Below are 136,048 nucleotides of genomic sequence, written 5' to 3'. Positions count from 1 at the left end.
TGCTTCCGGCGTCTCCGGCACGTGTTTCTGGCACATCTGACAGGTGGTTCCGGCATGCCCGAAAGGTGATTCCGGTCTGTCCGGTAGGTGGTTCCAGCCTGCACGGCATGTGGTTCTGGTACGTCTCAGAGGTGGTTGCGCATGCCCAACAGGTGATTCCGGACTGTCCGCCACATGGTTCTGGCACGTCTGAGAGGTGGTTCCGGCATGCCCGGCAGGTCATCCCAGAGAGTCCTCCAAGTGGTTCTGGCATAACACGCAGGTGATTTTGGCGTGTCTGGCAGGTTGTTCCGTTGTGCTTGGCAGGTGGTTCAGGCTTGGCCGGCAGGTGGTTCCAGACTGTCCAGGACGTGTTTCCAGCTTCTCCGGCAGGTGGTTCTGGTACGTCTGAGAGGTGGTTCCGCCATGGCTGGCAGGTGATTCCGGACCGTCCCCCAGGTGGTTCTGGCATAGCCAGCAGTTGATATTGGCCTGTCCGGCAGGTGGTTCCAGCGAGTCGAACAGGTGGCTCCGGCGTGCTCGGCAGGTGGTTCCGGTCTGTCCGGTAGGTGATTCCGGCGTGTCCGGCACGTGCTTCCGGCACGTCTGAGAGGTGGTTCCGGCATGCGCGACAGGTGATTTCGGAGTGTCCGCCAGGTGGTTCTGGCGTACCCGGCAGGTGATTTTGGCGTGTCCGGCAGGTGTTTCTGGCGAGTCGAGCAGGTGGCTCCGGCATGCTCGGCAGGTGCTTCCGGCGTCTCCGGCACGTGGTTCTGGTGTGTCTGAGAGCTGGTTCCGGCATGTCCGGCAGATGATTCCGGAGTGTCCGCCAAGTGGTTCTGGCATACCCGGCTGGTGATTTGGGCATGTCAGGTAGGTGGTTCCGGCGAGTCGAGCAGGTGGCTCCGGCGTGCTCGGCAGGTTGTTCAGACGGGTCTGGCAGGTGTTTTCCGTCTGTTCGGGGTGTGGTTCCAGCATCTCATGCACATGGTTCTGGCACGTCTGAGATGTGGTTCCGGCCGGCCCTACAGGTGTTTCCACAGTGTCCGCCAAGTGGTACTGGCGTAGTTGGCAGGTGATTTTGGCATGACCGGCAGGTGGTTCCAGCAAGCCCGGCAGGTGATTCCGAAGTGTTCCCCAACTGGTTGTGGCGTAGCCGGCAGGTGATTTTTGCGTGTCCGGCAGGTGGTTCTGGCGAGTCGAGCAGGTGGTTCCGGCGTGCTCGGCATGTGCTTCCGGGGTCATTGGCACGTGGTTCTGGCATATCTGAGAGGTGGTTCCGGCATGCCCGGCAGGTGATTCTGGAGTGTTCGCCAAGTGTTTCCAGGGTAGCCGGCAGGTGAGTTTGCATGTCCAGCGGTCGTTCCGGCGGGTCGAGCCGGTGGTTCCGGCGTGTCCGGCAGGTGGTTCCGGTCTGTCCGGCAGGTGGTTCTGTGGTGTCCGGCACGAGGTTCAGTCTGAGAGGCTGTGCCGGCATGCCCCTCACGTGATTCTGGCTTGTCCCCGAAGTGGTGCTGGTGTAGAGGGCAGGTGATTTTGGCGTGTCCGGCAGGTGGTTCAGGCGAGTTGAGCAGGTGGTTGCGACGTGCTCGGCAGGTGCTTCCGGCGTCTCCGGCACGTGTTTCTGGCACATCTGACTGGTGATTCCGGCATGCCCAAAAGTTGATTCCGGTCTGTCCGGTAGGTGGTTCCGGCGTGCACGGCACGTGGTTCTGGTACGTCTCAGAGGTGGTTGCGTATGCCCAACAGGTGATTCCGGACTGTCCGCCACGTGCTTCTGGCACGTCTGAGAGGTGGTTCCAACATGCCCGGCAGGTCATTTCGGAGAGTCGTCCAAGTGGTTCTGGCGTAGCCCGCACGTGATTTTGGCGTGTCCGGCAGGTGGTTCCGCCGTGCTCGGCAGGTGGTTCAGGCATGGCCGTCACGTGGTTCCAGTCTGTCCAGGACGTGTTTCCAGCTTCTCCGGCAGGTGGTTCTGGTACGTCTGAGAGGTGGCTCCGCCATGGCTGGCAGGTGATCCCGGACCGTCCCCCAGGTGGTTCTGGCATAGCCAGCAGTTGATATTGGCCTGTCCGGCAGGTGGTTCCAGCGAGTCGAACAGGTGGCTCCGGCGTTCTTGGCAGGTGGTTCCGGTCTGTCCGGTAGGTGTTTCCGGCGTGTCTGGCACGTGCTTCCGGCATGCGCGGCAGGTGATTCCGTAGTGTCCGCCAGGTGGTTCTGGCATACCCGGCAGGTGATTTTGGCGTGGCCGGCAGGTGTTTCTGGCGAGTCGAGCAGGTGGCTCCGGCATGCTCGGCAGGTGCTTCCGGCGTCTCCGGCACTTGGTTCTGGTGTGTCTGAGAGCTGGTTCCGGCATGTCCGGCAGATGATTCCGGAGTGTCCGCCAAGTGGTTCTGGCATACCCAGCAGGTGATTTTGGCGTGTCAGGGAGGTGGTACCGGTGAGTCGAGCAGGTGGTTCCGGCGTGCTCGGCAGTTGGTTCAGGCGGTTCTGGCAGGTGGTATCCGTCTGTTCGGGGTGTGGTTCCAGCATCTCATGAACACGTTTCTGGCACGTCTGAGATGTGGTTCCAGCCGGCCCGACAGGTGTTTCCGCAGTGTCCGCCAAGCGGTTCTGGCGTAGTTGGCAGGTGATTTTGGCATGACTGGCAGGTGGTTCCAGCAAGCCTGGCAGGTGATTCCAAAGTGTTCACCAACTGGTTGTGGCGTAGCCGGCAGGTGATTTTTGCGTGATCGGCAGGTGGTTCTGGCGAGTCGAGCAGGTGGTTCCGGCGTGCTCGGCTGGTGCTTCCGGGGTCATTGGCACGGGGTTCTGGCATGTCTGAGAGGTGGTTCCTGCATGCCCGGCAAGTGATTCCGGAGTGTTCGCCAAGTGGTTCTGGCATAGTCGGCAGGTGATTTTGGCATGTCCGGCAGGTGGTTCAGGCGAGTTGAGCAGGTGGTTCCAACGTGCTTGGCAGGTGCTTCCGGCGTCTCCGGCACGTGTTTCTGGCACATCTGACAGGTGGTTCCGGCATGCCCGAAAGGTGATTCCGGTCTGTCCGGTAGGTGGTTCCAGCCTGCACGGCATGTGGTTCTGGTACGTCTCAGAGGTGGTTGCGCATGCCCAACAGGTGATTCCGGACTGTCCGCCACATGGTTCTGGCACGTCTGAGAGGTGGTTCCGGCATGCCCGGCAGGTCATCCCAGAGAGTCCTCCAAGTGGTTCTGGCATAACACGCAGGTGATTTTGGCGTGTCTGGCAGGTTGTTCCGTTGTGCTTGGCAGGTGGTTCAGGCTTGGCCGGCAGGTGGTTCCAGACTGTCCAGGACGTGTTTCCAGCTTCTCCGGCAGGTGGTTCTGGTACGTCTGAGAGGTGGTTCCGCCATGGCTGGCAGGTGATTCCGGACCGTCCCCCAGGTGGTTCTGGCATAGCCAGCAGTTGATATTGGCCTGTCCGGCAGGTGGTTCCAGCGAGTCGAACAGGTGGCTCCGGCGTGCTCGGCAGGTGGTTCCGGTCTGTCCGGTAGGTGATTCCGGCGTGTCCGGCACGTGCTTCCGGCACGTCTGAGAGGTGGTTCCGGCATGCGCGACAGGTGATTTCGGAGTGTCCGCCAGGTGGTTCTGGCGTACCCGGCAGGTGATTTTGGCGTGTCCGGCAGGTGTTTCTGGCGAGTCGAGCAGGTGGCTCCGGCATGCTCGGCAGGTGCTTCCGGCGTCTCCGGCACGTGGTTCTGGTGTGTCTGAGAGCTGGTTCCGGCATGTCCGGCAGATGATTCCGGAGTGTCCGCCAAGTGGTTCTGGCATACCCGGCTGGTGATTTGGGCATGTCAGGTAGGTGGTTCCGGCGAGTCGAGCAGGTGGCTCCGGCGTGCTCGGCAGGTTGTTCAGACGGGTCTGGCAGGTGTTTTCCGTCTGTTCGGGGTGTGGTTCCAGCATCTCATGCACATGGTTCTGGCACGTCTGAGATGTGGTTCCGGCCGGCCCTACAGGTGTTTCCACAGTGTCCGCCAAGTGGTACTGGCGTAGTTGGCAGGTGATTTTGGCATGACCGGCAGGTGGTTCCAGCAAGCCCGGCAGGTGATTCCGAAGTGTTCCCCAACTGGTTGTGGCGTAGCCGGCAGGTGATTTTTGCGTGTCCGGCAGGTGGTTCTGGCGAGTCGAGCAGGTGGTTCCGGCGTGCTCGGCATGTGCTTCCGGGGTCATTGGCACGTGGTTCTGGCATATCTGAGAGGTGGTTCCGGCATGCCCGGCAGGTGATTCTGGAGTGTTCGCCAAGTGTTTCCAGGGTAGCCGGCAGGTGAGTTTGCATGTCCAGCGGTCGTTCCGGCGGGTCGAGCCGGTGGTTCCGGCGTGTCCGGCAGGTGGTTCCGGTCTGTCCGGCAGGTGGTTCTGTGGTGTCCGGCACGAGGTTCAGTCTGAGAGGCTGTGCCGGCATGCCCCTCACGTGATTCCGGCTTGTCCCCGAAGTGGTGCTGGTGTAGCGGGCAGGTGATTTTGGCGTGTCCGGCAGGTGGTTCAGGCGAGTTGAGCAGGTGGTTGCGACGTGCTCGGCAGGTGCTTCCGGCGTCTCCGGCACGTGTTTCTGGCACATCTGACTGGTGGTTCCGGCATGCCCAAAAGTTGATTCCGGTCTGTCCGGTAGGTGGTTCCGGCGTGCACGGCACGTGGTTCTGGTACGTCTCAGAGGTGGTTGCGTTTGCCCAACAGGTGATTCCGGACTGTCCGCCACGTGCTTCAGGCACGTCTGAGAGGTGGTTCCAACATGCCCGGCAGGTCATTTCGGAGAGTCGTCCAAGTGGTTCTGGCGTAGCCCGCAGGTGATTTTGGCGTGTCCGGCAGGTGGTTCCGCCATGCTCGGCAGGTGGTTCAGGCATGGCCGTCACGTGGTTCCAGTCTGTCCAGGACGTGTTTCCAGGTTCTCCGGCAGGTGGTTCTGGTACGTCTGAGAGGTGGTTCCGCCATGGCTGGCAGGTGATCCCGGACTGTCCCCGAGGTGGTTCTGGCATAGCCAGCAGGTGATATTGGCCTGTCCGGCAGGTGGTTCCAGCGAGTCGAACAGGTGGCTCCGGCGTTCTTGGCAGGTGGTTCCGGTCTGTCCGGTAGGTGTTTCCGGCGTGTCCGGCACGTGCTTCCGGCACGTCTGAGAGGTGGTTCCAGCATGCGCGGCAGGTGATTCCGTAGTGTCCGCCAGGTGGTTCTGGCATACCCGGCAGGTGATTTTGGCGTGTCCGGCAGGTGTTTCCGGCGAGTGGAGCAGGTGGCTCCGGCATGCTCGGCAGGTGCTTCCGGCGTCTCCGGCACTTGGTTCTGGTGTGTCTGAGAGCTGGTTCCGGCATGTCCGGCAGATGATTCCGGAGTGTCCGCCAAGTGGTTCTGGCATACCCAGCAGGTGATTTTGGCGTGTCAGGGAGGCGGTACCGGTGAGTCGAGCAGGTGGTTCCGGCGTGCTCAGCAGGTGGTTCAGGCGGTTCTGGCAGGTGGTATCCGTCTGTTCGGGGTGTGGTTCCAGCATCTCATGAACACGCTTCTGGCACGTCTGAGATGTGGTTCCAGCCGGCCCGACAGGTGTTTCCGCAGTGTCCGCCAAGCGGTTCTGGCGTAGTTGGCAGGTGATTTTGGCATGACTGGCAGGTGGTTCCAGCAAGCCTGGCAGGTGATTCCAAAGTGTTCACCAACTGGTTGTGGCGTAGCCGGCAGGTGATTTTTGCGTGATCGGCAGGTGGTTCTGGCGAGTCGAGCAGGTGGTTCCGGCGTGCTCGGCTGGTGCTTCCGGGGTCATTGGCACGGGGTTCTGGCATGTCTGAGAGGTGGTTCCTGCATGCCCGGCAAGTGATTCCGGAGTGTTCGCCAAGTGGTTCTGGCATAGTCGGCAGGTGATTTTGGCATGTCCGGCAGGTGGTTCAGGCGAGTTGAGCAGGTGGTTCCAACGTGCTTGGCAGGTGCTTCCGGAGTCTCCGGCACGTGTTTCTGGCACATCTGACAGGTGGTTCCGGCATGCCCGAAAGGTGATTCCGGTCTGTCCGGTAGGTGGTTCCAGCCTGCACGGCATGTGGTTCTGGTACGTCTCAGAGGTGGTTGCGCATACCCAACTGGTGATTCCGGACTGTCCGCCACATGGTTCTGGCACGTCTGAGAGGTGGTTCCGGCATGCCCGGCAGGTCATCCCAGAGAGTCCACCAAGTGGTTCTGGCATAACACGCAGGTGATTTTGGCGTGTCTGGCAGGTTGTTCCGTTGTGCTTGGCAGGTGGTTCAGGCTTGGCCGGCAGGTGGTTCCAGACTGTCCAGGACGTGTTTCCAGCTTCTCCGGCAGGTGGTTCTGGTACGTCTGAGAGGTGGTTCCGCCATGGCTGGCAGGTGATTCCGGACCGTCCCCCAGGTGGTTCTGGCATAGCCAGCAGTTGATATTGGCCTGTCCGGCAGGTGGTTCCAGCGAGTCGAACAGGTGGCTCCGGCGTGCTCGGCAGGTGGTTCCGGTCTGTCCGGTAGGTGATTCCGGCGTGTCCGGCACGTGCTTCCGGCACGTCTGAGAGGTGGTTCCGGCATGCGCGACAGGTGATTTCGGAGTGTCCGCCAGGTGGTTCTGGCGTACCCGGCAGGTGATTTTGGCGTGTCCGGCAGGTGTTTCTGGCGAGTCGAGCAGGTGGCTCCGGCATGCTCGGCAGGTGCTTCCGGCGTCTCCGGCACGTGGTTCTGGTGTGTCTGAGAGCTGGTTCCGGCATGTCCGGCAGATGATTCCGGAGTGTCCGCCAAGTGGTTCTGGCATACCCGGCTGGTGATTTGGGCATGTCAGGTAGGTGGTTCCGGCGAGTCGAGCAGGTGGCTCCGGCGTGCTCGGCAGGTTGTTCAGACGGGTCTGGCAGGTGTTTTCCGTCTGTTCGGGGTGTGGTTCCAGCATCTCATGCACATGGTTCTGGCACGTCTGAGATGTGGTTCCGGCAGGCCCGACAGGTGTTTCCACAGTGTCCGCCAAGTGGTACTGGCGTAGTTGGCAGGTGATTTTGGCATGACCGGCAGGTGGTTCCAGCAAGCCCGGCAGGTGATTCCGAAGTGTTCCCCAACTGGTTGTGGCGTAGCCGGCAGGTGATTTTTGAGTGTCCGGCAGGTGGTTCTGGCGAGTCGAGCAGGTGGTTCCGGCGTGCTCGGCAGGTGCTTCCGGGGTCATTGGCACGTGGTTCTGGCATATCTGAGAGGTGGTTCCGGCATGCCCGGCAGGTGATTCCGGAGTGTTCGCCAAGTGTTTCCGGCGTAGCCGACAGGTGATTTTGCATGTCCAGCGGTCGTTGCGGCGGGTCGAGCCAGTGGTTGCGGCTTGTCCGGCAGGTGGTTCCGGTCTGTCCGGCAGGTGGTTCTGTGGTGTCCGGCACGAGGTTCAGTCTGAGAGGCTGTGCCGGCATGCCCCTCACGTGATTCCGGCTTGTCCCCGAAGTGGTGCTGGTGTAGCGGGCAGGTGATTTTGGCGTGTCCGGCAGGTGGTTCAGGCGAGTTGAGCAGGTGGTTGCGACGTGCTCGGCAGGTGCTTCCGGCGTCTCCGGCACGTGTTTCTGGCACATCTGACTGGTGGTTCCGGCATGCCCAAAAGTTGATTCCGGTCTGTCCGGTAGGTGGTTCCGGCGTGCACGGCACGTGGTTCTGGTACGTCTCAGAGGTGGTTGCGTTTGCCCAACAGGTGATTCCGGACTGTCCGCCACGTGCTTCAGGCACGTCTGAGAGGTGGTTCCAACATGCCCGGCAGGTCATTTCGGAGAGTCGTCCAAGTGGTTCTGGCGTAGCCCGCAGGTGATTTTGGCGTGTCCGGCAGGTGGTTCCGCCATGCTCGGCAGGTGGTTCAGGCATGGCCGTCACGTGGTTCCAGTCTGTCCAGGACGTGTTTCCAGGTTCTCCGGCAGGTGGTTCTGGTACGTCTGAGAGGTGGTTCCGCCATGGCTGGCAGGTGATCCCGGACTGTCCCCGAGGTGGTTCTGGCATAGCCAGCAGGTGATATTGGCCTGTCCGGCAGGTGGTTCCAGCGAGTCGAACAGGTGGCTCCGGCGTTCTTGGCAGGTGGTTCCGGTCTGTCCGGTAGGTGTTTCCGGCGTGTCCGGCACGTGCTTCCGGCACGTCTGAGAGGTGGTTCCAGCATGCGCGGCAGGTGATTCCGTAGTGTCCGCCAGGTGGTTCTGGCATACCCGGCAGGTGATTTTGGCGTGTCCGGCAGGTGTTTCCGGCGAGTGGAGCAGGTGGCTCCGGCATGCTCGGCAGGTGCTTCCGGCGTCTCCGGCACTTGGTTCTGGTGTGTCTGAGAGCTGGTTCCGGCATGTCCGGCAGATGATTCCGGAGTGTCCGCCAAGTGGTTCTGGCATACCCAGCAGGTGATTTTGGCGTGTCAGGGAGGCGGTACCGGTGAGTCGAGCAGGTGGTTCCGGCGTGCTCAGCAGGTGGTTCAGGCGGTTCTGGCAGGTGGTATCCGTCTGTTCGGGGTGTGGTTCCAGCATCTCATGAACACGCTTCTGGCACGTCTGAGATGTGGTTCCAGCCGGCCCGACAGGTGTTTCCGCAGTGTCCGCCAAGCGGTTCTGGCGTAGTTGGCAGGTGATTTTGGCATGACTGGCAGGTGGTTCCAGCAAGCCTGGCAGGTGATTCCAAAGTGTTCACCAACTGGTTGTGGCGTAGCCGGCAGGTGATTTTTGCGTGATCGGCAGGTGGTTCTGGCGAGTCGAGCAGGTGGTTCCGGCGTGCTCGGCTGGTGCTTCCGGGGTCATTGGCACGGGGTTCTGGCATGTCTGAGAGGTGGTTCCTGCATGCCCGGCAAGTGATTCCGGAGTGTTCGCCAAGTGGTTCTGGCATAGTCGGCAGGTGATTTTGGCATGTCCGGCAGGTGGTTCAGGCGAGTTGAGCAGGTGGTTCCAACGTGCTTGGCAGGTGCTTCCGGAGTCTCCGGCACGTGTTTCTGGCACATCTGACAGGTGGTTCCGGCATGCCCGAAAGGTGATTCCGGTCTGTCCGGTAGGTGGTTCCAGCCTGCACGGCATGTGGTTCTGGTGCGTCTCAGAGGTGGTTGCGCATACCCAACTGGTGATTCCGGACTGTCCGCCACATGGTTCTGGCACGTCTGAGAGGTGGTTCCGGCATGCCCGGCAGGTCATCCCAGAGAGTCCACCAAGTGGTTCTGGCATAACACGCAGGTGATTTTGGCGTGTCTGGCAGGTTGTTCCGTTGTGCTTGGCAGGTGGTTCAGGCTTGGCCGGCAGGTGGTTCCAGACTGTCCAGGACGTGTTTCCAGCTTCTCCGGCAGGTGGTTCTGGTACGTCTGAGAGGTGGTTCCGCCATGGCTGGCAGGTGATCCCGGACTGTCTGCCAGGTGGTTCTGGCATAGCCAGCAGTTGATATTGGCCTGTCCGGCAGGTGGTTCCAGCGAGTCGAACAGGTGGCTCCGGCGTTCTTGGCAGGTGGTTCCGGTCTGTCCGGTAAGTGTTTCCGGCGTGTCTGGCACGTGCTTCCGGCACGTCTGAGAGGTGGTTCCGGCATGCGCGACAGGTGATTTCGGAGTGTCCGCCAGGTGGTTCTGGCGTACCCGGCAGGTGATTTTGGCGTGTCCGGCAGGAGTTTCTGGCGACTGGAGCAGGTGGCTCCGGCATGCTCGGCAGGTGCTTCCGGCGTCTCCGGCACTTGGTTCTGGTGTGTCTGAGAGCTGGTTCCGGCATGTCCGGCAGATGATTCCGGAGTGTCCGCCAAGTGGTTCTGGCATACACAGCAGGTGATTTTGGCATGTCAGGGAGGTGGTACCGGTGAGTCGAGCAGGTGGTTCCGGCGTGCTCAGCAGGTGGTTCAGGCGGTTCTGGCAGGTGGTATCCGTCTGTTCGGGGTGTGGTTCCAGCATCTCATGAACACGTTTCTGGCACGTCTGAGATGTGGTTCCAGCCGGCCCGACAGGTGTTTCCGCAGTGTCCGCCAAGCGGTTGTGGCGTAGTTGGCAGGTGATTTTGGCATGACTGGCAGGTGGTTCCAGCAAGCCTGGCAGGTGATTCCAAAGTGTTCACCAACTGGTTGTGGCGTAGCCGGCAGGTGATTTTTGCGTGATCGGCAGGTGGTTCTGGCGAGTCGAGCAGGTGGTTCCGGCGTGCTCGGCTGGTGCTTCCGGGGTCATTGGCACGGGGTTCTGGCATGTCTGAGAGGTGGTTCCTGCATGCCCGGCAAGTGATTCCGGAGTGTTCGCCAAGTGGTTCTGGCATAGTCGGCAGGTGATTTTGGCATGTCCGGCAGGTGGTTCAGGCGAGTTGAGCAGGTGGTTCCAACGTGCTTGGCAGGTGCTTCCGGCGTCTCCGGCACGTGTTTCTGGCACATCTGACAGGTGGTTCCGGCATGCCCGAAAGGTGATTCCGGTCTGTCCGGTAGGTGGTTCCAGCCTGCACGGCATGTGGTTCTGGTACGTCTCAGAGGTGGTTGCGCATGCCCAACAGGTGATTCCGGACTGTCCGCCACATGGTTCTGGCACGTCTGAGAGGTGGTTCCGGCATGCCCGGCAGGTCATCCCAGAGAGTCCTCCAAGTGGTTCTGGCATAACACGCAGGTGATTTTGGCGTGTCTGGCAGGTTGTTCCGTTGTGCTTGGCAGGTGGTTCAGGCTTGGCCGGCAGGTGGTTCCAGACTGTCCAGGACGTGTTTCCAGCTTCTCCGGCAGGTGGTTCTGGTACGTCTGAGAGGTGGTTCCGCCATGGCTGGCAGGTGATTCCGGACCGTCCCCCAGGTGGTTCTGGCATAGCCAGCAGTTGATATTGGCCTGTCCGGCAGGTGGTTCCAGCGAGTCGAACAGGTGGCTCCGGCGTGCTCGGCAGGTGGTTCCGGTCTGTCCGGTAGGTGTTTCCGGCGTGTCCGGCACGTGCTTCCGGCACGTCTGAGAGGTGGTTCCGGCATGCGCGACAGGTGATTTCGGAGTGTCCGCCAGGTGGTTCTGGCGTACCCGGCAGGTGATTTTGGCGTGTCCGGCAGGTGTTTCTGGCGAGTCGAGCAGGTGGCTCCGGCATGCTCGGCAGGTGCTTCCGGCGTCTCCGGCACGTGGTTCTGGTGTGTCTGAGAGCTGGTTCCGGCATGTCCGGCAGATGATTCCGGAGTGTCCGCCAAGTGGTTCTGGCATACCCGGCTGGTGATTTGGGCATGTCAGGTAGGTGGTTCCGGCGAGTCGAGCAGGTGGCTCCGGCGTGCTCGGCAGGTTGTTCAGACGGGTCTGGCAGGTGTTTTCCGTCTGTTCGGGGTGTGGTTCCAGCATCTCATGCACATGGTTCTGGCACGTCTGAGATGTGGTTCCGGCCGGCCCGACAGGTGTTTCCACAGTGTCCGCCAAGTGGTACTGGCGTAGTTGGCAGGTGATTTTGGCATGACCGGCAGGTGGTTCCAGCAAGCCCGGCAGGTGATTCCGAAGTGTTCCCCAACTGGTTGTGGCGTAGCCGGCAGGTGATTTTTGCGTGTCCGGCAGGTGGTTCTGGCGAGTCGAGCAGGTGGTTCCGGCGTGCTCGGCAGGTGCTTCCGGGGTCATTGGCACGTGGTTCTGGCATATCTGAGAGGTGGTTCCGGCATGCCCGGCAGGTGATTCCGGAGTGTTCGCCAAGTGTTTGCGGCGTAGCCGGCAGGTGATTTTGCATGTCCAGCGGTCGTTCCGGCGGGTCGAGCCAGTGGTTCCGGCGTGTCTGGCAGGTGGTTCCGGTCTGTCCGGCAGGTGGTTCTGTGGTGTCCGGCACTAGGTTCAGTCTGAGAGGCTGTGCCGGCATGCCCCTCACGTGATTCCGGCTTGTCCCCGAAGTGGTGCTGGTGTAGCGGGCAGGTGATTTTGGCGTGTCCGGCAGGTGGTTCAGGCGAGTTGAGCAGGTGGTTGCGACGTGCTCGGCAGGTGCTTCCGGCGTCTCCGGCACGTGTTTCTGGCACATCTGACTGGTGGTTCCGGGATGCCCAAAAGTGGATTCCGGTCTGTCCGGTAGGTGGTTCCGGCGTGCACGGCATGTGGTTCTGGTACGTCTCAGAGGTGGTTGTGCATGCCCAACAGGTGATTCCGGACTGTCCGCCACGTGCTTCTGGCACGTCTGAGAGGTGGTTCCAACATGCCCGGCAGGTCATTTCGGAGAGTCGTCCAAGTGGTTCTGGCGTAGCCCGCAGGTGATTTTGGCGTGTCCGGCAGGTGGTTCCGCCGTGCTCGGCAGGTGGTTCAGGCATGGCCTTCACGTGGTTCCAGTCTGTCCAGGACGTGTTTCCAGCTTCTCCGGCAGGTGGTTCTGGTACGTCTGAGAGGTGGTTCCGCCATGGCTGGCAGGTGATCCCGGACTGTCCCCCAGGTGGTTCTGGCATAGCCAGCAGTTGATATTGGCCTGTCCGGCAGGTGGTTCCAGCGAGTCGAACAGGTGGCTCCGGCGCTCTTGGCAGGTGGTTCCGGTCTGTCCGGTAGGTGTTTCCGGCGTGTCCGGCACGTGCTTCCGGCACGTCTGAGAGGTGGTTCCGTCATGCGCGGCAGGTGATTCCGTAGTGTCCGCCAGGTGGTTCTGGCATACCCGGCAGGTGATTTTTGCGTGTCCGGCAGGTGTTTCTGGCGAGTGGAGCAGGTGGCTCCGGCATGCTCGGCAGGTGCTTCCGGCGTCTCCGGCACTTGGTTCTGGTGTGTCTGAGAGCTGGTTCCGGCATGTCCGGCAGATGATTCCGGAGTGTCCGCCAAGTGGTTCTGGCATACCCAGCAGGTGATTTTTGCGTGTCAGTGAGGTGGTACCGGTGAGTCGAGCAGGTGGTTCCGGCGTGCTCAGCAGGTGGTTCAGGCGGTTCTGGCAGGTGGTATCCGTCTGTTCGGGGTGTGGTTCCAGCATCTCATGAACACGTTTCTGGCACGTCTGAGATGTGGTTCCAGCCGGCCCGACAGGTGTTTCCGCAGTGTCCGCCAAGCGGTTCTGGCGTAGTTGGCAGGTGATTTTGGCATGACTGGCAGGTGGTTCCAGCAAGCCTGGCAGGTGATTCCAAAGTGTTCACCAACTGGTTGTGGCGTAGCCGGCAGGTGATTTTTGCGTGATCGGCAGGTGGTTCTGGCGAGTCGAGCAGGTGGTTCCGGCGTGCTCGGCTGGTGCTTCCGGGGTCATTGGCACGGGGTTCTGGCATGTCTGAGAGGTGGTTCCTGCATGCCCGGCAAGTGATTCCGGAGTGTTCGCCAAGTGGTTCTGGCATAGTCGGCAGGTGATTTTGGCATGTCCGGCAGGTGGTTCAGGCGAGTTGAGCAGGTGGTTCCAACGTGCTTGGCAGGTGCTTCCGGCGTCTCCGGCACGTGTTTCTGGCACATCTGACAGGTGGTTCCGGCATGCCCGAAAGTTGATTCCGGTCTGTCCGGTAGGTGGTTCCAGCCTGCACGGCATGTGGTTCTGGTACGTCTCAGAGGTGGTTGCGCATGCCCAACAGGTGATTCCGGACTGTCCGCCACATGGTTCTGGCACGTCTGAGAGGTGGTTCCGGCATGCCCGGCAGGTGATCCCAGAGAGTCCTCCAAGTGGTTCTGGCATAACACGCAGGTGATTTTGGCTTGTCTGGCAGGTTGTTCCGTTGTGCTTGGCAGGTGGTTCAGGCTTGGCCGGCAGGTGGTTCCAGACTGTCCAGGACGTGTTTCCAGCTTCTCCGGCAGGTGGTTCTGGTACGTCTGAGAGGTGGTTCCGCCATGGCTGGCAGGTGATTCCGGACCGTCCCCCAGGTGGTTCTGGCATAGCCAGCAGTTGATATTGGCCTGTCCGGCAGGTGGTTCCAGCGAGTCGAACAGGTGGCTCCGGCGTGCTCGGCAGGTGGTTCCGGTCTGTCCGGTAGGTGTTTCCGGCGTGTCCGGCACGTGCTTCCGGCACGTCTGAGAGGTGGTTCCGGCATGCGCGACAGGTGATTTCGGAGTGTCCGCCAGGTGGTTCTGGCGTACCCGGCAGGTGATTTTGGCGTGTCCGGCAGGTGTTTCTGGCGAGTCGAGCAGGTGGCTCCGGCATGCTCGGCAGGTGCTTCCGGCGTCTCCGGCACGTGGTTCTGGTGTGTCTGAGAGCTGGTTCCGGCATGTCCGGCAGATGATTCCGGAGTGTCCGCCAAGTGGTTCTGGCATACCCGGCTGGTGATTTGGGCATGTCAGGTAGGTGGTTCCGGCGAGTCGAGCAGGTGGCTCCGGCGTGCTCGGCAGGTTGTTCAGACGGGTCTGGCAGGTGTTTTCCGTCTGTTCGGGGTGTGGTTCCAGCATCTCATGCACATGGTTCTGGCACGTCTGAGATGTGGTTCCGGCCGGCCCGACAGGTGTTTCCACAGTGTCCGCCAAGTGGTACTGGCGTAGTTGGCAGGTGATTTTGGCATGACCGGCAGGTGGTTCCAGCAAGCCCGGCAGGTGATTCCGAAGTGTTCCCCAACTGGTTGTGGCGTAGCCGGCAGGTGATTTTTGCGTGTCCGGCAGGTGGTTCTGGCGAGTCGAGCAGGTGGTTCCGGCGTGCTCGGCAGGTGCTTCCGGGGTCATTGGCACGTGGTTCTGGCATATCTGAGAGGTGGTTCCGGCATGCCCGGCAGGTGATTCCGGAGTGTTCGCCAAGTGTTTGCGGCGTAGCCGGCAGGTGATTTTGCATGTCCAGCGGTCGTTCCGGCGGGTCGAGCCGGTGGTTCCGGCGTGTCTGGCAGGTGGTTCCGGTCTGTCCGGCAGGTGGTTCTGTGGTGTCCGGCACTAGGTTCAGTCTGAGAGGCTGTGCCGGCATGCCCCTCACGTGATTCCGGCTTGTCCCCGAAGTGGTGCTGGTGTAGCGGGCAGGTGATTTTGGCGTGTCCGGCAGGTGGTTCAGGCGAGTTGAGCAGGTGGTTGCGACGTGCTCGGCAGGTGCTTCCGGCGTCTCCGGCACGTGTTTCTGGCACATCTGACTGGTGGTTCCGGGATGCCCAAAAGTGGATTCCGGTCTGTCCGGTAGGTGGTTCCGGCGTGCACGGCATGTGGTTCTGGTACGTCTCAGAGGTGGTTGTGCATGCCCAACAGGTGATTCCGGACTGTCCGCCACGTGCTTCTGGCACGTCTGAGAGGTGGTTCCAACATGCCCGGCAGGTCATTTCGGAGAGTCGTCCAAGTGGTTCTGGCGTAGCCCGCAGGTGATTTTGGCGTGTCCGGCAGGTGGTTCCGCCGTGCTCGGCAGGTGGTTCAGGCATGGCCTTCACGTGGTTCCAGTCTGTCCAGGACGTGTTTCCAGCTTCTCCGGCAGGTGGTTCTGGTACGTCTGAGAGGTGGTTCCGCCATGGCTGGCAGGTGATCCCGGACTGTCCCCCAGGTGGTTCTGGCATAGCCAGCAGTTGATATTGGCCTGTCCGGCAGGTGGTTCCAGCGAGTCGAACAGGTGGCTCCGGCGCTCTTGGCAGGTGGTTCCGGTCTGTCCGGTAGGTGTTTCCGGCGTGTCCGGCACGTGCTTCCGGCACGTCTGAGAGGTGGTTCCGGCATGCGCGGCAGGTGATTCCGTAGTGTCCGCCAGGTGGTTCTGGCATACCCGGCAGGTGATTTTTGCGTGTCCGGCAGGTGTTTCTGGCGAGTGGAGCAGGTGGCTCCGGCATGCTCGGCAGGTGCTTCCGGCGTCTCCGGCACTTGGTTCTGGTGTGTCTGAGAGCTGGTTCCGGCATGTCCGGCAGATGATTCCGGAGTGTCCGCCAAGTGGTTCTGGCATACCCAGCAGGTGATTTTGGCGTGTCAGGGAGGTGGTACCTGTGAGTCGAGCAGGTGGTTCCGGCGTGCTCAGCAGGTGGTTCAGGCGGTTCTGGCAGGTGGTATCCGTCTGTTCGGGGTGTGGTTCCAGCATCTCATGAACACGTTTCTGGCACGTCTGAGATGTGGTTCCAGCCGGCCCGACAGGTGTTTCCGCAGTGTCCGCCAAGCGGTTCTGGCGTAGTTGGCAGGTGATTTTGGCATGACTGGCAGGTGGTTCCAGCAAGCCTGGCAGGTGATTCCAAAGTGTTCACCAACTGGTTGTGGCGTAGCCGGCAGGTGATTTTTGCGTGATCGGCAGGTGGTTCTGGCGAGTCGAGCAGGTGGTTCCGGCGTGCTCGGCTGGTGCTTCCGGGGTCATTGGCACGGGGTTCTGGCATGTCTGAGAGGTGGTTCCTGCATGCCCGGCAAGTGATTCCGGAGTGTTCGCCAAGTGGTTCTGGCATAGTCGGCAGGTGATTTTGGCATGTCCGGCAGGTGGTTCAGGCGAGTTGAGCAGGTGGTTCCAACGTGCTTGGCAGGTGCTTCCGGCGTCTCCGGCACGTGTTTCTGGCACATCTGACAGGTGGTTCCGGCATGCCCGAAAGGTGATTCCGGTCTGTCCGGTAGGTGGTTCCAGCCTGCACGGCATGTGGTTCTGGTACGTCTCAGAGGTGGTTGCGCATGCCCAACAGGTGATTCCGGACTGTCCGCCACATGGTTCTGGCACGTCTGAGAGGTGGTTCCGGCATGCCCGGCAGGTCATCCCAGAGAGCCCTCCAAGTGGGTCTGGCATAGCACGCAGTTGATTTTGGCGTGTCTGGCAGGTTGTTCCGTTGTGCTTGGCAGGTGGTTCAGGCTTGGCCGGCAGGTGGTTCCAGACTGTCCAGGACGTGTTTCCAGCTTCTCCGGCAGGTGGTTCTGGTACGTCTGAGAGGTGGTTCCGCCATGGCTGGCAGGTGATTCCGGACCGTCCCCCAGGTGGTTCTGGCATAGCCAGCAGGTGATATTGGCCTGTCCGGCAGGTGGTTCCAGCGAGTCGAACAGGTGGCTCCGGCGTGCTTGGCAGGTGGTTCCGGTCTGTCCGGTAGGTGATTCCTGCGTGTCCGGCACTTGCTTCCGGCACGTCTGAGAGGTGGTTCCGGCATGCGCGACAGGTGATTTCGGAGTGTCCGCCAGGTGGTTCTGGCGTACCCGGCAGGTGATTTTGGCGTGTCCGGCAGGTGTTTCTGGCGAGTCGAGCAGGTGGCTCCGGCATGCTCGGCAGGTGCTTCCGGTGTCTCCGGCACGTGGTTCTGGTGTGTCTGAGAGCTGGTTCCGGCGTGTCCGGCAGATGATTCCGGAGTGTCCGCCAAGTGGTTCTGGCATACCCGGCTGGTGATTTGGGCATGTCAGGTAGGTGGTTCCGGCGAGTCGAGCAGGTGGCTCCGGCGTGCTCGGCAGGTTGTTCAGACGGGTCTGGCAGGTGTTTTCCGTCTGTTCGGGGTGTGGTTCCAGCATCTCATGCACATGGTTCTGTCACGTCTGAGATGTGGTTCCGGTCGCCCCGACAGGTGTTTCCACAGTGTCCGCCAAGTCGTACTGGCGTAGCTGGCAGGTGATTTTGGCATGACCGGCAGGTGGTTCCAGCAAGCCCAGCAGGTGATTCCGAAGTGTTCCCCAACTGGTTGTGGCGTAGCCGGCAGGTGATTTTTGCGTGTCCGGCAGGTGGTTCTGGCGAGTCGAGCAGGTGGTTCCGTCGTGCTCGGCAGGTGCTTCCGGGGTCATTGGCACGTGGTTCTGGCATATCTGAGAGGTGGTTCCGGCATGCCCGGCAGGTGATTCCGGAGTGTTCGCCAAGTGTTTCCGGCGTAGGCGACAGGTGATTTTGCATGTCCAGCGGTCGTTGCGGCGGGTCGAGCCGGTGGTTGCGGCGTGTCCGGCAGGTGGTTCCGGTCTGTCCGGCAGGTGGTTCTGTGGTGTCCGGCACGAGGTTCAGTCTGAGAGGCTGTGCCGGCATGCCCCTCACGTGATTCCGGCTTGTCCCCGAAGTGGTGCTGGTGTAGCGGGCAGGTGATTTTGGCGTGTCCGGCAGGTGGTTCAGGCGAGTTGAGCAGGTGGTTGCGACGTGCTCGGCAGGTGCTTCCGGCGTCTCCGGCACGTGTTTCTGGCACATCTGACTGGTGGTTCCGGCATGCCCAAAAGTTGATTCCGGTCTGTCCGGTAGGTGGTTCCGGCGTGCACGGCACGTGGTTCTGGTACGTCTCAGAGGTGGTTGCGTATGCCCAACAGGTGATTCCGGACTGTCCGCCACGTGCTTCTGGCACGTCTGAGAGGTGGTTCCAACATGCCCGGCAGGTCATTTCGGAGTGTCGTCCAAGAGGTTCTGGCGTAGCCCACAGGTGATTTTGGAGTGTCTGGCAGGTGGTTCCGCCGTGCTCGGCAGGTCGTTCAGGCATGGCCGTCACGTGGTTCCAGTCTGTCCAGGACGTGTTTCCAGGTTCTCCGGCAGGTGGTTCTGGTACGTCTGAGAGGTGGTTCCGCCATGGCTGGCAGGTGATCCCGGACTGTCCCCCAGGTGGTTCTGGCATAGCCAGCAGTTGATATTGGCCTGTCCGGCAGGTGGTTCCAGCGAGTCGAACAGGTGGCTCCGGTGTTCTTGGCAGGTGGTTCCGGTCTGTCCGGTAGGTGATTCCAGCGTGTCTGGCACGTGCTTCCGGCATGCGCGGCAGGATATTCCGTAGTGTCCGCCAGGTTGTTCTGGCATACCCCGCAGGTGATTTTGGCGTGTCCAGCAGGTGTTTCTGGCGAGTCGAGCAGGTGGCTCCGGCGTGCTCGGCAGGTTGTTCAGACGGGTCTGGCAGGTGTTTTCCGTCTGTTCGGGGTGTGGTTCCAGCATCTCATGCACATGGTTCTGGCACGTCTGAGATGTGGTTCCGGCAGGCCCCACAGGTGTTTCCACAGTGTCCGCCAAGTTGTACTGGCGTAGTTGTCAGGTGATTTTGGCATGACCGGCAGGTGGTTCCAGCAAACCTGGCAGGTGATTCCAAAGTGTTCACCAACTGGTTGTGGCGTAGCCGGCAGGTGATTTTTGCGTGATCGGCAGGTGGTTCTGGCGAGTCGAGCAGCTGGTTCCGGCGTGCTCGGCTGGTGCTTCCGGGGTCATTGGCACGGGGTTCTGGCATGTCTGAGAGGTGGTTCCTGCATGCCCGGCAAGTGATTCCGGAGTGTTCGCCAAGTGGTTCTGGCATACTCAGCAGGTGCTTTTGGCATGTCCGGCAGGTGGTTCAGGCGAGTTGAGCAGGTGGTTCCAACGTGCTTGGCAGGTGCTTCCGGCGTCTCCGGCACGTGTTTCTGGCACATCTGACAGGTGGTTCCGGCATGCCTGAAAGGTGATTCCGGTCTGTCCGGTAGGTGGGTCCAGCCTGCACGGCATGTGGTTCTGGTACGTCTCAGAGGTGGTTGCGCATGCCCATCAGGTGATTCCGGACTGTCCGCCACATGGTTCTGGCACGTCTGAGAGGTGGTTCCGTCATGCCCGGCAGGTCATCCCAGAGAGTCCTCCAAGTGGTTCTGGCATAACACGCAGGTGATTTTGGCATGTCTGGCAGGTTGTTCCGTTGTGCTTGGCAGGTGGTTCAGGCTTGGCCGGCAGGTGGTTCCAGACTGTCCAGGACGTGTTTCCAGCTTCACCGGCAGGTGGTTCTGGTACGTCTGAGAGGTGGTTCCGCCAAGGCTGGCAGGTGATTCCGGACCGTCCCCGAGGTGGTTCTGGCATAGCCAGCAGTTGATATTGGCCTGTCCGGCAGGTGGTTCCAGCGAGTCGAACAGGTGGCTCCGGCGTGCTCGGCAGGTGGTTCCGGTCTGTCCGGTAGGTGATTCCGGCGTGTCCGGCACGTGCTTCCGGCACGTCTGAGAGTTGGTTCCGGCATGCGCAACACGTGATTTCGGAGTGTCCGCCAGGTGGTTCTGGCGTACCCGGCAGGTGATTTTGGCGTGTCCGGCAGGTGTTTCTGGCGAGTCGAGCAGGTGGCTCCGGCATGCTCGGCAGGTGCTTCCGGCGTCTCCGGCACGTGGTTCTGGTGTGTCTGAGAGCTGGTTCCGGCATGTCCGGCAGATGATTCCGGAGTGTCCGCCAAGTGGTTCTGGCATACCCGGCTGGTGATTTGGGCATGTCAGGTAGGTGGTTCCGGCGAGTCGAGCAGGTGGCTCCGGCGTGCTCGGCAGGTTGTTCAGACGGGTCTGGCAGGTGTTTTCCGTCTGTTCGGGGTGTGGTTCCAGCATCTCATGCACATGGTTCTGGCACGTCTGAGATGTGGTTCCGGCCGGCCCGACAGGTGTTTCCACAGTGTCCGCCAAGTGGTACTGGCGTAGTTGGCAGGTGATTTTGGCATGACCGGCAGGTGGTTCCAGCAAGCCCGGCAGGTGATTCCGAAGTGTTCCCCAACTGGTTGTGGCGTAGCCAGCAGGTGATTTCTGCGTGTCCGGCAGGTGGTTCTAGCGATTCGAGCCGGTGGTTCTGGCGTGCTCGGCAGGTGCTTCCGGGGTCATTGGCACGTGGTTCTGGCATATCTGAGAGGTGGTTCCGGCATGCCCGGCAGGTGATTCCGGAGTGTTCGCCAAGCGTTTCCGGCGTAGCCGACAGGTGATTTTGCATGTCCAGCGGTCGTTCCGGCGGGTCGAGCCGGTGGTTCCGGCGTGTCCGGCAGGTGGTTCCGGTCTGTCCGGCAGGTGGTTCTGTGGTGTCCGGCACGAGGTTCAGTCTGAGAGGCTGTCCCGGCATGCCCCTCACGTGATTCCGGCTTGTCCCCGAAGTGGTGCTGGTGTAGCGGGCAGGTGATTTTGGCGTGTCCGGCAGGTGGTTCAGGCGAGTTGAGCAGGTGGTTGCGACGTGCTCGGCAGGTGCTTCCGGCGTCTCCGGCACGTGTTTCTGGCACATCTGACTGGTGGTGCCGGCATGCCCAAAAGTTGATTCCGGTCTGTCCGGTAGGTGGTTCCGGCGTGCACGGCACGTGGTTCTGGTACGTGTCAGAGGTGGTTGCGTATGCCCAACAGGTGATTCCGGACTGTCCGCCACGTGCTTCAGGCACGTCTGAGAGGTGGTTCCAACATGCCCGGCAGGTCATTTCGGAGAGTCGTCCAAGTGGTTCTGGCATAGCCCGCAGTTGATTTTGGCGTGTCCGGCAGGTGGTTCCGCCGTGCTCGGCAGGTGGTTCAGGCATGGCCGTCACGTGGTTCCAGTCTGTCCATGACGTTTTTCCAGCTTCTCCGGCAGGTGGTTCTGGTACGTCTGAGAGGTGGTTCCGCCATGGCTGGCAGGTGATCCCGGACTGTCCCCGAGGTGTTTCTGGCATAGCCAGAAGTTGATATTGGCCTGTCCGGCAGGTGGTTCCAGCGAGTCGAACAGGTGGCTCCGGCGTTCTTGGCAGGTGGTTCCGGTCTGTCCGGTAGGTGTTTCCGGCGTGTCCGGCACGTGCTTCCGGCACGTCTGAGAGGTGGTTCCAGCATGCGCGGCAGGTGATTCCGTAGTGTCCGCCAGGTGGTTCTGGCATACCCGGCAGGTGATTTTGGCGTGTCCGGCAGGTGTTTCCGGCGAGTGGAGCAGGTGGCTCCGGCATGCTCGGCAGGTGCTTCCGGCGTCTCCGGCACTTGGTTCTGGTGTGTCTGAGAGCTGGTTCCGGCATGTCCGGCAGATGATTCCGGAGTGTCCGCCAAGTGGTTCTGGCATACCCAGCAGGTGATTTTGGCGTGTCAGGGAGGTGGTACCGGTGAGTCGAGCAGGTGGTTCCGGCGTGCTCAGCAGGTGGTTCAGGCGGTTCTGGCAGGTGGTATCCGTCTGTTCGGGGTGTGGTTCCAGCATCTCATGAACACGTTTCTGGCACGTCTGAGATGTGGTTCCAGCCGGCCCGACAGGTGTTTCCGCAGTGTCCGCCAAGCGGTTCTGGCGTAGTTGGCAGGTGATTTTGGCATGACTGGCAGGTGGTTCTGGCGAGTCGAGCAGGTGGTTCCGGCGTGCTCGGCTGGTGCTTCCGGGGTCATTGGCACGGGGTTCTGGCATGTCTGAGAGGTGGTTCCTGCATGCCCGGCAAGTGATTCCGGAGTGTTCGCCAAGTGGTTCTGGCATAGTCGGCAGGTGATTTTGGCATGTCCGGCAGGTGGTTCAGGCGAGTTGAGCAGGTGGTTCCAACGTGCTTGGCAGGTGCTTCCGGCGTCTCCGGCACGTGTTTCTGGCACATCTGACAGGTGGTTCCGGCATGCCCGAAAGGTGATTCCGGTCTGTCCGGTAGGTGGTTCCAGCCTGCACGGCATGTGGTTCTGGTACGTCTCAGAGGTGGTTGCGCACGCGCAACAGGTGATTCCGGACTGTCCGCCACATGGTTCTGGCACGTCTGAGAGGTGGTTCCGGCATGCCCGGCAGGTCATCCCAGAGAGTCCTCCAAGTGGTTCTGGCATAACACGCAGGTGATTTTGGCGTGTCTGGCAGGTTGTTCCGTTGTGCTTGGCAGGTGGTTCAGGCTTGGCCGGCAGGTGGTTCCAGACTGTCCAGGACGTGTTTCCAGCTTCTCCAGCAGGTGGTTCTGGTACGTCTGAGAGGTGGTTCCGCCATGGCTGGCAGGTGATTCCGGACCGTCCCCCAGGTGGTTCTGGCATAGCCAGCAGTTGATATTGGCCTGTCCGGCAGGTGGTTCCAGCGAGTCGAACAGGTGGCTCCGGCGTGCTCGGCAGGTGGTTCCGGTCTGTCCGGTAGGTGATTCCGGCGTGTCCGGCACGTGCTTCCGGCACGTCTGAGAGGTGGTTCCGGCATGCGCGACAGGTGATTTCGGAGTGTCCGCCAGGTGGTTCTGGCGTACCCGGCAGGTGATTTTGGCGTGTCCGGCAGGTGTTTCTGGCGAGTCGAGCAAGTGGCTCCGGCATGCTCGGCAGGTGCTTCCGGCGTCTCCGGCACGTGGTTCTGGTGTGTCTGAGAGCTGGTTCCGGCATGTCCGGCAGATGATTCCGGAGTGTCCGCCAAGTGGTTCTGGCATACCCGGCTGGTGATTTGGGCATGTCAGGTAGGTGGTTCCGGCGAGTCGAGCAGGTGGCTCCGGCGTGCTCGGCAGGTTGTTCAGACGGGTCTGGCAGGTGTTTTCCGTCTGTTCGGGGTGTGGTTCCAGCATCTCATGCACATGGTTCTGGCACGTCTGAGATGTGGTTCCGGCCGGCCCGACAGGCGTTTCCACAGTGTCCGCCAAGTGGTACTGGCGTAGTTGGCAGGTGATTTTGGCATGACCGGCAGGTGGTTCCAGCAAGCCCGGCAGGTGATTCCGAAGTGTTCCCCAACTGGTTGTGGCGTAGCCGGCAGGTGATTTTTGAGTGTCCGGCCGGTGGTTCTGGCGAGTCGAGCAGGTGGTTCCGGCGTGCTCGGCAGGTGCTTCCGGGGTCATTGGCACGTGGTTCTGGCATATCTGAGAGGTGGTTCCGGCATGCCCGGCAGGTGATTCCGGAGTGTTCGCCAAGTGTTTCCGGCGTAGCCGGCAGGTGATTTTGCATGTCCAGCGGTCGTTGCGGCGGGTCGAGCCAGTGGTTGCGGCGTGTCCGGCAGGTGGTTCCGGTCTGTCCGGCAGGTGGTTCTGTGGTGTCCGGCACGAGGTTCAGTCTGAGAGGCTGTGCCGGCATGCCCCTCACGTGATTCCGGCTTGTCCCCGAAGTGGTGCTGGTGTAGCGGGCAGGTGATTTTGGCGTGTCCGGCAGGTGGTTCAGGCGAGTTGAGCAGGTGGTTGCGACGTGCTCGGCAGGTGCTTCCGGCGTCTCCGGCACGTGTTTCTGGCACATCTGACTGGTGGTTCCGGCATGCCCAAAAGTTGATTCCGGTCTGTCCGGTAGGTGGTTCCGGCGTGCACGGCACGTGGTTCTGGTACGTCTCAGAGGTGGTTGCGTATGCCCAACAGGTGATTCCGGACTGTCCGCCACGTGCTTCAGGCACGTCTGAGAGGTGGTTCCAACATGCCCGGCAGGTCATTTCGGAGAGTCGTCCAAGTGGTTCTGGCGTAGCCCGCAGGTGATTTTGGCGTGTCCGGCAGGTGGTTCCGCCGTGCTCGGCAGGTGGTTCAGGCATGGCCGTCACGTGGTTCCAGTCTGTCCAGGACGTGTTTCCAGGTTCTCCGGCAGGTGGTTCTGGTACGTCTGAGAGGTGGTTCCGCCATGGCTGGCAGGTGATCCCGGACTGTCCCCGAGGTGGTTCTGGCATAGCCAGCAGGTGATATTGGCCTGTCCGGCAGGTGGTTCCAGCGAGTCGAACAGGTGGCTCCGGCGTTCTTGGCAGGTGGTTCCGGTCTGTCCGGTAGGTGATTCCGGCGTGTCTGGCACGTGCTTGCGGCATGCGCGGCAGGTGATTACGTAGTGTCCGCCAGGTGGTTCTGGCATACCCGGCAGGTGATTTTGGCGTGTCCGTCAGGTGTTTCTGACGAGTCGAGCAGGTGGCTCCGGCATGCTCGGCAGGTGCTTCCTGCGTCTCCGGCACTTGGTTCTGGTGTGTCTGAGAGCTGGTTCCGGCATGTCCGGCAGATGATTCCGGAGTGTCCGCCAAGTGGTTCTGGCATACCCAGCAGGTGATTTTGGCGTGTCAGGGAGGTGGTACCGGTGAGTCGAGCAGGTGGTTCCGGAGGGCTCGGCAGGTGGTTCAGGCGGTTCTGGCAGGTGGTATCCATCTGTTCGGGGTGTGGTTCCAGCATCTAATGAACACGTTTCTGGCACGTCTGAGATGTGGTTCCAGCCGGCCCGACAGGTGTTTCCGCAGTGTCCGCCAAGCGGTTCTGGCGTAGTTGGCAGGTGATTTTGGCATGATTGGCAGGTGGTTCCAGCAAGCCTGGCAGGTGACTCCAAAGTGTTCACCAACTGGTTGTGGCGTAGCCGGCAGGTGATTTTTGCGTGATCGGCAGGTGGTTCTGGCGAGTCGAGCAGGTGGTTCCGGCGTGCTCGGCTGGTGCTTCCGGGGTCATTGGCACGGGGTTCTGGCATGTCTGAGAGGTGGTTCCTGCATGCCCGGCAAGTGATTCCGGAGTGTTCGCCAAGTGGTTCTGGCATAGTCGGCAGGTGATTTTGGCATGTCCGGCAGGTGGTTCAGGCGAGTTGAGCAGGTGGTTCCAACGTGCTTGGCAGGTGCTTCCGGCGTCTCCGGCACGTGTTTCTGGCACATCTGACAGGTGGTTCCGGCATGCCCGAAAGGTGATTCCGGTCTGTCCGGTAGGTGGTTCCAGCCTGCACGGCATGTGGTTCTGGTACGTCTCAGAGGTGGTTGCGCACGCGCAACAGGTGATTCCGGACTGTCCGCCACATGGTTCTGGCACGTCTGAGAGGTGGTTCCGGCATGCCCGGCAGGTCATCCCAGAGAGTCCTCCAAGTGGTTCTGGCATAACACGCAGGTGATTTTGGCGTGTCTGGCAGGTTGTTCCGTTGTGCTTGGCAGGTGGTTCAGGCTTGGCCGGCAGGTGGTTCCAGACTGTCCAGGACGTGTTTCCAGCTTCTCCGGCAGGTGGTTCTGGTACGCCTGAGAGGAGGTTCCGCCATGGCTGGCAGGTGATTCCGGACCGTCCCCCAGGTGGTTCTGGCATAGCCAGCAGTTGATATTGGCCTGTCTGGCAGGTGGTTCCAGCGAGTCGAACAGGTGGCTCCGGCGTGCTCGGCAGGTGGTTCCGGTCTGTCCGGTAGGTGATTCCGGCGTGTCCGGCACGTGCTTCCGGCACGTCTGAGAGGTGGTTCCGGCATGCGCGACAGGTGATTTCGGAGTGTCCGCCAGGTGGTTCTGGCGTACCCGGCAGGTGATTTTGGCGTGTCCGGCAGGTGTTTCTGGCGAGTCGAGCAGGTGGCTCCGGCATGCTCGGCAGGTGCTTCCGGCGTCTCCGGCACGTGGTTCTGGTGTGTCTGAGAGCTGGTTCCGGCATGTCCGGCAGATGATTCCGGAGTGTCCGCCAAGTGGTTCTGGCATACCCGGCTGGTGATTTGGGTATGTCAGGTAGGTGGTTCCGGCGAGTCGAGCAGGTGGCTCCGGCGTGCTCGGCAGGTTGTTCAGACGGGTCTGGCAGGTGTTTTCCGTCTGTTCGGGGTGTGGTTCCAGCATCTCATGCACATGGTTCTGGCACGTCTGAGATGTGGTTCCGGTCGCCCCGACAGGTGTTTCCACAGTGTCCGCCAAGTCGTACTGGCGTAGCTGGCAGGTGATTTTGGCATGACCGGCAGGTGGTTCCAGCAAGCCCGGCAGGTGATTCCGAAGTGTTCCCCAACTGGTTGTGGCGTAGCCGGCAGGTGATTTTTGAGTGTCCGGCAGGTGGTTCTGGCGAGTCGAGCAGGTGGTTCCGGCGTGCTCGGCAGGTGCTTCCGGGGTCATTGGCACGTGGTTCTGGCATATCTGAGAGGTGGTTCCGGCATGCCCGGCAGGTGATTCCGGAGTGTTCGCCAAGTGTTTCCGGCGTAGCCGACAGGTGATTTTGCATGTCCAGCGGTCGTTGCGGCGGGTCGAGCCGGTGGTTGCGGCGTGTCCGGCAGGTGGTTCCTGTCTGTCCGGCAGGTGGTTCTGTGGTGTCCGGCACGAGGTTCAGTCTGAGAGGCTGTGCCGGCATGCCCCTCACGTGATTCCGGCTTGTCCCCGAAGTGGTGCTGGTGTAGCGGGCAGGTGATTTTGGCGTGTCCGGCAGGTGGTTCAGGCGAGTTGAGCAGGTGGTTGTGACGTGCTCGGCAGGTGCTTCCGGCGTCTCCGGCACGTGTTTCTGGCACATCTGACTGGTGGTTCCGGCATGCCCAAAAGTTGATTCCGGTCTGTCCGGTAGGTGGTTCCGGCGTGCACGGCACGTGGTTCTGGTACGTCTCATAGGTGGCTGCGTATGCCCAACAGGTGATTCCGGACTGTCCGCCACGTGCTTCAGGCACGTCTGAGAGGTGGTTCCAACATGCCCGGCAGGTCATTTCGGAGAGTCGTCCAAGTGGTTCTGGCGTAGCCCGCAGGTGATTTTGGCGTGTCCGGCAGGTGGTTCCGCCGTGCTCGGCAGGTGGTTCAGGCATGGCCGTCACGTGGTTCCAGTCTGTCCAGGACGTCTTTCCAGGTTCTCCGGCAGGTGGTTCTGGTACGTCTGAGAGGTGGTTCCGCCATGGCTGGCAGGTGATCCCGGACTGTCCCCGAGGTGGTTCTGGCATAGCCAGCAGGTGATATTGGCCTGTCCGGCAGGTGGTTCCAGCGAGTCGAACAGGTGGCTCCGGCGTTCTTGGCAGGTGGTTCCGGTCTGTCCGGTAGGTGTTTCCGGCGTGTCCGGCACGTGCTTCCGGCACGTCTGAGAGGTGGTTCCAGCATGCGCGGCAGGTGATTCCGTAGTGTCCGCCAGGTGGTTCTGGCATACCCGGCAGGTGATTTTGGCGTGTCCGGCAGGTGTTTCCGGCGAGTGGAGCAGGTGGCTCCGGCATGCTCGGCAGGTGCTTCTGGCGTCTCCGGCACTTGGTTCTGGTGTGTCTGAGAGCTGGTTCCGGCATGTCCGGCAGATGATTCCGGAGTGTCCGCCAAGTGGTTCTGGCATACCCAGCAGGTGATTTTGGCGTGTCAGGGAGGTGGTACCGGTGAGTCGAGCAGGTGGTTCCGGCGTGCTCAGCAGGTGGTTCAGGCGGTTCTGGCAGGTGGTATCCGTCTGTTCGGGGTGTGGTTCCAGCATCTCATGAACACGTTTCTGGCACGTCTGAGATGTGGTTCCAGCCGGCCCGACAGGTGTTTCCGCAGTGTCCGCCAAGCGGTTCTGGCGTAGTTGGCAGGTGATTTTGGCATGACTGGCAGGTGGTTCCAGCAAGCCTGGCAGGTGATTCCAAAGTGTTCACCAACTGGTTGTGGTGTAGCCGGCAGGTGATTTTTGCGTGATCGGCAGGTGGCTCTGGCGTGTCGAGCAGGTGGTTCCGGCGTGCTCGGCTGGTGCTTCCGGGGTCATTGGCACGGGGTTCTGGCATGTCTGAGAGGTGGTTCCTGCATGCCCGGCAAGTGATTCCGGAGTGTTCGTCAAGTGGTTCTGGCATAGTCGGCAGGTGATTTTGGCATGTCCGGCAGGTGGTTCAGGCGAGTTGAGCAGGTGGTTCCAACGTGCTTGGCAGGTGCTTCCGGCGTCTCCGGCACGTGTTTCTGGCACATCTGACAGGTGGTTCCGGCATGCCCGAAAGGTGATTCCGGTCTGTCCGGTAGGTGGTTCCAGCCTGCACGGCATGTGGTTCTGGTACGTCTCAGAGGTGGTTGCGCATACCCAACTGGTGATTCCGGACTGTCCGCCACATGGTTCTGGCACGTCTGAGAGGTGGTTCCGGCATGCCCGGCAGGTCATCCCAGAGAGTCCTCCAAGTGGTTCTGGCATAACACGCAGGTGATTTTGGCGTGTCTGGCAGGTTGTTCCGTTGTGCTTGGCAGGTGGTTCAGGCTTGGCCGGCAGGTGGTTCCAGACTGTCCAGGACGTGTTTCCAGCTTCTCCGGCAGGTGGTTCTGGTACGTCTGAGAGGTGGTTCCGCCATGGCTGGCAGGTGATTCCGGACCGTCCCCCAGGTGGTTCTGGCATAGCCAGCAGTTGATATTGGCCTGTCCGGCAGGTGGTTCCAGTGAGTCGAACAGGTGGCTCCGGCGTGCTCGGCAGGTGGTTCCGGTCTGTCCGGTAGGTGATTCCGGCGTGTCCGGCACGTGCTTCCGGCACGTCTGAGAGGTGGTTCCGGCATGCGCGACAGGTGATTTCGGAGTGTCCGCCAGGTGGTTCTGGCGTACCCGGCAGGTGATTTTGGCGTGTCCGGCAGGTGTTTCTGGCGAGTCGAGCAGGTGGCTCCGGCATGCTCGGCAGGTGCTTCCAGCGTCTCCGGCACGTGGTTCTGGTGTGTCTGAGAGCTGGTTCCGGCATGTCCGGCAGATGATTCCGGAGTGTCCACCAAGTGGTTCTGGCATACCCGGCTGGTGATTTGGGCATGTCAGGTAGGTGGTTCCGGCGAGTCGAGCAGGTGGCTCCGGCGTGCTCGGCAGGTTGTTCAGACGGGTCTGGCAGGTGTTTTCCGTCTGTTCGGGGTGTGGTTCCAGCATCTCATGCACATGGTTCTGGCACGTCTGAGATGTGGTTCCGGCCGGCCCGACAGGTGTTTCCACAGTGTCCGCCAAGTGGTACTGGCGTAGTTGGCAGGTGATTTTGGCATGACCGGCAGGTGGTTCCAGCAAGCCCAGCAGGTGATTCCGAAGTGTTCCCCAACTGGTTGTGGCGTAGCCGGCAGGTGATTTTTGCGTGATCGGCAGGTGGTTCTGGCGAGTCGAGCAGGTGGTTCCGGCGTGCTCGGCAGGTGCTTCCGGGGTCATTGGCACGTGGTTCTGGCATATCTGAGAGGTGGTTCCGGCATGCCCGGCAGGTGATTCCGGAGTGTTCGCCAAGTGTTTCCGGCGTAGCCGACAGGTGATTTTGCATGTCCAGCGGTCGTTGCGGCGGGTCGAGCCAGTGGTTGCGGCGTGTCCGGCAGGTGGTTCCGGTCTGTCCGGCAGGTGGTTCTGTGGTGTCCGGCACGAGGTTCAGTCTGAGAGGCTGTGCCGGCATGCCCCTCACGTGATTCCGGCTTGTCCCCGAAGTGGTGCTGGTGTAGCGGGCAGGTGATTTTGGCGTGTCCGGCAGGTGGTTCAGGCGAGTTGAGCAGGTGGTTGCGACGTGCTCGGCAGGTGCTTCCGGCGTCTCCGGCACGTGTTTCTGGCACATCTGACTGGTGGTTCCGGCATGCCCAAAAGTTGATTCCGGTCTGTCCGGTAGGTGGTTCCGGCGTGCACGGCACGTGGTTCTGGTACGTCTCAGAGGTGGTTGCGTATGCCCAACAGGTGATTCCGGAATGTCCGCCACGTGCTTCTGGCACGTCTGAGAGGTGGTTCCAACATGCCCGGCAGGTCATTTCGGAGTGTCGTCCAAGAGGTTCTGGCGTAGCCCACAGGTGATTTTGGAGTGTCTGGCAGGTGGTTCCGCCGTGCTCGGCAGGTCGTTCAGGCATGGCCGTCACGTGGTTCCAGTCTGTCCAGGACGTGTTTCCAGGTTCTCCGGCAGGTGGTTCTGGTACGTCTGAGAGGTGGTTCCGCCATGGCTGGCAGGTGATCCCGGACTGTCCCCCAGGTGGTTCTGGCATAGCCAGCAGTTGATATTGGCCTGTCCGGCAGGTGGTTCCAGCGAGTCGAACAGGTGGCTCCGGTGTTCTTGGCAGGTGGTTCCGGTCTGTCCGGTAGGTGATTCCGGCGTGTCTGGCACGTGCTTCCGGCATGCGCGGCAGGATATTCCGTAGTGTCCGCCAGGTGGTTCTGGCATACCCGGCAGGTGATTTTGGCGTGTCCGGCAGGTGTTTCTGACGAGTCGAGCAGGTGGCTCCGGCATGCTCGGCAGGTGCTTCCTGCGTCTCCGGCACTTGGTTCTGGTGTGTCTGAGAGCTGGTTCCGGCATGTCCGGCAGATGATTCCGGAGTGTCCGCCAAGTGGTTCTGGCATACCCAGCAGGTGATTTTGGCGTGTCAGGGAGGTGGTACCGGTGAGTCGAGCAGGTGGTTCCGGCGGGCTCGGCAGGTGGTTCAGGCGGTTCTGGCAGGTGGTATCCATCTGTTCGGGGTGTGGTTCCAGCATCTAATGAACACGTTTCTGGCACGTCTGAGATGTGGTTCCAGCCGGCCCGACAGGTGTTTCCGCAGTGTCCGCCAAGCGGTTCTGGCGTAGTTGGCAGGTGATTTTGGCATGATTGGCAGGTGGTTCCAGCAAGCCTGGCAGGTGACTCCAAAGTGTTCACCAACTGGTTGTGGCGTAGCCGGCAGGTGATTTTTGCGTGATCGGCAGGTGGTTCTGGCGAGTCGAGCAGGTGGTTCCGGCGTGCTCGGCTGGTGCTTCCGGGGTCATTGGCACGGGGTTCTGGCATGTCTGAGAGGTGGTTCCTGCATGCCCGGCAAGTGATTCCGGAGTGTTCGCCAAGTGGTTCTGGCATAGTCGGCAGGTGATTTTGGCATGTCCGGCAGGTGGTTCAGGCGAGTTGAGCAGGTGGTTCCAACGTGCTTGGCAGGTGCTTCCGGCGTCTCCGGCACGTGTTTCTGGCACATCTGACAGGTGGTTCCGGCATGCCCGAAAGGTGATTCCGGTCTGTCCGGTAGGTGGTTCCAGCCTGCACGGCATGTGGTTCTGGTACGTCTAAGAGGTGGTTGCGCACGCGCAACAGGTGATTCCGGACTGTCCGCCACATGGTTCTGGCACGTCTGAGAGGTGGTTCCGGCATGCCCGGCAGGTCATCCCAGAGAGTCCTCCAAGTGCTTCTGGCATAACACGCAGGTGATTTTGGCGTGTCTGGCAGGTTGTTCCGTTGTGCTTGGCAGGTGGTTCAGGCTTGGCCGGCAGGTGGTTCCAGACTGTCCAGGACGTGTTTCCAGCTTCACCGGCAGGTGGTTCTGGTACGCCTGAGAGGAGGTTCCGCCATGGCTGGCAGGTGATTCCGGACCGTCCCCCAGGTGGTTCTGGCATAGCCAGCAGTTGATATTGGCCTGTCTGGCAGGTGGTTCCAGCGAGTCGAACAGGTGGCTCCGGCGTGCTCGGCAGGTGGTTCCGGTCTGTCCGGTAGGTGATTCCGGCGTGTCCGGCACGTGCTTCCGGCACGTCTGAGAGGTGGTTCCGGCATGCGCGACAGGTGATTTCGGAGTGTCCGCCAGGTGGTTCTGGCGTACCCGGCAGGTGATTTTGGCGTGTCCGGCAGGTGTTTCTGGCGAGTCGAGCAGGTGGCTCCGGCATGCTCGGCAGGTGCTTCCGGCGTCTCCGGCACGTGGTTCTGGTGTGTCTGAGAGCTGGTTCCGGCATGTCCGGCAGATGATTCCGGAGTGTCCGCCAAGTGGTTCTGGCATACCCGGCTGGTGATTTGGGTATGTCAGGTAGGTGGTTCCGGCGAGTCGAGCAGGTGGCTCCGGCGTGCTCGGCAGGTTGTTCAGACGGGTCTGGCAGGTGTTTTCCGTCTGTTCGGGGTGTGGTTCCAGCATCTCATGCACATGGTTCTGGCACGTCTGAGATGTGGTTCCGGCCGGCCCGACAGGTGTTTCCACAGTGTCCGCCAAGTGGTACTGGCTTAGTTGGCAGGTGATTTTGGCATGACCGGCAGGTGGTTCCAGCAAGCCCGGCAGGTGATTCCGAAGTGTTCCCCAACTGGTTGTGGCGTAGCCGGCAGGTGATTTTTGCGTGTCCAGCAGGTGGTTCTGGCGAGTCGAGCAGGTGGTTCCGGCGTGCTCGGCAGGTGCTTCCGGGGTCATTGGCACGTGGTTCTGGCATATCTGAGAGGTGGTTCCGGCATGCCCGGCAGGTGATTCCGGAGTGTTCGCCAAGTGTTTCCGGCGTAGCCGGCAGGTGAGTTTGCATGTCCAGCGGTCGTTCCGGCGGGTCGAGCCGGTGGTTCCGGCATGTCCGGAAGGTGGTTCCGGTCTGTCCAGCAGGTGGTTCTGTGGTGTCCGGCACGAGGTTCAGTCTGAGAGGCTGTGCCGGCATGCCCCTCACGTGATTCCGGCTTGTCCCCGAATTGGTGCTGGTGTAGCGGGCAGGTGATTTTGGCGTGTCCGGCAGGTGGTTCAGGCGAGTTGAGCAGGTGGTTGCGACGTGCTCGGCAGGTGCTTCCGGCGTCTCCGGCACGTGTTTCTGGCACATCTGACTGGTGGTTCCGGCATGCCCAAAAGTTGATTCCGGTCTGTCCGGTAGGTGGTTCCGGCGTGCACGGCACGTGGTTCTGGTACGTCTCAGAGGTGGTTGCGTATGCCCAACAGGTGATTCCGGACTGTCCGCCACGTGCTTCTGGCACGTCTGAGAGGTGGTTCCAACATGCCCGGCAGGTCATTTCGGAGAGTCGTCCAAGTGGTTCTGGCGTAGCCCGCAGGTGATTTTGGCGTGTCCGGCAGGTGGTTCCGCCGTGCTCGGCAGGTGGTTCAGGCATGGCCGTCACGTGGTTCCAGTCTGTCCAGGACGTGTTTCCAGCTTCTCCGGCAGGTGGGTCTGGTACGTCTGAGAGGTGGTTCCGCCATGGCTGGCAGGTGATCCCGGACTGTCCCCCAGGTGGTTCTGGCATAGCCAGCAGTTGATATTGGCCTGTCCGGCAGGTGGTTCCAGCGAGTCGAACAGGTGGCTCCGGTGTTCTTGGCAGGTGGTTCCGGTCTGTCCGGTAGGTGATTCCGGCGTGTCTGGCACGTGCTTCCGGCATGCGCGGCAGGATATTCCGTAGTGTCCGCCAGGTGGTTCTGGCATACCCGGCAGGTGATTTTGGCGTGTCCGGCAGGCGTTTCTGGCGAGTCGAGCAGGTGGCTCCGGCGTGCTCGGCAGGTTGTTCAGACGGGTCTGGCAGGTGTTTTCCGTGTGTTCGGGGTGTGGTTCCAGCATCTCATGCCCATGGTTCTGGCACGTCTGAGATGTGGTTCCGGCCGGCCCAACAGGTGTTTCCACAGTGTCCGCCAAGTTGTACTGGCGTAGTTGTCAGGTGATTTTGGCATGACCGGCAGGTGGTTCCAGCAAGCCTGGCAGGTGATTCCAAAGTGTTCACCAACTGGTTGTGGCGTAGCCGGCAGGTGATTTTTGCGTGATCGGCAGGTGGTTCTGGCGAGTCGAGCAGGTGGTTCCGGCGTGCTCGGCTGGTGCTTCCGGGGTCATTGGCACGGGGTTCTGGCATGTCTGAGAGGTGGTTCCTGCATGCCCGGCAAGTGATTCCGGAGTGTTCGCCAAGTGGTTCTGGCATACTCGGCAGGTGCTTTTGGCATGTCCGGCAGGAGGTTCAGGCGAGTTGAGCAGGTGGTTCCAACGTGCTTGGCAGGTGCTTCCGGCATCTCCGGCACGTGTTTCTGGCACATCTGACAGGTGGTTCCGGCATGCCCGAAAGGTGATTCCGGTCTGTCCGGTAGGTGGGTCCAGCCTGCACGGCATGTGGTTCTGGTACGTCTCAGAGATGGTTGCGCATGCCCAACAGGTGATTCCGGACTGTCCGCCACATGGTTCTGGCACGTCTGAGAGGTGGTTCCGTCATGCCCGGCAGGTCATCCCAGAGAGTCCTCCAAGTGGTTCTGGCATAACACGCAGGTGATTTTGGCATGTCTGGCAGGTTGTTCCGTTGTGCTTGGCAGGTGGTTCAGGCTTGGCCGGCAGGTGGTTCCAGACTGTCCAGGACGTGTTTCCAGCTTCACCGGCAGGTGGTTCTGGTACGTCTGAGAGGTGGTTCCGCCATGGCTGGCAGGTGATTCCGGACCGTCCCCGAGGTGGTTCTGGCATAGCCAGCAGTTGATATTGGCCTGTCCGGCAGGTGGTTCCAGCGAGTCGAACAGGTGGCTCCGGCGTGCTCGACAGGTGGTTCCGGTCTGTCCGGTAGGTGATTCCGGCGTGTCCGGCACGTGCTTCCGGCACGTCTGAGAGGTGGTTCCGGCATGCGCGACAGGTGATTTCGGAGTGTCCGCCAGGTGGTTCTGGCGTACCCGGCAGGTGATTTTGGCGTGTCCGGCAGGTGTTTCTGGCGAGTCGAGCAGGTGGCTCCGGCATGCTCGGCAGGTGCTTCCGGCGTCTCCGGCACGTGGTTCTGGTGTGTCTGAGAGCTGGTTCCGGCATGTCCGGCAGATGATTCCGGAGTGTCCGCCAAGTGGTTCTGGCATACCCGGCTGGTGATTTGGGCATGTCAGGTAGGTGGTTCCGGCGAGTCGAGCAGGTGGCTCCGGCGTGCTCGGCAGGTTGTTCAGACGGGTCTGGCAGGTGTTTTCCGTCTGTTCGGGGTGTGGTTCCAGCATCTCATGCACATGGTTCTGGCACGTCTGAGATGTGGTTCCGGCCGGCCCGACAGGTGTTTCCACAGTGTCCGCCAAGTGGTACTGGCGTAGTTGGCAGGTGATTTTGGCATGACCGGCAGGTGGTTCCAGCAAGCCCGGCAGGTGATTCCGAAGTGTTCCCCAACTGGTTGTGGCGTAGCCGGCAGGTGATTTTTGCGTGTCCGGCAGGTGGTTCTGGCGAGTCGAGCAGGTGGTTCCGGCGTGCTCGGCAGGTGCTTCCGGGGTCATTGGCACGTGGTTCTGGCATATCTGAGAGGTGGTTCCGGCATGCCCGGCAGGTGATTCCGGAGTGTTCGCCAAGTGTTTCCGGCGTAGCCGACAGGTGATTTTGCATGTCCAGCGGTCATTGCGGCGGGTCGAGCCGGTGGTTGCGGCATGTCCGGCAGGTGGTTCCGGTCTGTCCGGCAGGTGGTTCTGTGGTGTCCGGCACGAGGTTCAGTCTGAGAGGCTGTGCCGGCATGCCCCTCACGTGATTCCGGCTTGTCCCCGAAGTGGTGCTGGTGTAGCGGGCAGGTGATTTTGGCGTGTCCGGCAGGTGGTTCAGGCGAGTTGAGCAGGTGGTTGCGACGTGCTCGGCAGGTGCTTCCGGCGTCTCCGGCACGTGTTTCTGGCACATCTGACTGGTGGTTCCGGCATGCCCAAAAGTTGATTCCGGTCTGTCCGGTAGGTGGTTCCGGCGTGCACGGCACGTGGTTCTGGTACGTCTCAGAGGTGGTTGCGTATGCCCAACAGGTGATTCTGGACTGTCCGCCACGATCTTCTGGCACGTCTGAGAGGTGGTTCCAACATGCCCGGCAGGTCATTTCGGAGAGTCGTCCAAGTGGTTCTGGCGTAGCCCGCAGGTGATTTTGGCGTGTCTGGCAGGTGGTTCCGCCGTGCTCGGCAGGTGCTTCAGGCATGGCCGTCACGTGGTTCCAGTCTGTCCAGGACGTGTTTCCAGCTTCTCCGGCAGGTGGTTCTGGTACGTCTGAGAGGTGGTTCTGCCATGGCTGGCAGGTGATCCCGGACTGTCTGCCAGGTGGTTCTGGCATAGCCAGCAGTTGATATTGGCCTGTCCGGCAGGTGGTTCCAGCGAGTCGAACAGGTGGCTCCGGCGTTCTTGGCAGGTGGTTCCGGTCTGTCCGGTAGGTGTTTCCGGCGTGTCTGGCACGTGCTTCCGGCACGTCTGAGAGGTGGTTCCGGCATGCGCGACAGGTGATTTCGGAGTGTCCGCCAGGTGGTTCTGGCGTACCCGGAAGGTGATTTTGGCGTGTCCGGCAGGTGTTTCTGGCGACTGGAGCAGGTGGCTCCGGCATGCTCGGCAGGTGCTTCTGGCGTCTCCGGCACTTGGTTCTGGTGTGTCTGAGAGCTGGTTCTGGCATGTCCGGCAGATGATTCCGGAGTGTCCGCCAAGTGGTTCTGGCATACCCAGCAGGTGATTTTGGCATGTCAGGGAGGTGGTACCGGTGAGTCGAGCAGGTGGTTCCGGCGTGCTCAGCAGGTGGTTCAGGCGGTTCTGGCAGGTGGTATCCGTCTGTTCGGGGTGTGGTTCCAGCATCTCATGAACACGTTTCTGGCACGTCTGAGATGTGGTTCCAGCCGGCCCGACAGGTGTTTCCGCAGTGTCCGCCAAGCGGTTCTGGCGTAGTTGGCAGGTGATTTTGGCATGACTGGCAGGTGGTTCCAGCAAGCCTGGCAGGTGATTCCAAAGTGTTCACCAACTGGTTGTGGCGTAGCCGGCAGGTGATTTTTGCGTGATCGGCAGGTGGTTCTGGCGAGTCGAGCAGGTGGTTCCGGCGTGCTCGGCTGGTGCTTCCGGGGTCATTGGCACGGGGTTCTGGCATGTCTGAGAGGTGGTTCCTGCATGCCCGGCAAGTGATTCCGGAGTGTTCGCCAAGTGGTTCTGGCATAGTCGGCAGGTGATTTTGGCATGTCCGGCAGGTGGTTCAGGCGAGTTGAGCAGGTGGTTCCAACGTGCTTGGCAGGTGCTTCCGGCGTCTCCGGCACGTGTTTCTGGCACATCTGACAGGTGGTTCCGGCATGCCCGAAAGGTGATTCCGGTCTGTCCGGTAGGTGGTTCCAGCCTGCACGGCATGTGGTTCTGGTACGTCTCAGAGGTGGTTGCGCATGCCCAACAGGTGATTCCGGACTGTCCGCCACATGGTTCTGGCACGTCTGAGAGGTGGTTCCGGCATGCCCGGCAGGTCATCCCAGAGAGTCCTCCAAGTGGTTCTGGCATAACACGCAGGTGATTTTGGCGTGTCTGGCAGGTTGTTCCGTTGTGCTTGGCAGGTGGTTCAGGCTTGGCCGGCAGGTGGTTCCAGACTGTCCAGGACGTGTTTCCAGCTTCTCCGGCAGGTGGTTCTGGTACGTCTGAGAGGTGGTTCCGCCATGGCTGGCAGGTGATTCCGGACCGTCCCCCAGGTGGTTCTGGCATAGCCAGCAGTTGATATTGGCCTGTCCAGCAGGTGGTACCAGCGAGTCGAACAGGTGGCTCCGGCGTGCTCGGCAGGTGGTTCCGGTCTGTCCGGTAGGTGTTTCCGGCGTGTCCGGCACGTGCTTCCGGCACGTCTGAGAGGTGGTTCCGGCATGCGCGACAGGTGATTTCGGAGTGTCCGCCAGGTGGTTCTGGCGTACCCGGCAGGTGATTTTGGCGTGTCCGGCAGGTGTTTCTGGCGAGTCGAGCAGGTGGCTCCGGCATGCTCGGCAGGTGCTTCCGGCCTCTCCGGCACGTGGTTCTGGTGTGTCTGAGAGCTGGTTCCGGCATGTCCGGCAGATGATTCCGGAGTGTCCGCCAAGTGGTTCTGGCATACCCGGCTGGTGATTTGGGCATGTCAGGTAGGTGGTTCCGGCGAGTCGAGCAGGTGGCTCCGGCGTGCTCGGCAGGTTGTTCAGACGGGTCTGGCAGGTGTTTTCCGTCTGTTCGGGGTGTGGTTCCAGCATCTCATGCACATGGTTCTGGCACGTCTGAGATGTGGTTCCGGCCGGCCCGACAGGTGTTTCCACAGTGTCCGCCAAGTGGTACTGGCGTAGTTGGCAGGTGATTTTGGCATGACCGGCAGGTGGTTCCAGCAAGCCCGGCAGGTGATTCCGAAGTGTTCCCCAACTGGTTGTGGCGTAGCCGGCAGGTGATTTTTGCGTGTCCGGCAGGTGGTTCTGGCGAGTCGAGCAGGTGGTTCCGGCGTGCTCGGCAGGTGCTTCCGGGGTCATTGGCACGTGGTTCTGGCATATCTGAGAGGTGGTTCCGGCATGCCCGGCAGGTGATTCCGGAGTGTTCGCCAAGTGTTTGCGGCGTAGCCGGCAGGTGATTTTGCATGTCCAGCGGTCGTTCCGGCGGGTCGAGCCGGTGGTTCCGGCGTGTCTGGCAGGTGGTTCCGGTCTGTCCGGCAGGTGGTTCTGTGGTGTCCGGCACTAGGTTCAGTCTGAGAGGCTGTGCCGGCATGCCCCTCACGTGATTCCGGCTTGTCCCCGAAGTGGTGCTGGTGTAGCGGGCAGGTGATTTTGGCGTGTCCGGCAGGTGGTTCAGGCGAGTTGAGCAGGTGGTTGCGACGTGCTCGGCAGGTGCTTCCGGCGTCTCCGGCACGTGTTTCTGGCACATCTGACTGGTGGTTCCGGGAGGCCCAAAAGTGGATTCCGGTCTGTCCGGTAGGTGGTTCCGGCGTGCACGGCATGTGGTTCTGGTACGTCTCAGAGGTGGTTGTGCATGCCCAACAGGTGATTCCGGACTGTCCGCCACGTGCTTCTGGCACGTCTGAGAGGTGGTTCCAACATGCCCGGCAGGTCATTTCGGAGAGTCGTCCAAGTGGTTCTGGCGTAGCCCGCAGGTGATTTTGGCGTGTCCGGCAGGTGGTTCCGCCGTGCTCGGCAGGTGGTTCAGGCATGGCCTTCACGTGGTTCCAGTCTGTCCAGGACGTGTTTCCAGCTTCTCCGGCAGGTGGTTCTGGTACGTCTGAGAGGTGGTTCCGCCATGGCTGGCAGGTGATCCCGGACTGTCCCCCAGGTGGTTCTGGCATAGCCAGCAGTTGATATTGGCCTGTCCGGCAGGTGGTTCCAGCGAGTCGAACAGGTGGCTCCGGCGCTCTTGGCAGGTGGTTCCGGTCTGTCCGGTAGGTGTTTCCGCGTGTCCGGCACGTGCTTCCGGCACGTCTGAGAGGTGGTTCCGGCATGCGCGGCAGGTGATTCCGTAGTGTCCGCCAGGAGGTTCTGGCATACCCGGCAGGTGATTTTTGCGTGTCCGGCAGGTGTTTCTGGCGAGTGGAGCAGGTGGCTCCGGCATGCTCGGCAGGTGCTTCCGGCGTCTCCGGCACTTGGTTCTGGTGTGTCTGAGAGCTGGTTCCGGCATGTCCGGCAGATGATTCCGGAGTGTCCGCCAAGTGGTTCTGGCATACCCAGCAGGTGATTTTGGCGTGTCAGGGAGGTGGTACCTGTGAGTCGAGCAGGTGGTTCCGGCGTGCTCAGCAGGTGGTTCAGGCGGTTCTGGCAGGTGGTATCCGTCTGTTCGGGGTGTGGTTCCAGCATCTCATGAACACGTTTCTGGCACGTCTGAGATGTGGTTCCAGCCGGCCCGACAGGTGTTTCCGCAGTGTCCGCCAAGCGGTTCTGGCGTAGTTGGCAGGTGATTTTGGCATGACTGGCAGGTGGTTCCAGCAAGCCTGGCAGGTGATTCCAAAGTGTTCACCAACTGGTTGTGGCGTAGCCGGCAGGTGATTTTTGCGTGATCGGCAGGTGGTTCTGGCGAGTCGAGCAGGTGGTTCCGGCGTGCTCGGCTGGTGCTTCCGGGGTCATTGGCACGGGGTTCTGGCATGTCTGAGAGGTGGTTCCTGCATGCCCGGCAAGTGATTCCGGAGTGTTCGCCAAGTGGTTCTGGCATAGTCGGCAGGTGATTTTGGCATGTCCGGCAGGTGGTTCAGGCGAGTTGAGCAGGTGGTTCCAACGTGCTTGGCAGGTGCTTCCGGCGTCTCCGGCACGTGTTTCTGGCACATCTGACAGGTGGTTCCGGCATGCCCGAAAGGTGATTCCGGTCTGTCCGGTAGGTGGTTCCAGCCTGCACGGCATGTGGTTCTGGTACGTCTCAGAGGTGGTTGCGCATGCCCAACAGGTGATTCCGGACTGTCCGCCACATGGTTCTGGCACGTCTGAGAGGTGGTTCCGGCATGCCCGGCAGGTCATCCCAGAGAGTCCTCTAAGTGGTTCTGGCATAACACGCAGGTGATTTTGGCGTGTCTGGCAGGTTGTTCCGTTGTGCTTGGCAGGTGGTTCAGGCTTGGCCGGCAGGTGGTTCCAGACTGTCCAGGACGTGTTTCCAGCTTCTCCGGCAGGTGGTTCTGGTACGTCTGAGAGGTGGTTCCGCCATGGCTGGCAGGTGATTCCGGACCGTCCCCCAGGTGGTTCTGGCATAGCCAGCAGTTGATATTGGCCTGTCCGGCAGGTGGTACCAGCGAGTCGAACAGGTGGCTCCGGCGTGCTCGGCAGGTGGTTCCGGTCTGTCCGGTAGGTGTTTCCGGCGTGTCCGGCACGTGCTTCCGGCACGTCTGAGAGGTGGTTCCGGCATGCGCGACAGGTGATTTCGGAGTGTCCGCCAGGTGGTTCTGGCGTACCCGGCAGGTGATTTTGGCGTGTCCGGCAGGTGTTTCTGGCGAGTCGAGCAGGTGGCTCCGGCATGCTCGGCAGGTGCTTCCGGCCTCTCCGGCACGTGGTTCTGGTGTGTCTGAGAGCTGGTTCCGGCATGTCCGGCAGATGATTCCGGAGTGTCCGCCAAGTGGTTCTGGCATACCCAGCAGGTGATTTTGGCGTGTCAGGGAGGTGGTACCTGTGAGTCGAGCAGGTGGTTCCGGCGTGCTCAGCAGGTGGATCAGGCGGTTCTGGCAGGTGGTATCCGTCTGTTCGGGGTGTGGTTCCAGCATCTCATGAACACGTTTCTGGCACGTCTGAGATGTGGTTCCAGCCGGCCCGACAGGTGTTTCCGCAGTGTCCGCCAAGCGGTTCTGGCGTAGTTGGCAGGTGATTTTGGCATGACTGGCAGGTGGTTCCAGCAAGCCTGGCAGGTGATTCCAAAGTGTTCACCAACTGGTTGTGGCGTAGCCGGCAGGTGATTTTTGCGTGATCGGCAGGTGGTTCTGGCGAGTCGAGCAGGTGGTTCCGGCGTGCTCGGCTGGTGCTTCCGGGGTCATTGGCACGGGGTTCTGGCATGTCTGAGAGGTGGTTCCTGCATGCCCGGCAAGTGATTCCGGAGTGTTCGCCAAGTGGTTCTGGCATAGTCGGCAGGTGATTTTGGCATGTCCGGCAGGTGGTTCAGGCGAGTTGAGCAGGTGGTTCCAACGTGCTTGGCAGGTGCTTCCGGCGTCTCCGGCACGTGTTTCTGGCACATCTGACAGGTGGTTCCGGCATGCCCGAAAGGTGATTCCGGTCTGTCCGGTAGGTGGTTCCAGCCTGCACGGCATGTGGTTCTGGTACGTCTCAGAGGTGGTTGCGCATGCCCAACAGGTGATTCCGGACTGTCCGCCACATGGTTCTGGCACGTCTGAGAGGTGGTTCCGGCATGCCCGGCAGGTCATCCCAGAGAGTCCTCCAAGTGGTTCTGGCATAACACGCAGGTGATTTTGGCGTGTCTGGCAGGTTGTTCCGTTGTGCTTGGCAGGTGGTTCAGGCTTGGCCGGCAGGTGGTTCCAGACTGTCCAGGACGTGTTTCCAGCTTCTCCGGCAGGTGGTTCTGGTACGTCTGAGAGGTGGTTCCGCCATGGCTGGCAGGTGATTCCGGACCGTCCCCCAGGTGGTTCTGGCATAGCCAGCAGTTGATATTGGCCTGTCCGGCAGGTGGTACCAGCGAGTCGAACAGGTGGCTCCGGCGTGCTCGGCAGGTGGTTCCGGTCTGTCCGGTAGGTGTTTCCGGCGTGTCCGGCACGTGCTTCCGGCACGTCTGAGAGGTGGTTCCGGCATGCGCGACAGGTGATTTCGGAGTGTCCGCCAGGTGGTTCTGGCGTACCCGGCAGGTGATTTTGGCGTGTCCGGCAGGTGTTTCTGGCGAGTCGAGCAGGTGGCTCCGGCATGCTCGGCAGGTGCCTCCGGCCTCTCCGGCACGTGGTTCTGGTGTGTCTGAGAGCTGGTTCCGGCATGTCCGGCAGATGATTCCGGAGTGTCCGCCAAGTGGTTCTGGCATACCCGGCTGGTGATTTGGGCATGTCAGGTAGGTGGTTCCGGCGAGTCGAGCAGGTGGCTCCGGCGTGCTCGGCAGGTTGTTCAGACGGGTCTGGCAGGTGTTTTCCGTCTGTTCGGGGTGTGGTTCCAGCATCTCATGCACATGGTTCTGGCACGTCTGAGATGTGGTTCCGGCCGGCCCGACAGGTGTTTCCACAGTGTCCGCCAAGTGGTACTGGCGTAGTTGGCAGGTGATTTTGGCATGACCGGCAGGTGGTTCCAGCAAGCCCGGCAGGTGATTCCGAAGTGTTCCCCAACTGGTTGTGGCGTAGCCGGCAGGTGATTTTTGCGTGTCCGGCAGGTGGTTCTGGCGAGTCGAGCAGGTGGTTCCGGCGTGCTCGGCAGGTGCTTCCGGGGTCATTGGCACGTGGTTCTGGCATATCTGAGAGGTGGTTCCGGCATGCCCGGCAGGTGATTCCGGAGTGTTCGCCAAGTGTTTGCGGCGTAGCCGGCAGGTGATTTTGCATGTCCAGCGGTCGTTCCGGCGGGTCGAGCCGGTGGTTCCGGCGTGTCTGGCAGGTGGTTCCGGTCTGTCCGGCAGGTGGTTCTGTGGTGTCCGGCACTAGGTTCAGTCTGAGAGGCTGTGCCGGCATGCCCCTCACGTGATTCCGGCTTGTCCCCGAAGTGGTGCTGGTGTAGCGGGCAGGTGATTTTGGCGTGTCCGGCAGGTGGTTCAGGCGAGTTGAGCAGGTGGTTGCGACGTGCTCGGCAGGTGCTTCCGGCGTCTCCGGCACGTGTTTCTGGCACATCTGACTGGTGGTTCCGGGAGGCCCAAAAGTGGATTCCGGTCTGTCCGGTAGGTGGTTCCGGCGTGCACGGCATGTGGTTCTGGTACGTCTCAGAGGTGGTTGTGCATGCCCAACAGGTGATTCCGGACTGTCCGCCACGTGCTTCTGGCACGTCTGAGAGGTGGTTCCAACATGCCCGGCAGGTCATTTCGGAGAGTCGTCCAAGTGGTTCTGGCGTAGCCCGCAGGTGATTTTGGCGTGTCCGGCAGGTGGTTCCGCCGTGCTCGGCAGGTGGTTCAGGCATGGCCTTCACGTGGTTCCAGTCTGTCCAGGACGTGTTTCCAGCTTCTCCGGCAGGTGGTTCTGGTACGTCTGAGAGGTGGTTCCGCCATGGCTGGCAGGTGATCCCGGACTGTCCCCCAGGTGGTTCTGGCATAGCCAGCAGTTGATATTGGCCTGTCCGGCAGGTGGTTCCAGCGAGTCGAACAGGTGGCTCCGGCGCTCTTGGCAGGTGGTTCCGGTCTGTCCGGTAGGTGTTTCCGCGTGTCCGGCACGTGCTTCCGGCACGTCTGAGAGGTGGTTCCGGCATGCGCGGCAGGTGATTCCGTAGTGTCCGCCAGGAGGTTCTGGCATACCCGGCAGGTGATTTTTGCGTGTCCGGCAGGTGTTTCTGGCGAGTGGAGCAGGTGGCTCCGGCATGCTCGGCAGGTGCTTCCGGCGTCTCCGGCACTTGGTTCTGGTGTGTCTGAGAGCTGGTTCCGGCATGTCCGGCAGATGATTCCGGAGTGTCCGCCAAGTGGTTCTGGCATACCCAGCAGGTGATTTTGGCGTGTCAGGGAGGTGGTACCTGTGAGTCGAGCAGGTGGTTCCGGCGTGCTCAGCAGGTGGTTCAGGCGGTTCTGGCAGGTGGTATCCGTCTGTTCGGGGTGTGGTTCCAGCATCTCATGAACACGTTTCTGGCACGTCTGAGATGTGGTTCCAGCCGGCCCGACAGGTGTTTCCGCAGTGTCCGCCAAGCGGTTCTGGCGTAGTTGGCAGGTGATTTTGGCATGACTGGCAGGTGGTTCCAGCAAGCCTGGCAGGTGATTCCAAAGTGTTCACCAACTGGTTGTGGCGTAGCCGGCAGGTGATTTTTGCGTGATCGGCAGGTGGTTCTGGCGAGTCGAGCAGGTGGTTCCGGCGTGCTCGGCTGGTGCTTCCGGGGTCATTGGCACGGGGTTCTGGCATGTCTGAGAGGTGGTTCCTGCATGCCCGGCAAGTGATTCCGGAGTGTTCGCCAAGTGGTTCTGGCATAGTCGGCAGGTGATTTTGGCATGTCCGGCAGGTGGTTCAGGCGAGTTGAGCAGGTGTTTCCAACGTGCTTGGCAGGTGCTTCCGGCGTCTCCGGCACGTGTTTCTGGCACATCTGACAGGTGGTTCCAGCATGCCCGAAAGGTGATTCCGGTCTGTCCGGTAGGTGGTTCCAGGCTGCACGGCATGTGGTTCTGGTACGTCTCAGAGGTGGTTGCGCACGCGCAACAGGTGATTCCGGACTGTCCGCCACATGGTTCTGGCACGTCTGAGAGGTGGTTCCGGCATGCCCGGCAGGTCATCCCAGAGAGTCCTCCAAGTGGTTCTGGCATAACACGCAGGTGATTTTGGCGTGTCTGGCAGGTTGTTCCGTTGTGCTTGGCAGGTGGTTCAGGCTTGGCCGGCAGGTGGTTCCAGACTGTCCAGGACGTGTTTCCAGCTTCTCCGGCAGGTGGTTCTGGTACGTCTGAGAGGTGGTTCCGCCATGGCTGGCAGGTGATTCCGGACCGTCCCCCAGGTGGTTCTGGCATAGCCAGCAGTTGATATTGGCCTGTCCGGCAGGTGGTTCCAGCGAGTCGAACAGGTGGCTCCGGCGTGCTCGGCAGGTGGTTCCGGTCTGTCCGGTAGGTGATTCCGGCGTGTCCGGCACGTGCTTCCGGCACGTCTGAGAGGTGGTTCCGGCATGCGCGACAGGTGATTTCGGAGTGTCCGCCAGGTGGTTCTGGCGTACCCGGCAGGTGATTTTGGCGTGTCCGGCAGGTGTTTCTGGCGAGTCGAGCAGGTGGCTCCGGCATGCTCGGCAGGTGCTTCCGGCGTCTCCGGCACGTGGTTCTGGTGTGTCTGAGAGCTGGTTCCGGCATGTCCGGCAGATGATTCCGGAGTGTCCGCCAAGTGGTTCTGGCATACCCGGCTGGTGATTTGGGCATGTCAGGTAGGTGGTTCCGGCGAGTCGAGCAGGTGGCTCCGGCATGCTCGGCAGGTTGTTCAGACGGGTCTGGCAGGTGTTTTCCGTCTGTTCGGGGTGTGGTTCCAGCATCTCATGCACATGGTTCTGGCACGTCTGAGATGTGGTTCCGGCCGGCCCGACAGGTGTTTCCACAGTGTCCGCCAAGTGGTACTGGCGTAGTTGTCAGGTGATTTTGGCATGACCGGCAGGTGGTTCCAGCAAGCCCGGCAGGTGATTCCGAAGTGTTCCCCAACTGGTTGTGGCGTAGCCGGCAGGTGATTTTTGCGTGTCCGGCAGGTGGTTCTGGCGAGTCGAGCAGGTGGTTCCGGCGTGCTCGGCAGGTGCTTCCGGGGTCATTGGCACGTGGTTCTGGCATATCTGAGAGGTGGTTCCGGCATGCCCGGCAGGTGATTCCGGAGTGTTCGCCAAGTGTTTCCGGCATAGCCGGCAGGTGAGTTTGCATGTCCAGCGGTCGTTCCGGCGGGTCGAGCCGGTGGTTCCGGCATGTCCGGAAGGTGGTTCTGTGGTGTCCGGCACTAGGTTCAGTCTGAGAGGCTGTGCCGGCATGCCCCTCACGTGATTCCGGCTTGTCCCCGAAGTGGTGCTGGTGTAGCGGGCAGGTGATTTTGGCGTGTCCGGCAGGTGGTTCAGGCGAGTTGAGCAGGTGGTTGCGACGTGCTCGGCAGGTGCTTCCGGCGTCTCCGGCACGGGTTTCTGGCACATCTGACTGGTGGTTCCGGCATGCCCAAAAGTTGATTCCGGTCTGTCCGGTAGGTGGTTCCGGCGTGCACGGCACGTGGTTCTGGTACGTCTCAGAGGTGGTTGCGTATGCCCAACAGGTGATTCCGGACTGTCCGCCACGTGCTTCTGGCACGTCTGAGAGGTGGTTCCAACATGCCCGGCATGTCATTTCGGAGAGTCGTCCAAGTGGTTCTGGCGTAGCCCGCAGGTGATTTTGGCGTGTCCGGCAGGTGGTTCCGCCGTGCTCGGCAGGTGGTTCAGGCATGGCCGTCACGTGGTTCCAGTCTGTCCAGGACGTGTTTCCAGCTTCTCCGGCAGGTGGGTCTGGTACGTCTGAGAGGTGGTTCCGCCATGGCTGGCAGGTGATCCCGGACTGTCCCCCAGGTGGTTCTGGCATAGCCAGCAGTTGATATTGGCCTGTCCGGCAGGTGGTTCCAGCGAGTCGAACAGGTGGCTCCGGTGTTCTTGGCAGGTGGTTCCGGTCTGTCCGGTAGGTGATTCCGGCGTGTCTGGCACGTGCTTCCGGCAGGCGTGGCAGGATATTCCGTAGTGTCCGCCAGGTGGTTCTGGCATACCCGGCAGGTGATTTTGGCGTGTCCGGCAGGTGTTTCTGGCGAGTCGAGCAGGTGGCTCCGGCGTGCTCGGCAGGTTGTTCAGACGGGTCTGGCAGGTGTTTTCCGTCTGTTCGGGGTGTGGTTCCAGCATCTCATGCACATGGTTCTGGCACGTCTGAGATGTGGTTCCGGCCGGCCCGACAGGTGTTTCCACAGTGTCCGCCAAGTTGTACTGGCGTAGTTGTCAGGTGATTTTGGCATGACCGGCAGGTGGTTCCAGCAAGCCTGGCAGGTGATTCCAAAGTGTTCACCAACTGGTTGTGGCGTAGCCGGCAGGTGATTTTTGCGTGATCGGCAGGTGGTTCTGGCGAGTCGAGCAGGTGGTTCCGGCGTGCTCGGCTGGTGCTTCCGGGGTCATTGGCACGGGGTTCTGGCATGTCTGAGAGGTGGTTCCTGCATGCCCGGCAAGTGATTCCGGAGTGTTCGCCAAGTGGTTCTGGCATACTCGGCAGGTGCTTTTGGCATGTCCGGCAGGAGGTTCAGGCGAGTTGAGCAGGTGGTTCCAACGTGCTTTGCAGGTGCTTCCGGCATCTCCGGCACGTGTTTCTGGCACATCTGACAGGTGGTTCCGGCATGCCCGAAAGGTGATTCCGGTCTGTCCGGTAGGTGGGTCCAGCCTGCACGGCATGTGGTTCTGGTACGTCTCAGAGATGGTTGCGCATGCCCAACAGGTGATTCCGGACTGTCCGCCACATGGTTCTGGCACGTCTGAGAGGTGGTTCCGTCATGCCCGGCAGGTCATCCCAGAGAGTCCTCCAAGTGGTTCTGGAATAACACGCAGGTGATTTTGGCATGTCTGGCAGGTTGTTCCGTTGTGCTTGGCAGGTGGTTCAGGCTTGGCCGGCAGGTGGTTCCAGACTGTCCAGGACGTGTTTCCAGCTTCACCGGCAGGTGGTTCTGGTACGTCTGAGAGGTGGTTCCGCCATGGCTGGCAGGTGATTCCGGACCGTCCCCGAGGTGGTTCTGGCATAGCCAGCAGTTGATATTGGCCTGTCCGGCAGGTGGTTCCAGCGAGTCGAACAGGTGGCTCCGGCGTGCTCGACAGGTGGTTCCGGTCTGTCCGGTAGGTGATTCCGGCGTGTCCGGCACGTGCTCCTGGCACGTCTGAGAGGTGGTTCCGGCATGCGCGACAGGTGATTTCGGAGTGTCCGCCAGGTGGTTCTGGCGTACCCGGCAGGTGATTTTGGCGTGTCCGGCAGGTGTTTCTGGCGAGTCGAGCAGGTGGCTCCGGCATGCTCGCCAGGTGCTTCCGGCGTCTCCGGCACGTGGTTCTGGTGTGTCTGAGAGCTGGTTCCGGCATGTCCGGCAGATGATTCCGGAGTGTCCGCCAAGTGGTTCTGGCATACCCGGCTGGTGATTTGGGCATGTCAGTTAGGTGGTTCCGGCGAGTCGAGCAGGTGGCTCCGGCGTGCTCGGCAGGTTGTTCAGACGGGTCTGGCAGGTGTTTTCCGTCTGTTCGGGGTGTGGTTCCAGCATCTCATGCACATGGTTGTGGCACGTCTGAGATGTGGTTCCGGCCGGCCCTACAGGTGTTTCCACAGTGTCCGCCAAGTGGTACTGGCGTAGTTGGCAGGTGATTTTGGCATGACCGGCAGGTGGTTCCAGCAAGCCCGGCAGGTGATTCCGAAGTGTTCCCCAACTGGTTGTGGCGTAGCCGGCAGGTGATTTTTGCGTGTCCGGCAGGTGGTTCTGGCGAGTCGAGCAGGTGGTTCCGGCGTGCTCGGCAGGTGCTTCCGGGGTCATTGGCACGAGGTTCTGGCATATCTGAGAGGTGGTTCCGGCATGCCCGGCAGGTGATTCTGGAGTGTTCGCCAAGTGTTTCCAGGGTAGCCGGCAGGTGAGTTTGCATGTCCAGCGGTCGTTCCGGCGGGTCGAGCCGGTGGGTCCGGCGTGTCCGGCAGGTGGTTCCGGTCTGTCCGGCAGGTGGTTCTGTGGTGTCCGGCACGAGGTTCAGTCTGAGAGGCTGTGCCGGCATGCCCCTCACGTGATTCCGGCTTGTCCCTGAAGTGGTGCTGGTGTAGCGGGCAGGTGATTTTGGCGTGTCCGGCAGGTGGTTCAGGCGAGTTGAGCAGGTGGTTGCGACGTGCTCGGCAGGTGCTTCCGGCGTCTCCGGCACGGGTTTCTGGCACATCTGACTGGTGGTTCCGGCATGCCCAAAAGTTGATTCCGGTCTGTCCGTTAGGTGGTTCCGGCGTGCACGGCACGTGGTTCTGGTACGTGTCAGAGGTGGTTGCGTATGCCCAACAGGTGATTCCGGACAGTCCGCCACGTGCTTCTGGCACGTCTGAGAGGTGGTTCCAACATGCCCGGCATGTCATTTCGGAGAGTCGTCCAAGTGGTTCTGGCATAGCCCACAGGTGATTTTGGCGTGTCTGGCAGGTGGTTCCGCCGTGCTCGGCAGGTGGTTCAGGCATGGCCGTCACGTGGTTCCAGTCTGTCCAGGACGTGTTTCCAGCTTCTCCGGCAGGGGGTTCTGGTACGTCTGAGAGGTGGTTCCGCCATGGCTGGCAGGTGATCCCGGACCGTCCCCCAGGTGGTTCTGGCATAACCAGCAGTTGATATTGGCCTGTCCGGCAGGTGGTTCCAGCGAGTCGAACAGGTGGCTCCGGCGTTCTTGGCAGGTGGTTCCGGTCTGTCCGGTAGGTGTTTCCGGCGTGTCTGGCACGTGCTTCCGGCATGCGCGGCAGGTGATTCCGTAGTGTCCTCCAGGTGGTTCTGGCATACCCGGCAGGTGATTTTGGCGTGGCCGGCAGGTGTTTCTGGCGAGTCGAGCAGGTGGCTCCGGCATGCTCAGCAGGTGCTTCCGGCGTCTCCGGCACTTGGTTCTGGTGTGTCTGAGAGCTGGTTCCGGCATGTCCGGCAGATGATTCCGGAGTGTCCGCCAAGTGGTTCTGGCATACCCAGCAGGTGATTTTGGCGTGTCAGGGAGGTGGTACCGGTGAGTCGAGCAGGTGGTTCCGGCGTGCTCGGCAGGTGGTTCAGGCGGTTCTGGCAGGTGGTATCCGTCTGTTCGGGGTGTGGTTCCAGCATCTCATGAACACGTTTCTGGCACGTCTGAGATGTGGTTCCAGCCGGCCCGACAGGTGTTTCCGCAGTGTCCGCCAAGCGGTTCTGGCGTAGTTGGCAGGTGATTTTGGCATGACTGGCAGGTGGTTCCAGCAAGCCTGGCAGGTGATTCCAAAGTGTTCACCAACTGGTTGTGGCGTAGCCGGCAGGTGATTTTTGCGTGATCGGCAGGTGGTTCTGGCGAGTCGAGCAGGTGGTTCCGGCGTGCTCGGCTGGTGCTTCCGGGGTCATTGGCACGGGGTTCTGGCATGTCTGAGAGGTGGTTCCTGCATGCCCGGCAAGTGATTCCGGAGTGTTCGCCAAGTGGTTCTGGCATAGTCGGCAGGTGATTTTGGCATGTCCGGCAGGTGGTTCAGGCGAGTTGAGCAGGTGGTTCCAACGTGCTTGGCAGGTGCTTCCGGCGTCTCCGGCACGTGTTTCTGGCACATCTGACAGGTGGTTCCGGCATGCCCGAAAGGTGATTCCGGTCTGTCCGGTAGGTGGTTCCAGCCTGCACGGCATGTGGTTCTGGTACGTCTCAGAGGTGGTTGCGCATGCGCAACAGGTGATTCCGGACTGTCCGCCACATGCTTCTGGCACGTCTGAGAGGTGGTTCCGGCATGCCCGGCAGGTCATCCCAGAGAGTCCTCCAAGTGGTTCTGGCATAACACGCAGGTGATTTTGGCGTGTCTGGCAGGTTGTTCCGTTGTGCTTGGCAGGTGGTTCAGGCTTGGCCGGCAGGTGGTTCCAGACTGTCCAGGACGTGTTTCCAGCTTCTCCGGCAGGTGGGTCTGGTACGTCTGAGAGGTGGTTCCGCCATGGCTGGCAGGTGATTCCGGACCGTCCCCCAGGTGGTTCTGGCATAGCCAGCAGTTGATATTGGCCTGTCCGGCAGGTGGTTCCAGCGAGTCGAACAGGTGGCTCCGGCGTGCTCGGCAGGTGGTTCCGGTCTGTCCGGTAGGTGATTCCGGCGTGTCCGGCACGTGCTTCCGGCACGTCTGAGACGTGGTTCCGGCATGCGCGACAGGTGATTTCGGAGTGTCCGCCAGGTGGTTCTGGCGTACCCGGCAGGTGATTTTGGCGTGTCCGGCAGGTGTTTCTGGCGAGTCGAGCAGGTGGCTCCGGCATGCTCGGCAGGTGCTTCCGGCGTCTCCGGCACGTGGTTCTGGTGTGTCTGAGAGCTGGTTCCGGCATGTTCGGCAGATGATTCCGGAGTGTCCGCCAAGTGGTTCTGGCATACCTGGCTGGTGATTTGGGCATGTCAGGTAGGTGGTTCCGGCGAGTCGAGCAGGTGGCTCCGGCGTGCTCGGCAGGTTGTTCAGACGGGTCTGGCAGGTGTTTTCCGTCTGTTCGGGGTGTGGTTCCAGCATCTCATGCACATGGTTCTGGCACGTCTGAGATGTGGTTCCGGCCGGCCCGACAGGTGTTTCCACAGTGTCCGCCAAGTGGTACTGGCGTAGTTGGCAGGTGATTTTGGCATGACCGGCAGGTGGTTCCAGCAAGCCCGGCAGGTGATTCCGAAGTGTTCCCCAACTGGTTGTGGCGTAGCCGGCAGGTGATTTTTGCGTGTCCGGCAGGTGGTTCTGGCGAGTCGAGCAGGTGGTTCCGGCGTGCTCGGCAGGTGCTTCCGGGGTCATTGGCACGTGGTTCTGGCATATCTGAGAGGTGGTTCCGGCATGCCCGGCAGGTGATTCCGGAGTGTTCGCCAAGTGTTTCCAGGGTAGCCGGCAGGTGAGTTTGCATGTCCAGCGGTCGTTCCGGCGGGTCGAGCCGGTGGTTCCGGCATGTCCGGAAGGTGGTTCCGGTCTGTCCAGCAGGTGGTTCTGTGGTGTCCGGCACGAGGTTCAGTCTGAGAGGCTGTGCCGGCATGCCCCTCACGTGATTCCGGCTTGTCCCCGAAGTGGTGCTGGTGTAGCGGGCAGGTGATTTTGGCGTGTCCGGCAGGTGGTTCAGGCGAGTTGAGCAGGTGGTTGCGACGTGCTCGGCAGGTGCTTCCGGCGTCTCCGGCACGTGTTTCTGGCACATCTGACTGGTGGTTCCGGCATGCCCAAAAGTTGATTCCGGTCTGTCCGGTAGGTGGTTCCGGCGTGCACGGCACGTGGTTCTGGTACGTCTCAGAGGTGGTTGCGTATGCCCAACAGGTGATTCCGGACTGTCCGCCACGTGCTTCTGGCACGTCTGAGAGGTGGTTCCAACATGCCCGGCATGTCATTTCGGAGAGTCGTCCAAGTGGTTCTGGCGTAGCCCGCAGGTGATTTTGGCGTGTCCGGCAGGTGGTTCCGCCGTGCTCGGCAGGTGGTTCAGGCATGGCCGTCACGTGGTTCCAGTCTGTCCAGGACGTGTTTCCAGCTTCTCCGGCAGGTGGGTCTGGTACGTCTGAGAGGTGGTTCCGCCAAGGCTGGCAGGTGATCCCGGACCGTCCCCGAGGTGGTTCTGGCATAGCCAGCAGTTGATATTGGCCTGTCCGGCAGGTGGTTCCAGCGAGTCGAACAGGTGGCTCCGGCGTTCTTGGCAGGTGGTTCCGGTCTGTCCGGTAGGTGTTTCCGGCGTGTCTGGCACGTGCTTCCGGCATGCGCGGCAGGTGATTCCGTAGTGTCCGCCAGGTGGTTCTGGCATACCCGGCAGGTGATTTTGGCGTGGCCGGCAGGTGTTTCTGGCGAGTCGAGCAGGTGGCTCCGGCATGCTCGGCAGGTGCTTCCGGCGTCTCCGGCACTTGGTTCTGGTGTGTCTGAGAGCTGGTTCCGGCATGTCCGGCAGATGATTCCGGAGTGTCCGCCAAGTGGTTCTGGCATACCCAGCAGGTGATTTTGGCGTGTCAGGGAGGTGGTACCGGTGAGTCGAGCAGGTGGTTCCGGCGTGCTCGGCAGGTGGTTCAGGCGGTTCTGGCAGGTGGTATCCGTCTGTTCGGGGTGTGGTTCCAGCATCTCATGAACACGTTTCTGGCACGTCTGATATGTGGTTCCAGCCGGCCCGACAGGTGTTTCCGCAGTGTCCGCCAAGCGGTTCTGGCGTAGTTGGCAGGTGATTTTGGCATGACTGGCAGGTGGTTCCAGCAAGCCTGGCAGGCGATTCCAAAGTGTTCACCAACTGGTTGTGGCGTAGCCGGCAGGTGATTTTTGCGTGATCGGCAGGTGGTTCTGGCGAGTCGAGCAGGTGGTTCCGGCGTGCTCGGCTGGTGCTTCCGGGGTCATTGGCACGGGGTTCTGGCATGTCTGAGAGGTGGTTCCTGCATGCCCGGCAAGTGATTCCGGAGTGTTCGCCAAGTGGTTCTGGCATAGTCGGCAGGTGATTTTGGCATGTCCGGCAGGTGGTTCAGGCGAGTTGAGCAGGTGTTTCCAACGTGCTTGGCAGGTGCTTCCGGCGTCTCCGGCACGTGTTTCTGGCACATCTGACAGGTGGTTCCAGCATGCCCGAAAGGTGATTCCGGTCTGTCCGGTAGGTGGTTCCAGGCTGCACGGCATGTGGTTCTGGTACGTCTCAGAGGTGGTTGCGCACGCGCAACAGGTGATTCCGGACTGTCCGCCACATGGTTCTGGCACGTCTGAGAGGTGGTTCCGGCATGCCCGGCAGGTCATCCCAGAGAGTCCTCCAAGTGGTTCTGGCATAACACGCAGGTGATTTTGGCGTGTCTGGCAGGTTGTTCCGTTGTGCTTGGCAGGTGGTTCAGGCTTGGCCGGCAGGTGGTTCCAGACTGTCCAGGACGTGTTTCCAGCTTCTCCGGCAGGTGGTTCTGGTATGTCTGAGAGGTGGTTCCGCCATGGCTGGCAGGTGATTCCGGACCGTCCCCCAGGTGGTTCTGGCATAGCCAGCAGTTGATATTGGCCTGTCCGGCACGTGGTTCCAGCGAGTCGAACAGGTGGCTCCGGCGTGCTCGGCAGGTGGTTCCGGTCTGTCCGGTAGGTGATTCCGGCGTGTCCGGCACGTGCTTCCGGCACGTCTGAGACGTGGTTCCGGCATGCGCGACAGGTGATTTCGGAGTGTCCGCCAGGTGGTTCTGGCGTACCCGGCAGGTGATTTTGGCGTGTCCGGCAGGTGTTTCTGGCGAGTCGAGCAGGTGGCTCCGGCATGCTCGGCAGGTGCTTCCGGCGTCTCCGGCACGTGGTTCTGGTGTGTCTGAGAGCTGGTTCCGGCATGTCCGGCAGATGATTCCGGAGTGTCCGCCAAGTGGTTCTGGCATACCCGGCTGGTGATTTGGGCATGTCAGGTAGGTGGTTCCGGCGAGTCGAGCAGGTGGCTCCGGCATGCTCGGCAGGTTGTTCAGACGGGTCTGGCAGGTGTTTTCCGTCTGTTCGGGGTGTGGTTCCAGCATCTCATGCACATGGTTCTGGCACGTCTGAGATGTGGTTCCGGCCGGCCCGACAGGTGTTTCCACAGTGTCCGCCAAGTGGTACTGGCGTAGTTGTCAGGTGATTTTGGCATGACCGGCAGGTGGTTCCAGCAAGCCCGGCAGGTGATTCCGAAGTGTTCCCCAACTGGTTGTGGCGTAGCCGGCAGGTGATTTTTGCGTGTCCGGCAGGTGGTTCTGGCGAGTCGAGCAGGTGGTTCCGGCGTGCTCGGCAGGTGCTTCCGGGGTCATTGGCACGTGGTTCTGGCATATCTGAGAGGTGGTTCCGGCATGCCCGGCAGGTGATTCCGGAGTGTTCGCCAAGTGTTTCCGGCATAGCCGGCAGGTGAGTTTGCATGTCCAGCGGTCGTTCCGGCGGGTCGAGCCGGTGGTTCCGGCATGTCCGGAAGGTGGTTCCGGTCTGTCCAGCAGGTGGTTCTGTGGTGTCCGGCACGAGGTTCAGTCTGAGAGGCTGTGCCGGCATGCCCCTCACGTGATTCCGGCTTGTCCCCGAAGTGGTGCTGGTGTAGCGGGCAGGTGATTTTGGCGTGTCCGGCAGGTGGTTCAGGCGAGTTGAGCAGGTGGTTGCGACGTGCTCGGCAGGTGCTTCCGGCGTCTCCGGCACGGGTTTCTGGCACATCTGACTGGTGGTTCCGGCATGCCCGAAAGGTGATTCCGGTCTGTCCGGTAGGTGGTTCCGGCGTGCACGGCACGTGGTTCTGGTACGTCTCAGAGGTGGTTGCGTATGCCCAACAGGTGATTCCGGACTGTCCGCCACGTGCTTCTGGCACGTCTGAGAGGTGGTTCCAACATGCCCGGCATGTCATTTCGGAGAGTCGTCCAAGTGGTTCTGGCGTAGCCCGCAGGTGATTTTGGCGTGTCCGGCAGGTGGTTCCGCCGTGCTCGGCAGGTGGTTCAGGCATGGCCGTCACGTGGTTCCAGTCTGTCCAGGACGTGTTTCCAGCTTCTCCGGCAGGTGGGTCTGGTACGTCTGAGAGGTGGTTCCGCCATGGCTGGCAGGTGATCCCGGACTGTCCCCCAGGTGGTTCTGGCATAGCCAGCAGTTGATATTGGCCTGTCCGGCAGGTGGTTCCAGCGAGTTGAACAGGTGGCTCCGGTGTTCTTGGCAGGTGGTTCCGGTCTGTCCGGTAGGTGATTCCGGCGTGCCTGGCACGTGCTTCCGGCATGCGCGGCAGGATATTCCGTAGTGTCCGCCAGGTGGTTCTGGCATACCCGGCAGGTGATTTTGGCGTGTCCGGCAGGTGTTTCTGGCGAGTCGAGCAGGTGGCTCCGGCGTGCTCGGCAGGTTGTTCAGACGGGTCTGGCAGGTGTTTTCCGTCTGTTCGGGGTGTGGTTCCAGCATCTCATGCACATGGTTCTGGCACGTCTGAGATGTGGTTCCGGCCGGCCCGACAGGTGTTTCCACAGTGTCCGCCAAGTTGTACTGGCGTAGTTGTCAGGTGATTTTGGCATGACCGGCAGGTGGTTCCAGCAAGCCTGGCAGGTGATTCCAAAGTGTTCACCAACTGGTTGTGGCGTAGCCGGCAGGTGATTTTTGCGTGATCGGCAGGTGGTTCTGGCGAGTCGAGCAGGTGGTTCCGGCGTGCTCGGCTGGTGCTTCCGGGGTCATTGGCACGGGGTTCTGGCATGTCTGAGAGGTGGTTCCTGCATGCCCGGCAAGTGATTCCGGAGTGTTCGCCAAGTGGTTCTGGCATACTCGGCAGGTGCTTTTGGCATGTCCGGCAGGAGGTTCAGGCGAGTTGAGCAGGTGGTTCCAACGTGCTTGGCAGGTGCTTCCGGCATCTCCGGCACGTGTTTCTGGCACATCTGACAGGTGGTTCCGGCATGCCCGAAAGGTGATTCCGGTCTGTCCGGTAGGTGGGTCCAGCCTGCACGGCATGTGGTTCTGGTACGTCTCAGAGATGGTTGCGCATGCCCAACAGGTGATTCCGGACTGTCCGCCACATGGTTCTGGCACGTCTGAGAGGTGGTTCCGTCATGCCCGGCAGGTCATCCCAGAGAGTCCTCCAAGTGGTTCTGGCATAACACGCAGGTGATTTTGGCATGTCTGGCAGGTTGTTCCGTTGTGCTTGGCAGGTGGTTCAGGCTTGGCCGGCAGGTGGTTCCAGACTGTCCAGGACGTGTTTCCAGCTTCACCGGCAGGTGGTTCTGGTACGTCTGAGAGGTGGTTCCGCCATGGCTGGCAGGTGATTCCGGACCGTCCCCGAGGTGGTTCTGGCATAGCCAGCAGTTGATATTGGCCTGTCCAGCAGGTGGTTCCAGCGAGTCGAACAGGTGGCTCCGGCGTGCTCGACAGGTGGTTCCGGTCTGTCCGGTAGGTGATTCCGGCGTGTCCGGCACGTGCTTCCGGCACGTCTGAGAGGTGGTTCCGGCATGCGCGACAGGTGATTTCGGAGTGTCCGCCAGGTGGTTCTGGCGTACCCGGCAGGTGATTTTGGCGTGTCCGGCAGGTGTTTCTGGCGAGTCGAGCAGGTCGCTCCGGCATGCTCGCCAGGTGCTTCCGGCGTCTCCGGCACGTGGTTCTGGTGTGTCTGAGAGCTGGTTCTGGCATGTCCGGCAGATGATTCCGGAGTGTCCGCCAAGTGGTTCTGGCATACCCGGCGGCTGATTTGGGCATGTCAGGTAGGTGGTTCCGGCGAGTCGAGCAGGTGGCTCCGGCGTGCTCGGCAGGTTGTTCAGACGGGTCTGGCAGGTGTTTTCCGTCTGTTCGGGGTGTGGTTCCAGCATCTCATGCACATGGTTGTGGCACGTCTGAGATGTGGTTCCGGCCGGCCCTACAGGTGTTTCCACAGTGTCCGCCAAGTGGTACTGGCGTAGTTGGCAGGTGATTTTGGCATGACCGGCAGGTGGTTCCAGCAAGCCCGGCAGGTGATTCCGAAGTGTTCCCCAACTCGTTGTGGCGTAGCCGGCAGGTGATTTTTGCGTGTCCGGCAGGTGGTTCTGGCGAGTCGAGCAGGTGGTTCCGGCGTGCTCGGCAGGTGCTTCCGGGGTCATTGGCACGTGGTTCTGGCATATCTGAGAGGTGGTTCCGGCATGGCCGGCAGGTGATTCTGGAGTGTTCGCCAAGTGTTTCCAGGGTAGCCGGCAGGTGAGTTTGCATGTCCAGCGGTCGTTCCGGCGGGTCGAGCCGGTGGTTCCGGCGTGTCCGGCAGGTGGTTCCGGTCTGTCCGGCAGGTGGTTCTGTGGTGTCCGGCACGAGGTTCAGTCTGAGAGGCTGTGCCGGCATGCCCCTCACGTGATTCCGGCTTGTCCCCGAAGTGGTGCTGGTGTAGCGGGCAGGTGATTTTGGCGTGTCCGGCAGGTGGTTCTGGAGTGTTCGCCAAGTGTTTCCAGGGTAGCCGGCAGGTGAGTTTGCATGTCCAGCGGTCGTTCCGGCGGGTCGAGCCGGTGGTTCCGGCGTGTCCGGCAGGTGGTTCCGGTCTGTCCGGCAGGTGGTTCTGTGGTGTCCGGCACGAGGTTCAGTCTGAGAGGCTGTGCCGGCATGCCCCTCACGTGATTCTGGCTTGTCCCCGAAGTGGTGCTGGTGTAGAGGGCAGGTGATTTTGGCGTGTCCGGCAGGTGGTTCAGGCGAGTTGAGCAGGTGGTTGCGACGTGCTCGGCAGGTGCTTCCGGCGTCTCCGGCACGTGTTTCTGGCACATCTGACTGGTGGTTCCGGCATGCCCAAAAGTTGATTCCGGTCTGTCCGGTAGGTGGTTCCGGCGTGCACGGCACGTGGTTCTGGTACGTCTCAGAGGTGGTTGCGTATGCCCAACAGGTGATTCCGGACTGTCCGCCACGTGCTTCTGGCACGTCTGAGAGGTGGTTCCAACATGCCCGGCAGGTCATTTCGGAGAGTCGTCCAAGTGGTTCTGGCGTAGCCCGCACGTGATTTTGGCGTGTCCGGCAGGTGGTTCCGCCGTGCTCGGCAGGTGGTTCAGGCATGGCCGTCACGTGGTTCCAGTCTGTCCAGGACGTGTTTCCAGCTTCTCCGGCAGGTGGTTCTGGTACGTCTGAGAGGTGGCTCCGCCATGGCTGGCAGGTGATCCCGGACCGTCCCCCAGGTGGTTCTGGCATAGCCAGCAGTTGATATTGGCCTGTCCGGCAGGTGGTTCCAGCGAGTCGAACAGGTGGCTCCGGCGTTCTTGGCAGGTGGTTCCGGTCTGTCCGGTAGGTGTTTCCGGCGTGTCTGGCACGTGCTTCCGGCATGCGCGGCAGGTGATTCCGTAGTGTCCGCCAGGTGGTTCTGGCATACCCGGCAGGTGATTTTGGCGTGGCCGGCAGGTGTTTCTGGCGAGTCGAGCAGGTGGCTCCGGCATGCTCGGCAGGTGCTTCCGGCGTCTCCGGCACTTGGTTCTGGTGTGTCTGAGAGCTGGTTCCGGCATGTCCGGCAGATGATTCCGGAGTGTCCGCCAAGTGGTTCTGGCATACCCAGCAGGTGATTTTGGCGTGTCAGGGAGGTGGTACCGGTGAGTCGAGCAGGTGGTTCCGGCGTGCTCGGCAGTTGGTTCAGGCGGTTCTGGCAGGTGGTATCCGTCTGTTCGGGGTGTGGTTCCAGCATCTCATGAACACGTTTCTGGCACGTCTGAGATGTGGTTCCAGCCGGCCCGACAGGTGTTTCCGCAGTGTCCGCCAAGCGGTTCTGGCGTAGTTGGCAGGTGATTTTGGCATGACTGGCAGGTGGTTCCAGCAAGCCTGGCAGGTGATTCCAAAGTGTTCACCAACTGGTTGTGGCGTAGCCGGCAGGTGATTTTTGCGTGATCGGCAGGTGGTTCTGGCGAGTCGAGCAGGTGGTTCCGGCGTGCTCGGCTGGTGCTTCCGGGGTCATTGGCACGGGGTTCTGGCATGTCTGAGAGGTGGTTCCTGCATGCCCGGCAAGTGATTCCGGAGTGTTCGCCAAGTGGTTCTGGCATAGTCGGCAGGTGATTTTGGCATGTCCGGCAGGTGGTTCAGGCGAGTTGAGCAGGTGGTTCCAACGTGCTTGGCAGGTGCTTCCGGCGTCTCCGGCACGTGTTTCTGGCACATCTGACAGGTGGTTCCGGCATGCCCGAAAGGTGATTCCGGTCTGTCCGGTAGGTGGTTCCAGCCTGCACGGCATGTGGTTCTGGTACGTCTCAGAGGTGGTTGCGCATGCCCAACAGGTGATTCCGGACTGTCCGCCACATGGTTCTGGCACGTCTGAGAGGTGGTTCCGGCATGCCCGGCAGGTCATCCCAGAGAGTCCTCCAAGTGGTTCTGGCATAACACGCAGGTGATTTTGGCGTGTCTGGCAGGTTGTTCCGTTGTGCTTGGCAGGTGGTTCAGGCTTGGCCGGCAGGTGGTTCCAGACTGTCCAGGACGTGTTTCCAGCTTCTCCGGCAGGTGGTTCTGGTACGTCTGAGAGGTGGTTCCGCCATGGCTGGCAGGTGATTCCGGACCGTCCCCCAGGTGGTTCTGGCATAGCCAGCAGTTGATATTGGCCTGTCCGGCAGGTGGTTCCAGCGAGTCGAACAGGTGGCTCCGGCGTGCTCGGCAGGTGGTTCCGGTCTGTCCGGTAGGTGATTCCGGCGTGTCCGGCACGTGCTTCCGGCACGTCTGAGAGGTGGTTCCGGCATGCGCGACAGGTGATTTCGGAGTGTCCGCCAGGTGGTTCTGGCGTACCCGGCAGGTGATTTTGGCGTGTCCGGCAGGTGTTTCTGGCGAGTCGAGCAGGTGGCTCCGGCATGCTCGGCAGGTGCTTCCGGCGTCTCCGGCACGTGGTTCTGGTGTGTCTGAGAGCTGGTTCCGGCATGTCCGGCAGATGATTCCGGAGTGTCCGCCAAGTGGTTCTGGCATACCCGGCTGGTGATTTGGGCATGTCAGGTAGGTGGTTCCGGCGAGTCGAGCAGGTGGCTCCGGCGTGCTCGGCAGGTTGTTCAGACGGGTCTGGCAGGTGTTTTCCGTCTGTTCGGGGTGTGGTTCCAGCATCTCATGCACATGGTTCTGGCACGTCTGAGATGTGGTTCCGGCCGGCCCGACAGGTGTTTCCACAGTGTCCGCCAAGTGGTACTGGCGTAGTTGGCAGGTGATTTTGGCATGACCGGCAGGTGGTTCCAGCAAGCCCGGCAGGTGATTCCGAAGTGTTCCCCAACTGGTTGTGGCGTAGCCGGCAGGTGATTTTTGCATGTCCGGCAGGTGGTTCTGGCGAGTCGAGCAGGTGGTTCCGGCGTGCTCGGCATGTGCTTCCGGGGTCATTGGCACGTGGTTCTGGCATATCTGAGAGGTGGTTCCGGCATGCCCGGCAGGTGATTCTGGAGTGTTCGCCAAGTGTTTCCAGGGTAGCCGGCAGGTGAGTTTGCATGTCCAGCGGTCGTTCCGGCGGGTCGAGCCGGTGGTTCCGGCGTGTCCGGCAGGTGGTTCCGGTCTGTCCGGCAGGTGGTTCTGTGGTGTCCGGCACGAGGTTCAGTCTGAGAGGCTGTGCCGGCATGCCCCTCACGTGATTCTGGCTTGTCCCCGAAGTGGTGCTGGTGTAGCGGGCAGGTGATTTTGGCGTGTCCGGCAGGTGGTTCAGGCGAGTTGAGCAGGTGGTTGCGACGTGCTCGGCAGGTGCTTCCGGCGTCTCCGGCACGTGTTTCTGGCACATCTGACTGGTGGTTCCGGCATGCCCAAAAGTTGATTCCGGTCTGTCCGGTAGGTGGTTCCGGCGTGCACGGCACGTGGTTCTGGTACGTCTCAGAGGTGGTTGCGTATGCCCAACAGGTGATTCCGGACTGTCCGCCACGTGCTTCTGGCACGTCTGAGAGGTGGTTCCAACATGCCCGGCAGGTCATTTCGGAGAGTCGTCCAAGTGGTTCTGGCGTAGCCCGCACGTGATTTTGGCGTGTCCGGCAGGTGGTTCCGCCGTGCTCGGCAGGTGGTTCAGGCATGGCCGTCACGTGGTTCCAGTCTGTCCAGGACGTGTTTCCAGCTTCTCCGGCAGGTGGTTCTGGTACGTCTGAGAGGTGGCTCCGCCATGGCTGGCAGGTGATCCCGGACCGTCCCCCAGGTGGTTCTGGCATAGCCAGCAGTTGATATTGGCCTGTCCGGCAGGTGGTTCCAGCGAGTCGAACAGGTGGCTCCGGCGTTCTTGGCAGGTGGTTCCGGTCTGTCCGGTAGGTGTTTCCGGCGTGTCTGGCACGTGCTTCCGGCATGCGCGGCAGGTGATTCCGTAGTGTCCGCCAGGTGGTTCTGGCATACCCGGCAGGTGATTTTGGCGTGGCCGGCAGGTGTTTCTGGCGAGTCGAGCAGGTGGCTCCGGCATGCTCGGCAGGTGCTTCCGGCGTCTCCGGCACTTGGTTCTGGTGTGTCTGAGAGCTGGTTCCGGCATGTCCGGCAGATGATTCCGGAGTGTCCGCCAAGTGGTTCTGGCATACCCAGCAGGTGATTTTGGCGTGTCAGGGAGGTGGTACCGGTGAGTCGAGCAGGTGGTTCCGGCGTGCTCGGCAGTTGGTTCAGGCGGTTCTGGCAGGTGGTATCCGTCTGTTCGGGGTGTGGTTCCAGCATCTCATGAACACGTTTCTGGCACGTCTGAGATGTGGTTCCAGCCGGCCCGACAGGTGTTTCCGCAGTGTCCGCCAAGCGGTTCTGGCGTAGTTGGCAGGTGATTTTGGCATGACTGGCAGGTGGTTCCAGCAAGCCTGGCAGGTGATTCCAAAGTGTTCACCAACTGGTTGTGGCGTAGCCGGCAGGTGATTTTTGCGTGATCGGCAGGTGGTTCTGGCGAGTCGAGCAGGTGGTTCCGGCGTGCTCGGCTGGTGCTTCCGGGGTCATTGGCACGGGGTTCTGGCATGTCTGAGAGGTGGTTCCTGCATGCCCGGCAAGTGATTCCGGAGTGTTCGCCAAGTGGTTCTGGCATAGTCGGCAGGTGATTTTGGCATGTCCGGCAGGTGGTTCAGGCGAGTTGAGCAGGTGGTTCCAACGTGCTTGGCAGGTGCTTCCGGCGTCTCCGGCACGTGTTTCTGGCACATCTGACAGGTGGTTCCGGCATGCCCGAAAGGTGATTCCGGTCTGTCCGGTAGGTGGTTCCAGCCTGCACGGCATGTGGTTCTGGTACGTCTCAGAGGTGGTTGCGCATGCCCAACAGGTGATTCCGGACTGTCCGCCACATGGTTCTGGCACGTCTGAGAGGTGGTTCCGGCATGCCCGGCAGGTCATCCCAGAGAGTCCTCCAAGTGGTTCTGGCATAACACGCAGGTGATTTTGGCGTGTCTGGCAGGTTGTTCCGTTGTGCTTGGCAGGTGGTTCAGGCTTGGCCGGCAGGTGGTTCCAGACTGTCCAGGACGTGTTTCCAGCTTCTCCGGCAGGTGGTTCTGGTACGTCTGAGAGGTGGTTCCGCCATGGCTGGCAGGTGATTCCGGACCGTCCCCCAGGTGGTTCTGGCATAGCCAGCAGTTGATATTGGCCTGTCCGGCAGGTGGTTCCAGCGAGTCGAACAGGTGGCTCCGGCGTGCTCGGCAGGTGGTTCCGGTCTGTCCGGTAGGTGATTCCGGCGTGTCCGGCACGTGCTTCCGGCACGTCTGAGAGGTGGTTCCGGCATGCGCGACAGGTGATTTCGGAGTGTCCGCCAGGTGGTTCTGGCGTACCCGGCAGGTGATTTTGGCGTGTCCGGCAGGTGTTTCTGGCGAGTCGAGCAGGTGGCTCCGGCATGCTCGGCAGGTGCTTCCGGCGTCTCCGGCACGTGGTTCTGGTGTGTCTGAGAGCTGGTTCCGGCATGTCCGGCAGATGATTCCGGAGTGTCCGCCAAGTGGTTCTGGCATACCCGGCTGGTGATTTGGGCATGTCAGGTAGGTGGTTCCGGCGAGTCGAGCAGGTGGCTCCGGCGTGCTCGGCAGGTTGTTCAGACGGGTCTGGCAGGTGTTTTCCGTCTGTTCGGGGTGTGGTTCCAGCATCTCATGCACATGGTTCTGGCACGTCTGAGATGTGGTTCCGGCCGGCCCTACAGGTGTTTCCACAGTGTCCGCCAAGTGGTACTGGCGTAGTTGGCAGGTGATTTTGGCATGACCGGCAGGTGGTTCCAGCAAGCCCGGCAGGTGATTCCGAAGTGTTCCCCAACTGGTTGTGGCGTAGCCGGCAGGTGATTTTTGCGTGTCCGGCAGGTGGTTCTGGCGAGTCGAGCAGGTGGTTCCGGCGTGCTCGGCATGTGCTTCCGGGGTCATTGGCACGTGGTTCTGGCATATCTGAGAGGTGGTTCCGGCATGCCCGGCAGGTGATTCTGGAGTGTTCGCCAAGTGTTTCCAGGGTAGCCGGCAGGTGAGTTTGCATGTCCAGCGGTCGTTCCGGCGGGTCGAGCCGGTGGTTCCGGCGTGTCCGGCAGGTGGTTCCGGTCTGTCCGGCAGGTGGTTCTGTGGTGTCCGGCACGAGGTTCAGTCTGAGAGGCTGTGCCGGCATGCCCCTCACGTGATTCTGGCTTGTCCCCGAAGTGGTGCTGGTGTAGAGGGCAGGTGATTTTGGCGTGTCCGGCAGGTGGTTCAGGCGAGTTGAGCAGGTGGTTGCGACGTGCTCGGCAGGTGCTTCCGGCGTCTCCGGCACGTGTTTCTGGCACATCTGACTGGTGGTTCCGGCATGCCCAAAAGTTGATTCCGGTCTGTCCGGTAGGTGGTTCCGGCGTGCACGGCACGTGGTTCTGGTACGTCTCAGAGGTGGTTGCGTATGCCCAACAGGTGATTCCGGACTGTCCGCCACGTGCTTCTGGCACGTCTGAGAGGTGGTTCCAACATGCCCGGCAGGTCATTTCGGAGAGTCGTCCAAGTGGTTCTGGCGTAGCCCGCACGTGATTTTGGCGTGTCCGGCAGGTGGTTCCGCCGTGCTCGGCAGGTGGTTCAGGCATGGCCGTCACGTGGTTCCAGTCTGTCCAGGACGTGTTTCCAGCTTCTCCGGCAGGTGGTTCTGGTACGTCTGAGAGGTGGCTCCGCCATGGCTGGCAGGTGATCCCGGACCGTCCCCCAGGTGGTTCTGGCATAGCCAGCAGTTGATATTGGCCTGTCCGGCAGGTGGTTCCAGCGAGTCGAACAGGTGGCTCCGGCGTTCTTGGCAGGTGGTTCCGGTCTGTCCGGTAGGTGTTTCCGGCGTGTCTGGCACGTGCTTCCGGCATGCGCGGCAGGTGATTCCGTAGTGTCCGCCAGGTGGTTCTGGCATACCCGGCAGGTGATTTTGGCGTGGCCGGCAGGTGTTTCTGGCGAGTCGAGCAGGTGGCTCCGGCATGCTCGGCAGGTGCTTCCGGCGTCTCCGGCACTTGGTTCTGGTGTGTCTGAGAGCTGGTTCCGGCATGTCCGGCAGATGATTCCGGAGTGTCCGCCAAGTGGTTCTGGCATACCCAGCAGGTGATTTTGGCGTGTCAGGGAGGTGGTACCGGTGAGTCGAGCAGGTGGTTCCGGCGTGCTCGGCAGTTGGTTCAGGCGGTTCTGGCAGGTGGTATCCGTCTGTTCGGGGTGTGGTTCCAGCATCTCATGAACACGTTTCTGGCACGTCTGAGATGTGGTTCCAGCCGGCCCGACAGGTGTTTCCGCAGTGTCCGCCAAGCGGTTCTGGCGTAGTTGGCAGGTGATTTTGGCATGACTGGCAGGTGGTTCCAGCAAGCCTGGCAGGTGATTCCAAAGTGTTCACCAACTGGTTGTGGCGTAGCCGGCAGGTGATTTTTGCGTGATCGGCAGGTGGTTCTGGCGAGTCGAGCAGGTGGTTCCGGCGTGCTCGGCTGGTGCTTCCGGGGTCATTGGCACGGGGTTCTGGCATGTCTGAGAGGTGGTTCCTGCATGCCCGGCAAGTGATTCCGGAGTGTTCGCCAAGTGGTTCTGGCATAGTCGGCAGGTGATTTTGGCATGTCCGGCAGGTGGTTCAGGCGAGTTGAGCAGGTGGTTCCAACGTGCTTGGCAGGTGCTTCCGGCGTCTCCGGCACGTGTTTCTGGCACATCTGACAGGTGGTTCCGGCATGCCCGAAAGGTGATTCCGGTCTGTCCGGTAGGTGGTTCCAGCCTGCACGGCATGTGGTTCTGGTACGTCTCAGAGGTGGTTGCGCATGCCCAACAGGTGATTCCGGACTGTCCGCCACATGGTTCTGGCACGTCTGAGAGGTGGTTCCGGCATGCCCGGCAGGTCATCCCAGAGAGTCCTCCAAGTGGTTCTGGCATAACACGCAGGTGATTTTGGCGTGTCTGGCAGGTTGTTCCGTTGTGCTTGGCAGGTGGTTCAGGCTTGGCCGGCAGGTGGTTCCAGACTGTCCAGGACGTGTTTCCAGCTTCTCCGGCAGGTGGTTCTGGTACGTCTGAGAGGTGGTTCCGCCATGGCTGGCAGGTGATTCCGGACCGTCCCCCAGGTGGTTCTGGCATAGCCAGCAGTTGATATTGGCCTGTCCGGCAGGTGGTTCCAGCGAGTCGAACAGGTGGCTCCGGCGTGCTCGGCAGGTGGTTCCGGTCTGTCCGGTAGGTGATTCCGGCGTGTCCGGCACGTGCTTCCGGCACGTCTGAGAGGTGGTTCCGGCATGCGCGACAGGTGATTTCGGAGTGTCCGCCAGGTGGTTCTGGCGTACCCGGCAGGTGATTTTGGCGTGTCCGGCAGGTGTTTCTGGCGAGTCGAGCAGGTGGCTCCGGCATGCTCGGCAGGTGCTTCCGGCGTCTCCGGCACGTGGTTCTGGTGTGTCTGAGAGCTGGTTCCGGCATGTCCGGCAGATGATTCCGGAGTGTCCGCCAAGTGGTTCTGGCATACCCGGCTGGTGATTTGGGCATGTCAGGTAGGTGGTTCCGGCGAGTCGAGCAGGTGGCTCCGGCGTGCTCGGCAGGTTGTTCAGACGGGTCTGGCAGGTGTTTTCCGTCTGTTCGGGGTGTGGTTCCAGCATCTCATGCACATGGTTCTGGCACGTCTGAGATGTGGTTCCGGCCGGCCCTACAGGTGTTTCCACAGTGTCCGCCAAGTGGTACTGGCGTAGTTGGCAGGTGATTTTGGCATGACCGGCAGGTGGTTCCAGCAAGCCCGGCAGGTGATTCCGAAGTGTTCCCCAACTGGTTGTGGCGTAGCCGGCAGGTGATTTTTGCGTGTCCGGCAGGTGGTTCTGGCGAGTCGAGCAGGTGGTTCCGGCGTGCTCGGCATGTGCTTCCGGGGTCATTGGCACGTGGTTCTGGCATATCTGAGAGGTGGTTCCGGCATGCCCGGCAGGTGATTCTGGAGTGTTCGCCAAGTGTTTCCAGGGTAGCCGGCAGGTGAGTTTGCATGTCCAGCGGTCGTTCCGGCGGGTCGAGCCGGTGGTTCCGGCGTGTCCGGCAGGTGGTTCCGGTCTGTCCGGCAGGTGGTTCTGTGGTGTCCGGCACGAGGTTCAGTCTGAGAGGCTGTGCCGGCATGCCCCTCACGTGATTCTGGCTTGTCCCCGAAGTGGTGCTGGTGTAGCGGGCAGGTGATTTTGGCGTGTCCGGCAGGTGGTTCAGGCGAGTTGAGCAGGTGGTTGCGACGTGCTCGGCAGGTGCTTCCGGCGTCTCCGGCACGTGTTTCTGGCACATCTGACTGGTGGTTCCGGCATGCCCAAAAGTTGATTCCGGTCTGTCCGGTAGGTGGTTCCGGCGTGCACGGCACGTGGTTCTGGTACGTCTCAGAGGTGGTTGCGTATGCCCAACAGGTGATTCCGGACTGTCCGCCACGTGCTTCTGGCACGTCTGAGAGGTGGTTCCAACATGCCCGGCAGGTCATTTCGGAGAGTCGTCCAAGTGGTTCTGGCGTAGCCCGCACGTGATTTTGGCGTGTCCGGCAGGTGGTTCCGCCGTGCTCGGCAGGTGGTTCAGGCATGGCCGTCACGTGGTTCCAGTCTGTCCAGGACGTGTTTCCAGCTTCTCCGGCAGGTGGTTCTGGTACGTCTGAGAGGTGGCTCCGCCATGGCTGGCAGGTGATCCCGGACCGTCCCCCAGGTGGTTCTGGCATAGCCAGCAGTTGATATTGGCCTGTCCGGCAGGTGGTTCCAGCGAGTCGAACAGGTGGCTCCGGCGTTCTTGGCAGGTGGTTCCGGTCTGTCCGGTAGGTGTTTCCGGCGTGTCTGGCACGTGCTTCCGGCATGCGCGGCAGGTGATTCCGTAGTGTCCGCCAGGTGGTTCTGGCATACCCGGCAGGTGATTTTGGCGTGGCCGGCAGGTGTTTCTGGCGAGTCGAGCAGGTGGCTCCGGCATGCTCGGCAGGTGCTTCCGGCGTCTCCGGCACTTGGTTCTGGTGTGTCTGAGAGCTGGTTCCGGCATGTCCGGCAGATGATTCCGGAGTGTCCGCCAAGTGGTTCTGGCATACCCAGCAGGTGATTTTGGCGTGTCAGGGAGGTGGTACCGGTGAGTCGAGCAGGTGGTTCCGGCGTGCTCGGCAGTTGGTTCAGGCGGTTCTGGCAGGTGGTATCCGTCTGTTCGGGGTGTGGTTCCAGCATCTCATGAACACGTTTCTGGCACGTCTGAGATGTGGTTCCAGCCGGCCCGACAGGTGTTTCCGCAGTGTCCGCCAAGCGGTTCTGGCGTAGTTGGCAGGTGATTTTGGCATGACTGGCAGGTGGTTCCAGCAAGCCTGGCAGGTGATTCCAAAGTGTTCACCAACTGGTTGTGGCGTAGCCGGCAGGTGATTTTTGCGTGATCGGCAGGTGGTTCTGGCGAGTCGAGCAGGTGGTTCCGGCGTGCTCGGCTGGTGCTTCCGGGGTCATTGGCACGGGGTTCTGGCATGTCTGAGAGGTGGTTCCTGCATGCCCGGCAAGTGATTCCGGGGTGTTCGCCAAGTGGTTCTGGCATAGTCGGCAGGTGATTTTGGCATGTCCGGCAGGTGGTTCAGGCGAGTTGAGCAGGTGGTTAAAACGTGCTTGGCAGGTGCTTCCGGCGTCTCCGGCACGTGTTTCTGGCACATCTGACAGGTGGTTCCGGCATGCCCGAAAGGTGATTCCGGTCTGTCCGGTAGGTGGTTCCAGCCTGCACAGCATGTGGTTCTGGTACGTCTCAGAGGTGGTTGCGCATGCCCAACAGGTGATTCCGGACTGTCCGCCACATGGTTCTGGCACGTCTGAGAGGTGGTTCCGGCATGCCCGGCAGGTCATCCCAGAGAGTCCTCCAAGTGGTTCTGGCATAACACGCAGGTGATTTTGGCGTGTCTGGCAGGTTGTTCCGTTGTGCTTGGCAGGTGGTTCAGGCTTGGCCGGCAGGTGGTTCCAGACTGTCCAGGACGTGTTTCCAGCTTCTCCGGCAGGTGGTTCTGGTACGTCTGAGAGGTGGTTCCGCCATGGCTGGCAGGTGATTCCGGACCGTCCCCCAGGTGGTTCTGGCATAGCCAGCAGTTGATATTGGCCTGTCCGGCAGGTGGTTCCAGCGAGTCGAACAGGTGGCTCCGGCGTGCTCGGCAGGTGGTTCCGGTCTGTCCGGTAGGTGATTCCGGCGTGTCCGGCACGTGCTTCCGGCACGTCTGAGAGGTGGTTCCGGCATGCGCGACAGGTGATTTCGGAGTGTCCGCCAGGTGGTTCTGGCGTACCCGGCAGGTGATTTTGGCGTGTCCGGCAGGTGTTTCTGGCGAGTCGAGCAGGTGGCTCCGGCATGCTCGGCAGGTGCTTCCGGCGTCTCCGGCACGTGGTTCTGGTGTGTCTGAGAGCTGGTTCCGGCATGTCCGGCAGATGATTCCGGAGTGTCCGCCAAGTGGTTCTGGCATACCCGGCTGGTGATTTGGGCATGTCAGGTAGGTGGTTCCGGCGAGTCGAGCAGGTGGCTCCGGCGTGCTCGGCAGGTTGTTCAGACGGGTCTGGCAGGTGTTTTCCGTCTGTTCGGGGTGTGGTTCCAGCATCTCATGCACATGGTTGTGGCACGTCTGAGATGTGGTTCCGGCCGGCCCGACAGGTGTTTCCACAGTGTCCGCCAAGTGGTACTGGCGTAGTTGGCAGGTGATTTTGGCATGACCGGCAGGTGGTTCCAGCAAGCCCGGCAGGTGATTCCGAAGTGTTCCCCAACTGGTTGTGGCGTAGCCGGCAGGTGATTTTTGCGTGTCCGGCAGGTGGTTCTGGCGAGTCGAGCAGGTGGTTCCGGCGTGCTCGGCAGGTGCTTCCGGGGTCATTGGCACGTGGTTCTGGCATATCTGAGAGGTGGTTCCGGCATGCCCGGCAGGTGATTCCGGAGTGTTCGCCAAGTGTTTCCGGCGTAGCCGGCAGGTGAGTTTGCATGTCCAGCGGTCGTTCCGGCGGGTCGAGCCGGTGGTTCCGGCATGTCCGGAAGGTGGTTCCGGTCTGTCCGGCAGGTGGTTCTGTGGTGTCCGGCACGAGGTTCAGTCTGAGAGGCTGTGCCGGCATGCCCCTCACGTGATTCCGGCTTGTCCCCGAAGTGGTGCTGGTGTAGCGGGCAGGTGATTTTGGCGTGTCCGGCAGGTGGTTCAGGCGAGTTGAGCAGGTGGTTGCGACGTGCTCGGCAGGTGCTTCCGGCGTCTCCGGCACGGGTTTCTGGCACATCTGACTGGTGGTTCCGGCATGCCCAAAAGTTGATTCCGGTCTGTCCGGTAGGTGGTTCCGGCGTGCACAGCACGTGGTTCTGGTACGTCTCAGAGGTGGTTGCGTATGCCCAACAGGTGATTCCGGACTGTCCGCCACGTGCTTCTGGCACGTCTGAGAGGTGGTTCCAACATGCCCGGCAGGTCATTTCGGAGAGTCGTCCAAGTGGTTCTGGCGTAGCCCGCACGTGATTTTGGCGTGTCCGGCAGGTGGTTCCGCCGTGCTCGGCAGGTGGTTCAGGCATGGCCGTCACGTGGTTCCAGTCTGTCCAGGACGTGTTTCCAGCTTCTCCGGCAGGTGGGTCTGGTACGTCTGAGAGGTGGTTCCGCCATGGCTGGCAGGTGATCCCGGACTGTCCCCCAGGTGGTTCTGGCATAGCCAGCAGTTGATATTGGCCTGTCCGGCAGGTGGTTGCAGCGAGTCGAACAGGTGGCTCCGGTGTTCTTGGCAGGTGGTTCCGGTCTGTCCGGTAGGTGATTCCGGCGTGTCTGGCACGTGTTTCCGGCATGCGCGGCAGGATATTCCGTAGTGTCCGCCAGGTGGTTCTGGCATACCCGGCAGGTGATTTTGGCGTGTCCGGCAGGTGTTTCTGGCGAGTCGAGCAGGTGGCTCCGGCGTGCTCGGCAGGTTGTTCAGACGGGTCTGGCAGGTGTTTTCCGTCTGTTCGGGGTGTGGTTCCAGCATCTCATGCACATGGTTCTGGCACGTCTGAGATGTGGTTCCGGCCGGCCCGACAGGTGTTTCCACAGTGTCCGCCAAGTTGTACTGGCGTAGTTGTCAGGTGATTTTGGCATGACCGGCAGGTGGTTCCAGCAAGCCTGGCAGGTGATTCCAAAGTGTTCACCAACTGGTTGTGGCGTAGCCGGCAGGTGATTTTGGCGTGTCCGGCAGGTTGTTCCGCCGTGCTCGGCAGGTGGTTCAGGCATGGCCGTCACGTGGTTCCAGTCTGTCCAGGACGTGTTTCCAGGTTCTCCGGCAGGTGGTTCTGGTACGTCTGAGAGGTGGTTCCGCCATGGCTGGCAGGTGATCCCGGACCGTCCCCCAGGTGGTTCTGGCATAGCCAGCAGTTGATATTGGCCTGTCCGGCAGGTGGTTCCAGCGAGTCGAACAGGTGGCTCCGGCGTTCTTGGCAGGTGGTTCCGGTCTGTCCGGTAGGTGTTTCCGGCGTGTCTGGCACGTGCTTCCGGCATGCGCGGCAGGTGATTCCGTAGTGTCCGCCAGGTGGTTCTGGCATACCCGGCAGGTGATTTTGGCGTGGCCGGCAGGTGTTTCTGGCGAGTCGAGCAGGTGGCTCCGGCATGCTCGGCAGGTGCTTCCGGCGTCTCCGGCACTTGGTTCTGGTGTGTCTGAGAGCTGGTTCCGGCATGACCGGCAGATGATTCCGGAGTGTCCGCCAAGTGGTTCTGGCATACCCAGCAGGTGATTTTGGCGTGTCAGGGAGGTGGTACCGGTGAGTCGAGCAGGTGGTTCCGGCGTGCTCGGCAGGTGGTTCAGGCGGTTCTGGCAGGTGGTATCCGTCTGTTCGGGGTGTGGTTCCAGCATCTCATGAACACGTTTCTGGCACGTCTGAGATGTGGTTCCAGCCGGCCCGACAGGTGTTTCCGCAGTGTCCGCCAAGCGGTTCTGGCGTAGTTGGCAGGTGATTTTGGCATGACTGGCAGGTGGTTCCAGCAAGCCTGGCAGGTGATTCCAAAGTGTTCACCAACTGGTTGTGGCGTAGCCGGCAGGTGATTTTTGCGTGATCGGCAGGTGGTTCTGGCGAGTCGAGCAGGTGGTTCCGGCGTGCTCGGCTGGTGCTTCCGGGGTCATTGGCACGGGGTTCTGGCATGTCTGAGAGGTGGTTCCTGCATGCCCGGCAAGTGATTCCGGAGTGTTCGCCAAGTGGTTCTGGCATAGTCGGCAGGTGATTTTGGCATGTCCGGCAGGTGGTTCAGGCGAGTTGAGCAGGTGGTTCCAACGTGCTTGGCAGGTGCTTCCGGCGTCTCCGGCACGTGTTTCTGGCACATCTGACAGGTGGTTCCGGCATGCCCGAAAGGTGATTCCGGTCTGTCCGGTAGGTGGTTCCAGCCTGCACGGCATGTGGTTCTGGTACGTCTCAGAGGTGGTTGCGCATGCCCAACAGGTGATTCCGGACTGTCCGCCACATGGTTCTGGCACGTCTGAGAGGTGGTTCCGGCATGCCCGGCAGGTCATCCCAGAGAGTCCTCCAAGTGGTTCTGGCATAACACGCAGGTGATTTTGGCGTGTCTGGCAGGTTGTTCCGTTGTGCTTGGCAGGTGGTTCAGGCTTGGCCGGCAGGTGGTTCCAGACTGTCCAGGACGTGTTTCCAGCTTCTCCGGCAGGTGGTTCTGGTACGTCTGAGAGGTGGTTCCGCCATGGCTGGCAGGTGATTCCGGACCGTCCCCCAGGTGGTTCTGGCATAGCCAGCAGTTGATATTGGCCTGTCCGGCAGGTGGTTCCAGCGAGTCGAACAGGTGGCTCCGGCGTGCTCGGCAGGTGGTTCCGGTCTGTCCGGTAGGTGATTCCGGCGTGTCCGGCACGTGCTTCCGGCACGTCTGAGAGGTGGTTCCGGCATGCGAGACAGGTGATTTCGGAGTGTCCGCCAGGTGGTTCTGGCGTACCCGGCAGGTGATTTTGGCGTGTCCGGCAGGTGTTTCTGGCGAGTCGAGCAGGTGGCTCCGGCATGCTCGGCAGGTGCTTCCGGCGTCTCCGGCACGTGGTTCTGGTGTGTCTGAGAGCTGGTTCCGGCATGTCCGGCAGATGATTCCGGAGTGTCCGCCAAGTGGTTCTGGCATACCCGGCTGGTGATTTGGGCATGTCAGGTAGGTGGTTCCGGCGAGTCGAGCAGGTGGCTCCGGCGTGCTCGGCAGGTTGTTCAGACGGGTCTGGCAGGTGTTTTCCGTCTGTTCGGGGTGTGGTTCCAGCATCTCATGCACATGGTTCTGGCACGTCTGAGATGTGGTTCCGGCCGGCCCGACAGGTGTTTCCACAGTGTCCGCCAAGTGGTACTGGTGTAGTTGGCAGGTGATTTTGGCATGACCGGCAGGTGGTTCCAGCAAGCCCGGCAGGTGATTCCGAAGTGTTCCCCAACTGGTTGTGGCGTAGCCGGCAGGTGATTTTTGCGTGTCCGGCAGGTGGTTCTGGCGAGTCGAGCAGGTGGTTCCGGCGTGCTCGGCATGTGCTTCCGGGGTCATTGGCACGTGGTTCTGGCATATCTGAGAGGTGGTTCCGGCATGCCCGGCAGGTGATTCTGGAGTGTTCGCCAAGTGTTTCCAGGGTAGCCGGCAGGTGAGTTTGCATGTCCAGCGGTCGTTCCGGCGGGTCGAGCCGGTGGTTCCGGCGTGTCCGGCAGGTGGTTCCGGTCTGTCCGGCAGGTGGTTCTGTGGTGTCCGGCACGAGGTTCAGTCTGAGAGGCTGTGCCGGCATGCCCCTCACGTGATTCTGGCTTGTCCCCGAAGTGGTGCTGGTGTAGCGGGCAGGTGATTTTGGCGTGTCCGGCAGGTGGTTCAGGCGAGTTGAGCAGGTGGTTGCGACGTGCTCGGCAGGTGCTTCCGGCGTCTCCGGCACGGGTTTCTGGCACATCTGACTGGTGGTTCCGGCATGCCCAAAAGTTGATTCCGGTCTGTCCGGTAGGTGGTTCCGGCGTGCACGGCACGTGGTTCTGGTACGTCTCAGAGGTGGTTGCGTATGCCCAACAAGTGATTCCGGACTGTCCGCCACGTGCTTCTGGCACGTCTGAGAGGTGGTTCCAACATGCCCGGCAGGTCATTTCGGAGAGTCGTCCAAGTGGTTCTGGCGTAGCCCGCACGTGATTTTGGCGTGTCCGGCAGGTGGTTCCGCCGTGCTCGGCAGGTGGTTCAGGCATGGCCGTCACGTGGTTCCAGTCTGTCCAGGACGTGTTTCCAGCTTCTCCGGCAGGTGGTTCTGGTACGTCTGAGAGGTGGCTCCGCCATGGCTGGCAGGTGATCCCGGACCGTCCCCCAGGTGGTTCTGGCATAGCCAGCAGTTGATATTGGCCTGTCCGGCAGGTGGTTCCAGCGAGTCGAACAGGTGGCTCCGGCGTTCTTGGCAGGTGGTTCCGGTCTGTCCGGTAGGTGTTTCCGGCGTGTCTGGCACGTGCTTCCGGCATGCGCGGCAGGTGATTCCGTAGTGTCCGCCAGGTGGTTCTGGCATACCCGGCAGGTGATTTTGGCGTGGCCGGCAGGTGTTTCTGGCGAGTCGAGCAGGTGGCTCCGGCATGCTCGGCAGGTGCTTCCGGCGTCTCCGGCACTTGGTTCTGGTGTGTCTGAGAGCTGGTTCCGGCATGTCCGGCAGATGATTCCGGAGTGTCCGCCAAGTGGTTCTGGCATACCCAGCAGGTGATTTTGGCGTGTCAGGGAGGTGGTACCGGTGAGTCGAGCAGGTGGTTCCGGCGTGCTCGGCAGTTGGTTCAGGCGGTTCTGGCAGGTGGTATCCGTCTGTTCGGGGTGTGGTTCCAGCATCTCATGAACACGTTTCTGGCACGTCTGAGATGTGGTTCCAGCCGGCCCGACAGGTGTTTCCGCAGTGTCCGCCAAGCGGTTCTGGCGTAGTTGGCAGGTGATTTTGGCATGACTGGCAGGTGGTTCCAGCAAGCCTGGCAGGTGATTCCAAAGTGTTCACCAACTGGTTGTGGCGTAGCCGGCAGGTGATTTTTGCGTGATCGGCAGGTGGTTCTGGCGAGTCGAGCAGGTGGTTCCGGCGTGCTCGGCTGGTGCTTCCGGGGTCATTGGCACGGGGTTCTGGCATGTCTGAGAGGTGGTTCCTGCATGCCCGGCAAGTGATTCCGGAGTGTTCGCCAAGTGGTTCTGGCATAGTCGGCAGGTGATTTTGGCATGTCCGGCAGGTGGTTCAGGCGAGTTGAGCAGGTGGTTCCAACGTGCTTGGCAGGTGCTTCCGGCGTCTCCGGCACGTGTTTCTGGCACATCTGACAGGTGGTTCCGGCATGCCCGAAAGGTGATTCCGGTCTGTCCGGTAGGTGGTTCCAGCCTGCACGGCATGTGGTTCTGGTACGTCTCAGAGGTGGTTGCGCATGCCCAACAGGTGATTCCGGACTGTCCGCCACATGGTTCTGGCACGTCTGAGAGGTGGTTCCGGCATGCCCGGCAGGTCATCCCAGAGAGTCCTCCAAGTGGTTCTGGCATAACACGCAGGTGATTTTGGCGTGTCAGGCAGGTTGTTCCGTTGTGCTTGGCAGGTGGTTCAGGCTTGGCCGGCAGGTGGTTCCAGACTGTCCAGGACGTGTTTCCAGCTTCTCCGGCAGGTGGTTCTGGTACGTCTGAGAGGTGGTTCCGCCATGGCTGGCAGGTGATTCCGGACCGTCCCCCAGGTGGTTCTGGCATAGCCAGCAGTTGATATTGGCCTGTCCGGCAGGTGGTTCCAGCGAGTCGAACAGGTGGCTCCGGCGTGCTCGGCAGGTGGTTCCGGTCTGTCCGGTAGGTGATTCCGGCGTGTCCGGCACGTGCTTCCGGCACGTCTGAGAGGTGGTTCCGGCATGCGCGACAGGTGATTTCGGAGTGTCCGCCAGGTGGTTCTGGCGTACCCGGCAGGTGATTTTGGCGTGTCCGGCAGGTGTTTCTGGCGAGTCGAGCAGGTGTCTCCGGCATGCTCGGCAGGTGCTTCCGGCGTCTCCGGCACGTGGTTCTGGTGTGTCTGAGAGCTGGTTCCGGCATGTCCGGCAGATGATTCCGGAGTGTCCGCCAAGTGGTTCTGGCATACCCGGCTGGTGATTTGGGCATGTCAGGTAGGTGGTTCCGGCGAGTCGAGCAGGTGGCTCCGGCGTGCTCGGCAGGTGGTTCAGACGGGTCTGGCAGGTGTTTTCCGTCTGTTCGGGGTGTGGTTCCAGCATCTCATGCACATGGTTCTGGCACGTCTGAGATGTGGTTCCGGCCGGCCCGACAGGTGTTTCCACAGTGTCCGCCAAGTGGTACTGGCGTAGTTGGCAGGTGATTTTGGCATGACCGGCAGGTGGTTCCAGCAAGCCCGGCAGGTGATTCCGAAGTGTTCCCCAACTGGTTGTGGCGTAGCCGGCAGGTGATTTTTGCGTGTCCGGCAGGTGGTTCTGGCGAGTCGAGCAGGTGGTTCCGGCGTGCTCGGCAGGTGCTTCCGGGGTCATTGGCACGTGGTTCTGGCATATCTGAGAGGTGGTTCCGGCATGCCCGGCAGGTGATTCTGGAGTGTTCGCCAAGTGTTTCCAGGGTAGCCGGCAGGTGAGTTTGCATGTCCAGCGGTCGTTCCGGCGGGTCGAGCCGGTGGTTCCGGCGTGTCCGGCAGGTGGTTCCGGTCTGTCCGGCAGGTGGTTCTGTGGTGTCCGGCACGAGGTTCAGTCTGAGAGGCTGTGCCGGCATGCCCCTCACGTGATTCCGGCTTGTCCCCGAAGTGGTGCTGGTGTAGCGGGCAGGTGATTTTGGCGTGTCCGGCAGGTGGTTCAGGCGAGTTCAGCAGGTGGTTGCGACGTGCTCGGCAGGTGCTTCCGGCGTCTCCGGCACGGGTTTCTGGCACATCTGACTGGTGGTTCCGGCATGCCCAAAAGTTGATTCCGGTCTGTCCGGTAGGTGGTTCCGGCGTGCACGGCACGTGGTTCTGGTACGTGTCAGAGGTGGTTGCGTATGCCCAACAGGTGATTCCGGACAGTCCGCCACGTGCTTCTGGCACGTCTGAGAGGTGGTTCCAACATGCCCGGCATGTCATTTCGGAGAGTCGTCCAAGTGGTTCTGGCATAGCCCACAGGTGATTTTGGCGTGTCCGGCAGGTGGTTCCGCCGTGCTCGGCAGGTGGTTCAGGCATGGCCGTCACGTGGTTCCAGTCTGTCCAGGACGTGTTTCCAGCTTCTCCGGCAGGTGGTTCTGGTACGTCTGAGAGGTGGTTCCGCCATGGCTGGCAGGTGATCCCGGACCGTCCCCCAGGTGGTTCTGGCATAGCCAGCAGTTGATATTGGCCTGTCCGGCAGGTGGTTCCAGCGAGTCGAACAGGTGGCTCCGGCGTTCTTGGCAGGTGGTTCCGGTCTGTCCGGTAGGTGTTTCCGGCGTGTCCGGCACGTGCTTCCGGCACGTCTGAGAGGTGGTTCCGGCATGCGCGACAGGTGATTTCGGAGTGTCCGCCAGGTGGTTCTGGCGTACCCGGCAGGTGATTTTGGCGTGTCCGGCAGGTGTTTCTGGCGAGTCGAGCAGGTGGCTCCGGCATGCTCGGCAGGTGCTTCCGGCGTCTCCGGCACGTGGTTCTGGTGTGTCTGAGAGCTGGTTCCGGCATGTCCGGCAGATGATTCCGGAGTGTCCGCCAAGTGGTTCTGGCATACCCGGCTGGTGATTTGGGCATGTCAGGTAGGTGGTTCCGGCGAGTCGAGCAGGTGGCTCCGGCGTGCTCGGCAGGTTGTTCAGACGGGTCTGGCAGGTGTTTTCCGTCAGTTCGGGGTGTGGTTCCAGCATCTCATGCACATGGTTCTGGCACGTCTGAGATGTGGTTCCGGCCGGCCCGACAGGTGTTTCCACAGTGTCCGCCAAGTGGTACTGGCGTAGTTGGCAGGTGATTTTGGCATGACCGGCAGGTGGTTCCAGCAAGCCCGGCAGGTGATTCCGAAGTGTTCCCCAACTGGTTGTGGCGTAGCCGGCAGGTGATTTTTGCGTGTCCGGCAGGTGGTTCTGGCGAGTTGAGCAGGTGGTTCCGGCGTGCTCGGCAGGTGCTTCCGGGGTCATTGGCACGTGGTTCTGGCATATCTGAGAGGTGGTTCCGGCATGCCCGGCAGGTGATTCCGGAGTGTTCGCCAAGTGTTTGCGGCGTAGCCGGCAGGTGATTTTGCATGTCCAGCGGTCGTTCCGGCGGGTCGAGCCGGTGGTTCCGGCGTGTCCGGCAGGTGGTTCCGGTCTGTCCGGCAGGTGGTTCTGTGGTGTCCGGCACGAGGTTCAGTCTGAGAGGCTGTGCCGGCATGCCCCTCACGTGATTCCGGCTTGTCCCCGAAGTGGTGCTGGTGTAGCGGGCAGGTGATTTTGGCGTGTCCGGCAGGTGGTTCAGGCGAGTTGAGCAGGTGGTTGCGACGTGCTCGGCAGGTGCTTCCGGCGTCTCCGGCACGTGTTTCTGGCACATCTGACTGGTGGTTCCGGGATGCCCAAAAGTGGATTCCGGTCTGTCCGGTAGGTGGTTCCGGCGTGCACGGCATGTGGTTCTGGTACGTCTCAGAGGTGGTTGTGCATGCCCAACAGGTGATTCCGGACTGTCCGCCACGTGCTTCTGGCACGTCTGAGAGGTGGTTCCAACATGCCCGGCAGGTCATTTCGGAGAGTCGTCCAAGTGGTTCTGGCGTAGCCCGCAGGTGATTTTGGCGTGTCCGGCAGGTGGTTCCGCCGTGCTCGGCAGGTGGTTCAGGCATGGCCTTCACGTGGTTCCAGTCTGTCCAGGACGTGTTTCCAGCTTCTCCGGCAGGTGGTTCTGGTACGTCTGAGAGGTGGTTCCGCCATGGCTGGCAGGTGATCCCGGACTGTCCCCCAGGTGGTTCTGGCATAGCCAGCAGTTGATATTGGCCTGTCCGGCAGGTGGTTCCAGCGAGTCGAACAGGTGGCTCCGGCGCTCTTGGCAGGTGGTTCCGGTCTGTCCGGTAGGTGTTTCCGGCGTGTCCGGCACGTGCTTCCGGCACGTCTGAGAGGTGGTTCCGGCATGCGCGGCAGGTGATTCCGTAGTGTCCGCCAGGTGGTTCTGGCATACCCGGCAGGTGATTTTTGCGTGTCCGGCAGGTGTTTCTGGCGAGTGGAGCAGGTGGCTCCGGCATGCTCGGCAGGTGCTTCCGGCGTCTCCGGCACTTGGTTCTGGTGTGTCTGAGAGCTGGTTCCGGCATGTCCGGCAGATGATTCCGGAGTGTCCGCCAAGTGGTTCTGGCATACCCAGCAGGTGATTTTGGCGTGTCAGGGAGGTGGTACCTGTGAGTCGAGCAGGTGGTTCCGGCGTGCTCAGCAGGTGGTTCAGGCGGTTCTGGCAGGTGGTATCCGTCTGTTCGGGGTGTGGTTCCAGCATCTCATGAACACGTTTCTGGCACGTCTGAGATGTGGTTCCAGCCGGCCCGACAGGTGTTTCCGCAGTGTCCGCCAAGCGGTTCTGGCGTAGTTGGCAGGTGATTTTGGCATGACTGGCAGGTGGTTCCAGCAAGCCTGGCAGGTGATTCCAAAGTGTTCACCAACTGGTTGTGGCGTAGCCGGCAGGTGATTTTTGCGTGATCGGCAGGTGGTTCTGGCGAGTCGAGCAGGTGGTTCCGGCGTGCTCGGCTGGTGCTTCCGGGGTCATTGGCACGGGGTTCTGGCATGTCTGAGAGGTGGTTCCTGCATGCCCGGCAAGTGATTCCGGAGTGTTCGCCAAGTGGTTCTGGCATAGTCGGCAGGTGATTTTGGCATGTCCGGCAGGTGGTTCAGGCGAGTTGAGCAGGTGGTTCCAACGTGCTTGGCAGGTGCTTCCGGCGTCTCCGGCACGTGTTTCTGGCACATCTGACAGGTGGTTCCGGCATGCCCGAAAGGTGATTCCGGTCTGTCCGGTAGGTGGTTCCAGCCTGCACGGCATGTGGTTCTGGTACGTCTCAGAGGTGGTTGCGCATGCCCAACAGGTGATTCCGGACTGTCCGCCACATGGTTTTGGCACGTCTGAGAGGTGGTTCCGGCATGCCCGGCAGGTCATCCCAGAGAGCCCTCCAAGTGGTTCTGGCATAGCACGCAGTTGATTTTGGCGTGTCTGGCAGGTTGTTCCGTTGTGCTTGGCAGGTGGTTCAGGCTTGGCCGGCAGGTGGTTCCAGACTGTCCAGGACGTGTTTCCAGCTTCTCCGGCAGGTGGTTCTGGTACGTCTGAGAGGTGGTTCCGCCATGGCTGGCAGGTGATTCCGGACCGTCCCCCAGGTTGTTCTGGCATAGCCAGCAGTTGATATTGGCCTGTCCGGCAGGTGGTTCCAGCGAGTCGAACAGGTGGCTCCGGCGTGCTTGGCAGGTGGTTCCGGTCTGTCCGGTAGGTGATTCCTGCGTGTCCGGCACTTGCTTCCGGCACGTCTGAGAGGTGGTTCCGGCATGCGCGACAGGTGATTTCGGAGTGTCCGCCAGGTGGTTCTGGCGTACCCGGCAGGTGATTTTGGCTTGTCCGGCAGGTGTTTCTGGCGAGTCGAGCAGGTGGCTCCGGCATGCTCGGCAGGTGCTTCCGGTGTCTCCGGCACGTGGTTCTGGTGTGTCTGAGAGCTGGTTCCGGCGTGTCCGGCAGATGATTCCGGAGTGTCCGCCAAGTGGTTCTGGCATACCCGGCTGGTGATTTGGGCATGTCAGGTAGGTGGTTCCGGCGAGTCGAGCAGGTGGCTCCGGCGTGCTCGGCAGGTTGTTCAGACGGGTCTGGCAGGTGTTTTCCGTCTGTTCGGGGTGTGGTTCCAGCATCTCATGCACATGGTTCTGTCACGTCTGAGATGTGGTTCCGGTCGCCCCGACAGGTGTTTCCACAGTGTCCGCCAAGTCGTACTGGCGTAGCTGGCAGGTGATTTTGGCATGACCGGCAGGTGGTTCCAGCAAGCCCAGCAGGTGATTCCGAAGTGTTCCCCAACTGGTTGTGGCGTAGCCGGCAGGTGATTTTTGCGTGTCCGGCAGGTGGTTCTGGCGAGTCGAGCAGGTGGTTCCGTCGTGCTCGGCAGGTGCTTCCGGGGTCATTGGCACGTGGTTCTGGCATATCTGAGAGGTGGTTCCGGCATGCCCGGCAGGTGATTCCGGAGTGTTCGCCAAGTGTTTCCGGCGTAGCCGACAGGTGATTTTGCATGTCCAGCGGTCGTTGCGGCGGGTCGAGCCGGTGGTTGCGGCGTGTCCGGAAGGTGGTTCCGGTCTGTCCGGCAGGTGGTTCTGTGGTGTCCGGCACGAGGTTCAGTCTGAGAGGCTGTGCCGGCATGCCCCTCACGTGATTCCGGCTTGTCCCCGAAGTGGTGCTGGTGTAGCGGGCAGGTGATTTTGGCGTGTCTGGCAGGTGGTTCAGGCGAGTTGAGCAGGTGGTTGCGACGTGCTCGGCAGGTGCTTCCGGCGTCTCCGGCACGTGTTTCTGGCACATCTGACTGGTGGTTCCGGCATGCCCAAAAGTTGATTCCGGTCTGTCCGTTAGGTGGTTCCGGCGTGCACGGCACGTAGTTCTGGTACGTGTCAGAGGTGGTTGCGTATGCCCAACAGGTGATTCCGGACAGTCCGCCACGTGCTTCTGGCACGTCTGAGAGGTGGTTCCAACATGCCCGGCATGTCATTTCGGAGAGTCGTCCAAGTGGTTCTGGCGTAGCCCGCAGGTGATTTTGGCGTGTCTGGCAGGTGGTTCCGCCGTGCTCGGCAGGTGGTTCAGGCACGGCCGTCACGTGGTTCCAGTCTGTCCAGGACGTGTTTCCAGCTTCTCCGGCAGGTGGGTCTGGTACGTCTGAGAGGTGGTTCCGCCATGGCTGGCAGGTGATCCCGGACTGTCCCCCAGGTGGTTCTGGCATAGCCAGCAGTTGATATTGGCCTGTCCGGCAGGTGGTTCCAGCGAGTCGAACAGGTGGCTCCGGCGTTCTTGGCAGGTGGTTCCGGTCTGTCCGGTAGGTGATTCCGGCGTGTCTGGCACGTGCTTGCGGCATGCGCGGCAGGTGATTACGTAGTGTCCGCCAGGTGGTTCTGGCATACCCGGCAGGTGATTTTGGCGTGTCCATCAGGTGTTTCTGGCGAGTCGAGCAGGTGGCTCCGGCATGCTCGGCAGGTGCTTCCTGCGTCTCCGGCACTTGGTTCTGGTGTGTCTGAGAGCTGGTTCCGGCATGTCCGGCAGATGATTCCGGAGTGTCCGCCAAGTGGTTCTGGCATACCCAGCAGGTGATTTTGGCGTGTCAGGGAGGTGGTACCGGTGAGTCGAGCAGGTGGTTCCGGCGTGCTCGGCAGGTGGTTCAGGCGGTTCTGGCAGGTGGTATCCGTCTGTTCGGGGTGTGGTTCCAGCATCTCATGAACACGTTTCTGGCACGTCTGAGATGTGGTTCCAGCCGGCCCGACAGGTGTTTCCGCAGTGTCCGCCAAGCGGTTCTGGCGTAGTTGGCTGGTGATTTTGGCATGATTGGCAGGTGGTTCCAGCAAGCCTGGAAGGTGACTCCAAATTGTTCACCAACTGGTTGTGGCGTCGCCGGCAGTTGATTTTTGCGTGATCGGCAGGTGGTTCTGGCGAGTCGAGCAGGTGGTTCCGGCGTGCTCGGCTGGTGCTTCCGGGGTCATTGGCACGGGGTTCTGGCATGTCTGAGAGGTGGTTCCTGCATGCCCGGCAAGTGATTCCGGAGTGTTCGCCAAGTGGTTCTATCATAGTCGGCAGGTGATTTTGGCATGTCCGGCAGGTGGTTCAGGCGAGTTGAGCAGGTGGTTCCAACGTGCTTGGCAGGTGCTTCCGGCGTCTCCGGCACGTGTTTCTGGCACATCTGACAGGTGGTTCCGGCATGCCCGAAAGGTGATTCCGGTCTGTCCGGTAGGTGGTTCCAGCCTGCACGGCATGTGGTTCTGGTACGTCTCAGAGGTGGTTGCGCACGCGCAACAGGTGATTCCGGACTGTCCGCCACATGGTTCTGGCACGTCTGAGAGGTGGTTCCGGCATGCCCGGCAGGTCATCCCAGAGAGTCCTCCAAGTGGTTCTGGCATAACACGCAGGTGATTTTGGCGTGTCTGGCAGGTTGTTCCGTTGTGCTTGGCAGGTGGTTCAGGCTTGGCCGGCAGGTGGTTCCAGACTGTCCAGGACGTGTTTCCAGCTTCTCCGGCAGGTGGTTCTGGTACGTCTGAGAGGTGGTTCCGCCATGGCTGGCAGGTGATTCCGGACCGTCCCCCAGGTGGTTCTGGCATAGCCAGCAGTTGATATTGGCCTGTCTGGCAGGTGGTTCCAGCGAGTCGAACAGGTGGCTCCGGCGTGATCGGCAGGTGGTTCCGGTCTGTCCGGTAGGTGATTCCGGCGTGTCCGGCACGTGCTTCCGGCACGTCTGAGAGGTGGTTCCGGCATGCGCGACAGGTGATTTCGGAGTGTCCGCCAGGTGGTTCTGGCGTACCCGGCAGGTGATTTTGGCGTGTCCGGCAGGTGTTTCTGGCGAGTCGAGCAGGTGGCTCCGGCATGCTCGGCATGTGCTTCCGGCGTCTCCGGCACGTGGTTCTGGTGTGTCTGAGAGCTGGTTCCGGCATGTCCGGCAGATGATTCCGGAGTGTCCGCCAAGTGGTTCTGGCATACCCGGCTGGTGATTTGGGTATGTCAGGTAGGTGGTTCCGGCGAGTCGAGCAGGTGGCTCCGGCGTGCTCGGCAGGTTGTTCAGACGGGTCTGGCAGGTGTTTTCCGTCTGTTCGGGGTGTGGTTCCAGCATCTCATGCACATGGTTCTGGCACGTCTGAGATGTGGTTCCGGCCGGCCCGACAGGTGTTTCCACAGTGTCCGCCAAGTGGTACTGGCGTAGTTGGCAGGTGATTTTGGCATGACCGGCAGGTGGTTCCAGCAAGCCCGGCAGGTGATTCCGAAGTGTTCCCCAACTGGTTGTGGCGTAGCCGGCAGGTGATTTTTGCGTGTCCGGCAGGTGGTTCTGGCGAGTCGAGCAGGTGGTTCCGGCGTGCTCGGCAGGTGCTTCCGGGGTCATTGGCACGTGGTTCTGGCATATCTGAGAGGTGGTTCCGGCATGCCCGGCAGGTGATTCCGGAGTGTTCGCCAAGTGTTTCCGGCGTAGCCGGCAGGTGAGTTTGCATGTCCAGCGGTCGTTCCGGCGGGTCGAGCCGGTGGTTCCGGCATGTCCGGAAGGTGGTTCCGGTCTGTCCAGCAGGTGGTTCTGTGGTGTCCGGCACGAGGTTCAGTCTGAGAGGCTGTGCCGGCATGCCCCTCACGTGATTCCGGCTTGTCCCCGAAGTGGTGCTGGTGTAGCGGGCAGGTGATTTTGGCGTGTCCGGCAGGTGGTTCAGGCGAGTTGAGCAGGTGGTTGCGACGTGCTCGGCAGGTGCTTCCGGCGTCTCCGGCACGTGTTTCTGGCACATCTGACTGGTGGTTCCGGCATGCCCAAAAGTTGATTCCGGTCTGTCCGGTAGGTGGTTCCGGCGTGCACGGCACGTGGTTCTGGTACGTCTCAGAGGTGGTTGCGTATGCCCAACAGGTGATTCCGGACTGTCCGCCACGTGCTTCTGGCACGTCTGAGAGGTGGTTCCAACATGCCCGGCATGTCATTTCGGAGAGTCGTCCAAGTGGTTCTGGCGTAGCCCGCAGTTGATTTTGGCGTGTCCGGCAGGTGGTTCCGCCGTGCTCGGCAGGTGGTTCAGGCATGGCCGTCACGTGGTTCCAGTCTGTCCAGGACGTGTTTCCAGCTTCTCCGGCAGGTGGTTCTGGTACGTCTGAGAGGTGGTTCCGCCATGGCTGGCAGGTGATCCCGGACTGTCCCCCAGGTGGTTCTGGCATAGCCAGCAGTTGATATTGGCCTGTCCGGCAGGTGGTTCCAGCGAGTCGAACAGGTGGCTCCGGCGTTCTTGGCAGGTGGTTCCGGTCTGTCCGGTAGGTGATTCCGGCGTGTCTGGCACGTGCTTCCGGCATGCGCGGCAGGATATTCCGTAGTGTCCGCCAGGTGGTTCTGGCATACCCGGCAGGTGATTTTGGCGTGTCCGGCAGGTGTTTCTGGCGAGTCAAGCAGGTGGCTCCGGCGTGCTCGGCAGGTTGTTCAGACGGGTCTTGCAGGTGTTTTGCGTCCCTTCGGGGTGTGGTTCCAGCATCTCATGCACATGGTTCTGGCACGTCTGAGATGTGGTTCCGGCCGGCCCGACAGGTGTTTCCACAGTGTCCGCCAAGTTGTACTGGCGTAGTTGTCAGGTGATTTTGGCATGACCGGCAGGTGGTTCCAGCAAGCCTGGCAGGTGATTCCAAAGTGTTCACCAACTGGTTGTGGCGTAGCCGGCAGGTGATTTTTGCGTGATCGGCAGGTGGTTCTGGCGAGTCGAGCAGGTGGTTCCGGCGTGCTCGGCTGGTGCTTCCGGGGTCATTGGCACGGGGTTCTGGCATGTCTGAGAGGTGGTTCCTGCATGCCCGGCAAGTGATTCCGGAGTGTTCGCCAAGTGGTTCTGGCATACTCGGCAGGTGCTTTTGGCATGTCCGGCAGGAGGTTCAGGCGAGTTGAGCAGGTGGTTCCAACGTGCTTGGCAGGTGCTTCCGGCGTCTCCGGCACGTGTTTCTGGCACATCTGACAGGTGGTTCCGGCATGCCCGAAAGGTGATTCCGGTCTGTCCGGTAGGTGGGTCCAGCCTGCACGGCATGTGGTTCTGCTACGTCTCAGAGATGGTTGTGCATGCCCAACAGGTGATTCCGGACTGTCCGCCACATGGTTCTGGCACGTCTGAGAGGTGGTTCCGTCATGCCCGGCAGGTCATCCCAGAGAGTCCTCCAAGTGGTTCTGGCATAACACGCAGGTGATTTTGGCATGTCTGGCAGGTTGTTCCGTTGTGCTTGGCAGGTGGTTCAGGCTTGGCCGGCAGGTGGTTCCAGACTGTCCAGGACGTGTTTCCAGCTTCACCGGCAGGTGGTTTTGGTACGTCTGAGAGGTGGTTCCGCCATGGCTGGCAGGTGATTCCGGACCGTCCCCGAGGTGGTTCTGGCATAGCCAGCAGTTGATATTGGCCTGTCCGGCAGGTGGTTCCAGCGAGTCGAACAGGTGGCTCCGGCGTGCTCGACAGGTGGTTCCGGTCTGTCCGGTAGGTGATTCCGGCGTGTCCGGCACGTGCTTCGGGCACGTCTGAGAGGTGGTTCCGGCATGCGCGACAGGTGATTTCGGAGTGTCCGCCAGGTGGTTCTGGCGTACCCGGCAGGTGATTTTGGCGTGTCCGGCAGGTGTTTCTGGCGAGTCGAGCAGGTGGCTCCGGCATGCTCGCCAGGTGCTTCCGGCGTCTCCGGCACGTGGTTCTGGTGTGTCTGAGAGCTGGTTCCGGCATGTCCGGCAGATGATTCCGGAGTGTCCGCCAAGTGGTTCTGGCATACCCGGCTGGTGATTTGGGCATGTCAGTTAGGTGGTTCCGGCGAGTCGAGCAGGTGGCTCCGGCGTGCTCGGCAGGTTGTTCAGACGGGTCTGGCAGGTGTTTTCCGTCTGTTCGGGGTGTGGTTCCAGCATCTCATGCACATGGTTCTGGCACGTCTGAGATGTGGTTCCGGCCGGCCCTACAGGGGTTTCCACAGTGTCCGCCAAGTGGTACTGGCGTAGTTGGCAGGTGATTTTGGCATGACCGGCAGGTGGTTCCAGCAAGCCCGGCAGGTGATTCCGAAGTGTTCCCCAACTGGTTGTGGCGTAGCCGGCAGGTGATTTTTGCGTGTCCGGCAGGTGGTTCTGGCGAGTCGAGCAGGTGGTTCCGGCGTGCTCGGCAGGTGCTTCCGGGGTCATTGGCACGTGGTTCTGGCATATCTGAGAGGTGGTTCCGGCATGCCCGGCAGGTGATTCCGGAGTGTTTGCCAAGTGTTTCCGGCGTAGCCGGCAGGTGAGTTTGCATGTCCAGCGGTCGTTCCGGCGGGTCGAGCCGGTGGTTCCGGCATGTCCGGAAGGTGGTTCCGGTCTGTCCAGCAGGTGGTTCTGTGGTGTCCGGCACGAGGTTCAGTCTGAGAGGCTGTGCCGGCATGCCCCTCACGTGATTCCGGCTTGTCCCCGAAGTGGTGCTGGTGTAGCGGGCAGGTGATTTTGGCGTGTCCGGCAGGTGGTTCAGGCGAGTTGAGCAGGTGGTTGCGACGTGCTCGGCAGGTGCTTCCGGCGTCTCCGGCACGGGTTTCTGGCACATCTGACTGGTGGTTCCGGCATGCCCAAAAGTTGATTCCGGTCTGTCCGTTAGGTGGTTCCGGCGTGCACGGCACGTGGTTCTGGTACGTGTCAGAGGTGGTTGCGTATGCCCAACAGGTGATTCCGGACAGTCCGCCACGTGCTTCTGGCACGTCTGAGAGGTGGTTCCAACATGCCCGGCATGTCATTTCGGAGAGTCGACCAAGTGGTTCTGGCATAGCCCACAGGTGATTTTGGCGTGTCCGGCAGGTGGTTCCGCCGTGCTCGGCAGGTGGTTCAGGCATGGCCGTCACGTGGTTCCAGTCTGTCCAGGACGTGTTTCCAGCTTCTCCGGCAGGTGGTTCTGGTACGTCTGAGAGGTGGTTCCGCCATGGCTGGCAGGTGATCCCGGACCGTCCCCCAGGTGGTTCTGGCATAGCCAGCAGTTGATATTGGCCTGTCCGGCAGGTGGTTCCAGCGAGTCGAACAGGTGGCTCCGGCGTTCTTGGCAGGTGGTTCTGGTCTGTCCGGTAGGTGTTTCCGGCGTGTCTGGCACGTGCTTCCGGCATGCGCGGCTGGTGATTCCGTAGTGTCCGCCAGGTGGTTCTGGCATACCCGGCAGGTGATTTTGGCGTGGCCGGCAGGTGTTTCTGGCGAGTCGAGCAGGTGGCTCCGGCATGCTCGGCAGGTGCTTCCGGCGTCTCCGGCCCTTGGTTCTGGTGTGTCTGAGAGCTGGTTCCGGCATGTCCGGCAGATGATTCCGGAGTGTCCGCCAAGTGGTTCTGGCATACCCAGCAGGTGATTTTGGCGTGTCAGGGAGGTGGTACCTGTGAGTCGAGCAGGTGGTTCCGGCGTGCTCGGCAGGTGGTTCAGGCGGTTCTGGCAGGTGGTATCCGTCTGTTCGGGGTGTGGTTCCAACATCTCATGAACACGTTTCTGGCACGTCTGAGATGTGGTTCCAGCCGGCCCGACAGGTGTTTCCGCAGTGTCCGCCAAGCGGTTCTGGCGTAGTTGGCAGGTGATTTTGGCATGACTGGCAGGTGGTTCCAGCAAGCCTGGCAGGTGATTCCAAAGTGTTCACCAACTGGTTGTGGCGTAGCCGGCAGGTGATTTTTGCGTGATCGGCAGGTGGTTCTGGCGAGTCGAGCAGGTGGTTCCGGCGTGCTCGGCTGGTGCTTCCGGGGTCATTGGCACGGGGTTCTGGCATGTCTGAGAGGTGGTTCCTGCATGCCCGGCAAGTGATTCCGGAGTGTTCGCCAAGTGGTTCTGGCATAGTCGGCAGGTGATTTTGGCATGTCCGGCAGGTGGTTCAGGCGAGTTGAGCAGGTGGTTCCAACGTGCTTGGCAGGTGCTTCCGGCGTCTCCGGCACGTGTTTCTGGCACATCTGACAGGTGGTTTCGGCATGCCCGAAAGGTGATTCCGGTCTGTCCGGTAGGTGGTTCCAGCCTGCACGGCATGTGGTTCTGGTACGTCTCAGAGGTGGTTGCGCACGCGCAACAGGTGATTCCGGACTGTCCGCCACATGGTTCTGGCACGTCTGAGAGGTGGTTCCGGCATGCCCGGCAGGTCATCCCAGAGAGTCCTCCAAGTGGTTCTGGCATAACACGCAGGTGATTTTGGCGTGTCTGGCAGGTTGTTCCGTTGTGCTTGGCAGGTGGTTCAGGCTTGGCCGGCAGGTGGTTCCAGACTGTCCAGGACGTGTTTCCAGCTTCTCCGGCAGGTGGTTCTGGTACGTCTGAGAGGTGGTTCCGCCATGGCTGGCAGGTGATTCCGGACCGTCCCCCAGGTGGTTCTGGCATAGCCAGCAGTTGATATTGGCCTGTCCGGCAGGTGGTTCCAGCGAGTCGAACAGGTGGCTCCGGCGTGCTCGGCAGGTGGTTCCGGTCTGTCCGGTAGGTGATTCCGGCGTGTCCGGCACGTGCTTCCGGCACGTCTGAGAGGTGGTTCCGGCATGCGCGACAGGTGATTTCGGAGTGTCCGCCAGGTGGTTCTGGCGTACCCGGCAGGTGATTTTGGCGTGTCCGGCAGGTGTTTCTGGCGAGTCGAGCAGGTGGCTCCGGCATGCTCGGCAGGTGCTTCCGGCGTCTCCGGCACGTGGTTCTGGTGTGTCTTAGAGCTGGTTCCGGCATGTCCGGCAGATGATTCCGGAGTGTCCGCCAAGTGGTTCTGGCATACCCGGCTGGTGATTTGGGCATGTCAGGTAGGTGGTTCCGGCGAGTCGAGCAGGTGGCTCCGGCGTGCTCGGCAGGTTGTTCAGACAGGTCTGGCAGGTGTTTTCCGTCTGTTCGGGGTGTGGTTCCAGCATCTCATGCACATGGTTCTGGCACGTCTGAGATGTGGTTCCGGCCGGCCCGACAGGCGTTTCCACAGTGTCCGCCAAGTGGTACTGGCGTAGTTGGCAGGTGATTTTGGCATGACCGGCAGGTGGTTCCAGCAAGCCCGGCAGGTGATTCCGAAGTGTTCCCCAACTGGTTGTGGCGTAGCCGGCAGGTGATTTTTGAGTGTCCGGCAGGTGGTTCTGGCGAGTCGAGCAGGTGGTTCCGGCGTGCTCGGCAGGTGCTTCCGGGGTCATTGGCACGTGGTTCTGGCATATCTGAGAGGTGGTTCCGGCATGCCCGGCAGGTGATTCCGGAGTGTTCGCCAAGTGTTTCCGGCGTAGCCGACAGGTGATTTTGCATGTCCAGCGGTCGTTGCGGCGGGTCGAGCCAGTGGTTGCGGCTTGTCCGGCAGGTGGTTCCGGTCTGTCCGGCAGGTGGTTCTGTGGTGTCCGGCACGAGGTTCAGTCTGAGAGGCTGTGCCGGCATGCCCCTCACGTGATTCCGGCTTGTCCCCGAAGTGGTGCTGGTGTAGCGGGCAGGTGATTTTGGCGTGTCCGGCAGGTGGTTCAGGCGAGTTGAGCAGGTGGTTGCGACGTGCTCGGCAGGTGCTTCCGGCGTCTCCGGCACGTGTTTCTGGCACATCTGACTGGTGGTTCCGGCATGCCCAAAAGTTGATTCCGGTCTGTCCGGTAGGTGGTTCCGGCGTGCACGGCACGTGGTTCTGGTACGTCTCAGAGGTGGTTGCGTTTGCCCAACAGGTGATTCCGGACTGTCCGCCACGTGCTTCAGGCACGTCTGAGAGGTGGTTCCAACATGCCCGGCAGGTCATTTCGGAGAGTCGTCCAAGTGGTTCTGGCGTAGCCCGCAGGTGATTTTGGCGTGTCCGGCAGGTGGTTCCGCCATGCTCGGCAGGTGGTTCAGGCATGGCCGTCACGTGGTTCCAGTCTGTCCAGGACGTGTTTCCAGGTTCTCCGGCAGGTGGTTCTGGTACGTCTGAGAGGTGGTTCCGCCATGGCTGGCAGGTGATCCCGGACTGTCCCCGAGGTGGTTCTGGCATAGCCAGCAGGTGATATTGGCCTGTCCGGCAGGTGGTTCCAGCGAGTCGAACAGGTGGCTCCGGCGTTCTTGGCAGGTGGTTCCGGTCTGTCCGGTAGGTGTTTCCGGCGTGTCCGGCACGTGCTTCCGGCACGTCTGAGAGGTGGTTCCAGCATGCGCGGCAGGTGATTCCGTAGTGTCCGCCAGGTGGTTCTGGCATACCCGGCAGGTGATTTTGGCGTGTCCGGCAGGTGTTTCCGGCGAGTGGAGCAGGTGGCTCCGGCATGCTCGGCAGGTGCTTCCGGCGTCTCCGGCACTTGGTTCTGGTGTGTCTGAGAGCTGGTTCCGGCATGTCCGGCAGATGATTCCGGAGTGTCCGCCAAGTGGTTCTGGCATACCCAGCAGGTGATTTTGGCGTGTCAGGGAGGCGGTACCGGTGAGTCGAGCAGGTGGTTCCGGCGTGCTCAGCAGGTGGTTCAGGCGGTTCTGGCAGGTGGTATCCGTCTGTTCGGGGTGTGGTTCCAGCATCTCATGAACACGCTTCTGGCACGTCTGAGATGTGGTTCCAGCCGGCCCGACAGGTGTTTCCGCAGTGTCCGCCAAGCGGTTCTGGCGTAGTTGGCAGGTGATTTTGGCATGACTGGCAGGTGGTTCCAGCAAGCCTGGCAGGTGATTCCAAAGTGTTCACCAACTGGTTGTGGCGTAGCCGGCAGGTGATTTTTGCGTGATCGGCAGGTGGTTCTGGCGAGTCGAGCAGGTGGTTCCGGCGTGCTCGGCTGGTGCTTCCGGGGTCATTGGCACGGGGTTCTGGCATGTCTGAGAGGTGGTTCCTGCATGCCCGGCAAGTGATTCCGGAGTGTTCACCAAGTGGTTCTGGCATAGTCGGCAGGTGATTTTGGCATGTCCGGCAGGTGGTTCAGGCGAGTTGAGCAGGTGGTTCCAACGTGCTTGGCAGGTGCTTCCGGAGTCTCCGGCACGTGTTTCTGGCACATCTGACAGGTGGTTCCGGCATGCCCGAAAGGTGATTCCGGTCTGTCCGGTAGGTGGTTCCAGCCTGCACGGCATGTGGTTCTGGTACGTCTCAGAGGTGGTTGCGCATACCCAACTGGTGATTCCGGACTGTCCGCCACATGGTTCTGGCACGTCTGAGAGGTGGTTCCGGCATGCCCGGCAGGTCATCCCAGAGAGTCCACCAAGTGGTTCTGGCATAACACGCAGGTGATTTTGGCGTGTCTGGCAGGTTGTTCCGTTGTGCTTGGCAGGTGGTTCAGGCTTGGCCGGCAGGTGGTTCGAGACTGTCCAGGACGTGTTTCCAGCTTCTCCGGCAGGTGGTTCTGGTACGTCTGAGAGGTGGTTCCGCCATGGCTGGCAGGTGATTCCGGACCGTCCCCCAGGTGGTTCTGGCATAGCCAGCAGTTGATATTGGCCTGTCCGGCAGGTGGTTCCAGCGAGTCGAACAGGTGGCTCCGGCGTGCTCGGCAGGTTGTTCAGACGGGTCTGGCAGGTGTTTTCCGTCTGTTCGGGGTGTGGTTCCAGCATCTCATGCACATGGTTCTGGCACGTCTGAGATGTGGTTCCGGCAGGCCCGACAGGTGTTTCCACAGTGTCCGCCAAGTGGTACTGGCGTAGTTGGCAGGTGATTTTGGCATGACCGGCAGGTGGTTCCAGCAAGCCCGGCAGGTGATTCCGAAGTGTTCCCCAACTGGTTGTGGCGTAGCCGGCAGGTGATTTTTGAGTGTCCGGCAGGTGGTTCTGGCGAGTCGAGCAGGTGGTTCCGGCGTGCTCGGCAGGTGCTTCCGGGGTCATTGGCACGTGGTTCTGGCATATCTGAGAGGTGGTTCCGGCATGCCCGGCAGGTGATTCCGGAGTGTTCGCCAAGTGTTTCCGGCGTAGCCGACAGGTGATTTTGCATGTCCAGCGGTCGTTGCGGCGGGTCGAGCCAGTGGTTGCGGCTTGTCCGGCAGGTGGTTCCGGTCTGTCCGGCAGGTGGTTCTGTGGTGTCCGGCACGAGGTTCAGTCTGAGAGGCTGTGCCGGCATGCCCCTCACGTGATTCCGGCTTGTCCCCGAAGTGGTGCTGGTGTAGCGGGCAGGTGATTTTGGCGTGTCCGGCAGGTGGTTCAGGCGAGTTGAGCAGGTGGTTGCGACGTGCTCGGCAGGTGCTTCCGGCGTCTCCGGCACGTGTTTCTGGCACATCTGACTGGTGGTTCCGGCATGCCCAAAAGTTGATTCCGGTCTGTCCGGTAGGTGGTTCCGGCGTGCACGGCACGTGGTTCTGGTACGTCTCAGAGGTGGTTGCGTTTGCCCAACAGGTGATTCCGGACTGTCCGCCACGTGCTTCAGGCACGTCTGAGAGGTGGTTCCAACATGCCCGGCAGGTCATTTCGGAGAGTCGTCCAAGTGGTTCTGGCGTAGCCCGCAGGTGATTTTGGCGTGTCCGGCAGGTGGTTCCGCCATGCTCGGCAGGTGGTTCAGGCATGGCCGTCACGTGGTTCCAGTCTGTCCAGGACGTGTTTCCAGGTTCTCCGGCAGGTGGTTCTGGTACGTCTGAGAGGTGGTTCCGCCATGGCTGGCAGGTGATCCCGGACTGTCCCCGAGGTGGTTCTGGCATAGCCAGCAGGTGATATTGGCCTGTCCGGCAGGTGGTTCCAGCGAGTCGAACAGGTGGCTCCGGCGTTCTTGGCAGGTGGTTCCGGTCTGTCCGGTAGGTGTTTCCGGCGTGTCCGGCACGTGCTTCCGGCACGTCTGAGAGGTGGTTCCAGCATGCGCGGCAGGTGATTCCGTAGTGTCCGCCAGGTGGTTCTGGCATACCCGGCAGGTGATTTTGGCGTGTCCGGCAGGTGTTTCCGGCGAGTGGAGCAGGTGGCTCCGGCATGCTCGGCAGGTGCTTCCGGCGTCTCCGGCACTTGGTTCTGGTGTGTCTGAGAGCTGGTTCCGGCATGTCCGGCAGATGATTCCGGAGTGTCCGCCAAGTGGTTCTGGCATACCCAGCAGGTGATTTTGGCGTGTCAGGGAGGCGGTACCGGTGAGTCGAGCAGGTGGTTCCGGCGTGCTCAGCAGGTGGTTCAGGCGGTTCTGGCAGGTGGTATCCGTCTGTTCGGGGTGTGGTTCCAGCATCTCATGAACACGCTTCTGGCACGTCTGAGATGTGGTTCCAGCCGGCCCGACAGGTGTTTCCGCAGTGTCCGCCAAGCGGTTCTGGCGTAGTTGGCAGGTGATTTTGGCATGACTGGCAGGTGGTTCCAGCAAGCCTGGCAGGTGATTCCAAAGTGTTCACCAACTGGTTGTGGCGTAGCCGGCAGGTGATTTTTGCGTGATCGGCAGGTGGTTCTGGCGAGTCGAGCAGGTGGTTCCGGCGTGCTCGGCTGGTGCTTCCGGGGTCATTGGCACGGGGTTCTGGCATGTCTGAGAGGTGGTTCCTGCATGCCCGGCAAGTGATTCCGGAGTGTTCACCAAGTGGTTCTGGCATAGTCGGCAGGTGATTTTGGCATGTCCGGCAGGTGGTTCAGGCGAGTTGAGCAGGTGGTTCCAACGTGCTTGGCAGGTGCTTCCGGAGTCTCCGGCACGTGTTTCTGGCACATCTGACAGGTGGTTCCGGCATGCCCGAAAGGTGATTCCGGTCTGTCCGGTAGGTGGTTCCAGCCTGCACGGCATGTGGTTCTGGTACGTCTCAGAGGTGGTTGCGCATACCCAACTGGTGATTCCGGACTGTCCGCCACATGGTTCTGGCACGTCTGAGAGGTGGTTCCGGCATGCCCGGCAGGTCATCCCAGAGAGTCCACCAAGTGGTTCTGGCATAACACGCAGGTGATTTTGGCGTGTCTGGCAGGTTGTTCCGTTGTGCTTGGCAGGTGGTTCAGGCTTGGCCGGCAGGTGGTTCGAGACTGTCCAGGACGTGTTTCCAGCTTCTCCGGCAGGTGGTTCTGGTACGTCTGAGAGGTGGTTCCGCCATGGCTGGCAGGTGATTCCGGACCGTCCCCCAGGTGGTTCTGGCATAGCCAGCAGTTGATATTGGCCTGTCCGGCAGGTGGTTCCAGCGAGTCGAACAGGTGGCTCCGGCGTGCTCGGCAGGTTGTTCAGACGGGTCTGGCAGGTGTTTTCCGTCTGTTCGGGGTGTGGTTCCAGCATCTCATGCACATGGTTCTGGCACGTCTGAGATGTGGTTCCGGCAGGCCCGACAGGTGTTTCCACAGTGTCCGCCAAGTGGTACTGGCGTAGTTGGCAGGTGATTTTGGCATGACCGGCAGGTGGTTCCAGCAAGCCCGGCAGGTGATTCCGAAGTGTTCCCCAACTGGTTGTGGCGTAGCCGGCAGGTGATTTTTGAGTGTCCGGCAGGTGGTTCTGGCGAGTCGAGCAGGTGGTTCCGGCGTGCTCGGCAGGTGCTTCCGGGGTCATTGGCACGTGGTTCTGGCATATCTGAGAGGTGGTTCCGGCATGCCCGGCAGGTGATTCCGGAGTGTTCGCCAAGTGTTTCCGGCGTAGCCGACAGGTGATTTTGCATGTCCAGCGGTCGTTGCGGCGGGTCGAGCCAGTGGTTGCGGCTTGTCCGGCAGGTGGTTCCGGTCTGTCCGGCAGGTGGTTCTGTGGTGTCCGGCACGAGGTTCAGTCTGAGAGGCTGTGCCGGCATGCCCCTCACGTGATTCCGGCTTGTCCCCGAAGTGGTGCTGGTGTAGCGGGCAGGTGATTTTGGCGTGTCCGGCAGGTGGTTCAGGCGAGTTGAGCAGGTGGTTGCGACGTGCTCGGCAGGTGCTTCCGGCGTCTCCGGCACGTGTTTCTGGCACATCTGACTGGTGGTTCCGGCATGCCCAAAAGTTGATTCCGGTCTGTCCGGTAGGTGGTTCCGGCGTGCACGGCACGTGGTTCTGGTACGTCTCAGAGGTGGTTGCGTTTGCCCAACAGGTGATTCCGGACTGTCCGCCACGTGCTTCAGGCACGTCTGAGAGGTGGTTCCAACATGCCCGGCAGGTCATTTCGGAGAGTCGTCCAAGTGGTTCTGGCGTAGCCCGCAGGTGATTTTGGCGTGTCCGGCAGGTGGTTCCGCCATGCTCGGCAGGTGGTTCAGGCATGGCCGTCACGTGGTTCCAGTCTGTCCAGGACGTGTTTCCAGGTTCTCCGGCAGGTGGTTCTGGTACGTCTGAGAGGTGGTTCCGCCATGGCTGGCAGGTGATCCCGGACTGTCCCCGAGGTGGTTCTGGCATAGCCAGCAGGTGATATTGGCCTGTCCGGCAGGTGGTTCCAGCGAGTCGAACAGGTGGCTCCGGCGTTCTTGGCAGGTGGTTCCGGTCTGTCCGGTAGGTGTTTCCGGCGTGTCCGGCACGTGCTTCCGGCACGTCTGAGAGGTGGTTCCAGCATGCGCGGCAGGTGATTCCGTAGTGTCCGCCAGGTGGTTCTGGCATACCCGGCAGGTGATTTTGGCGTGTCCGGCAGGTGTTTCCGGCGAGTGGAGCAGGTGGCTCCGGCATGCTCGGCAGGTGCTTCCGGCGTCTCCGGCACTTGGTTCTGGTGTGTCTGAGAGCTGGTTCCGGCATGTCCGGCAGATGATTCCGGAGTGTCCGCCAAGTGGTTCTGGCATACCCAGCAGGTGATTTTGGCGTGTCAGGGAGGCGGTACCGGTGAGTCGAGCAGGTGGTTCCGGCGTGCTCAGCAGGTGGTTCAGGCGGTTCTGGCAGGTGGTATCCGTCTGTTCGGGGTGTGGTTCCAGCATCTCATGAACACGCTTCTGGCACGTCTGAGATGTGGTTCCAGCCGGCCCGACAGGTGTTTCCGCAGTGTCCGCCAAGCGGTTCTGGCGTAGTTGGCAGGTGATTTTGGCATGACTGGCAGGTGGTTCCAGCAAGCCTGGCAGGTGATTCCAAAGTGTTCACCAACTGGTTGTGGCGTAGCCGGCAGGTGATTTTTGCGTGATCGGCAGGTGGTTCTGGCGAGTCGAGCAGGTGGTTCCGGCGTGCTCGGCTGGTGCTTCCGGGGTCATTGGCACGGGGTTCTGGCATGTCTGAGAGGTGGTTCCTGCATGCCCGGCAAGTGATTCCGGAGTGTTCGCCAAGTGGTTCTGGCATAGTCGGCAGGTGATTTTGGCATGTCCGGCAGGTGGTTCAGGCGAGTTGAGCAGGTGGTTCCAACGTGCTTGGCAGGTGCTTCCGGAGTCTCCGGCACGTGTTTCTGGCACATCTGACAGGTGGTTCCGGCATGCCCGAAAGGTGATTCCGGTCTGTCCGGTAGGTGGTTCCAGCCTGCACGGCATGTGGTTCTGGTGCGTCTCAGAGGTGGTTGCGCATACCCAACTGGTGATTCCGGACTGTCCGCCACATGGTTCTGGCACGTCTGAGAGGTGGTTCCGGCATGCCCGGCAGGTCATCCCAGAGAGTCCACCAAGTGGTTCTGGCATAACACGCAGGTGATTTTGGCGTGTCTGGCAGGTTGTTCCGTTGTGCTTGGCAGGTGGTTCAGGCTTGGCCGGCAGGTGGTTCCAGACTGTCCAGGACGTGTTTCCAGCTTCTCCGGCAGGTGGTTCTGGTACGTCTGAGAGGTGGTTCCGCCATGGCTGGCAGGTGATTCCGGACCGTCCCCCAGGTGGTTCTGGCATAGCCAGCAGTTGATATTGGCCTGTCCGGCAGGTGGTTCCAGCGAGTCGAACAGGTGGCTCCGGCGTGCTCGGCAGGTGGTTCCGGTCTGTCCGGTAGGTGATTCCGGCGTGTCCGGCACGTGCTTCCGGCACGTCTGAGAGGTGGTTCCGGCATGCGCGACAGGTGATTTCGGAGTGTCCGCCAGGTGGTTCTGGCGTACCCGGCAGGTGATTTTGGCGTGTCCGGCAGGTGTTTCTGGCGAGTCGAGCAGGTGGCTCCGGCATGCTCGGCAGGTGCTTCCGGCGTCTCCGGCACGTGGTTCTGGTGTGTCTGAGAGCTGGTTCCGGCATGTCCGGCAGATGATTCCGGAGTGTCCGCCAAGTGGTTCTGGCATACCCGGCTGGTGATTTGGGCATGTCAGGTAGGTGGTTCCGGCGAGTCGAGCAGGTGGCTCCGGCGTGCTCGGCAGGTTGTTCAGACGGGTCTGGCAGGTGTTTTCCGTCTGTTCGGGGTGTGGTTCCAGCATCTCATGCACATGGTTCTGGCACGTCTGAGATGTGGTTCCGGCCGGCCCGACAGGTGTTTCCACAGTGTCCGCCAAGTGGTACTGGCGTAGTTGGCAGGTGATTTTGGCATGACCGGCAGGTGGTTCCAGCAAGCCCGGCAGGTGATTCCGAAGTGTTCCCCAACTGGTTGTGGCGTAGCCGGCAGGTGATTTTTGCGTGTCCGGCAGGTGGTTCTGGCGAGTCGAGCAGGTGGTTCCGGCGTGCTCGGCAGGTGCTTCCGGGGTCATTGGCACGTGGTTCTGGCATATCTGAGAGGTGGTTCCGGCATGCCCGGCAGGTGATTCCGGAGTGTTCGCCAAGTGTTTGCGGCGTAGCCGGCAGGTGATTTTGCATGTCCAGCGGTCGTTCCGGCGGGTCGAGCCGGTGGTTCCGGCGTGTCTGGCAGGTGGTTCCGGTCTGTCCGGCAGGTGGTTCTGTGGTGTCCGGCACGAGGTTCAGTCTGAGAGGCTGTGCCGGCATGCCCCTCACGTGATTCCGGCTTGTCCCCGAAGTGGTGCTGGTGTAGCGGGCAGGTGATTTTGGCGTGTCCGGCAGGTGGTTCAGGCGAGTTGAGCAGGTGGTTGCGACGTGCTCGGCAGGTGCTTCCGGCGTCTCCGGCACGTGTTTCTGGCACATCTGACTGGTGGTTCCGGGATGCCCAAAAGTGGATTCCGGTCTGTCCGGTAGGTGGTTCCGGCGTGCACGGCATGTGGTTCTGGTACGTCTCAGAGGTGGTTGTGCATGCCCAACAGGTGATTCCGGACTGTCCGCCACGTGCTTCTGGCACGTCTGAGAGGTGGTTCCAACATGCCCGGCAGGTCATTTCGGAGAGTCGTCCAAGTGGTTCTGGCGTAGCCCGCAGGTGATTTTGGCGTGTCCGGCAGGTGGTTCCGCCGTGCTCGGCAGGTGGTTCAGGCATGGCCGTCACGTGGTTCCAGTCTGTCCAGGACGTGTTTCCAGCTTCTCCGGCAGGTGGTTCTGGTACGTCTGAGAGGTGGTTCCGCCATGGCTGGCAGGTGATCCCGGACTGTCCCCCAGGTGGTTCTGGCATAGCCAGCAGTTGATATTGGCCTGTCCGGCAGGTGGTTCCAGCGAGTCGAACAGGTGGCTCCGGCGCTCTTGGCAGGTGGTTCCGGTCTGTCCGGTAGGTGTTTCCGGCGTGTCCGGCACGTGCTTCCGGCACGTCTGAGAGGTGGTTCCGGCATGCGCGGCAGGTGATTCCGTAGTGTCCGCCAGGTGGTTCTGGCGTACCCGGCAGGTGATTTTGGCGTGTCCGGCAGGTGTTTCTGGCGAGTGGAGCAGGTGGCTCCGGCATGCTCGGCAGGTGCTTCCGGCGTCTCCGGCACTTGGTTCTGGTGTGTCTGAGAGCTGGTTCCGGCATGTCCGGCAGATGATTCCGGAGTGTCCGCCAAGTGGTTCTGGCATACCCAGCAGGTGATTTTGGCGTGTCAGGGAGGTGGTACCTGTGAGTCGAGCAGGTGGTTCCGGCGTGCTCAGCAGGTGGTTCAGGCGGTTCTGGCAGGTGGTATCCGTCTGTTCGGGGTGTGGTTCCAGCATCTCATGAACACGTTTCTGGCACGTCTGAGATGTGGTTCCAGCCGGCCCGACAGGTGTTTCCGCAGTGTCCGCCAAGCGGTTCTGGCGTAGTTGGCAGGTGATTTTGGCATGACTGGCAGGTGGTTCCAGCAAGCCTGGCAGGTGATTCCAAAGTGTTCACCAACTGGTTGTGGCGTAGCCGGCAGGTGATTTTTGCGTGATCGGCAGGTGGTTCTGGCGAGTCGAGCAGGTGGTTCCGGCGTGCTCGGCTGGTGCTTCCGGGGTCATTGGCACGGGGTTCTGGCATGTCTGAGAGGTGGTTCCTGCATGCCCGGCAAGTGATTCCGGAGTGTTCGCCAAGTGGTTCTGGCATAGTCGGCAGGTGATTTTGGCATGTCCGGCAGGTGGTTCAGGCGAGTTGAGCAGGTGGTTCCAACGTGCTTGGCAGGTGCTTCCGGCGTCTCCGGCACGTGTTTCTGGCACATCTGACAGGTGGTTCCGGCATGCCCGAAAGGTGATTCCGGTCTGTCCGGTAGGTGGTTCCAGCCTGCACGGCATGTGGTTCTGGTACGTCTCAGAGGTGGTTGCGCATGCCCAACAGGTGATTCCGGACTGTCCGCCACATGGTTCTGGCACGTCTGAGAGGTGGTTCCGGCATGCCCGGCAGGTCATCCCAGAGAGCCCTCCAAGTGGGTCTGGCATAGCACGCAGTTGATTTTGGCGTGTCTGGCAGGTTGTTCCGTTGTGCTTGGCAGGTGGTTCAGGCTTGGCCGGCAGGTGGTTCCAGACTGTCCAGGACGTGTTTCCAGCTTCTCCGGCAGGTGGTTCTGGTACGTCTGAGAGGTGGTTCCGCCATGGCTGGCAGGTGATTCCGGACCGTCCCCCAGGTGGTTCTGGCATAGCCAGCAGGTGATATTGGCCTGTCCGGCAGGTGGTTCCAGCGAGTCGAACAGGTGGCTCCGGCGTGCTTGGCAGGTGGTTCCGGTCTGTCCGGTAGGTGATTCCTGCGTGTCCGGCACTTGCTTCCGGCACGTCTGAGAGGTGGTTCCGGCATGCGCGACAGGTGATTTCGGAGTGTCCGCCAGGTGGTTCTGGCGTACCCGGCAGGTGATTTTGGCTTGTCCGGCAGGTGTTTCTGGCGAGTCGAGCAGGTGGCTCCGGCATGCTCGGCAGGTGCTTCCGGTGTCTCCGGCACGTGGTTCTGGTGTGTCTGAGAGCTGGTTCCGGCGTGTCCGGCAGATGATTCCGGAGTGTCCGCCAAGTGGTTCTGGCATACCCGGCTGGTGATTTGGGCATGTCAGGTAGGTGGTTCCGGCGAGTCGAGCAGGTGGCTCCGGCGTGCTCGGCAGGTTGTTCAGACGGGTCTGGCAGGTGTTTTCCGTCTGTTCGGGGTGTGGTTCCAGCATCTCATGCACATGGTTCTGTCACGTCTGAGATGTGGTTCCGGTCGCCCCGACAGGTGTTTCCACAGTGTCCGCCAAGTCGTACTGGCGTAGCTGGCAGGTGATTTTGGCATGACCGGCAGGTGGTTCCAGCAAGCCCAGCAGGTGATTCCGAAGTGTTCCCCAACTGGTTGTGGCGTAGCCGGCAGGTGATTTTTGCGTGTCCGGCAGGTGGTTCTGGCGAGTCGAGCAGGTGGTTCCGTCGTGCTCGGCAGGTGCTTCCGGGGTCATTGGCACGTGGTTCTGGCATATCTGAGAGGTGGTTCCGGCATGCCCGGCAGGTGATTCCGGAGTGTTCGCCAAGTGTTTCCGGCGTAGCCGACAGGTGATTTTGCATGTCCAGCGGTCGTTGCGGCGGGTCGAGCCGGTGGTTGCGGCGTGTCCGGCAGGTGGTTCCGGTCTGTCCGGCAGGTGGTTCTGTGGTGTCCGGCACGAGGTTCAGTCTGAGAGGCTGTGCCGGCATGCCCCTCACGTGATTCCGGCTTGTCCCCGAAGTGGTGCTGGTGTAGCGGGCAGGTGATTTTGGCGTGTCCGGCAGGTGGTTCAGGCGAGTTGAGCAGGTGGTTGCGACGTGCTCGGCAGGTGCTTCCGGCGTCTCCGGCACGTGTTTCTGGCACATCTGACTGGTGGTTCCGGCATGCCCAAAAGTTGATTCCGGTCTGTCCGGTAGGTGGTTCCGGCGTGCACGGCACGTGGTTCTGGTACGTCTCAGAGGTGGTTGCGTATGCCCAACAGGTGATTCCGGACTGTCCGCCACGTGCTTCTGGCACGTCTGAGAGGTGGTTCCAACATGCCCGGCAGGTCATTTCGGAGTGTCGTCCAAGAGGTTCTGGCGTAGCCCACAGGTGATTTTGGAGTGTCTGGCAGGTGGTTCCGCCGTGCTCGGCAGGTCGTTCAGGCATGGCCGTCACGTGGTTCCAGTCTGTCCAGGACGTGTTTCCAGGTTCTCCGGCAGGTGGTTCTGGTACGTCTGAGAGGTGGTTCCGCCATGGCTGGCAGGTGATCCCGGACTGTCCCCCAGGTGGTTCTGGCATAGCCAGCAGTTGATATTGGCCTGTCCGGCAGGTGGTTCCAGCGAGTCGAACAGGTGGCTCCGGTGTTCTTGGCAGGTGGTTCCGGTCTGTCCGGTAGGTGATTCCAGCGTGTCTGGCACGTGCTTCCGGCATGCGCGGCAGGATATTCCGTAGTGTCCGCCAGGTTGTTCTGGCATACCCCGCAGGTGATTTTGGCGTGTCCAGCAGGTGTTTCTGGCGAGTCGAGCAGGTGGCTCCGGCGTGCTCGGCAGGGTGTTCAGACGGGTCTGGCAGGTGTTTTCCGTCTGTTCGGGGTGTGGTTCCAGCATCTCATGCACATGGTTCTGGCACGTCTGAGATGTGGTTCCGGCAGGCCCCACAGGTGTTTCCACAGTGTCCGCCAAGTTGTACTGGCGTAGTTGTCAGGTGATTTTGGCATGACCGGCAGGTGGTTCCAGCAAACCTGGCAGGTGATTCCAAAGTGTTCACCAACTGGTTGTGGCGTAGCCGGCAGGTGATTTTTGCGTGATCGGCAGGTGGTTCTGGCGAGTCGAGCAGCTGGTTCCGGCGTGCTCGGCTGGTGCTTCCGGGGTCATTGGCACGGGGTTCTGGCATGTCTGAGAGGTGGTTCCTGCATGCCCGGCAAGTGATTCCGGAGTGTTCGCCAAGTGGTTCTGGCATACTCAGCAGGTGCTTTTGGCATGTCCGGCAGGTGGTTCAGGCGAGTTGAGCAGGTGGTTCCAACGTGCTTGGCAGGTGCTTCCGGCGTCTCCGGCACGTGTTTCTGGCACATCTGACAGGTGGTTCCGGCATGCCTGAAAGTTGATTCCGGTCTGTCCGGTAGGTGGGTCCAGCCTGCACGGCATGTGGTTCTGGTACGTCTCAGAGGTGGTTGCGCATGCCCATCAGGTGATTCCGGACTGTCCGCCACATGGTTCTGGCACGTCTGAGAGGTGGTTCCGTCATGCCCGGCAGGTCATCCCAGAGAGTCCTCCAAGTGGTTCTGGCATAACACGCAGGTGATTTTGGCATGTCTGGCAGGTTGTTCCGTTGTGCTTGGCAGGTGGTTCAGGCTTGGCCGGCAGGTGGTTCCAGACTGTCCAGGACGTGTTTCCAGCTTCACCGGCAGGTGGTTCTGGTACGTCTGAGAGGTGGTTCCGCCAAGGCTGGCAGGTGATTCCGGACCGTCCCCGAGGTGGTTCTGGCATAGCCAGCAGTTGATATTGGCCTGTCCGGCAGGTGGTTCCAGCGAGTCGAACAGGTGGCTCCGGCGTGCTCGGCAGGTGGTTCCGGTCTGTCCGGTAGGTGATTCCGGCGTGTCCGGCACGTGCTTCCGGCACGTCTGAGAGTTGATTCCGGCATGCGCAACACGTGATTTCGGAGTGTCCGCCAGGTGGTTCTGGCGTACCCGGCAGGTGATTTTGGCGTGTCCGGCAGGTGTTTCTGGCGAGTCGAGCAGGTGGCTCCGGCATGCTCGGCAGGTGCTTCCGGCGTCTCCGGCACGTGGTTCTGGTGTGTCTGAGAGCTGGTTCCGGCATGTCCGGCAGATGATTCCGGAGTGTCCGCCAAGTGGTTCTGGCATACCCGGCTGGTGATTTGGGCATGTCAGGTAGGTGGTTCCGGCGAGTCGAGCAGGTGGCTCCGGCGTGCTCGGCAGGTTGTTCAGACGGGTCTGGCAGGTGTTTTCCGTCTGTTCGGGGTGTGGTTCCAGCATCTCATGCACATGGTTCTGGCACGTCTGAGATGTGGTTCCGGCCGGCCCGACAGGTGTTTCCACAGTGTCCGCCAAGTGGTACTGGCGTAGTTGGCAGGTGATTTTGGCATGACCGGCAGGTGGTTCCAGCAAGCCCGGCAGGTGATTCCGAAGTGTTCCCCAACTGGTTGTGGCGTAGCCGGCAGGTGATTTCTGCGTGTCCGGCAGGTGGTTCTAGCGATTCGAGCCGGTGGTTCTGGCGTGCTCGGCAGGTGCTTCCGGGGTCATTGGCACGTGGTTCTGGCATATCTGAGAGGTGGTTCCGGCATGCCCGGCAGGTGATTCCGGAGTGTTCGCCAAGCGTTTCCGGCGTAGCCGACAGGTGATTTTGCATGTCCAGCGGTCGTTCCGGCGGGTCGAGCCGGTGGTTGCGGCGTGTCCGGCAGGTGGTTCCGGTCTGTCCGGCAGGTGGTTCTGTGGTGTCCGGCACGAGGTTCAGTCTGAGAGGCTGTGCCGGCATGCCCCTCACGTGATTCCGGCTTGTCCCCGAAGTGGTGCTGGTGTAGCGGGCAGGTGATTTTGGCGTGTCCGGCAGGTGGTTCAGGCGAGTTGAGCAGGTGGTTGCGACGTGCTCGGCAGGTGCTTCCGGCGTCTCCGGCACGTGTTTCTGGCACATCTGACTGGTGGTTCCGGCATGCCCAAAAGTTGATTCCGGTCTGTCCGGTAGGTGGTTCCGGCGTGCACGGCACGTGGTTCTGGTACGTCTCAGAGGTGGTTGCGTATGCCCAACAGGTGATTCCGGACTGTCCGCCACGTGCTTCAGGCACGTCTGAGAGGTGGTTCCAACATGCCCGGCAGGTCATTTCGGAGAGTCGTCCAAGTGGTTCTGGCGTAGCCCGCAGGTGATTTTGGCGTGTCCGGCAGGTGGTTCCGCCGTGCTCGGCAGGTGGTTCAGGCATGGCCGTCACGTGGTTCCAGTCTGTCCAGGACGTGTTTCCAGGTTCTCCGGCAGGTGGTTCTGGTACGTCTGAGAGGTGGTTCCGCCATGGCTGGCAGGTGATCCCGGACTGTCCCCGAGGTGGTTCTGGCATAGCCAGCAGGTGATATTGGCCTGTCCGGCAGGTGGTTCCAGCGAGTCGAACAGGTGGCTCCGGCGTTCTTGGCAGGTGGTTCCGGTCTGTCCGGTAGGTGATTCCGGCGTGTCTGGCACGTGCTTGCGGCATGCGCGGCAGGTGATTACGTAGTGTCCGCCAGGTGGTTCTGGCATACCCGGCAGGTGATTTTGGCGTGTCCGTCAGGTGTTTCTGACGAGTCGAGCAGGTGGCTCCGGCATGCTCGGCAGGTGCTTCCTGCGTCTCCGGCACTTGGTTCTGGTGTGTCTGAGAGCTGGTTCCGGCATGTCCGGCAGATGATTCCGGAGTGTCCGCCAAGTGGTTCTGGCATACCCAGCAGGTGATTTTGGCGTGTCAGGGAGGTGGTACCGGTGAGTCGAGCAGGTGGTTCCGGAGGGCTCGGCAGGTGGTTGAGGCGGTTCTGGCAGGTGGTATCCATCTGTTCGGGGTGTGGTTCCAGCATCTAATGAACACGTTTCTGGCACGTCTGAGATGTGGTTCCAGCCGGCCCGACAGGTGTTTCCGCAGTGTCCGCCAAGCGGTTCTGGCGTAGTTGGCAGGTGATTTTGGCATGATTGGCAGGTGGTTCCAGCAAGCCTGGCAGGTGACTCCAAAGTGTTCACCAACTGGTTGTGGCGTAGCCGGCAGGTGATTTTTGCGTGATCGGCAGGTGGTTCTGGCGAGTCGAGCAGGTGGTTCCGGCGTGCTCGGCTGGTGCTTCCGGGGTCATTGGCACGGGGTTCTGGCATGTCTGAGAGGTGGTTCCTGCATGCCCGGCAAGTGATTCCGGAGTGTTCGCCAAGTGGTTCTGGCATAGTCGGCAGGTGATTTTGGCATGTCCGGCAGGTGGTTCAGGCGAGTTGAGCAGGTGGTTCCAACGTGCTTGGCAGGTGCTTCCGGCGTCTCCGGCACGTGTTTCTGGCACATCTGACAGGTGGTTCCGGCATGCCCGAAAGGCGATTCCGGTCTGTCCGGTAGGTGGTTCCAGCCTGCACGGCATGTGGTTCTGGTACGTCTAAGAGGTGGTTGCGCACGCGCAACAGGTGATTCCGGACTGTCCGCCACATGGTTCTGGCACGTCTGAGAGGTGGTTCCGGCATGCCCGGCAGGTCATCCCAGAGAGCCCTCCAAGTGGGTCTGGCATAGCACGCAGTTGATTTTGGCGTGTCTGGCAGGTTGTTCCGTTGTGCTTGGCAGGTGGTTCAGGCTTGGCCGGCAGGTGGTTCCAGACTGTCCAGGACGTGTTTCCAGCTTCTCCGGCAGGTGGTTCTGGTACGTCTGAGAGGTGGTTCCGCCATGGCTGGCAGGTGATTCCGGACCGTCCCCCAGGTGGTTCTGGCATAGCCAGCAGGTGATATTGGCCTGTCCGGCAGGTGGTTCCAGCGAGTCGAACAGGTGGCTCCGGCGTGCTTGGCAGGTGGTTCCGGTCTGTCCGGTAGGTGATTCCTGCGTGTCCGGCACTTGCTTCCGGCACGTCTGAGAGGTGGTTCCGGCATGCGCGACAGGTGATTTCGGAGTGTCCGCCAGGTGGTTCTGGCGTACCCGGCAGGTGATTTTGGCTTGTCCGGCAGGTGTTTCTGGCGAGTCGAGCAGGTGGCTCCGGCATGCTCGGCAGGTGCTTCCGGTGTCTCCGGCACGTGGTTCTGGTGTGTCTGAGAGCTGGTTCCGGCGTGTCCGGCAGATGATTCCGGAGTGTCCGCCAAGTGGTTCTGGCATACCCGGCTGGTGATTTGGGCATGTCAGGTAGGTGGTTCCGGCGAGTCGAGCAGGTGGCTCCGGCGTGCTCGGCAGGTTGTTCAGACGGGTCTGGCAGGTGTTTTCCGTCTGTTCGGGGTGTGGTTCCAGCATCTCATGCACATGGTTCTGTCACGTCTGAGATGTGGTTCCGGTCGCCCCGACAGGTGTTTCCACAGTGTCCGCCAAGTCGTACTGGCGTAGCTGGCAGGTGATTTTGGCATGACCGGCAGGTGGTTCCAGCAAGCCCAGCAGGTGATTCCGAAGTGTTCCCCAACTGGTTGTGGCGTAGCCGGCAGGTGATTTTTGCGTGTCCGGCAGGTGGTTCTGGCGAGTCGAGCAGGTGGTTCCGTCGTGCTCGGCAGGTGCTTCCGGGGTCATTGGCACGTGGTTCTGGCATATCTGAGAGGTGGTTCCGGCATGCCCGGCAGGTGATTCCGGAGTGTTCGCCAAGTGTTTCCGGCGTAGCCGACAGGTGATTTTGCATGTCCAGCGGTCGTTGCGGCGGGTCGAGCCGGTGGTTGCGGCGTGTCCGGCAGGTGGTTCCGGTCTGTCCGGCAGGTGGTTCTGTGGTGTCCGGCACGAGGTTCAGTCTGAGAGGCTGTGCCGGCATGCCCCTCACGTGATTCCGGCTTGTCCCCGAAGTGGTGCTGGTGTAGCGGGCAGGTGATTTTGGCGTGTCCGGCAGGTGGTTCAGGCGAGTTGAGCAGGTGGTTGCGACGTGCTCGGCAGGTGCTTCCGGCGTCTCCGGCACGTGTTTCTGGCACATCTGACTGGTGGTTCCGGCATGCCCAAAAGTTGATTCCGGTCTGTCCGGTAGGTGGTTCCGGCGTGCACGGCACGTGGTTCTGGTACGTCTCAGAGGTGGTTGCGTATGCCCAACAGGTGATTCCGGACTGTCCGCCACGTGCTTCTGGCACGTCTGAGAGGTGGTTCCAACATGCCCGGCAGGTCATTTCGGAGTGTCGTCCAAGAGGTTCTGGCGTAGCCCACAGGTGATTTTGGAGTGTCTGGCAGGTGGTTCCGCCGTGCTCGGCAGGTCGTTCAGGCATGGCCGTCACGTGGTTCCAGTCTGTCCAGGACGTGTTTCCAGGTTCTCCGGCAGGTGGTTCTGGTACGTCTGAGAGGTGGTTCCGCCATGGCTGGCAGGTGATCCCGGACTGTCCCCCAGGTGGTTCTGGCATAGCCAGCAGTTGATATTGGCCTGTCCGGCAGGTGGTTCCAGCGAGTCGAACAGGTGGCTCCGGTGTTCTTGGCAGGTGGTTCCGGTCTGTCCGGTAGGTGATTCCAGCGTGTCTGGCACGTGCTTCCGGCATGCGCGGCAGGATATTCCGTAGTGTCCGCCAGGTTGTTCTGGCATACCCCGCAGGTGATTTTGGCGTGTCCAGCAGGTGTTTCTGGCGAGTCGAGCAGGTGGCTCCGGCGTGCTCGGCAGGGTGTTCAGACGGGTCTGGCAGGTGTTTTCCGTCTGTTCGGGGTGTGGTTCCAGCATCTCATGCACATGGTTCTGGCACGTCTGAGATGTGGTTCCGGCAGGCCCCACAGGTGTTTCCACAGTGTCCGCCAAGTTGTACTGGCGTAGTTGTCAGGTGATTTTGGCATGACCGGCAGGTGGTTCCAGCAAACCTGGCAGGTGATTCCAAAGTGTTCACCAACTGGTTGTGGCGTAGCCGGCAGGTGATTTTTGCGTGATCGGCAGGTGGTTCTGGCGAGTCGAGCAGCTGGTTCCGGCGTGCTCGGCTGGTGCTTCCGGGGTCATTGGCACGGGGTTCTGGCATGTCTGAGAGGTGGTTCCTGCATGCCCGGCAAGTGATTCCGGAGTGTTCGCCAAGTGGTTCTGGCATACTCAGCAGGTGCTTTTGGCATGTCCGGCAGGTGGTTCAGGCGAGTTGAGCAGGTGGTTCCAACGTGCTTGGCAGGTGCTTCCGGCGTCTCCGGCACGTGTTTCTGGCACATCTGACAGGTGGTTCCGGCATGCCTGAAAGTTGATTCCGGTCTGTCCGGTAGGTGGGTCCAGCCTGCACGGCATGTGGTTCTGGTACGTCTCAGAGGTGGTTGCGCATGCCCATCAGGTGATTCCGGACTGTCCGCCACATGGTTCTGGCACGTCTGAGAGGTGGTTCCGTCATGCCCGGCAGGTCATCCCAGAGAGTCCTCCAAGTGGTTCTGGCATAACACGCAGGTGATTTTGGCATGTCTGGCAGGTTGTTCCGTTGTGCTTGGCAGGTGGTTCAGGCTTGGCCGGCAGGTGGTTCCAGACTGTCCAGGACGTGTTTCCAGCTTCACCGGCAGGTGGTTCTGGTACGTCTGAGAGGTGGTTCCGCCAAGGCTGGCAGGTGATTCCGGACCGTCCCCGAGGTGGTTCTGGCATAGCCAGCAGTTGATATTGGCCTGTCCGGCAGGTGGTTCCAGCGAGTCGAACAGGTGGCTCCGGCGTGCTCGGCAGGTGGTTCCGGTCTGTCCGGTAGGTGATTCCGGCGTGTCCGGCACGTGCTTCCGGCACGTCTGAGAGTTGATTCCGGCATGCGCAACACGTGATTTCGGAGTGTCCGCCAGGTGGTTCTGGCGTACCCGGCAGGTGATTTTGGCGTGTCCGGCAGGTGTTTCTGGCGAGTCGAGCAGGTGGCTCCGGCATGCTCGGCAGGTGCTTCCGGCGTCTCCGGCACGTGGTTCTGGTGTGTCTGAGAGCTGGTTCCGGCATGTCCGGCAGATGATTCCGGAGTGTCCGCCAAGTGGTTCTGGCATACCCGGCTGGTGATTTGGGCATGTCAGGTAGGTGGTTCCGGCGAGTCGAGCAGGTGGCTCCGGCGTGCTCGGCAGGTTGTTCAGACGGGTCTGGCAGGTGTTTTCCGTCTGTTCGGGGTGTGGTTCCAGCATCTCATGCACATGGTTCTGGCACGTCTGAGATGTGGTTCCGGCCGGCCCGACAGGTGTTTCCACAGTGTCCGCCAAGTGGTACTGGCGTAGTTGGCAGGTGATTTTGGCATGACCGGCAGGTGGTTCCAGCAAGCCCGGCAGGTGATTCCGAAGTGTTCCCCAACTGGTTGTGGCGTAGCCGGCAGGTGATTTCTGCGTGTCCGGCAGGTGGTTCTAGCGATTCGAGCCGGTGGTTCTGGCGTGCTCGGCAGGTGCTTCCGGGGTCATTGGCACGTGGTTCTGGCATATCTGAGAGGTGGTTCCGGCATGCCCGGCAGGTGATTCCGGAGTGTTCGCCAAGCGTTTCCGGCGTAGCCGACAGGTGATTTTGCATGTCCAGCGGTCGTTCCGGCGGGTCGAGCCGGTGGTTGCGGCGTGTCCGGCAGGTGGTTCCGGTCTGTCCGGCAGGTGGTTCTGTGGTGTCCGGCACGAGGTTCAGTCTGAGAGGCTGTGCCGGCATGCCCCTCACGTGATTCCGGCTTGTCCCCGAAGTGGTGCTGGTGTAGCGGGCAGGTGATTTTGGCGTGTCCGGCAGGTGGTTCAGGCGAGTTGAGCAGGTGGTTGCGACGTGCTCGGCAGGTGCTTCCGGCGTCTCCGGCACGTGTTTCTGGCACATCTGACTGGTGGTTCCGGCATGCCCAAAAGTTGATTCCGGTCTGTCCGGTAGGTGGTTCCGGCGTGCACGGCACGTGGTTCTGGTACGTCTCAGAGGTGGTTGCGTATGCCCAACAGGTGATTCCGGACTGTCCGCCACGTGCTTCAGGCACGTCTGAGAGGTGGTTCCAACATGCCCGGCAGGTCATTTCGGAGAGTCGTCCAAGTGGTTCTGGCGTAGCCCGCAGGTGATTTTGGCGTGTCCGGCAGGTGGTTCCGCCGTGCTCGGCAGGTGGTTCAGGCATGGCCGTCACGTGGTTCCAGTCTGTCCAGGACGTGTTTCCAGGTTCTCCGGCAGGTGGTTCTGGTACGTCTGAGAGGTGGTTCCGCCATGGCTGGCAGGTGATCCCGGACTGTCCCCGAGGTGGTTCTGGCATAGCCAGCAGGTGATATTGGCCTGTCCGGCAGGTGGTTCCAGCGAGTCGAACAGGTGGCTCCGGCGTTCTTGGCAGGTGGTTCCGGTCTGTCCGGTAGGTGATTCCGGCGTGTCTGGCACGTGCTTGCGGCATGCGCGGCAGGTGATTACGTAGTGTCCGCCAGGTGGTTCTGGCATACCCGGCAGGTGATTTTGGCGTGTCCGTCAGGTGTTTCTGACGAGTCGAGCAGGTGGCTCCGGCATGCTCGGCAGGTGCTTCCTGCGTCTCCGGCACTTGGTTCTGGTGTGTCTGAGAGCTGGTTCCGGCATGTCCGGCAGATGATTCCGGAGTGTCCGCCAAGTGGTTCTGGCATACACAGCAGGTGATTTTGGCGTGTCAGGGAGGTGGTACCGGTGAGTCGAGCAGGTGGTTCCGGAGGGCTCGGCAGGTGGTTCAGGCGGTTCTGGCAGGTGGTATCCATCTGTTCGGGGTGTGGTTCCAGCATCTAATGAACACGTTTCTGGCACGTCTGAGATGTGGTTCCAGCCGGCCCGACAGGTGTTTCCGCAGTGTCCGCCAAGCGGTTCTGGCGTAGTTGGCAGGTGATTTTGGCATGATTGGCAGGTGGTTCCAGCAAGCCTGGCAGGTGACTCCAAAGTGTTCACCAACTGGTTGTGGCGTAGCCGGCAGGTGATTTTTGCGTGATCGGCAGGTGGTTCTGGCGAGTCGAGCAGGTGGTTCCGGCGTGCTCGGCTGGTGCTTCCGGGGTCATTGGCACGGGGTTCTGGCATGTCTGAGAGGTGGTTCCTGCATGCCCGGCAAGTGATTCCGGAGTGTTCGCCAAGTGGTTCTGGCATAGTCGGCAGGTGATTTTGGCATGTCCGGCAGGTGGTTCAGGCGAGTTGAGCAGGTGGTTCCAACGTGCTTGGCAGGTGCTTCCGGCGTCTCCGGCACGTGTTTCTGGCACATCTGACAGGTGGTTCCGGCATGCCCGAAAGGTGATTCCGGTCTGTCCGGTAGGTGGTTCCAGCCTGCACGGCATGTGGTTCTGGTACGTCTAAGAGGTGGTTGCGCACGCGCAACAGGTGATTCCGGACTGTCCGCCACATGGTTCTGGCACGTCTGAGAGGTGGTTCCGGCATGCCCGGCAGGTCATCCCAGAGAGTCCTCCAAGTGGTTCTGGCATAACACGCAGGTGATTTTGGCGTGTCTGGCAGGTTGTTCCGTTGTGCTTGGCAGGTGGTTCAGGCTTGGCCGGCAGGTGGTTCCAGACTGTCCAGGACGTGTTTCCAGCTTCTCCGGCAGGTGGTTCTGGTACGCCTGAGAGGAGGTTCCGCCATGGCTGGCAGGTGATTCCGGACCGTCCCCCAGGTGGTTCTGGCATAGCCAGCAGTTGATATTGGCCTGTCTGGCAGGTGGTTCCAGCGAGTCGAACAGGTGGCTCCGGCGTGCTCGGCAGGTGGTTCCGGTCTGTCCGGTAGGTGATACCGGCGTGTCCGGCACGTGCTTCCGGCACGTCTGAGAGGTGGTTCCGGCATGCGCGACAGGTGATTTCGGAGTGTCCGCCAGGTGGTTCTGGCGTACCCGGCAGGTGATTTTGGCGTGTCCGGCAGGTGTTTCTGGCGAGTCGAGCAGGTGGCTCCGGCATGCTCGGCAGGTGCTTCCGGCGTCTCCGGCACGTGGTTCTGGTGTGTCTGAGAGCTGGTTCCGGCATGTCCGGCAGATGATTCCGGAGTGTCCGCCAAGTGGTTCTGGCATACCCGGCTGGTGATTTGGGTATGTCAGGTAGGTGGTTCCGGCGAGTCGAGCAGGTGGCTCCGGCGTGCTCGGCAGGTTGTTCAGACGGGTCTGGCAGGTGTTTTCCGTCTGTTCGGGGTGTGGTTCCAGCATCTCATGCACATGGTTCTGGCACGTCTGAGATGTGGTTCCGGCCGGCCCGACAGGTGTTTCCACAGTGTCCGCCAAGTGGTACTGGCGTAGTTGGCAGGTGATTTTGGCATGACCGGCAGGTGGTTCCAGCAAGCCCGGCAGGTGATTCCGAAGTGTTCCCCAACTGGTTGTGGCGTAGCCGGCAGGTGATTTTTGCGTGTCCAGCAGGTGGTTCTGGCGAGTCGAGCAGGTGGTTCCGGCGTGCTCGGCAGGTGCTTCCGGGGTCATTGGCACGTGGTTCTGGCATATCTGAGAGGTGGTTCCGGCATGCCCGGCAGGTGATTCCGGAGTGTTCGCCAAGTGTTTCCGGCGTAGCCGGCAGGTGAGTTTGCATGTCCAGCGGTCGTTCCGGCGGGTCGAGCCGGTGGTTCCGGCATGTCCGGAAGGTGGTTCCGGTCTGTCCAGCAGGTGGTTCTGTGGTGTCCGGCACGAGGTTCAGTCTGAGAGGCTGTGCCGGCATGCCCCTCACGTGATTCCGGCTTGTCCCCGAATTGGTGCTGGTGTAGCGGGCAGGTGATTTTGGCGTGTCCGGCAGGTGGTTCAGGCGAGTTGAGCAGGTGGTTGCGACATGCTCGGCAGGTGCTTCCGGCGTCTCCGGCACGTGTTTCTGGCACATCTGACTGGTGGTTCCGGCATGCCCAAAAGTTGATTCCGGTCTGTCCGGTAGGTGGTTCCGGCGTGCACGGCACGTGGTTCTGGTACGTCTCAGAGGTGGTTGCGTATGCCCAACAGGTGATTCCGGACTGTCCGCCACGTGCTTCTGGCACGTCTGAGAGGTGGTTCCAACATGCCCGGCAGGTCATTTCGGAGAGTCGTCCAAGTGGTTCTGGCGTAGCCCGCAGGTGATTTTGGCGTGTCCGGCAGGTGGTTCCGCCGTGCTCGGCAGGTGGTTCAGGCATGGCCGTCACGTGGTTCCAGTCTGTCCAGGACGTGTTTCCAGCTTCTCCGGCAGGTGGGTCTGGTACGTCTGAGAGGTGGTTCCGCCATGGCTGGCAGGTGATCCCGGACTGTCCCCCAGGTGGTTCTGGCATAGCCAGCAGTTGATATTGGCCTGTCCGGCAGGTGGTTCCAGCGAGTCGAACAGGTGGCTCCGGTGTTCTTGGCAGGTGGTTCCGGTCTGTCCGGTAGGTGATTCCGGCGTGTCTGGCACGTGCTTCCGGCATGCGCGGCAGGATATTCCGTAGTGTCCGCCAGGTGGTTCTGGCATACCCGGCAGGTGATTTTGGCGTGTCCGGCAGGCGTTTCTGGCGAGTCGAGCAGGTGGCTCCGGCGTGCTCGGCAGGTTGTTCAGACGGGTCTGGCAGGTGTTTTCCGTGTGTTCGGGGTGTGGTTCCAGCATCTCATGCACATGGTTCTGGCACGTCTGAGATGTGGTTCCGGCCGGCCCAACAGGTGTTTCCACAGTGTCCGCCAAGTTGTACTGGCGTAGTTGTCAGGTGATTTTGGCATGACCGGCAGGTGGTTCCAGCAAGCCTGGCAGGTGATTCCAAAGTGTTCACCAACTGGTTGTGGCGTAGCCGGCAGGTGATTTTTGCGTGATCGGCAGGTGGTTCTGGCGAGTCGAGCAGGTGGTTCCGGCGTGCTCGGCTGGTGCTTCCGGGGTCATTGGCACGGGGTTCTGGCATGTCTGAGAGGTGGTTCCTGCATGCCCGGCAAGTGATTCCGGAGTGTTCGCCAAGTGGTTCTGGCATAGTCGGCAGGTGATTTTGGCATGTCCGGCAGGAGGTTCAGGCGAGTTGAGCAGGTGGTTCCAACGTGCTTGGCAGGTGCTTCCGGCATCTCCGGCACGTGTTTCTGGCACATCTGACAGGTGGTTCCGGCATGCCCGAAAGGTGATTCCGGTCTGTCCGGTAGGTGGGTCCAGCCTGCACGGCATGTGGTTCTGGTACGTCTCAGAGATGGTTGCGCATGCCCAACAGGTGATTCCGGACTGTCCGCCACATGGTTCTGGCACGTCTGAGAGGTGGTTCCGTCATGCCCGGCAGGTCATCCCAGAGAGTCCTCCAAGTGGTTCTGGCATAACACGCAGGTGATTTTGGCATGTCTGGCAGGTTGTTCCGTTGTGCTTGGCAGGTGGTTCAGGCTTGGCCGGCAGGTGGTTCCAGACTGTCCAGGACGTGTTTCCAGCTTCACCGGCAGGTGGTTCTGGTACGTCTGAGAGGTGGTTCCGCCATGGCTGGCAGGTGATTCCGGACCGTACCCGAGGTGGTTCTGGCATAGCCAGCAGTTGATATTGGCCTGTCCGGCAGGTGGTTCCAGCGAGTCCAACAGGTGGCTCCGGCGTGCTCGACAGGTGGTTCCGGTCTGTCCGGTAGGTGATTCCGGCGTGTCCGGCACGTGCTTCTGGCACGTCTGAGAGGTGGTTCCGGCATGCGCGACAGGTGATTTCGGAGTGTCCGCCAGGTGGTTCTGGCGTACCCGGCAGGTGATTTTGGCGTGTCCGGCAGGTGTTTCTGGCGAGTCGAGCAGGTGGCTCCGGCATGCTCGGCAGGTGCTTCCGGCGTCTCCGGCACGTGGTTCTGGTGTGTCTGAGAGCTGGTTCCGGCATGTCCGGCAGATGATTCCGGAGTGTCCGCCAAGTGGTTCTGGCATACCCGGCTGGTGATTTGGGCATGTCAGGTAGGTGGTTCCGGCGAGTCGAGCAGGTGGCTCCGGCGTGCTCGGCAGGTTGTTCAGACGGGTCTGGCAGGTGTTTTCCGTCTGTTCGGGGTGTGGTTCCAGCATCTCATGCACATGGTTGTGGCACGTCTGAGATGTGGTTCCGGCCGGCCCGACAGGTGTTTCCACAGTGTCCGCCAAGTGGTACTGGCGTAGTTGGCAGGTGATTTTGGCATGACCGGCAGGTGGTTCCAGCAAGCCCGGCAGGTGATTCCGAAGTGTTCCCCAACTGGTTGTGGCGTAGCCGGCAGGTGATTTTTGCGTGTCCGGCAGGTGGTTCTGGCGAGTCGAGCAGGTGGTTCCGGCGTGCTCGGCAGGTGCTTCCGGGGTCATTGGCACGTGGTTCTGGCATATCTGAGAGGTGGTTCCGGCATGCCCGGCAGGTGATTCTGGAGTGTTCGCCAAGTGTTTCCAGGGTAGCCGGCAGGTGAGTTTGCATGTCCAGCGGTCGTTCCGGCGGGTCGAGCCGGTGGTTCCGGCGTGTCCGGCAGGTGGTTCCGGTCTGTCCGGCAGGTGGTTCTGTGGTGTCCGGCACGAGGTTCAGTCTGAGAGGCTGTGCCGGCATGCCCCTCACGTGATTCCGGCTTGTCCCCGAAGTGGTGCTGGTGTAGCGGGCAGGTGATTTTGGCGTGTCCGGCAGGTGGTTCAGGCGAGTTGAGCAGGTGGTTGCGACGTGCTCGGCAGGTGCTTCCGGCGTCTCCGGCACGGGTTTCTGGCACATCTGACTGGTGGTTCCGGCATGCCCAAAAGTTGATTCCGGTCTGTCCGGTAGGTGGTTCCGGCGTGCACGGCACGTGGTTCTGGTACGTGTCAGAGGTGGTTGCGTATGCCCAACAGGTGATTCAGGACAGTCCGCCACGTGCTTCTGGCACGTCTGAGAGGTGGTTCCAACATGCCCGGCATGTCATTTCGGAGAGTCGTCCAAGTGGTTCTGGCATAGCCCACAGGTGATTTTGGCGTGTCCGGCAGGTGGTTCCGCCTTGATCGGCAGGTGGTTCAGGCATGGCCGTCACGTGGTTCCAGTCTGTCCAGGACGTGTTTCCAGCTTCTCCGGCAGGTGGTTCTGGTACGTCTGAGAGGTGGTTCCGCCATGGCTGGCAGGTGATCCCGGACCGTCCCCCAGGTGGTTCTGGCATAGCCAGCAGTTGATATTGGCCTGTCCGGCAGGTGGTTCCAGCGAGTCGAACAGGTGGCTCCGGCGTTCTTGGCAGGTGGTTCCGGTCTGTCCGGTAGGTGTTTCCGGCGTGTCTGGCACGTGCTTCCGGCATGCGCAGCAGGTGATTCCGTAGTGTCCGCCACGTGGTTCTGGCATACCCGGCAGGTGATTTTGGCATGGCCGGCAGGTGTTTCTGGCGAGTCGAGGAGGTGGCTCCGGCATGCTCGGCAGGTGCTTCCGGCGTCTCCGGCACTTGGTTCTGGTGTGTCTGAGAGCTGGTTCCGGCATGTCCGGCAGATGATTCCGGAATGTCCGCCAAGTGGTTCTGGCATACCCAGCAGGTGATTTTGGCTTGTCAGGGAGGTGGTACCGGTGAGTCGAGCAGGTGGTTCCGGCGTGCTCGGCAGGTGGTTCAGGCGGTTCTGGCAGGTGGTATCCGTTTGTTCGGGGTGTGGTTCCAGCATCTCATGAACACGTTTCTGGCACGTCTGAGATGTGGTTCCAGCCGGCCCGACAGGTGTTTCCGCAGTGTCCGCCAAGCGGTTCTGGCGTAGTTGGCAGGTGATTTTGGCATGACTGGCAGGTGGTTCCAGCAAGCCTGGCAGGTGATTCCAAAGTGTTCACCAACTGGTTGTGGCGTAGCCGGCAGGTGATTTTTGCGTGATCGGCAGGTGGTTCTGGCGAGTCGAGCAGGTGGTTCCGGCGTGCTTGGCTGGTGCTTCCGGGGTCATTGGCACGGGGTTCTGGCATGTCTGAGAGGTGGTTCCTGCATGCCCGGCAAGTGATTCCGGAGTGTTCGCCAAGTGGTTCTGGCATAGTCGGCAGGTGATTTTGGCATGTCCGGCAGGTGGTTCAGGCGAGTTGAGCAGGTGGTTCCAACGTGCTTGGCAGGTGCTTCCGGCGTCCCCGGCACGTGTTTCTGGCACATCTGACAGGTGGTTCCGGCATGCCCGAAAGGTGATTCCGGTCTGTCCGGTAGGTGGTTCCAGCCTGCACGGCATGTGGTTCTGGTACGTCTCAGAGGTGGTTGCGCATGCCCAACAGGTGATTCCGGACTGTCCGCCACATGGTTCTGGCACGTCTGAGAGGTGGTTCCGGCATGCCCGGCAGGTCATCCCAGAGAGTCCTCCAAGTGGTTCTGGCATAACACGCAGGTGATTTTGGCGTGTCTGGCAGGTTGTTCCGTTGTGCTTGGCAGGTGGTTCAGGCTTGGCCGGCAGGTGGTTCCAGACTGTCCAGGACGTGTTTCCAGCTTCTCCGGCAGGTGGTTCTGGTACGTCTGAGAGGTGGTTCCGCCATGGCTGGCAGGTGATTCCGGACCGTCCCCCAGGTGGTTCTGGCATAGCCAGCAGTTGATATTGGCCTGTCCGGCAGGTGGTTCCAGCGAGTCGAACAGGTGGCTCCGGCGTGCTCGACAGGTGGTTCCAGTCTGTCCGGTAGGTGATTCCGGCGTGTCCGGCACGTGCTTCCGGCACGTCTGAGAGGTGGTTCCGGCATGCGCGACAGGTGATTTCGGAGTGTCCGCCAGGTGGTTCTGGCGTACCCGGCAGGTGATTTTGGCATGTCCGGCAGGTGTTTCTGGCGAGTCGAGCAGGTGGCTCCGGCATGCTCGGCAGGTGCTTCCGGCGTCTCCGGCACGTGGTTCTGGTGTGTCTGAGAGCTGGTTCCGGCATGTCCGGCAGATGATTCCGGAGTGTCCGCCAAGTGGTTCTGGCATACCCGGCTGGTGATTTGGGCATGTCAGGTAGGTGGTTCCGGCGAGTCGATCAGGTGGCTCCAGCGTGCTCGGCAGGTTGTTCAGACGGGTCTGGCAGGTGTTTTCCGTCTGTTCGGGGTGTGGTTCCAGCATCTCATGCACATGGTTCTGGCACGTCTGAGATGTGGTTCCGGCCGGCCCGACAGGTGTTTCCACAGTGTCCGCCAAGTGGTACTGGCGTAGTTGGCAGGTGATTTTGGCATGACCGGCAGGTGGTTCCAGCAAGCCCGGCAGGTGATTCCGAAGTGTTCCCCAACTGGTTGTGGCGTAGCCGGCAGGTGATTTTTGCGTGTCCGGCAGGTGGTTCTGGCGAGTCGAGCAGGTGGTTCCGGCGTGCTCGGCAGGTGCTTCCGGGGTCATTGGCACGTGGTTCTGGCATATCTGAGAGGTGGTTCCGGCATGCCCGGCAGGTGATTCCGGAGTGTTCGCCAAGTGTTTCCGGCGTAGCCGGCAGGTGAGTTTGCATGTCCAGCGGTCGTTCCGGCGGGTCGAGCCGGTGGTTCCGGCATGTCCGGAAGTTGGTTCCGGTCTGTCCAGCAGGTGGTTCTGTGGTGTCCGGCACGAGGTTCAGTCTGAGAGGCTGTGCCGGCATGCCCCTCACGTGATTCCGGCTTGTCACCGAAGTGGTGCTGGTGTAGCGGGCAGGTGATTTTGGCGTGTCCGGCAGGTGGTTCAGGCGAGTTGAGCAGGTGGTTGCGACGTGCTCGGCAGGTGCTTCCGGCGTCTCCGGCACGTGTTTCTGGCACATCTGACTGGTGGTTCCGGCATGCCCAAAAGTTGATTCCGGTCTGTCCGGTAGGTGGTTCCGGCGTGCATGGCACGTGGTTCTGGTACGTCTCAGAGGTGGTTGCGTATGCCCAACAGGTGATTCCGGACTGTCCGCCACGTGCTTCAGGCACGTCTGAGAGGTGGTTCCAACATGCCCGGCAGGTCATTTCGGAGAGTCGTCCAAGTGGTTCTGGCGTAGCCCGCAGGTGATTTTGGCGTGTCCGGCAGGTGGTTCCGCCGTGCTCGGCAGGTGGTTCAGGCATGGCCGTCACGTGGTTCCAGTCTGTCCAGGACGTGTTTCCAGCTTCTCCGGCAGGTGGGTCTGGTACGTCTGAGAGGTGGTTCCGCCATGGCTGGCAGGTGATCCCGGACTGTCCCCCAGGTGGTTCTGGCATAGCCAGCAGTTGATATTGGCCTGTCCGGCAGGTGGTTCCAGCGAGTCGAACAGGTGGCTCCGGTGTTCTTGGCAGGTGGTTCCGGTCTGTCCGGTAGGTGATTCCGGCGTGTCTGGCACGTGTTTCCGGCATGCGCGGCAGGATATTCCGTAGTGTCCGCCAGGTGGTTCTGGCATACCCGGCAGGTGATTTTGGCGTGTCCGGCAGGTGTTTCTGGCGAGTCGAGCAGGTGGCTCCGGCGTGCTCGGCAGGTTGTTCAGACGGGTCTGGCAGGTGTTTTCCGTCTGTTCGGGGTGTGGTTCCAGCATCTCATGCACATGGTTCTGGCACGTCTGAGATGTGGTTCCGGCCGGCCCGACAGGTGTTTCCACAGTGTCCGCCAAGTTGTACTGGCGTAGTTGTCAGGTGATTTTGGCATGACCGGCAGGTGGTTCCAGCAAGCCTGGCAGGTGATTCCAAAGTGTTCACCAACTGGTTGTGGCGTAGCCGGCAGGTGATTTTTGCGTGATCGGCAGGTGGTTCTGGCGAGTCGAGCAGGTGGTTCCGGCGTGCTCGGCTGGTGCTTCCGGGGTCATTGGCACGGGGTTCTGGCATGTCTGAGAGGTGGTTCCTGCATGCCCGGCAAGTGATTCCGGAGTGTTCGCCAAGTGGTTCTGGCATACTCGGCAGGTGCTTTTGGCATGTCCGGCAGGTGGTTCAGGCGAGTTGAGCAGGTGGTTCCACCGTGCTTGGCAGGTGCTTCCGGCATCTCCGGCACGTGTTTCTGGCACATCTGACAGGTGGTTCCGGCATGCCCGAAAGGTGATTCCGGTCTGTCCGGTAGGTGGGTCCAGCCTACACGGCATGTGTTTCTGGTACGTCTCAGAGATGGTTGCGCATGCCCAACAGGTGATTCCGGACTGTCCGCCACATGGTTCTGGCACGTCTGAGAGGTGGTTCCGTCATGCCCGGCAGGTCATCCCAGAGAGTCCTCCAAGTGGTTCTGGCATGACACGCAGGTGATTTTGGCATGTCTGGCAGGTTGTTCCGTTGTGCTTGGCAGGTGGTTCAGGCTTGGCCGGCAGGTGGTTCCAGACTGTCCAGGACGTGTTTCCAGCTTCACCGGCAGGTGGTTCTGGTACGTCTGAGAGGTGGTTCCGCCATGGCTGGCAGGTGATTCCGGACCGTCCCCGAGGTGGTTCTGGCATAGCCAGCAGTTGATATTGGCCTGTCCGGCAGGTGGTTCCAGCGAGTCGAACAGGTGGCTCCGGCGTGCTCGACAGGTGGTTCCGGTCTGTCCGGTAGGTGATTCCGGCGTGTCCGGCACGTGCTTCCGGCACGTCTGAGAGGTGGTTCCGGCATGCGCGACAGGTGATTTCGGAGTGTCCGCCAGGTGGTTCTGGCGTACCCGGCAGGTGATTTTGGCGTGTCCGGCAGGTGTTTCTGGCGAGTCGAGCAGGTGGCTCCGGCATGCTCGGCAGGTGCTTCCGGCGTCTCCGGCACGTGGTTCTGGTGTGTCTGAGAGCTGGTTCCGGCATGTCCGGCAGATGATTCCGGAGTGTCCGCCAAGTGGTTCTGGCATACCCGGCTGGTGATTTGGGCATGTCAGGTAGGTGGTTCCGGCGAGTCGAGCAGGTGGCTCCGGCGTGCTCGGCAGGTTGTTCCGACGGGTCTGGCAGGTGTTTTCCGTCTGTTCGGGGTGTGGTTCCAGCATCTCATGCACATGGTTCTGGCACGTCTGAGATGTGGTTCCGGCCGGCCCGACAGGTGTTTCCACAGTGTCCGCCAAGTGGTACTGGCGTAGTTGGCAGGTGATTTTGGCATGACCGGCAGGTGGTTCCAGCAAGCCCGGCAGGTGATTCCGAAGTGTTCCCCAACTGGTTGTGGCGTAGCCGGCAGGTGATTTTTGCGTGTCCGGCAGGTGGTTCTGGCGAGTCGAGCAGGTGGTTCCGGCGTGCTCGGCAGGTGCTTCCGGGGTCATTGGCACGTGGTTCTGGCATATCTGAGAGGTGGTTCCGGCATGCCCGGCAGGTGATTCCGGAGTGTTCGCCAAGTGTTTCCGGCGTAGCCGACAGGTGATTTTGCATGTCCAGCGGTCATTGCGGCGGGTCGAGCCGGTGGTTGCGGCGTGTCCGGCAGGTGGTTCCGGTCTGTCCGGCAGGTGGTTCTGTGGTGTCCGGCACGAGGTTCAGTCTGAGAGGCTGTGCCGGCATGCCCCTCACGTGATTCCGGCTTGTCCCCGAAGTGGTGCTGGTGTAGCGGGCAGGTGATTTTGGCGTGTCCGGCAGGTGGTTCAGGCGAGTTGAGCAGGTGGTTGCGACGTGCTCGGCAGGTGCTTCCGGCGTCTCCGGCACGTGTTTCTGGCACATCTGACTGGTGGTTCCGGCATGCCCAAAAGTTGATTCCGGTCTGTCCGGTAGGTGGTTCCGGCGTGCACGGCACGTGGTTCTGGTACGTCTCAGAGGTGGTTGCGTATGCCCAACAGGTGATTCTGGACTGTCCGCCACGATCTTCTGGCACGTCTGAGAGGTGGTTCCAACATGCCCGGCAGGTCATTTCGGAGAGTCGTCCAAGTGGTTCTGGCGTAGCCCGCAGGTGATTTTGGCGTGTCTGGCAGGTGGTTCCGCCGTGCTCGGCAGGTGCTTCAGGCATGGCCGTCACGTGGTTCCAGTCTGTCCAGGACGTGTTTCCAGCTTCTCCGGCAGGTGGTTCTGGTACGTCTGAGAGGTGGTTCTGCCATGGCTGGCAGGTGATCCCGGACTGTCTGCCAGGTGGTTCTGGCATAGCCAGCAGTTGATATTGGCCTGTCCGGCAGGTGGTTCCAGCGAGTCGAACAGGTGGCTCCGGCGTTCTTGGCAGGTGGTTCCGGTCTGTCCGGTAGGTGTTTCCGGCGTGTCTGGCACGTGCTTCCGGCACGTCTGAGAGGTGGTTCCGGCATGCGCGACAGGTGATTTCGGAGTGTCCGCCAGGTGGTTCTGGCGTACCCGGAAGGTGATTTTGGCGTGTCCGGCAGGTGTTTCTGGCGACTGGAGCAGGTGGCTCCGGCATGCTCGGCAGGTGCTTCTGGCGTCTCCGGCACTTGGTTCTGGTGTGTCTGAGAGCTGGTTCTGGCATGTCCGGCAGATGATTCCGGAGTGTCCGCCAAGTGGTTCTGGCATACCCAGCAGGTGATTTTGGCATGTCAGGGAGGTGGTACCGGTGAGTCGAGCAGGTGGTTCCGGCGTGCTCAGCAGGTGGTTCAGGCGGTTCTGGCAGGTGGTATCCGTCTGTTCGGGGTGTGGTTCCAGCATCTCATGAACACGTTTCTGGCACGTCTGAGATGTGGTTCCAGCCGGCCCGACAGGTGTTTCCGCAGTGTCCGCCAAGCGGTTCTGGCGTAGTTGGCAGGTGATTTTGGCATGACTGGCAGGTGGTTCCAGCAAGCCTGGCAGGTGATTCCAAAGTGTTCACCAACTGGTTGTGGCGTAGCCGGCAGGTGATTTTTGCGTGATCGGCAGGTGGTTCTGGCGAGTCGAGCAGGTGGTTCCGGCGTGCTCGGCTGGTGCTTCCGGGGTCATTGGCACGGGGTTCTGGCATGTCTGAGAGGTGGTTCCTGCATGCCCGGCAAGTGATTCCGGAGTGTTCGCCAAGTGGTTCTGGCATAGTCGGCAGGTGATTTTGGCATGTCCGGCAGGTGGTTCAGGCGAGTTGAGCAGGTGGTTCCAACGTGCTTGGCAGGTGCTTCCGGCGTCTCCGGCACGTGTTTCTGGCACATCTGACAGGTGGTTCCGGCATGCCCGAAAGGTGATTCCGGTCTGTCCGGTAGGTGGTTCCAGCCTGCACGGCATGTGGTTCTGGTACGTCTCAGAGGTGGTTGCGCATGCCCAACAGGTGATTCCGGACTGTCCGCCACATGGTTCTGGCACGTCTGAGAGGTGGTTCCGGCATGCCCGGCAGGTCATCCCAGAGAGTCCTCCAAGTGGTTCTGGCATAACACGCAGGTGATTTTGGCGTGTCTGGCAGGTTGTTCCGTTGTGCTTGGCAGGTGGTTCAGGCTTGGCCGGCAGGTGGTTCCAGACTGTCCAGGACGTGTTTCCAGCTTCTCCGGCAGGTGGGTCTGGTACGTCTGAGAGGTGGTTCCGCCATGGCTGGCAGGTGATTCCGGACCGTCCCCCAGGTGGTTCTGGCATAGCCAGCAGTTGATATTGGCCTGTCCGGCAGGTGGTACCAGCGAGTCGAACAGGTGGCTCCGGCGTGCTCGGCAGGTGGTTCCGGTCTGTCCGGTAGGTGTTTCCGGCGTGTCCGGCACGTGCTTCCGGCACGTCTGAGAGGTGGTTCCGGCATGCGCGACAGGTGATTTCGGAGTGTCCGCCAGGTGGTTCTGGCGTACCCGGCAGGTGATTTTGGCGTGTCCGGCAGGTGTTTCTGGCGAGTCGAGCAGGTGGCTCCGGCATGCTCGGCAGGTGCTTCCGGCCTCTCCGGCACGTGGTTCTGGTGTGTCTGAGAGCTGGTTCCGGCATGTCCGGCAGATGATTCCGGAGTGTCCGCCAAGTGGTTCTGGCATACCCGGCTGGTGATTTGGGCATGTCAGGTAGGTGGTTCCGGCGAGTCGAGCAGGTGGCTCCGGCGTGCTCGGCAGGTTGTTCCGACGGGTCTGGCAGGTGTTTTCCGTCTGTTCGGGGTGTGGTTCCAGCATCTCATGCACATGGTTCTGGCACGTCTGAGATGTGGTTCCGGCCGGCCCGACAGGTGTTTCCACAGTGTCCGCCAAGTGGTACTGGCGTAGTTGGCAGGTGATTTTGGCATGACCGGCAGGTGGTTCCAGCAAGCCCGGCAGGTGATTCCGAAGTGTTCCCCAACTGGTTGTGGCGTAGCCGGCAGGTGATTTTTGCGTGTCCGGCAGGTGGTTCTGGCGAGTCGAGCAGGTGGTTCCGGCGTGCTCGGCAGGTGCTTCCGGGGTCATTGGCACGTGGTTCTGGCATATCTGAGAGGTGGTTCCGGCATGCCCGGCAGGTGATTCCGGAGTGTTCGCCAAGTGTTTCCGGCGTAGCCGGCAGGTGAGTTTGCATGTCCAGCGGTCGTTCCGGCGGGTCGAGCCGGTGGTTCCGGCATGTCCGGAAGTTGGTTCCGGTCTGTCCAGCAGGTGGTTCTGTGGTGTCCGGCACGAGGTTCAGTCTGAGAGGCTGTGCCGGCATGCCCCTCACGTGATTCCGGCTTGTCCCCGAAGTGGTGCTGGTGTAGCGGGCAGGTGATTTTGGCGTGTCCGGCAGGTGGTTCAGGCGAGTTGAGCAGGTGGTTGCGACGTGCTCGGCAGGTGCTTCCGGCGTCTCCGGCACGTGTTTCTGGCACATCTGACTGGTGGTTCCGGCATGCCCAAAAGTTGATTCCGGTCTGTCCGGTAGGTGGTTCCGGCGTGCATGGCACGTGGTTCTGGTACGTCTCAGAGGTGGTTGCGTATGCCCAACAGGTGATTCCGGACTGTCCGCCACGTGCTTCAGGCACGTCTGAGAGGTGGTTCCAACATGCCCGGCAGGTCATTTCGGAGAGTCGTCCAAGTGGTTCTGGCGTAGCCCGCAGGTGATTTTGGCGTGTCCGGCAGGTGGTTCCGCCGTGCTCGGCAGGTGTTTCAGGCATGGCCGTCACGTGGTTCCAGTCTGTCCAGGACGTGTTTCCAGCTTCTCCGGCAGGTGGGTCTGGTACGTCTGAGAGGTGGTTCCGCCATGGCTGGCAGGTGATCCCGGACTGTCCCCCAGGTGGTTCTGGCATAGCCAGCAGTTGATATTGGCCTGTCCGGCAGGTGGTTCCAGCGAGTCGAACAGGTGGCTCCGGTGTTCTTGGCAGGTGGTTCCGGTCTGTCCGGTAGGTGATTCCGGCGTGTCTGGCACGTGTTTCCGGCATGCGCGGCAGGATATTCCGTAGTGTCCGCCAGGTGGTTCTGGCATACCCGGCAGGTGATTTTGGCGTGTCCGGCAGGTGTTTCTGGCGAGTCGAGCAGGTGGCTCCGGCGTGCTCGGCAGGTTGTTCAGACGGGTCTGGCAGGTGTTTTCCGTCTGTTCGGGGTGTGGTTCCAGCATCTCATGCACATGGTTCTGGCACGTCTGAGATGTGGTTCCGGCCGGCCCGACAGGTGTTTCCACAGTGTCCGCCAAGTTGTACTGGCGTAGTTGTCAGGTGATTTTGGCATGACCGGCAGGTGGTTCCAGCAAGCCTGGCAGGTGATTCCAAAGTGTTCACCAACTGGTTGTGGCGTAGCCGGCAGGTGATTTTTGCGTGATCGGCAGGTGGTTCTGGCGAGTCGAGCAGGTGGTTCCGGCGTGCTCGGCTGGTGCTTCCGGGGTCATTGGCACGGGGTTCTGGCATGTCTGAGAGGTGGTTCCTGCATGCCCGGCAAGTGATTCCGGAGTGTTCGCCAAGTGGTTCTGGCATACTCGGCAGGTGCTTTTGGCATGTCCGGCAGGTGGTTCAGGCGAGTTGAGCAGGTGGTTCCACCGTGCTTGGCAGGTGCTTCCGGCATCTCCGGCACGTGTTTCTGGCACATCTGACAGGTGGTTCCGGCATGCCCGAAAGGTGATTCCGGTCTGTCCGGTAGGTGGGTCCAGCCTACACGGCATGTGTTTCTGGTACGTCTCAGAGATGGTTGCGCATGCCCAACAGGTGATTCCGGACTGTCCGCCACATGGTTCTGGCACGTCTGAGAGGTGGTTCCGTCATGCCCGGCAGGTCATCCCAGAGAGTCCTCCAAGTGGTTCTGGCATGACACGCAGGTGATTTTGGCATGTCTGGCAGGTTGTTCCGTTGTGCTTGGCAGGTGGTTCAGGCTTGGCCGGCAGGTGGTTCCAGACTGTCCAGGACGTGTTTCCAGCTTCACCGGCAGGTGGTTCTGGTACGTCTGAGAGGTGGTTCCGCCATGGCTGGCAGGTGATTCCGGACCGTCCCCGAGGTGGTTCTGGCATAGCCAGCAGTTGATATTGGCCTGTCCGGCAGGTGGTTCCAGCGAGTCGAACAGGTGGCTCCGGCGTGCTCGACAGGTGGTTCCGGTCTGTCCGGTAGGTGATTCCGGCGTGTCCGGCACGTGCTTCCGGCACGTCTGAGAGGTGGTTCCGGCATGCGCGACAGGTGATTTCGGAGTGTCCGCCAGGTGGTTCTGGCGTACCCGGCAGGTGATTTTGGCGTGTCCGGCAGGTGTTTCTGGCGAGTCGAGCAGGTGGCTCCGGCATGCTCGGCAGGTGCTTCCGGCGTCTCCGGCACGTGGTTCTGGTGTGTCTGAGAGCTGGTTCCGGCATGTCCGGCAGATGATTCCGGAGTGTCCGCCAAGTGGTTCTGGCATACCCGGCTGGTGATTTGGGCATGTCAGGTAGGTGGTTCCGGCGAGTCGAGCAGGTGGCTCCGGCGTGCTCGGCAGGTTGTTCCGACGGGTCTGGCAGGTGTTTTCCGTCTGTTCGGGGTGTGGTTCCAGCATCTCATGCACATGGTTCTGGCACGTCTGAGATGTGGTTCCGGCAGGCCCGACAGGTGTTTCCACAGTGTCCGCCAAGTGGTACTGGCGTAGTTGGCAGGTGATTTTGGCATGACCGGCAGGTGGTTCCAGCAAGCCCGGCAGGTGATTCCGAAGTGTTCCCCAACTGGTTGTGGCGTAGCCGGCAGGTGATTTTTGCGTGTCCGGCAGGTGGTTCTGGCGAGTCGAGCAGGTGGTTCCGGCGTGCTCGGCAGGTGCTTCCGGGGTCATTGGCACGTGGTTCTGGCATATCTGAGAGGTGGTTCCGGCATGCCCGGCAGGTGATTCCGGAGTGTTCGCCAAGTGTTTCCGGCGTAGCCGACAGGTGATATTGCATGTCCAGCGGTCATTGCGGCGGGTCGAGCCGGTGGTTGCGGCGTGTCCGGCAGGTGGTTCCGGTCTGTCCGGCAGGTGGTTCTGTGGTGTCCGGCACGAGGTTCAGTCTGAGAGGCTGTGCCGGCATGCCCCTCACGTGATTCCGGCTTGTCCCCGAAGTGGTGCTGGTGTAGCGGGCAGGTGATTTTGGCGTGTCCGGCAGGTGGTTCAGGCGAGTTGAGCAGGTGGTTGCGACGTGCTCGGCAGGTGCTTCCGGCGTCTCCGGCACGTGTTTCTGGCACATCTGACTGGTGGTTCCGGCATGCCCAAAAGTTGATTCCGGTCTGTCCGGTAGGTGGTTCCGGCGTGCACGGCACGTGGTTCTGGTACGTCTCAGAGGTGGTTGCGTATGCCCAACAGGTGATTCTGGACTGTCCGCCACGATCTTCTGGCACGTCTGAGAGGTGGTTCCAACATGCCCGGCAGGTCATTTCGGAGAGTCGTCCAAGTGGTTCTGGCGTAGCCCGCAGGTGATTTTGGCGTGTCTGGCAGGTGGTTCCGCCGTGCTCGGCAGGTGCTTCAGGCATGGCCGTCACGTGGTTCCAGTCTGTCCAGGACGTGTTTCCAGCTTCTCCGGCAGGTGGTTCTGGTACGTCTGAGAGGTGGTTCTGCCATGGCTGGCAGGTGATCCCGGACTGTCTGCCAGGTGGTTCTGGCATAGCCAGCAGTTGATATTGGCCTGTCCGGCAGGTGGTTCCAGCGAGTCGAACAGGTGGCTCCGGCGTTCTTGGCAGGTGGTTCCGGTCTGTCCGGTAGGTGTTTCCGGCGTGTCTGGCACGTGCTTCCGGCACGTCTGAGAGGTGGTTCCGGCATGCGCGACAGGTGATTTCGGAGTGTCCGCCAGGTGGTTCTGGCGTACCCGGAAGGTGATTTTGGCGTGTCCGGCAGGTGTTTCTGGCGACTGGAGCAGGTGGCTCCGGCATGCTCGGCAGGTGCTTCTGGCGTCTCCGGCACTTGGTTCTGGTGTGTCTGAGAGCTGGTTCTGGCATGTCCGGCAGATGATTCCGGAGTGTCCGCCAAGTGGTTCTGGCATACCCAGCAGGTGATTTTGGCATGTCAGGGAGGTGGTACCGGTGAGTCGAGCAGGTGGTTCCGGCGTGCTCAGCAGGTGGTTCAGGCGGTTCTGGCAGGTGGTATCCGTCTGTTCGGGGTGTGGTTCCAGCATCTCATGAACACGTTTCTGGCACGTCTGAGATGTGGTTCCAGCCGGCCCGACAGGTGTTTCCGCAGTGTCCGCCAAGCGGTTCTGGCGTAGTTGGCAGGTGATTTTGGCATGACTGGCAGGTGGTTCCAGCAAGCCTGGCAGGTGATTCCAAAGTGTTCACCAACTGGTTGTGGCGTAGCCGGCAGGTGATTTTTGCGTGATCGGCAGGTGGTTCTGGCGAGTCGAGCAGGTGGTTCCGGCGTGCTCGGCTGGTGCTTCCGGGGTCATTGGCACGGGGTTCTGGCATGTCTGAGAGGTGGTTCCTGCATGCCCGGCAAGTGATTCCGGAGTGTTCGCCAAGTGGTTCTGGCATAGTCGGCAGGTGATTTTGGCATGTCCGGCAGGTGGTTCAGGCGAGTTGAGCAGGTGGTTCCAACGTGCTTGGCAGGTGCTTCCGGCGTCTCCGGCACGTGTTTCTGGCACATCTGACAGGTGGTTCCGGCATGCCCGAAAGGTGATTCCGGTCTGTCCGGTAGGTGGGTCCAGCCTGCACGGCATGTGGTTCTGGTACGTCTCAGAGGTGGTTGCGCATGCCCAACAGGTGATTCCGGACTGTCCGCCACATGGTTCTGGCACGTCTGAGAGGTGGTTCCGGCATGCCCGGCAGGTCATCCCAGAGAGTCCTCCAAGTGGTTCTGGCATAACACGCAGGTGATTTTGGCGTGTCTGGCAGGTTGTTCCGTTGTGCTTGGCAGGTGGTTCAGGCTTGGCCGGCAGGTGGTTCCAGACTGTCCAGGACGTGTTTCCAGCTTCTCCGGCAGGTGGGTCTGGTACGTCTGAGAGGTGGTTCCGCCATGGCTGGCAGGTGATTCCGGACCGTCCCCCAGGTGGTTCTGGCATAGCCAGCAGTTGATATTGGCCTGTCCGGCAGGTGGTACCAGCGAGTCGAACAGGTGGCTCCGGCGTGCTCGGCAGGTGGTTCCGGTCTGTCCGGTAGGTGTTTCCGGCGTGTCCGGCACGTGCTTCCGGCACGTCTGAGAGGTGGTTCCGGCATGCGCGACAGGTGATTTCGGAGTGTCCGCCAGGTGGTTCTGGCGTACCCGGCAGGTGATTTTGGCGTGTCCGGCAGGTGTTTCTGGCGAGTCGAGCAGGTGGCTCCGGCATGCTCGGCAGGTGCTTCCGGCCTCTCCGGCACGTGGTTCTGGTGTGTCTGAGAGCTGGTTCCGGCATGTCCGGCAGATGATTCCGGAGTGTCCGCCAAGTGGTTCTGGCATACCCGGCTGGTGATTTGGGCATGTCAGGTAGGTGGTTCCGGCGAGTCGAGCAGGTGGCTCCGGCGTGCTCGGCAGGTTGTTCAGACGGGTCTGGCAGGTGTTTTCCGTCTGTTCGGGGTGTGGTTCCAGCATCTCATGCACATGGTTCTGGCACGTCTGAGATGTGGTTCCGGCCGGCCCGACAGGTGTTTCCACAGTGTCCGCCAAGTGGTACTGGCGTAGTTGGCAGGTGATTTTGGCATGACCGGCAGGTGGTTCCAGCAAGCCCGGCAGGTGATTCCGAAGTGTTCCCCAACTGGTTGTGGCGTAGCCGGCAGGTGATTTTTGCGTGTCCGGCAGGTGGTTCTGGCGAGTCGAGCAGGTGGTTCCGGCGTGCTCGGCAGGTGCTTCCGGGGTCATTGGCACGTGGTTCTGGCATATCTGAGAGGTGGTTCCGGCATGCCCGGCAGGTGATTCCGGAGTGTTCGCCAAGTGTTTGCGGCGTAGCCGGCAGGTGATTTTGCATGTCCAGCGGTCGTTCCGGCGGGTCGAGCCGGTGGTTCCGGCGTGTCTGGCAGGTGGTTCCGGTCTGTCCGGCAGGTGGTTCTGTGGTGTCCGGCACGAGGTTCAGTCTGAGAGGCTGTGCCGGCATGCCCCTCACGTGATTCCGGCTTGTCCCCGAAGTGGTGCTGGTGTAGCGGGCAGGTGATTTTGGCGTGTCCGGCAGGTGGTTCAGGCGAGTTGAGCAGGTGGTTGCGACGTGCTCGGCAGGTGCTTCCGGCGTCTCCGGCACGTGTTTCTGGCACATCTGACTGGTGGTTCCGGGAGGCCCAAAAGTGGATTCCGGTCTGTCCGGTAGGTGGTTCCGGCGTGCACGGCATGTGGTTCTGGTACGTCTCAGAGGTGGTTGTGCATGCCCAACAGGTGATTCCGGACTGTCCGCCACGTGCTTCTGGCACGTCTGAGAGGTGGTTCCAACATGCCCGGCAGGTCATTTCGGAGAGTCGTCCAAGTGGTTCTGGCGTAGGCCGCAGGTGATTTTGGCGTGTCCGGCAGGTGGTTCCGCCGTGCTCGGCAGGTGGTTCAGGCATGGCCTTCACGTGGTTCCAGTCTGTCCAGGACGTGTTTCCAGCTTCTCCGGCAGGTGGTTCTGGTACGTCTGAGAGGTGGTTCCGCCATGGCTGGCAGGTGATCCCGGACTGTCCCCCAGGTGGTTCTGGCATAGCCAGCAGTTGATATTGGCCTGTCCGGCAGGTGGTTCCAGCGAGTCGAACAGGTGGCTCCGGCGCTCTTGGCAGGTGGTTCCGGTCTGTCCGGTAGGTGTTTCCGCGTGTCCGGCACGTGCTTCCGGCACGTCTGAGAGGTGGTTCCGGCATGCGCGGCAGGTGATTCCGTAGTGTCCGCCAGGAGGTTCTGGCATACCCGGCAGGTGATTTTTGCGTGTCCGGCAGGTGTTTCTGGCGAGTGGAGCAGGTGGCTCCGGCATGCTCGGCAGGTGCTTCCGGCGTCTCCGGCACTTGGTTCTGGTGTGTCTGAGAGCTGGTTCCGGCATGTCCGGCAGATGATTCCGGAGTGTCCGCCAAGTGGTTCTGGCATACCCAGCAGGTGATTTTGGCGTGTCAGGGAGGTGGTACCTGTGAGTCGAGCAGGTGGTTCCGGCGTGCTCAGCAGGTGGTTCAGGCGGTTCTGGCAGGTGGTATCCGTCTGTTCGGGGTGTGGTTCCAGCATCTCATGAACACGTTTCTGGCACGTCTGAGATGTGGTTCCAGCCGGCCCGACAGGTGTTTCCGCAGTGTCCGCCAAGCGGTTCTGGCGTAGTTGGCAGGTGATTTTGGCATGACTGGCAGGTGGTTCCAGCAAGCCTGGCAGGTGATTCCAAAGTGTTCACCAACTGGTTGTGGCGTAGCCGGCAGGTGATTTTTGCGTGATCGGCAGGTGGTTCTGGCGAGTCGAGCAGGTGGTTCCGGCGTGCTCGGCTGGTGCTTCCGGGGTCATTGGCACGGGGTTCTGGCATGTCTGAGAGGTGGTTCCTGCATGCCCGGCAAGTGATTCCGGAGTGTTCGCCAAGTGGTTCTGGCATAGTCGGCAGGTGATTTTGGCATGTCCGGCAGGTGGTTCAGGCGAGTTGAGCAGGTGGTTCCAACGTGCTTGGCAGGTGCTTCCGGCGTCTCCGGCACGTGTTTCTGGCACATCTGACAGGTGGTTCCGGCATGCCCGAAAGGTGATTCCGGTCTGTCCGGTAGGTGGTTCCAGCCTGCACGGCATGTGGTTCTGGTACGTCTCAGAGGTGGTTGCGCATGCCCAACAGGTGATTCCGGACTGTCCGCCACATGGTTCTGGCACGTCTGAGAGGTGGTTCCGGCATGCCCGGCAGGTCATCCCAGAGAGTCCTCCAAGTGGTTCTGGCATAACACGCAGGTGATTTTGGCGTGTCTGGCAGGTTGTTCCGTTGTGCTTGGCAGGTGGTTCAGGCTTGGCCGGCAGGTGGTTCCAGACTGTCCAGGACGTGTTTCCAGCTTCTCCGGCAGGTGGTTCTGGTACGTCTGAGAGGTGGTTCCGCCATGGCTGGCAGGTGATTCCGGACCGTCCCCCAGGTGGTTCTGGCATAGCCAGCAGTTGATATTGGCCTGTCCGGCAGGTGGTACCAGCGAGTCGAACAGGTGGCTCCGACGTGCTCGGCAGGTGGTTCCGGTCTGTCCGGTAGGTGTTTCCGGCGTGTCCGGCACGTGCTTCCGGCACGTCTGAGAGGTGGTTCCGGCATGCGCGACAGGTGATTTCGGAGTGTCCGCCAGGTGGTTCTGGCGTACCCGGCAGGTGATTTTGGCGTGTCCGGCAGGTGTTTCTGGCGAGTCGAGCAGGTGGCTCCGGCATGCTCGGCAGGTGCTTCCGGCCTCTCCGGCACGTGGTTCTGGTGTGTCTGAGAGCTGGTTCCGGCATGTCCGGCAGATGATTCCGGAGTGTCCGCCAAGTGGTTCTGGCATACCCGGCTGGTGATTTGGGCATGTCAGGTAGGTGGTTCCGGCGAGTCGAGCAGGTGGCTCCGGCGTGCTCGGCAGGTTGTTCAGACGGGTCTGGCAGGTGTTTTCCGTCTGTTCGGGGTGTGGTTCCAGCATCTCATGCACATGGTTGTGGCACGTCTGAGATGTGGTTCCGGCCGGCCCGACAGGTGTTTCCACAGTGTCCGCCAAGTGGTACTGGCGTAGTTGGCAGGTGATTTTGGCATGACCGGCAGGTGGTTCCAGCAAGCCCGGCAGGTGATTCCGAAGTGTTCCCCAACTGGTTGTGGCGTAGCCGGCAGGTGATTTTTGCGTGTCCGGCAGGTGGTTCTGGCGAGTCGAGCAGGTGGTTCCGGCGTGCTCGGCAGGTGCTTCCGGGGTCATTGGCACGTGGTTCTGGCATATCTGAGAGGTGGTTCCGGCATGCCCGGCAGGTGATTCCGGAGTGTTCGCCAAGTGTTTGCGGCGTAGCCGGCAGGTGATTTTGCATGTCCAGCGGTCGTTCCGGCGGGTCGAGCCGGTGGTTCCGGCGTGTCTGGCAGGTGGTTCCGGTCTGTCCGGCAGGTGGTTCTGTGGTGTCCGGCACTAGGTTCAGTCTGAGAGGCTGTGCCGGCATGCCCCTCACGTGATTCCGGCTTGTCCCCGAAGTGGTGCTGGTGTAGCGGGCAGGTGATTTTGGCGTGTCCGGCAGGTGGTTCAGGCGAGTTGAGCAGGTGGTTGCGACGTGCTCGGCAGGTGCTTCCGGCGTCTCCGGCACGTGTTTCTGGCACATCTGACTGGTGGTTCCGGGAGGCCCAAAAGTGGATTCCGGTCTGTCCGGTAGGTGGTTCCGGCGTGCACGGCATGTGGTTCTGGTACGTCTCAGAGGTGGTTGTGCATGCCCAACAGGTGATTCCGGACTGTCCGCCACGTGCTTCTGGCACGTCTGAGAGGTGGTTCCAACATGCCCGGCAGGTCATTTCGGAGAGTCGTCCAAGTGGTTCTGGCGTAGCCCGCAGGTGATTTTGGCGTGTCCGGCAGGTGGTTCCGCCGTGCTCGGCAGGTGGTTCAGGCATGGCCTTCACGTGGTTCCAGTCTGTCCAGGACGTGTTTCCAGCTTCTCCGGCAGGTGGTTCTGGTACGTCTGAGAGGTGGTTCCGCCATGGCTGGCAGGTGATCCCGGACTGTCCCCCAGGTGGTTCTGGCATAGCCAGCAGTTGATATTGGCCTGTCCGGCAGGTGGTTCCAGCGAGTCGAACAGGTGGCTCCGGCGTGCTCGACAGGTGGTTCCGGTCTGTCCGGTAGGTGTTTCCGCGTGTCCGGCACGTGCTTCCGGCACGTCTGAGAGGTGGTTCCGGCATGCGCGGCAGGTGATTCCGTAGTGTCCGCCAGGAGGTTCTGGCATACCCGGCAGGTGATTTTTGCGTGTCCGGCAGGTGTTTCTGGCGAGTGGAGCAGGTGGCTCCGGCATGCTCGGCAGGTGCTTCCGGCGTCTCCGGCACTTGGTTCTGGTGTGTCTGAGAGCTGGTTCCGGCATGTCCGGCAGATGATTCCGGAGTGTCCGCCAAGTGGTTCTGGCATACCCAGCAGGTGATTTTGGCGTGTCAGGGAGGTGGTACCTGTGAGTCGAGCAGGTGGTTCCGGCGTGCTCAGCAGGTGGTTCAGGCGGTTCTGGCAGGTGGTATCCGTCTGTTCGGGGTGTGGTTCCAGCATCTCATGAACACGTTTCTGGCACGTCTGAGATGTGGTTCCAGCCGGCCCGACAGGTGTTTCCGCAGTGTCCGCCAAGCGGTTCTGGCGTAGTTGGCAGGTGATTTTGGCATGACTGGCAGGTGGTTCCAGCAAGCCTGGCAGGTGATTCCAAAGTGTTCACCAACTGGTTGTGGCGTAGCCGGCAGGTGATTTTTGCGTGATCGGCAGGTGGTTCTGGCGAGTCGAGCAGGTGGTTCCGGCGTGCTCGGCTGGTGCTTCCGGGGTCATTGGCACGGGGTTCTGGCATGTCTGAGAGGTGGTTCCTGCATGCCCGGCAAGTGATTCCGGAGTGTTCGCCAAGTGGTTCTGGCATAGTCGGCAGGTGATTTTGGCATGTCCGGCAGGTGGTTCAGGCGAGTTGAGCAGGTGTTTCCAACGTGCTTGGCAGGTGCTTCCGGCGTCTCCGGCACGTGTTTCTGGCACATCTGACAGGTGGTTCCAGCATGCCCGAAAGGTGATTCCGGTCTGTCCGGTAGGTGGTTCCAGGCTGCACGGCATGTGGTTCTGGTACGTCTCAGAGGTGGTTGCGCACGCGCAACAGGTGATTCCGGACTGTCCGCCACATGGTTCTGGCACGTCTGAGAGGTGGTTCCGGCATGCCCGGCAGGTCATCCCAGAGAGTCCTCCAAGTGGTTCTGGCATAACACGCAGGTGATTTTGGCGTGTCTGGCAGGTTGTTCCGTTGTGCTTGGCAGGTGGTTCAGGCTTGGCCGGCAGGTGGTTCCAGACTGTCCAGGACGTGTTTCCAGCTTCTCCGGCAGGTGGTTCTGGTACGTCTGAGAGGTGGTTCCGCCATGGCTGGCAGGTGATTCCGGACCGTCCCCCAGGTGGTTCTGGCATAGCCAGCAGTTGATATTGGCCTGTCCGGCAGGTGGTTCCAGCGAGTCGAACAGGTGGCTCCGGCGTGCTCGGCAGGTGGTTCCGGTCTGTCCGGTAGGTGATTCCGGCGTGTCCGGCACGTGCTTCCGGCACGTCTGAGAGGTGGTTCCGGCATGCGCGACAGGTGATTTCGGAGTGTCCGCCAGGTGGTTCTGGCGTACCCGGCAGGTGATTTTGGCGTGTCCGGCAGGTGTTTCTGGCGAGTCGAGCAGGTGGCTCCGGCATGCTCGGCAGGTGCTTCCGGCGTCTCCGGCACGTGGTTCTGGTGTGTCTGAGAGCTGGTTCCGGCATGTCCGGCAGATGATTCCGGAGTGTCCGCCAAGTGGTTCTGGCATACCCGGCTGGTGATTTGGGCATGTCAGGTAGGTGGTTCCGGCGAGTCGAGCAGGTGGCTCCGGCATGCTCGGCAGGTTGTTCAGACGGGTCTGGCAGGTGTTTTCCGTCTGTTCGGGGTGTGGTTCCAGCATCTCATGCACATGGTTCTGGCACGTCTGAGATGTGGTTCCGGCCGGCCCGACAGGTGTTTCCACAGTGTCCGCCAAGTGGTACTGGCGTAGTTGTCAGGTGATTTTGGCATGACCGGCAGGTGGTTCCAGCAAGCCCGGCAGGTGATTCCGAAGTGTTCCCCAACTGGTTGTGGCGTAGCCGGCAGGTGATTTTTGCGTGTCCGGCAGGTGGTTCTGGCGAGTCGAGCAGGTGGTTCCGGCGTGCTCGGCAGGTGCTTCCGGGGTCATTGGCACGTGGTTCTGGCATATCTGAGAGGTGGTTCCGGCATGCCCGGCAGGTGATTCCGGAGTGTTCGCCAAGTGTTTCCGGCATAGCCGGCAGGTGAGTTTGCATGTCCAGCGGTCGTTCCGGCGGGTCGAGCCGGTGGTTCCGGCATGTCCGGAAGGTGGTTCCGGTCTGTCCAGCAGGTGGTTCTGTGGTGTCCGGCACGAGGTTCAGTCTGAGAGGCTGTGCCGGCATGCCCCTCACGTGATTCCGGCTTGTCCCCGAAGTGGTGCTGGTGTAGCGGGCAGGTGATTTTGGCGTGTCCGGCAGGTGGTTCAGGCGAGTTGAGCAGGTGGTTGCGACGTGCTCGGCAGGTGCTTCCGGCGTCTCCGGCACGGGTTTCTGGCACATCTGACTGGTGGTTCCGGCATGCCCAAAAGTTGATTCCGGTCTGTCCGGTAGGTGGTTCCGGCGTGCACGGCACGTGGTTCTGGTACGTCTCAGAGGTGGTTGCGTATGCCCAACAGGTGATTCCGGACTGTCCGCCACGTGCTTCTGGCACGTCTGAGAGGTGGTTCCAACATGCCCGGCATGTCATTTCGGAGAGTCGTCCAAGTGGTTCTGGCGTAGCCCGCAGGTGATTTTGGCGTGTCCGGCAGGTGGTTCCGCCGTGCTCGGCAGGTGGTTCAGGCATGGCCGTCACGTGGTTCCAGTCTGTCCAGGACGTGTTTCCAGCTTCTCCGGCAGGTGGGTCTGGTACGTCTGAGAGGTGGTTCCGCCATGGCTGGCAGGTGATCCCGGACTGTCCCCCAGGTGGTTCTGGCATAGCCAGCAGTTGATATTGGCCTGTCCGGCAGGTGGTTCCAGCGAGTCGAACAGGTGGCTCCGGTGTTCTTGGCAGGTGGTTCCGGTCTGTCCGGTAGGTGATTCCGGCGTGTCTGTCACGTGCTTCCGGCAGGCGTGGCAGGATATTCCGTAGTGTCCGCCAGGTGGTTCTGGCATACCCGGCAGGTGATTTTGGCGTGTCCGGCAGGTGTTTCTGGCGAGTCGAGCAGGTGGCTCCGGCGTGCTCGGCAGGTTGTTCAGACGGGTCTGGCAGGTGTTTTCCGTCTGTTCGGGGTGTGGTTCCAGCATCTCATGCACATGGTTCTGGCACGTCTGAGATGTGGTTCCGGCCGGCCCGACAGGTGTTTCCACAGTGTCCGCCAAGTTGTACTGGCGTAGTTGTCAGGTGATTTTGGCATGACCGGCAGGTGGTTCCAGCAAGCCTGGCAGGTGATTCCAAAGTGTTCACCAACTGGTTGTGGCGTAGCCGGCAGGTGATTTTTGCGTGATCGGCAGGTGGTTCTGGCGAGTCGAGCAGGTGGTTCCGGCGTGCTCGGCTGGTGCTTCCGGGGTCATTGGCACGGGGTTCTGGCATGTCTGAGAGGTGGTTCCTGCATGCCCGGCAAGTGATTCCGGAGTGTTCGCCAAGTGGTTCTGGCATACTCGGCAGGTGCTTTTGGCATGTCCGGCAGGAGGTTCAGGCGAGTTGAGCAGGTGGTTCCAACGTGCTTTGCAGGTGCTTCCGGCATCTCCGGCACGTGTTTCTGGCACATCTGACAGGTGGTTCCGGCATGCCCGAAAGGTGATTCCGGTCTGTCCGGTAGGTGGGTCCAGCCTGCACGGCATGTGGTTCTGGTACGTCTCAGAGATGGTTGCGCATGCCCAACAGGTGATTCCGGACTGTCCGCCACATGGTTCTGGCACGTCTGAGAGGTGGTTCCGTCATGCCCGGCAGGTCATCCCAGAGAGTCCTCCAAGTGGTTCTGGAATAACACGCAGGTGATTTTGGCATGTCTGGCAGGTTGTTCCGTTGTGCTTGGCAGGTGGTTCAGGCTTGGCCGGCAGGTGGTTCCAGACTGTCCAGGACGTGTTTCCAGCTTCACCGGCAGGTGGGTCTGGTACGCCTGAGAGGTGGTTCCGCCATGGCTGGCAGGTGATTCCGGACCGTCCCCCAGGTGGTTCTGGCATAGCCAGCAGTTGATATTGGCCTGTCCGGCAGGTGGTACCAGCGAGTCGAACAGGTGGCTCCGGCGTGCTCGGCAGGTGGTTCCGGTCTGTCCGGTAGGTGATTCCGGCGTGTCCGGCACGTGCTTCCGGCACGTCTGAGAGGTGGTTCCGGCATGCGCGACAGGTGATTTCGGAGTGTCCGCCAGGTGGTTCTGGCGTACCCGGCAGGTGATTTTGGCGTGTCCGGCAGGTGTTTCTGGCGAGTCGAGCAGGTGGCTCCGGCATGCTCGGCAGGTGCTTCCGGCGTCTCCGGCACGTGGTTCTGGTGTGTCTGAGAGCTGGTTCCGGCATGTTCGGCAGATGATTCCGGAGTGTCCGCCAAGTGGTTCTGGCATACCTGGCTGGTGATTTGGGCATGTCAGGTAGGTGGTTCCGGCGAGTCGAGCAGGTGGCTCCGGCGTGCTCGGCAGGTTGTTCAGA

The sequence above is a fragment of the Equus caballus genome, chromosome 23 (assembly GCF_041296265.1).
Source record: "Equus caballus isolate H_3958 breed thoroughbred chromosome 23, TB-T2T, whole genome shotgun sequence".
NCBI classification, from domain to species: Eukaryota; Metazoa; Chordata; class Mammalia; order Perissodactyla; family Equidae; genus Equus; species Equus caballus.
Note: the sequence above shows the minus strand (reverse complement) of the source record.